The 137,317-nt window shown below is 37.4% G+C and overlaps 22 protein-coding genes across 36 annotated transcripts in view; 10 read left to right on the top strand and 12 right to left on the bottom strand.

Moving 5' to 3' along the window:
- LOC109707944 (glyoxylate/hydroxypyruvate reductase HPR3-like) overlaps positions 1-1,726 on the bottom strand; it is a 2,633-nt gene extending 907 nt beyond the window's left edge. Inside the window, exon 1 of the mRNA XM_020229490.1 lies at positions 1,177-1,726. Within this exon, the coding sequence (XP_020085079.1) occupies positions 1,177-1,668 (492 nt within the window). The 5' untranslated portion in view covers positions 1,669-1,726. The remainder of the gene's footprint in view (positions 1-1,176) is intronic.
- On the bottom strand, positions 5,899-9,666 carry LOC109708224 (gibberellin 20 oxidase 1-D-like). Of its 2 annotated transcripts, XM_020229871.1 has the most exons (4): positions 9,562-9,579; positions 8,913-9,496; positions 7,012-7,333; positions 5,899-6,616 (listed from the first exon to the last, which is right to left on the bottom strand). In XM_020229871.1, exons 2-4 carry the CDS (start codon positions 9,434-9,436, stop codon positions 6,341-6,343), a joined length of 1,122 nt encoding a protein of 373 aa, XP_020085460.1. In that variant the 5' UTR covers positions 9,437-9,496; positions 9,562-9,579; the 3' UTR covers positions 5,899-6,340. The 2 variants fall into 2 exon arrangements, with proteins under 2 accessions (XP_020085460.1, XP_020085459.1); XM_020229870.1 differs by having other exon boundaries at positions 8,913-9,666.
- LOC109707274 (leucoanthocyanidin dioxygenase-like) lies at positions 16,658-22,043 on the bottom strand. Of its 2 annotated transcripts, XM_020228428.1 has the most exons (4): positions 21,449-22,043; positions 19,800-19,876; positions 18,572-18,824; positions 16,658-17,215 (listed from the first exon to the last, which is right to left on the bottom strand). In XM_020228428.1, the coding sequence occupies exons 1-4, from the start codon at positions 21,884-21,886 to the stop codon at positions 16,844-16,846; spliced, it is 1,140 nt and encodes a 379-aa protein (XP_020084017.1). In that variant the 5' UTR covers positions 21,887-22,043; the 3' UTR covers positions 16,658-16,843. The 2 variants fall into 2 exon arrangements, with proteins under 2 accessions (XP_020084017.1, XP_020084016.1); XM_020228427.1 differs by lacking the exons at positions 18,572-18,824; positions 19,800-19,876 and adding an exon at positions 20,169-20,421 and having other exon boundaries at positions 21,372-22,043.
- Positions 26,442-27,480, bottom strand: LOC109707253. The gene has a single exon (XM_020228399.1). The coding sequence runs from the start codon at positions 27,459-27,461 to the stop codon at positions 26,703-26,705; it is 759 nt and encodes a 252-aa protein (XP_020083988.1). The 5' UTR covers positions 27,462-27,480; the 3' UTR covers positions 26,442-26,702.
- On the bottom strand, positions 37,940-39,519 carry LOC109707383 (NDR1/HIN1-like protein 12; the record flags this gene model as incomplete). The annotated part of the gene is given in 2 exon segments (XM_020228618.1): positions 37,940-38,127; positions 38,278-39,519. Coding segments are annotated over 2 exon segments (642 nt in total), but the record flags the coding sequence as incomplete, so codon positions are not given.
- LOC109707908 (protein NRT1/ PTR FAMILY 7.3-like) lies at positions 40,157-45,214 on the top strand. The gene is made up of 5 exons (XM_020229445.1): positions 40,157-41,186; positions 41,518-41,629; positions 41,908-42,125; positions 42,416-42,978; positions 43,501-45,214. The coding sequence occupies exons 1-5, from the start codon at positions 41,166-41,168 to the stop codon at positions 44,345-44,347; spliced, it is 1,761 nt and encodes a 586-aa protein (XP_020085034.1). The 5' UTR covers positions 40,157-41,165; the 3' UTR covers positions 44,348-45,214.
- On the bottom strand, positions 45,352-49,237 carry LOC109707909 (arginase 1, mitochondrial). The gene is made up of 6 exons (XM_020229446.1): positions 48,909-49,237; positions 47,902-48,061; positions 47,409-47,542; positions 46,389-46,598; positions 45,852-45,962; positions 45,352-45,773 (listed from the first exon to the last, which is right to left on the bottom strand). Exons 1-6 carry the CDS (start codon positions 49,044-49,046, stop codon positions 45,513-45,515), a joined length of 1,014 nt encoding a protein of 337 aa, XP_020085035.1. The 5' UTR covers positions 49,047-49,237; the 3' UTR covers positions 45,352-45,512.
- On the bottom strand, positions 50,374-55,115 carry LOC109708060 (FAM10 family protein At4g22670). The gene is made up of 11 exons (XM_020229647.1): positions 54,918-55,115; positions 54,765-54,828; positions 53,590-53,754; positions 53,189-53,276; positions 53,017-53,097; positions 52,860-52,924; positions 52,620-52,760; positions 52,366-52,482; positions 51,979-52,134; positions 51,809-51,866; positions 50,374-50,777 (listed from the first exon to the last, which is right to left on the bottom strand). The coding sequence occupies exons 1-11, from the start codon at positions 55,025-55,027 to the stop codon at positions 50,680-50,682; spliced, it is 1,143 nt and encodes a 380-aa protein (XP_020085236.1). The 5' UTR covers positions 55,028-55,115; the 3' UTR covers positions 50,374-50,679.
- LOC109707142 lies at positions 57,383-60,112 on the top strand. Its single transcript, XM_020228234.1, has 8 exons — positions 57,383-57,539; positions 57,642-57,788; positions 57,908-58,005; positions 59,193-59,265; positions 59,353-59,413; positions 59,524-59,609; positions 59,695-59,784; positions 59,911-60,112. The coding sequence occupies exons 1-8, from the start codon at positions 57,456-57,458 to the stop codon at positions 59,971-59,973; spliced, it is 702 nt and encodes a 233-aa protein (XP_020083823.1). The 5' UTR covers positions 57,383-57,455; the 3' UTR covers positions 59,974-60,112.
- LOC109707295 lies at positions 61,523-67,511 on the top strand. 3 transcript variants are annotated; one of them, XM_020228462.1, is made up of 6 exons: positions 61,523-61,712; positions 61,819-62,869; positions 62,969-64,363; positions 65,429-65,570; positions 66,511-66,557; positions 66,835-66,977. In XM_020228462.1, exons 2-5 carry the CDS (start codon positions 61,868-61,870, stop codon positions 66,516-66,518), a joined length of 2,547 nt encoding a protein of 848 aa, XP_020084051.1. In that variant the 5' UTR covers positions 61,523-61,712; positions 61,819-61,867; the 3' UTR covers positions 66,519-66,557; positions 66,835-66,977. The 3 variants fall into 3 exon arrangements, with proteins under 3 accessions (XP_020084051.1, XP_020084048.1, XP_020084049.1); XM_020228459.1 differs by lacking the exon at positions 66,511-66,557 and having other exon boundaries at positions 61,529-61,712; positions 66,835-67,511; XM_020228460.1 differs by lacking the exon at positions 66,511-66,557 and having other exon boundaries at positions 61,532-61,712; positions 65,432-65,570; positions 66,835-67,511.
- On the top strand, positions 68,123-72,214 carry LOC109708316 (UMP-CMP kinase 2-like). 3 transcript variants are annotated; one of them, XM_020230023.1, is made up of 9 exons: positions 68,123-68,314; positions 68,669-68,713; positions 68,927-68,978; positions 69,461-69,578; positions 69,679-69,835; positions 70,594-70,674; positions 70,778-70,885; positions 71,554-71,592; positions 71,882-72,214. In XM_020230023.1, the coding sequence occupies exons 1-9, from the start codon at positions 68,255-68,257 to the stop codon at positions 71,891-71,893; spliced, it is 672 nt and encodes a 223-aa protein (XP_020085612.1). In that variant the 5' UTR covers positions 68,123-68,254; the 3' UTR covers positions 71,894-72,214. The 3 variants fall into 3 exon arrangements, with proteins under 3 accessions (XP_020085612.1, XP_020085610.1, XP_020085613.1); XM_020230021.1 differs by having other exon boundaries at positions 68,127-68,314; positions 71,554-71,618; XM_020230024.1 differs by lacking the exon at positions 68,123-68,314 and adding an exon at positions 68,508-68,587 and having other exon boundaries at positions 71,554-71,618.
- LOC109707269 (UNC93-like protein 1) lies at positions 73,818-76,149 on the bottom strand. Its single transcript, XM_020228421.1, has 2 exons — positions 74,696-76,149; positions 73,818-74,345 (listed from the first exon to the last, which is right to left on the bottom strand). The coding sequence occupies exons 1-2, from the start codon at positions 75,901-75,903 to the stop codon at positions 74,033-74,035; spliced, it is 1,521 nt and encodes a 506-aa protein (XP_020084010.1). The 5' UTR covers positions 75,904-76,149; the 3' UTR covers positions 73,818-74,032.
- On the bottom strand, positions 82,272-83,331 carry LOC109707134 (21 kDa protein-like). The gene has a single exon (XM_020228227.1). The coding sequence runs from the start codon at positions 83,247-83,249 to the stop codon at positions 82,611-82,613; it is 639 nt and encodes a 212-aa protein (XP_020083816.1). The 5' UTR covers positions 83,250-83,331; the 3' UTR covers positions 82,272-82,610.
- Positions 87,304-89,429, top strand: LOC109707088 (ycf20-like protein). The gene is made up of 3 exons (XM_020228164.1): positions 87,304-87,409; positions 88,189-88,389; positions 88,792-89,429. The coding sequence occupies exons 2-3, from the start codon at positions 88,202-88,204 to the stop codon at positions 89,267-89,269; spliced, it is 666 nt and encodes a 221-aa protein (XP_020083753.1). The 5' UTR covers positions 87,304-87,409; positions 88,189-88,201; the 3' UTR covers positions 89,270-89,429.
- LOC109708322 (peroxidase 44-like) lies at positions 90,212-91,430 on the top strand. The gene is made up of 2 exons (XM_020230033.1): positions 90,212-90,407; positions 90,641-91,430. Exons 1-2 carry the CDS (start codon positions 90,213-90,215, stop codon positions 91,361-91,363), a joined length of 918 nt encoding a protein of 305 aa, XP_020085622.1. The 5' UTR covers position 90,212; the 3' UTR covers positions 91,364-91,430.
- LOC109708201 (peroxidase 44-like) lies at positions 94,399-95,671 on the top strand. The gene is made up of 2 exons (XM_020229846.1): positions 94,399-94,648; positions 94,794-95,671. The coding sequence occupies exons 1-2, from the start codon at positions 94,622-94,624 to the stop codon at positions 95,574-95,576; spliced, it is 810 nt and encodes a 269-aa protein (XP_020085435.1). The 5' UTR covers positions 94,399-94,621; the 3' UTR covers positions 95,577-95,671.
- LOC109708084 (uncharacterized protein C594.04c) lies at positions 98,790-100,745 on the top strand. The gene is made up of 3 exons (XM_020229681.1): positions 98,790-99,079; positions 99,178-99,441; positions 100,093-100,745. Exons 1-3 carry the CDS (start codon positions 98,864-98,866, stop codon positions 100,570-100,572), a joined length of 960 nt encoding a protein of 319 aa, XP_020085270.1. The 5' UTR covers positions 98,790-98,863; the 3' UTR covers positions 100,573-100,745.
- On the bottom strand, positions 101,255-102,118 carry LOC109708086 (cytochrome c1-like). Its single transcript, XM_020229683.1, has 2 exons — positions 101,981-102,118; positions 101,255-101,652 (listed from the first exon to the last, which is right to left on the bottom strand). The coding sequence occupies exons 1-2, from the start codon at positions 102,083-102,085 to the stop codon at positions 101,392-101,394; spliced, it is 366 nt and encodes a 121-aa protein (XP_020085272.1). The 5' UTR covers positions 102,086-102,118; the 3' UTR covers positions 101,255-101,391.
- LOC109708085 lies at positions 102,345-103,580 on the top strand. Its single transcript, XM_020229682.1, has one exon. It carries the CDS (start codon positions 102,734-102,736, stop codon positions 103,313-103,315), a length of 582 nt encoding a protein of 193 aa, XP_020085271.1. The 5' UTR covers positions 102,345-102,733; the 3' UTR covers positions 103,316-103,580.
- LOC109707148 (probable cinnamyl alcohol dehydrogenase 1) lies at positions 105,468-109,447 on the top strand. Of its 4 annotated transcripts, none has more exons than XM_020228250.1 (8): positions 105,468-105,779; positions 106,487-106,542; positions 106,714-106,804; positions 107,042-107,155; positions 107,793-108,023; positions 108,341-108,626; positions 108,762-108,912; positions 109,028-109,447. In XM_020228250.1, the coding sequence occupies exons 3-8, from the start codon at positions 106,716-106,718 to the stop codon at positions 109,222-109,224; spliced, it is 1,068 nt and encodes a 355-aa protein (XP_020083839.1). In that variant the 5' UTR covers positions 105,468-105,779; positions 106,487-106,542; positions 106,714-106,715; the 3' UTR covers positions 109,225-109,447. The 4 variants fall into 4 exon arrangements, with proteins under 4 accessions (XP_020083839.1, XP_020083838.1, XP_020083837.1 ...); XM_020228249.1 differs by having other exon boundaries at positions 106,705-106,804; XM_020228248.1 differs by lacking the exon at positions 106,487-106,542.
- LOC109707146 (uncharacterized calcium-binding protein At1g02270) lies at positions 110,335-113,844 on the bottom strand. 2 transcript variants are annotated; one of them, XM_020228239.1, is made up of 11 exons: positions 113,621-113,844; positions 113,313-113,518; positions 112,807-112,911; positions 112,592-112,697; positions 112,123-112,343; positions 111,940-112,016; positions 111,722-111,836; positions 111,488-111,613; positions 111,235-111,345; positions 111,039-111,146; positions 110,335-110,891 (listed from the first exon to the last, which is right to left on the bottom strand). In XM_020228239.1, exons 1-11 carry the CDS (start codon positions 113,778-113,780, stop codon positions 110,646-110,648), a joined length of 1,581 nt encoding a protein of 526 aa, XP_020083828.1. In that variant the 5' UTR covers positions 113,781-113,844; the 3' UTR covers positions 110,335-110,645. The 2 variants fall into 2 exon arrangements, with proteins under 2 accessions (XP_020083828.1, XP_020083829.1); XM_020228240.1 differs by having other exon boundaries at positions 113,313-113,501; positions 113,621-113,754.
- Positions 119,418-126,923, bottom strand: LOC109707147. 5 transcript variants are annotated; one of them, XM_020228245.1, is made up of 10 exons: positions 126,547-126,918; positions 125,733-126,454; positions 122,888-125,564; positions 121,900-122,346; positions 121,482-121,662; positions 120,975-121,272; positions 120,491-120,563; positions 120,321-120,411; positions 120,156-120,235; positions 119,418-120,002 (listed from the first exon to the last, which is right to left on the bottom strand). In XM_020228245.1, the coding sequence occupies exons 4-10, from the start codon at positions 122,215-122,217 to the stop codon at positions 119,784-119,786; spliced, it is 1,260 nt and encodes a 419-aa protein (XP_020083834.1). In that variant the 5' UTR covers positions 122,218-122,346; positions 122,888-125,564; positions 125,733-126,454; positions 126,547-126,918; the 3' UTR covers positions 119,418-119,783. The 5 variants fall into 5 exon arrangements, with proteins under 5 accessions (XP_020083834.1, XP_020083835.1, XP_020083831.1 ...); XM_020228246.1 differs by lacking the exons at positions 122,888-125,564; positions 125,733-126,454 and having other exon boundaries at positions 120,226-120,235; positions 126,649-126,923; XM_020228242.1 differs by lacking the exons at positions 122,888-125,564; positions 125,733-126,454 and having other exon boundaries at positions 126,649-126,920.

Genomic DNA, 137,317 nt, shown 5'->3' with positions numbered 1-137,317 from the left:
AAAATTGATGATATATGTTGAGAACCGAAACATCTTAAAGTAGATGATCTTTTCTTTTTTCTTAGGCAGTTTTTGCTTTCTCAATGCATTAACACACACACACACACACACACACACACACACACACAGCCAATAATGAAAAGAAATTACAGACCCTGATAAATCTATGTAGCTAAGAATCAATCCATTTCTTTTCCTCCCTTCTCTGTGGTGTTACCTGGTAGATTAGAGAAAGAAAAAACATTCAATGACTTGCCATCTCTTTCCGATTAAAATCCAAGTAAATGCCACTACATTCCATACAAACCAAATTATACTCCTAGTTGAATTCAAATGAATAATTCTAACATAAATCAAGTGAATCCCAGTTGAAACTATTTCAAACAAAACTCTGGAATTCCGTACCTAACAGAGTGCTCTACAACCGAACAGATCCAAGCTTCAGATCTAAAAGAGGAGGTATAGATTAGCATATTGCAGCACTAGTACCCAAACTTTTTGTGAAGATTCACTTTGGTTCTTAATCTTTCAAATTGATCATTCAACACCCGCACTTTTAATAGTATTTCTCTTTAATCCTCATCCTCATTTAATATTGTCAGAGGAAAAATTATTGCCGGCACTCGACACATCTGTATTTAACCACACACCATGCATCTATGGACCATTGATTCTATCTCATAATTCATATGCCATACCACAAAAAACCTGCATCCTCTTTCCCACTGGATTATAACATGAGATGAATAGAGGGTCGACAAATTCAGGGTGTATGAACTACAAATACACCAGATGTAGGCAATTACTTCTTCTTCGAATGTGAGAAATTATTTAGTCATAATATATTCATAGAGCAACACATTGAAATGAGTTCACATCTCCCACGGATTCAATTCAACTTCAATTTATTCCAAACAAAAATATTCACTTCTGATTGACAACTAACTGAGTTCACTGTTACATTATTAATTCACCCAAAAAAAAGCAATTAAAATTTAAACAGTTATCTCGATTGAAATAAAAATTAAAGCTCGATGATCTTCGGTAAGCTGAACGAAATTTAATAAAAAGTTGAGTAACTAATGATGCAATTTATCCTAAAATGTTCATTTCTAATTGAATTGAATTGAATTCTTAGAAATTGAACTGTAATTCGATTGAAGCGAGAGAACCGACCTTAGATCCGAGGGGGTAGTCCCCGCGGAGAGGCCACTCGCCGCGGCGGAGGTAGCGGCCCGAGGCGGAGATGCGGCGGAGGACGTCGAGGAGGAGGGCGACGGCGTAGTCGGCGACGTCGGGGGAGAAGACGTGGCCGGCGCTGGCGACGGCGACGCCGCGGCGGGCGCACTCGGGGAGGTCGAAGTGGTCGAGGCCGGCGCTGGTGGTGACGACGAGGCGGAGGGAGGGGACGAGGTCGAGGAGGGCGGCGTCGACGCGGGTGGGGGCGCGGACGAGGGCGGCGGAGGCGGCGGAGGAGATGGGCGAGGAGAGGGGGAGCGGCGAGGGTTTGAGGAGGCGGAAGCGCGCGGAGAGGGCGGCGTCGAAGGCGGGGAGGAGGGGGCTGAGGGCGATGACCTCCGGTAGCTCCGGCGAATGCGACGGCGGAGGATCGTCGGCGTCGGAGAAGGAGGGTGGTGGCGGTGGCGAGGGCTCCGATTCCGATTCCATCAGAGGAGGTGGCTGTTGGTGTAAAACGTTGGTTTTGTTTAAAGGGCAACGTAACGGCACGAGTAAAATGTATAGATCGTCCCTGTAGTATCCAGGAATTGCAATTTGATCCCTAGATTGATGGTTCTACCTGCCGTGTAACTGTAAGGTAAAAAAAATGTACGAAACTTACCGAAACTACCACCGATTTTGATCCGTCTACTAAATATTTTTTAAAAAATTTATTTTTATTATTTAATTTTTTAACTTATTTAATTTTAGTAAGTTAATGACTTTTTAGCTTTAAAATTTGAATTCATTATTTATTATTGTAAATTTAATCTGTATATATTATACAGGTCATGCAAATTTTAAATTTATTATAATAAATAACTAGTTTAAATATTACATCTGTAGAACCATCAAATGACCTTAAACAAATTAAAATATTAAATATTTAAATTAAAATTTTAAATATTTAAATAATCAAATAAAAAATAATTCAAATAAGTTCGACCCAAGATATTACATCTTTACGAGATAGATAATTTCCTACATTGCTTTGCACAAAATTTTTCTAAACATGAGTTGAAATTACTTTTTTGCCCATCAACCCAAATGGAGAACATGTGCGTCCACGGTTACATCAAGTATTTAAAAAAAAAAAAAAAATCCGCAACAATAAATACCTGTCTTGAAAGGTTGACACGTGGGTCCCACAATTTACCTCCTATTTGGGACAAAAATTTCGTGAGCACCCGGTCCGAGCAAGTAGCCCTGGTACAAAGCCGATGGGCATCGCGTGGTGTACATGCGCCCATCGCGATCGTCCCTTTTTATCCCAGACTTTTTTTTCTTTCTCTTTAAATAATCAGAGCCTATAAATTTTTTTTTTCATTTCCAACGGTGGTTGCGATGGGCGCCGCACACCACACGGCATCTATCCGCATCGTCCCTAAACAAATTGTTTGAGAACGATGCCTACAAAATTTTTGTCATTTTATTTGTCAATGTCTAATGACCGCATTATGAGCCTACAACATGACGGCTTTTATTTATTATTATTATTATTATTATTATTATTAAGAAAAGAAATTTCATATTATTCATTTGTATTTTGATTAGTTTGATATCTCATTCCTACTCGAATTTATTTTTATCGGATAAGAGGTACTTTATCGGATAAGAGTTAAAATTTTAGTAACCGATTAATATTTAAATTCATATGCAAACTTGATATTAAAAAAATAAAAACAAATATGAGTTATGCTTTTTTTTCAGCCCGCTTATATATGGATATATTTCTCTCAATAAAAATATCATTGCTCTTTCTTTTATATCTCAGCACAAATTTTATATAATTTGATATATTCATGAAAAAAAAAAGTTTTTCATTTAACTGTTATAAGTGATTAGCTTTTTAATGCATTTCAGATAGGCAGTCACAGACAACTTCTTAAAAAGTATATAACAAAATTCATGTAAAAAAAATCCAGTAAATTCATCATTCTCTTCTATACTATGCTATTTCATGTGAAAAAAAAAAAAAAAAAAAAAAAAAAAAAATTCAGCAATGTAGCCCGACTGTATACGCACAAGCCATAACTTCGGCCCGAAGAAGACCGGGCCAAATGGGCCAAGTGGGCCATCGTAGGTGACGAAGAGTAATAGAATGAATGGGGGAGGACTAGGAATGCCAATGATTGTTAATACCTAAAATTTTATTTAAACCCGAGTCCGAACGGAGCGAATCTATTCAATGCTAAACGGATATGGTTTCGAATATGGATATGAAAAGCAAAAATCCGACGAATATGGATTCAGATATGAATTTTGACTACGAATATGGATTCGGATATGAATTTTGATTGCATCCGACCTGAATCTGATCCGAACCTGAATTTATTTTACATTATATATAGTATAATATGTATGTAAAAATTTAATATTGTATTTGAATTTGTATTTTAAAAATATAGATTTAATATAATATATTTTGAAATATTGAAAAAAAAAAAGGCAATTATTTCGAGCTCGGATTTTCAGGTTCGGATTTCAAAATTTTTCGTCGGGTTCGGATTCGGAAATGAATTTTTAAAATTCGTCGGGTTCGAGTGCGGATTTGAATCTTGAGTTTGGAGTCGGATTCGGGTTCGGATTTTTGAAAGCCTGTCTCGAATTCAACCCGTTGACATCCCTGACATCCCCGGGGGGAGGACAAAAGAAAGAGAGAGAGAGAGAAGCGAAGGAAGTGCGTGGCGTTGTTTGTACTGTCGCGGGGTGCGGTGGTGGGGGTAGGTTGCATACTTGCCTGTCTGTTCTGCCGTGGGGGTGTGGCGCGGAAACGGACGCCAGCAGATGCTCGAGCGCAGCTGAGCGACTGCGACGCCCGCCCTCCCCTTTGTCCTCTTGCCGCGGCGGCTGGCCACCACCACACCCACAAGCGCTAGCTCTTCTTCTGGCCCTCCCCACCCCACTCTTCCTGTGTAGTTATCCTGTTTTTTTTTTTTTTTTCTTTTTTTTTTTTTTTTTTTTTTTGGCCTCATTATAAAAAAGTCTTTTAGCGCTTCAGCCTTTCGTTCCTAACTTATCTTTCTGCGTAAAAATTACGTCAGTTACCATTTTGTATTTTATCAAAATTACGTCAGTTACCATTTTGTATTTTATCACCGTCGTAGATAAATCTAAAAATTTTACAAAAATTAGCTAACTGTATTGTAAAAAAATTTCGAATTAACGATCGATTCTGTTATACTTGATCTAGAGTATTTGAAATATCTAGAAAATAGATTTCACGATTTTTCAATATTATTTTGTCTAGTAATCGAAGGGACTCAAAATCAATAATTTTAATGATTGTAGTGAGCCGTTTGAAAGTCTAACGGTATAGAAATATCCAAATTGTATAAAATTTTGATAAAAAATTTTTATACTATATAAAATAAGACTAAGTATTTTTAATCTAAAATTTTAGTGTCATAATATCACGTTTTGTAAGATTTTTATTTTCAGCCGTTGATTTTGAGCTATTTTGGATCACTAGATAAATGATATTGAAAATTTTTAAAGCTTATTGTTTAGATACATCAAATACTCTAAATCAAGTCTAACGAAGCCGATCGTCAATTCGAAAATCCCAACGTCGAAAACGATTTGAAAGCATAGAGAGGTTCGTACTACTAAAAACATATCAGCCCAACTCTCTATTTAATTTGCAACATCACTGTAAACTCATTTTTACAAAGTTTCATAACTGGCTTGACAATCATCCTAAATAGTTAGACCTCTATTTGAGATAATGACAAAGCGTGAGTTGGTGTAACTTTTATTAATGTATAGCAGGAAATTGAGTAAGATGCGAGAGTGCAACAAGAATTTTTTATAGTTTACCTTTTTTTCTTTTTGTTTTTTAAAGTTCTGATAAAAAATATATCGATTGTATTGCTTTTCTAATAATAGTGGTTGATTCTGTTTGTATTTCAAAAAAATATCTTAGAATGATGCTAGAAGCGACAATTTAAAATTCAAAATCATAAAATATTGCTCCAGGACCCTCCAAAGATCCCCACAAAAATTCTCGATCTTATGTGATGCGGACTAATTGGTTTACAAACAAATTCTGAAAAGAAAACACCGCTAGCGCGGCATCACCTACGCTTTTGAGGGCGCAGATAAAAAACAACTTTTTTTAATGTTTTTTTTTGGGTAAAAGGTGAGCCGGATTCGGCTAAGACACCCCAAGATTAGCCAAAACTCTACATAGAAGCTGTATATCAACAGCATCCTGAAATGAAAGCAATCTCACTTTTCCTCTCTTTATAGAATGTTGTTTCATTTAAGGATATAAATACTATGATGATGCGCACTAACTCTACTCTACACACACTCTCTCTCTCTCTCTCTCTCTCACTCACTCACACACACACACACATACAAATCCCTTGTCTTTTTCTTTGGTATTAGCAACTCTAATAAAATTAGAGAGTGTCCACACTCAAAAACAAAAGAAATGGAAAGAAGAATCCTTTCCTGGATGTGCCATGATATTCTGTGCACAAAAAATAACAAAAATGGGGCTAGTGGGTAAGAGAGAGAGAGATAGAGAGAGGGCTAAGTGACAAAAGGGTGGAATAAGAATAGGACAGTAAAAAGGTCCAAGAGTAGGACAAAACTGACCATACCTGTGGCACTCTTTGAGTGGGGACAAGAAAAATTAGTAGATCTTTTCCAAGAGGAAAATTTGGAATATAATTCTTGTTTTTTTTTTGGCCCCTTCTTCCTTTATTATTAGTTCCTCTCTGTCCTTTTATTTCCTCCCTTCTTATTAGTTACTGTTTTTAACTAAATAAAATAAGAAACAAAAATGAAGAAATTTCTTCTTTTTTTGTTGAGAAAGAAAAATGAAGAAATTAAAGAACAAACAAAATTGAAGGAACATTGTACAAAATTTTGTCTAGTAATTGTAAATATTTCAGATCAGTCCCGACTTCCTTGTAATTTGTGATCATCATTTGAACTTTGAAACTAACACAAATTTTCTGCACAATATGATTTTACGATGAAAGAGCTGGAAACATATTGTTTGGATAATTTTTTGTTGTTTTCAAAGTCCAACGGTGATCTCAAATTACGCTAAAGTTGAGACAGTTGGGAAGCCCTTTTCCTTCTCTTTGTACTATAATTGTTCATATCCTCACTTCACGGCATTGCCTTCATTGTTCAGCATCCACGCCGAGAAGGCGTCGAGTGTCCTCATATCGGCCCTGTAATGCTTTTGTGTGAACTCGAGCAACGTCGGCCACGTGAAATCCGGATATGCCCTCTGCTCCCCGGGGGCGACGAGGGCCGGCGGCGGCCGCACAACCTTGTCGGGCCCCGGGCAAAGGAAGAAGGCTAAGGACTTCCGCACCGTCTCGCTGTTTACGACTGCCCGATGGAGGCAACTCTTGTACCGCCCGTTCGACAAAGCCTGCAAACAAACAAAAAAAAAAAAAAATTCAATTTATTCAAAAATCATCAAGTTGAGAAAACCCTTTCCACAATTAGGTAAAATTGTACGGAGATCCTCTCAACAACACTATAATTTCTTTGATTGACACTCCCCTAAAGTTGTACTACAGAGATCTTAAATGATTTCTAGCTGAGGGTGTTTTTTTTTTTTTTTTTTTTTTTTTTTGAGAGAGAGATAAGTTGTATGCTATCTCTTTTATTTGTTTTATTTAAAAATAAACTTAACTGGAAATGTAAATCAATTAAGATTCGAACTTACGACCTCGGATATCAACTATCAAATTTTTTGTCACTTGCATTAGAGACGGTTGGTTTGATTCATTTGTAACACTTGGGCGACAAGTTTCAATTTACCATGAACGTGTCGCCGATGTTGACGATGAAGGCGTCGGTGCTGGGCCGAACAGAGAGCCACTGACCGTCGGCCAAGACTTGGAGACCGCCAACATCGTCCTGGTGGAGGATGGTGAGGGATGTGGGGTCGCAATGCGGGCCAGTGCCGAGCGTCAGCTCCGGCCGCTGGCACCGCGGATAGTAGTTCAGCCGCATTATGGAGTCGTTGCCCTGAAAGTAGCTTCGAAAGCAGTCGCGACCCACGCCCAGGCTCAGACCCAATAACTCCATGATGTCTAAAGAGAGCCGGCTCATCGCTTCGCAGTAGGCATGGTACACCATCCTGATCAGTCAAAACGTCAAATTTTTAACCTCATGTACTTCTTTTCTCAATTCCAAATCATATTTCTTTTACATATATATGCCAACACGTCAACAATATATTGAAATATTCTAAGGAAAAGGATCTAAAGCATTTCTATGTTGAAATACTCCTCTAATTGAGAGAAATCGTCATAAATACCCAAATTAATAATAATTATTAAAAAAACTAAATAAAATTCTTATTTTGCCCACCATTTATTATCTATAGCTTTCTGATTAACTTAAACATTATATTATTGAAAATGTTATAAATACAATTGACTGTATATCAAATTAAAACTAATTAATTGTAACAAACTATACACAAATAGTAAATTAAAAAAAATTACATCAATTTAGACAACGAAGAAAATAGTCTCACAAAAAAATTGCAATATATTTTTAGTTTCGGCTACTTTTTATTATGACATAAGACCCAATAAATATTGATGAAAAAAAAAAAATGAGTACACAAAAAATGCATTCATAAATTGAATTATAAACAAAGACCGAGCTTTTTTCTTTTTATTATCCCTCCATAATTATTTATAATTAGATATAATTAGGAATAAATTAATCTAGAATTTTTAAATTACGTGACGGAGGACATTTTTAATGTAATTCATTAATTCATAAGAACAAAAATAATATTAATAATTTTGAATGGATATTCACGGTATTTTATAATTTTTTAAGAGCACGTTTAAAATTGCCCCTAAATTTTATATTGGTAAAATTTTGCAATTACTTATGGTGGTTTTTATCACAAAACGGATTTTATTATTGCCAAAAATATTTATTAAATTTGGTCGAACTTAGTAAAAAAATGTTAATTCGATCACAACTTACCAATTGAATTAAACTTACTCGGAATTTGACATGCTTTTATATACGTCCTTATGAACCTATAATAAGTTCGCATAAGCTTATCCAAAAAATAAACAAGAGGTACTGTATAAAATTGTGTCCACACCATACAGGTCGTCAATAAGATCTAGAAATTTGATCCTTATCCAATTATTCAAATTCATGTCCAAAATAAACTACCAAAAAAACAAAAGTCAACCAACTAGTCTACTACAAGTACTGTATATTATTTCGAATGTAAAATATTAAAATACATTTTTAAAATTCAGGCATTTAAAATTTTTTACTTTTACATGTGGAACGTTATGAAACTTATCTAAAGTTCGACTGCTATACTATCGATAGGACGAAACTCTTGATACTATCGAGTTTTCTGTCGTTAGATCTACCGTTTGAACACTTTCGTCCGTTAGATTATATTATTTAACTAATGACTCACTCAACTCTACGAGATCACTGTCATCCTAACCGCACATTTTTTTTTTACCTAACAGTCGAAAACTTGATAGCAACAAGCAGTTAGTAGCATAATTTAATTTATCTAATATTTTTACTAATTAAGAAAAACAGGAATCTCTATCAATTTAATTTCAAAATCCACTTTTTATATTACCATTTCAGAAAAATCAAGCAATTCGGTTTTTTATAGCATCCATTCTCGGTAGTGGGGGTGAGCGAGTACTTATTCTCACCCGTGGTGGCGATGCTCCTCCCCTAGCGTGTCGACGAAGTAATCGAGAACACCATTGGCGCGCGACGACGACGACGATGGGGACGACGACGAGGATGGGGCGGCGGAGTACCGGAACGAGAGCGTCTCCTTCCAGGGGAGCTTCTCGCGGAAGCGGCCGGTGAAGCTGCTCGCGTAGCCGCAGCTCTCGCCGGGGGCGCGGCGCGCGCGCAGCTTCTCCGCGAGCGGCTTCGCGAAGAAGCCCTCGGCGCAGCGGTGCGCCTCCGCGACGAGCTCGGGGTCGACCCCGTGGTTCGCCACGTGGAAGAACCCGTGGCGCTCGCACGCCCCGCGCACCAGCTCCTCGTCCCCGGCGCCGGCGCCGCCGCGGAGGGCGAGGCCGAGGTCGACGACGGGGACGGCGAGCTCCGCCGCCGCGCCGGGCGCTGGCTTGTCGTCGTCGGGCCACACGAACTCGCCGGGGATGGTGGGGGCGCCGCTGAGCACCGCGGCGTCGAACTCGAGCCGCGTCGGAGGAGGCGCCATCGGTGGTTGAGGAGAGAGAGAGAGAGAGAGAGAGAGAGAGAGAGAAGGGATTAATTAATTAATTAATTAATTAAATTGATTGATTGATTGATTAATTAATTAATTAATTAATTAATTAATTAATTGAATGTGGGTGATGATGAGAAGGGACGGGAAATGGAGAAGAGGGGAGAGCGCGATCCCGCCCAATGGGAGAGGTGGGTGAAACGGAGTGTGGGAGAGATACGCTCCGCTGCGTGGTTCAAGCTCTTTATTATATCCCGCTGGGAATAGAGGTAAGTGCCTAGACCGGCTCTACCACGTCATCCCTCATCCAGCACTTCCCCAAAGTAAAAAAAAAAATAATAATAACTATTCAAATATAAGCTATTTTGAATCGATTATTTAATCATTCAAAATTTTTATTATTACTATCCAATATTTCAATTTAGTAGATTTGAATTAGTGAACGATATTTTAACTTTAAAATTTAAGCTACTTGTTTATTTTAATAAATTTATTATTGCGAAAATTATATAAAATATACTAATTAAATCTGTAAAGATAAACGGTATATTTAAATTTGAAAGTTAAAATATCATTGACTGACTCAAATCAAATAAATTGAAAAGTTGATCAATAAAATTAAAATTTTCAAAAGTTTGATAGTCAAATAAAATCGATTCATAGTTCAAGTAAGCTCTATGTAGAGTTTTACCAAAGAAAACAAAGGCTATTGTTTGTTAATTTGTTATTTCCTTATGTTGGCAGAAAAGATCAATAGAAAATAGTACTATGAGAATTAATATTCGATAGATATGAAGAGCGCGGAGCTGAAATTGCCACAAGAGGTTTAAAATTAGTTCTGCCATTATATTTTCTATGATTAATTATGTTTTAATATAAAATGGCTCAGAAATATATTTAATGAAATAAATGAGTCACTACAAATTTAGGAGTCCAAAAATAACTTGGTTGTGAATGATCACTTTGTTTAATTGTTTAGTTCGTGGTAAATACAAGAATGGAAAATTCAATACAATATGACTTTCATTGTAAACAAATTTGGATCATATATATATATATATATATATATATAAGCCGCTTAGAACAAACTAAACATGTTTTAATCATCAACATCATTTCATGCATGAGACACTAATCCTAATTAAGTTTTTCTCAACAAAAAGATAGAACTTTTAAGTCGTGACTTTACCGTCACAGTGGAAGTTTCAGATTCATCCCTTTCATAAAAACTTCACTATAATACATTTTTGACAAAACTTTATATGAAAAAACTGCAGATAAAAGTGGAAAACTTTTATAGTTTGAATATATTGTCCACAAGGTTAGTTGTGGACCGCCTAGTTGTCGTGCCTTCCATTCCATATTCCCATTTTTACGTTAAATCACAATCATCTAATTGGGTTGCACAGTTACGTGGATTAATACTTATTATTCTCAAAGTTAAAAGGAAAATAAAAGTAAAGATGGACTAATGGATGGTTTACACCTTGTATGATGGACCCCTTGAGCCAGTAGTTTCACTAATTTTTGCATGAACAAAGAGAAACACAATCAATTTCTATCCAAATAACGTGTTGTAAATGTGCGTGTTGCTTTCGTAAAGTCTTCGTAAGTCCACAAATGACTCAAATTAACCCATAAAAAATATTTAATTTCTTGTAAAATTATTAATTATTTTTTGTTAGATTAATCTTTTGGTTAACATAATATCATGAGGCATATATAAAGTTTATTCATGAACTATTTTTTAGTAAATCCATCTTTTGGATTATTAATGGATGGGTTAAAGAATTAAACCCGGTCTAAGTGACGATACAGATACTGTAATAATTGAAATCTGAGTAACATCCATATTATAAGCTATAATTCAGTCTTATTTTGAACATATTCTTACATGTGGACACGGATGATGATGTTGATAGATCATATTGTTGGATATACACCGCTGTGATCTTCTTAAATACATGCTTCATGTTTGATTGGAAATGTTAAAAATAGACAATGCAGAACACTTCCCCACGTAGCAATGAAAGTACATTTATTATATATTATATATATATAGAGTTTAGCTACTATACTATCAATAGTATCAAGCGTTTGGTACTATCGAGTTTTTCACCATTAGATTTATCTCTTTGATCATTTCTATCCGTTAAACCATATTATTTAACCAACTACACACTCAACCTTAGAGGATCATTATTATTTTAACCGCATATCTCTCCATCTAAGAGCCGAAAATTTAATATAATCAAGTGTTTGGTACTATTAATAGTATAGTAGCCTAATTCTTAATTCTTATATATATTATTTGCCAAAAATGAAATACAAGGCAACTAAAGCATCTCCTTAGTTTAAGTAGTAGTTGCTCTAACTTCTCCAACCGCCACTTTTACAAAGTAGAAATTTTTAGAAACCAAACCTTCAAGGGTTGAGTTGGTGGTTTGTTGAATAATATAATCTATCGGATAGACCAGATCAGAGGAGTAGATATAACGTTGAAAAATTTGGTAGCGCTAACTGCTCAATGCTATCAATATTATTGTAGCCGACTTTTGATCTCTCTCTCTCCTCTCTCTCTCTCTCTATATAATAATATGATATATATTATATATTATATAGAGAGAGAGAGAAGAGAGAGCTAGATTGGTATACTCATCGTAGTACGGAGGCTTCTGTGCTATTAATTATTTCAATGATGCCCTTCCAAATCAAACGATCGCTCTATTAGACTTGATCTACACTATTAAAAGTATTTGGAAACTAAATTTTATAATTTTTCGACATTATTTGGCTAGTGATCAAACTGTCTCAAAATTGATAATTTTAATGGTAGATGTGATCATTTGTGAATTTAACGGTGTAAAACAATTCAAATCTAATGAAATTTTTATAGAAAATTCTTTTAATTATTTAGAGTAAGATCAGTACTTCTAATCTTAAATTCATGTCTTTTATCATCATTTTTTATAAGATTTTTATTTTCAGCCATTCATTTTTAAACTATTCGTTTGATAGGTAAATTATGAAATTTAGTTTTCAAATACTTTTAATGGTGTAGATCAAGTCTAATGGAGCCGATCGTTGATTTGGAAGCCGCAATATTGAAAACAACATTGTAATACGGAGGCCTTCGTGCTGTTGATAGTATACCGGTCTAGCTCTCTTTTTCTCTCTCTCTCTCTCTCTCTATATATATAGTCCATGGAAAAGTTAGTAATAATTTTTGGATTTTGCATGAAAGATAGGTATAAATATTTTTAAAAATAATTGTTATTTGGCTAGAAACAATTGGACAAAATATTTCTACTTTAATAAACTGTACTTAATATATGGATAAAAATACAATTATGTCCGTCCGGTTAATCTGGACAATTTTCGATGGAAATTAATGATTGGCTTTAATTTTTCTTTTTTTGAGAGCTGATCGATTTAAGAGCCAATCACAAGACGAAACGTGCTCCGTTGTAGAATAGTTCCTACAACCCTGTGGAATGGGCGGGAAGTGTCCTCAGCCTATCACGTCGCGCCACGTCAGCCAGTGGTTACGTTTGGTTGCATGGGATCGATTGCTACGTATCCAACTCTACATAAGCTCATAATAATATATACCTCCAAACGTAATCACTGTACATGTGTGTGTGTGTGTTTTGTTAAGGAGGGTGAGGCAGGTAGAGGATTTGCAAAGTATGATGAGGTGTTCCGAGATACCATAGTACTAGATCTCATAAAATCCATGAGCTTTTTGTCTTCAGTATATAGAGATGGTTTTTGCCCACATTATAAGATCGTGTTCGATCTAGAGCTTTTCCGAAAGTAACTTTTCAAAAGTATTAAGTTTCTGTTTGAGATCAATTATGGGTTGAATATATTTGAGTGCGGTGAGAAAGTACCATATGAGAGAATATTAGCTGTTTTCGTAAGTAGAAGGCCGTTGCGCATAGTTGTACTACTTAGTTGATATGATGTTTGTGGTTCCACTAAAGAACAGAGTAGTGTACCTCTATTGCTTAATTAATGTGGTCCAATATTGTTTGATTATTCTCAAGATGTACCAAATGAGCTATATATTTAACAGCTTCTGATTGAATCAGTTGCATCACAATGGAATCTCTTCTTCCTTTGGAGTTTATTTCAACCTTCCACCGCAGCAGATATGACACATTAGTGTTTTATTAGACAAATATTTATTTGTAATTTTTCAAAGTTGAGAAGCCATGTCTAAACAAGCACTAACTGTAAACAACAAACAATCATTAATTTGGGTGTTGATTATGGCCTGCACATGTTAATCAAATGAAGCCACTACAGAAAGCGTAAAGGATGGACCATTTAATAACTATGAGAACTATTTTGTGGGTTAAAATTTAGTGAAATATTATTTAAGTAGTTCCTCTGGTAATTAGTAAGTGAACTAAAAAGGCAAAAGCAAAGTGACATGAAGCTGCTAATTGTCAAATTCGAGCCGCTAATTTCGTATGTCAAGAATGAGGTTAATAATAAATGGTTTCTGCATCATATCAAGAGTTAATTAATAAAAAAAATTTCATGGAAATAGTAGTTAGAAAAAAAAATCTATTAGTGATATTAATCCCTACACTTAATTAAGATAACAATTCCCCACTTAACCAAAAACCACCAAAACTTATGTGTTTGGTGGGATAGCATAGATATTTACAATTTTGTCCCACTCTAGTCCCCAAAGAAACACTAGCTACTTTAAAATGGTATGCTGCTACTTAAAAACTCTCAACAGATACTCAAGGACTCTAATTAGAAGTCCATATCATTTTACTACTGATCATAGTAGTCCGGCAACTCTCTCTCTCTCTCTCTCTCTCTCTCTCTCTCTCTCTCTATATATATATATATATATATATATATATATATATATATATATATATATATACATATCTAGTCTAGTCCTACATATATAATGCATAAAAGTTTTCCACATCTCTTGGCAATGTGGGTTTGTTTATTGTTCTTCTTTGAAATAGAATTGTAGTAGGGCAATGCACAAAGTACTCTTCTATGTGATTCTATGCGTGTTGGATTACTAAGAAGGTATCGATGAAAGTGATCATGAGACTAACAAAAGCTCAAGCTAATTAAGGATCTACCCCACTTAATTGTGATTATATATATTAAAAGAAAGGCTACTTGCTTGTGGACCAAAATACAGTGAAGTATATCAAATTAAGTACTTCCACTAGTCAATAGAAGTTGAGAGCCAAACCAAGCATATGTAGAGACATAAATAGCATCGATAGTCATCATGGTACGTTATTATTTAAGGGATTCTATGAAAATTGCACCCCTAGCTAATCATGGACTAATTTATATATATCTATATTAATCTCATAAACATTTGTCACAACTCTTATTCTATTGACTCCTCTTGATATTTAACTACATTTTCTTCATACAGTTTGAACATTCTAATTTATCGGATAATACTATAACTTACAATAATATGAGGAGAAATTCTCGTGTTCTACAACTTGTTGAATTAGTTTATTACTGCTTTGCATGCGATAACTAATTGGTTCTAGATTTGTAGAGGTAAATGTTTAATAAAAGTTTTGAGGAATGGACCACTTAAATTTGATCGACTAGTAGAGTGGAAATTAAACAAGCTGTTTTATCATTTAATGAAAGGTAAAATGGAAAACGAAACAAAATGCATAAGTTCAGAAACCTATATATATATATATATATATATTATGGCATATTACTATTTATGAAAGAATCTCCAAGAGGATCTATGTGTCTGTTAGTAGCCCTAAACAAGTTCATCTCTAGAAATTAATTTTGAACTTTATGTAGATGCATGTTTGATTAGGCCATTAGACAAATCAACGTATTGGTTCTTCTTAATTTGTGTTTGCTTTATTATTCTAAGAGTTTTCCGTGGAAAAGAATTTGGGATGGCAAAAACTTAGCAACTTAATTGTTATTAACAAACCGCGAGTTTTGACATCAAAACTGCAAATTTATGCCTTGTTGTTGTGTTGAAAAGCACATGTGAACTACATGCATAAACTAATAAATCCACTTAATATATATGTTCAAATTCTAGTCCGAAGTGTCAAAGGGCTTGATGGTTGGTATCCGAGATCCTAAATTCGAATCCTAATTGATTCACATTTCCAGCTAAGTTTATTTCTAAAATGAAATAAACGAAACGGATAACATGCTACCTATCTTTCAAAAAAAAAAATAATATAGAGGTCAATTGTTGATAGGCCCATTGGGCCGATAAACCAATCTGTCATACGAAGTGTCTCATTGTTATGGCCCATTACGAAGGGTGAAATTCGGGCCATTTGACCCATTCCTATTTGATCCAACATTCATGAGGGTCCATTTCAAAATTGCATATAGTTGAGCGACTCTTCATATATATATATATATATATATATATATAGAACTAGACTGGAATACTATCAATAACACCAAGTTATTGATGCTATTAGTTTTCTAGTCCTTTGATTAAGAAATGTGGGATTAGAATGATGTGGGCCCCCTAGGGTTGAGTGGTAGTTGGTTGAATAGTATAAACTAACGGATAACACTACAACAGAATTAGGTTATAGGGACACATGTTTGGGACACTTTTGAGTAAGTGTCCTATTTATGCTAAAATTTAAAAAAATATCTACTAATGCCTAAATATAAAGCCCAATCTAACCAAAAATAAAAGATTACTCTACTCAACCTACTACACCCAGTCCATTTGGCCCGATTACAAAAAGAAAAGAAAAAAAAAAGANAGAGAGAGAGAGAGAGAGAGAGAGAGAGAGAGAGAATTGAACTCCTATGTTTTTAAACATATCAAATTATTGATGCTTGTAGATTTTTTGGCCATTGGATTAATGGATGTGCGGTTAGGATGACGTGAGCTCTCTAGGATTGAGTTGGTGGTTGGTTGAATAGTATTATCTAACGGTTGAAAATGATCAAAGATGTAGATCTAACGGTAAAAAAATTTACAAGCACCAAGTACTTGGTGCTTTTACAAGCACCATAGCCAGACTCCATATATATATATATATATATAGAGAGAGAGAGAGAGAGAGTGAGAGAGTGAGAGAGAGAGAGAGAGAGTTTTGCCCTTTTTTTAAAAAAAGAACTTTCATTGTAATTTCCAGTTTCATGTTTGATTTCATTAGTTCTAGCTATCTAAATTTAATTAATTCCCCCGAGAGAATATACATAATAACATAAACATATAATTATATGTATATTATTAGCTCACCATCTTGTTTTTTCGTCTAAAGGTCCAAATAATTAAAGCTCGATCCACACTATAAGAAACTCAAACATCGCAATACTAATATTGCACAAACCAAGTGGACAACATGATAGCATAGTACTTTTTATTGATCAAGTAAATAATTAGTTAATGGCGACAACGGCGGCGGCGGCGGCGGCGGAGGCAGGGGTGATAGTAGTGTTGTCATTTTTCTTCTTCTGATCCTGCGACTTCTTGAAGAGCTTGTGCTCAATGTGCTGCGCGAAAGTGCGGGCCGGGAACTTCGCTGGATTGCCGTCGGAGACGAGATCGGGGAGGGGGCGGAGGACGACCGTGTCGCGCGGGGGCTCGCAGAAGACCGCCCAGGAGATGCGGACCTTCTCACGGTTGACGAGGCCGCGGTGGAGCACGCTCTTGTATGCGCCGTTGCTCAGGATCTCGAGGGCGTCGCCGACGTGCACGATCATCGAGCCCGGGTGGCACTGCGCCGTCACCCACCGGCCGTCGTGGTACACCTACCGATAGAAATATACAATCAATTCAATCGTAAAACTCGTATATGTAAAATAATAAATAAAAAATAAAATAACCCTAAAATTTTATATTTGTTGCTGTATATAAAAATAGTTTCGGACGCTCTCGTGCACAATACAGACATTGTTCGTTACTACTCTATAGATATGATGGTATGCCCGCGATTCTTTTTCAAATTAATTGAATTAATTTATTTTCGATAAAAGTGTGCATAACTTATCTTTGCTATAGATTGTTTTGAATCGATTATGTAATTTTTTAAAATTTTAATTTTACTATCTGATATTTTAATTTATTTGATTTTAGTTTGTAAAAAATCGATACTTTGATTTCGAAATTTAAGTTAATTATCTTCTTTTAATAAATTTATAGTTACGAGAATTGTATGAGTTACTAAACTAATAAAGATAATTAAACCACGTATTCAAAATTTTGAAGTTAAAACTAATCAAACAAATTGAAAAGTTAGATAGTAAAATTTAAATTTTAAAAAATTAAATAGTATTTTCAAAATGATCTATAATTCAAATAAGTTTCATTAATTTTTACCTTAGTTTAAAGGCAGCTGATTATTCAAAGAGGACATAGCATGTTGCATATATACAACCAAAAAATACAACAGAAAATATTTAATTTACTTTCATAATTAGTAATGCATCATATAAACCAAAAATTACATATGATTTCAATAATTTTATTAAAAAATAAATAAATCTATTTCTACATGCTACCGCTCTACTTTTTAGGTCCAATAAATATTTTTTGTCCTAATACCAAATAAGTCTTAAGTGGTTGCTTGTGAATAAGTGCTTCTCATTCGCAAAAGGACAGTGACAACTTTGATTTAAACCATTTACTCACTTTCAAGAAGTAATGATACTTGTACCCTCCAAAATAGGTAGTAAATTTTACATTCTAAATTTTGTGAGGCTAAGATTTATCTAGTACTCTCATAGAAAAATATATATATTTTTTAGCTAAAAGTCCAAACAAGTTTTCTAACTTTAAGTTCATAACGTGCAAGATGTATAACCTGTAAGAGATATACATATAGGTTTTTTTTTCTTTTCTTTTTCTTTCCAATAGTGACGAGGTACATATGTACTTTCACAATAGATTTAAAATTTTGAGTTATCTTGTAACGCCCCAACTTTTCAAGGGTCATCCATCGTAGGACTATTCCTGTCCTAGTACGCTTAATTTTTTTTAATCTTTTAAACCTAACCACCGTCCAAAATGTTGAAGCCGGGTTAAGAATTTTAGACCTATTATATCTTATATATAGGACTATTTGGGGCCTCACATATTTGATGGCACTTTGAATGCTACGTGCATACCTGGAGGCCGGGGACCATATTGTGGAGGATGAAGGTGAGGGAGGAGACGTCGGTGTGGGCCTCGACGCCGAGGGCGAGATTGGGCTGGGGGCATACCGGGTAGTAGTTGATCTTCATCTGGAGGAGGAGGTCCGCCTCGCCGCCCAGCTCGGCCTCCAGACGATCTTCCTTTAGGCCCAGGCCCTGCGAGAGGACGGCTAGCATCTTGCTCACCACGGCCCGCAGCTGCTTCGCGAATTCTTTAGTCACTTCCCTGCACAATAAAGTATAATCAATAATAATAATATTTGGGTAATATGATGGCTTAGCATTTCTCCTTTTATATACGGGTGATTGCATAGCTCAGGTCTAGTTTGAAAATATGGTGACTAAACTTATTCATTTTTATATTTTTCATAGTTTTTAAAGCATTATATTAGGTGGAGTACTAGTGCATGGGGCTTTTTCCCCGGAACAATGAGTCGAACACACGAGGCTTGAATCTCCTGGATATTTTTAAAGGAGATATGCTTTGCCCATTTACAAACTTTTATGTTTTCTATGCATTATATTGACTTGGCAGTTTTATTAATTATTACTTATTTTTTTTGGCAACTATAACTTTATTTTGTATATTAATTATTTAAACCATTAGTTTCAATGAATTGTATCAGCCATTGATCAAAGTTTTTGCGTTACCATGGTTAAAAAATATTGTAAATATAGAACCTGAGCTCCCCAACAAAATTGCGCTACAAATAGATGTTCCAGGTCAGAAATTTTCGTTTACTCTTTTCATTTAGAAAAGAGAGCGCATATTTCCTTTTCCATGTTGGATGCCTCTCTTGTCTATATATTTAACTTATTTTTTTGAGAAATTATATATTTAACTTATTATAGTGGCCTTGTTTTGAAGCATGTGATATAAAAGGTTTGATAGATCCAAAATTATCGACTTCTCCTAATTCAACTGACACATAGAAATATTGGCGAGTTATATATATATGTAGCACTTTTGATTTATATATATAGAATGAATTTGTTGCTTTTTTATACCTGATGCATATGTTCAGCTTTAGCACTGCTCTCCATCCATTGATCAGTTATTAGATGGTCATCATTGAAATATGTGATAAGATGGAGAGGGCCAAGGAATTAAGGAGAGTACACAAGGTATATAAATTCAGGTGAGAGTGCAGAAAATATATGTGTATGGAGAGTGCACAAGATGCATATATATTGAGCTTACACGTAGTCGGCGGGCTCGGCAGGCCAGACGGACTGGTCGGCCTTCTCCGGCGGGTAGACGAGGTGGAAGAAGTAGTCCTCCCACTCACGCTGCCCGCTCGCGTNTTTCTTTCCAATAGTGACGAGGTACATATGTACTTTCACAATAGATTTAAAATTTTGAGTTATCTTGTAACGCCCCAACTTTTCATGGGTTATTCATCGTAGGACTATTCCCGTCCTAGCACGCTTAATTTTTTTTAATCTTTTGAGCCTAACTACCGTCCAAAATGTTGAAGCCGGGTTAAAAATTTTAGACCTATTATATTTTATATATAGGACTATTTGGGGCCTCACATATGTGATGGCACTTTGAATGCTACGTGCATACCTGGAGGCCGGGGACCATATTGTGGAGGATGAAGGTGAGGGAGGAGACGTCGGTGTGGGCCTCGACGCCGAGGGCGAGATTGGGCTGGGGGCATACCGGGTAGTAGTTGATCTTCATCTGGAGGAGGAGGTCCGCCTCGCCGCCCAGCTCGGCCTCCAGACGATCTTCCTTTAGGCCCAGGCCCTGCGAGAGGACGGCTAGCATCTTGCTCACCACGGCCCGCAGCTGCTTAGCGAATTCTTTAGTCACTTCCCTGCACAATAAAGTATAATCGATAATAATAATATTTTGGTTATATGATGTCTTAGCATTTCTCCTTTTATATACGGGTGATTGCATAGCTCAGGTCTAGTTTGGAAATATGGTGACTAAACGTATTCATTTTTATATTTTTCATAGTTTTTAAAGCATTATATTAGGTGGAGTACTAGTGCATGGCGCTTTTTCCCCGGAACAATGAGTCGTACACCCAAGGTTTGAATCTCCTGGGCATTTTTAAGGGAGATAAGCTTTGCCTACTTACAAACTTTTATGTTTTCTATGCATTATTATCACTTTTTTTGGCAATTATAACTTTATTTTGTATATTAATTAATTAAACCATTAGTTTCACTGAATTGTATCAGCCATTGATTAAAATTTTTGCGTTACCATGTTTAAAAAATATTGTAAGTATAGAACCCGATCGAGCTCCCCAACAAAATTGCGCTACAAATAGATGTTCCAGGTCAGAAATTTTCGTTTACTCTTTTCATTTAGAAAATAGAGCGCATATTTCCTTTTCCATGTTGGATGCCTCTCTTGTCTATATATTTAACTTATTTTTTTGAGAAATTATATATTTAACTTATTATAGTGGCCTTGTTTTGAAGCATGTGATATAAAAGGTTTGATAGATCCAAAAATATCGACTTCTCCTAATTCAACTGACACATAGAAATATTGGCGAGTTATATATATGTAGCACTTTTGATTTATATATATAGAATGAATTTGTTGCTTTTTTATACCTGATGCATATGTTCAGCTTTAGCACTGCTCTCCATCCATTGATCAGTTATTAGATGGTCATCATTGAAATATGTGATAAGATGGAGAGGGCCAAGGAATTAAGGAGAGTACACAAGGTATATAAATTCAGGTGAGAGTGCAGAAAATATATGTGTATGGAGAGTGCGCAAGATACATATATATTGAGCTTACACGTAGTCGGCGGGCTCGGCAGGCCAGACGGACTGGTCGGCCTTCTCCGGCGGGTAGACGAGGTGGAAGAAGTAGTCCTCCCACTCACGCTGCCCGCTCGCGTTCTCCGCCAGCTTGCTCCCGTACCCGGCTATCCTTCCCGCCGACCAGTCGTTCGCGTACCGCTCCTTCCGCTCCACCGGCAAATCAAAAAACCCCTTCCCGACCCTCCGCACGGCCTCCACCACCTCCGCAGCCACCCCATGGTTCACGATGTGCATAACCCCCCAGTCCTCCGCAGCCCGCCTCACCGCCTCCGCCGTTGCCACCGCGTCTCTTGAGTCCAGCCCTGCCAAGTCCACCACGGGGATCTGTGGGCCGTCGGCGTCGGCCCGCGACTTGCGCTCCGCCTCAAGGGCGTCCCCGATGTCCGTCCGCTCCCACTCCGGACGGACGTACTCCGTCGGGATCGATGCGAGACCGATCTGAGCCAAACTCTCCACTCGCATCCCCGCCGCCTCCGTGATCGCCGCCATATACACAATAATACACACTCTCCTTCTTTCCCACAATATGTCTTTCACACACAAGCACACTTGATTACTTTTTCGCTCTAAGGTTTTATTGTGGAGATGTATGGTAGCTACGAGGAGTGTAAGTGGGGACTAGGGATATATATATATATAGAGAGAGAGAGAGAGAGAGAGAGAGAGAAAAGGGGGAGAGTGAGAAAACAGAGGGCGAGGAGAGTAGGTATATAAATCCCGCATGCTACAGCTAACTACTACTCGCTACCAACCGGGGTGTTTTGTTCACGTGCGTGCATGCATGCATCGACCTCATGGGTCCATGGGATGACGTGGTAGATAACGGGCCAGGGAGAACGGTAACCGTGGGGTCCACAAAATCTACCATTGGCGCGCGCAAATGGACACGAGAAATGCGTGTACCAGGTCCATCGCGAGGCGGACTCATACACCGTGGTTTTCTTTGCTCTATTCGATCGATAGTTTTATATACGTCCTTCCACTCTTAAAAATCGTTATTTTCATATATGCCGTAAATATATATATATATATATATATGTCCAAAAACATCTTTTGAAAAATATCAAAGTTGTTCCAAAAACTATAGTTCCAAAACGTATATGTAGTTGCATTACGACTAATTATGATGGTGTACTAAGTAAATGGGTGCACGAATCAGGTGCATGCATTTAATAGTTTTTACGTGGGTGAGGGAGGAGTAGGGTTTTGACCGGAGGGATTTACCAACGGGTGGGTGCAACGAACGGAGCACGTGACCACCAACCAAACGGTCGAGTCACGTGGTCAAAGTGTTGCATCATCATATTCACATGCATTATCATAGGGATGAAGCTCATATAATGTTTTTGCTCCAGAAACCTACTATTCGTCCTACACAATATTAGTTATATCTCTCCCTCGTAGGTGGTGGTGGTCACAATCCAACTAATGGAGTAGGTGGAAACTATGTGGATTAAAAAGGGGAAAAAGAAAAGAAATAGAATCTACAAGGAGCTCCTTTTAAATTCTTTAATTTGTTTATCAAATGATGAAGGGAGTTTCTAATAAGATTACATATAGTGTGATTAAGTTAAGGAAAAATTGCAAAAAAGAAAAAAGAAACCTTTCAAAAGTTTTCTTTGCATAAAGTACAGTTATATATATACTTAACCTTGAGCTAGGCTATTGTAATGAGGCTCACACTTTTGACCTAGCATGCATCAAGCGGTGGTATTAACTGAAGCCATTTAGCAAAAACACTAGTTAAGGGACCCGCGCGATGCTGCGGGTAGTTATTTTAAAATTTAATTTTTAAAATTAGTTATAAAAATTAATTTCAAAATTTAAATGATACAATAAATACATCAAAAAATTTTAGTAGACATAGTAGTCTCCCATTAGTTAGTGAAATAATTTTAGTAGGAATCGTAGTCCCCCAGTAGTTAGTGAATGAGAAGACAATTCATTATTTGCGATTCTTGCAATTAATTTTCGTTAAATATAAAATTAACTTAAACTGCATCAATCTTATTTTATTTTTTAATGTATAATTTATATGTGAATGCTTAATATTATAAAATTAATATTTATATCTAATACCAGTAGTCTAACTTATTTAACATTTATTTTTATATTTTACATTTTATAAAAATAAATAGTAAATTTTGGAGTTCCAGGTGTGCCTGGGCTTTCTGAAAGAAAGATTAATTAAAACTAAGAGAAAAAGAAAAAATAAATAAAGATAAATGCTCCACAAGTTAGATTTGTGAAATTGTGGGTTGGGAGATCCTTCAAGGTCATTGTGGGCCTTTTATGAGCCCAATCTGAGATTTCCTGGGCCTTTTATGGGCCCGATCATTGATTTACATTGCGCCTTTTTTTTTTCGAGAAAATACATTGGGCCTATTGTTCAAGTACGTAGGCTGAGACACATGGCCCATTAATAACCAAGTTATAAACATTGGAAATTCGTCTTCTAAATTCCAAGTTTTTATGGGACATCATTTTTTAATTTATTTAAATAAATGTTTTATAAAAATAAGATGTAGAAGTGAAGGATGAATATTGCATGTAGTTATTGCGTATATCTAAGATATTTATTTGACTACAAAGGTAAAAATTTAAATGTATCCTCTTTTGTTATTTTTTGTTGTTTTACTTTCTCTAAAAATTAAGACTTGTCATCTGTCATTGGGTGAGGATGCTTTGCAAGTTAACCTATCATTACAAAACAAATCTTAGTTTGGTATTGAGGCCTATATGATGCTATTAGATAAAATAGACTTGAGATAAAAGTATATAGGAATATTCTTCTGCGTTCTCTAGCGAGACCGTAGAAAATATATCGTAACCGACACAACTCGATATGCGAAATGCAATATTATGTACGGAAACAAATAAGATTTTTTTCCATCGTATTTTCTTACCATATCTAACGCAATCTCTCCGCAATCCCAAATAAAGCCTAAGAGTTTATCCACCCACATATCCAAATATATATATATTTTTTGAGAAATTAGTAGTCTACTACCGCTTCATTCATTTAGATAGTTAACTATCCAAATACATTGTAATTTCAAAAATAATAATAATAAAACAAAAGCCACAATAATACCAAACAGGAATGCAAGTTGCACTAAAATAAAATATACTTTGGACATGCTTTATTCTAGTATCTTCAATATTTAGAATACGCCAATATCATGGTTACTCGTCGTCAATAAATATATTTTTATCAAATATTGATAAAAATTCTCCTATGGTATATTAAAGCATCGGTATATCTACCCCGACATCTTTACTTAACGACTTTTTGCTCGACGCTTTTACAAACGTCGAAATTATTTTTACCGACGCTTTAAAACGTCGCTCGTTATTGTTTAAAATATTTTAAGTACAAGATTTATTATAGTGCTGGATAAATGGGTTCAAACCACACAAAGGTTGGGCTAAAAGTGGGTTTGGTTGGTTGGGTTGAAATTGGTTATGCTATATTCCTATATATTTTAATTCGAGGTGGGGTCGCCAACACCATATAAAGCTCATATAGACGCTCGAACCCCTGCATTAGAGTACTTAATCCCTTGGCCACAAGCGTGGCTCTGTTAGTATAGAATATATATATTAATTGTTCAGTTTCTATGCTGTGACAATAAGTAAGTTTATAACATTTCAGGCAAGGTACGTACATTGGTCAGGTTGTGTACAGTTCAATTAGATTCAATTTGTTTTTTATAGGATTAATTACACCCTACACCACTTTGTACTTTACTTATAATATTTTTTAATTATTTGTTATAATGCACTTTAGTTTTATTTTCATTTATTCTCAAAGACATCACTAAATGATACTTACGTTAATTTCTAAATTAAGATCAACAAAACCTATTGTTTAAACAGTAGCTAATAACTGTAGTAAGAGATACTGATAAACAAGTATAAAAAAGAGAATGAATCTCTAATATAAATTCATGGAGAGTTTCTGTAAGTTGTTGCCAACTATTTTTCCACTATTTTATGTGTTTTCATTATTATTATTTTTTTTTTGCCAAATGCAACAAAATAGATAAATGCACTGCTACTTCCCATTAGTACTTTAAGCCTTTCTACAAGCGTAGTGATTGATAATGCTAATTTTCCATATAAAATAGATAATGGTAATTTTCCATATAAATTTATACATTTAATTCTCATAGCGTAGTGATTGAAAAAAATAATAATTTTATGGTGACTTTGAAAAGAAAAGATATAATTTAGAAAAAGGAGAATAACTACTGGTGAAGTACAGTATATTATTGTACATAGTATAATATTTAAGCCTTTCTTATATACCAATTAATTCTAACACTACTCTTCCTAATGCACATATAAATGAAACTTATTGTTTCAATTCAAATCTCTCTTATCATACATTTATCTGTCCAAAATATGTTAGAAGTCCCAAACACAAAATTAAATAGTGTTATTTATTTTATTTTTCGAGAGAATGTCCGTTGGGCGTAGAATTATTTTATATTAAGCTTACCAAAAGAGAAATATAGATTAATAAAGCAAATAAAAGCTAAAAACTAAAGTAAGTGCCGAAATTAGTAGAAGGGAATAGAGAAAGGTAAATTTTTGTTCCTTTTTTCGCACATGCTCCAACCTTTGAGGCTGTTTATTTCAGTTTTATTGAAAGTGAAGTTAAGTTTGAAATATATTTTAGAACAAAATTATTTTTTTCTGCTATTTATTTACGAGTCTGTGGAATTTAAGTACTTCTGGTTATAAATATCATAAAAAGCGGAGGTACGAGTGATGTGAAAAAATTACGGTCGAAAATTACTTCACCTCTCCACTTTTGGTAAAATAAAAACACACCCCCGCGCCCCACGGCTCCACTAGAGACTAAAATGCCCGACAAAAGCTAACAAACTCCACATATCAGCACGAGAAACTCCAAACATCAAAACGCAAATTAAGCAAAACAAAAGGGTATCAAAAAGGGGTAGAAATAAATAAATAAATAAATAGATAAATAAAAAGGTAGAGAATAAAGCGAATGACACCTACTTTTTTTACTCCTTTTTTTTTTTCAGATTTGTACAAACATATAAGTACCCAAACCCTGTTGAACACGTATATACACACGCAACACAGTTACACAGGTTCTAGGGTGGGCGCACGGAAAGCGATGCGGTCGTCGTATCGCGCCACGTTTTCCTTCAATTTTCCCGTTCCTGTGATGGACTGATCAGACGCATCCTGCGGTTCCGCACATCCACACAATCATGAATTCGAGCGCCCGCCGTTCCCGTCGGGATCAGAAGGCTGACGCCACGTGACGTCACGTGAGCAGAGATCCGGCGGTTTCTTCGAGGAGGCTGTCGAGGACGGCAGCGGCCGCGGCGGCCGCGACGGCGTCGGCCTCCGCCGCCACCGCCGGGTGCCGGAGCAGCTGCCGGACCGCCGACGCCGGGGGGAGGTCGGACGCCGCGAGGGCGTCGACGTCGCCGAGCACGCGGCAGTTCGCCGCGGGGAAGCGCCGGATCTCTCCCCACAGCTGCTGCAGCAGCAGCCGCTCTCCTCCGCAGCCGCCAACGCCGGTCGCTTTACATTGCCACGTCTCGCGGTCGCCGAGGAGCTCCTGGACGAGGTGGAACAGGAGCTTCCGGTTCCACCGCCACCGGAGGGCGCCGGTATCGAAGGCGAGCACGAGCTCGAGCTGACGAAAGACATCTGGGTCGATCACATGTGGGTTCGAGCGGCTTCCGGAAGAAGCCGCCGATGCGCTCTCAAGAAACCCGCTGCGCGCTAGTATCGACTTAACATAGCCGTACTCCGGATCCTGCTGCAGGGTCGGTTCCCCGGCGCATTCCCGCTTCAGCTTCTCTTCTTCTGGAGTAGTCAGTAGCAAAAGAGCTCCATCTCTTCGCTGGAGCTGCAAAGCCTTGGTCGTAGATATGCGGCTTGGTCGAGCTACATTTAGCTCCGAACACAGCGGCGGTGCTATAGCGCTTACCCCTGCAGGCGGTAGCGGCGGCGGCGGCGGCTTCTTGATCCTCTCGGTGAAGCGCGCATTGTAACTTTCTCTTTTCGCTGCCATCGCCTTTGCCTCCACATGACCTCTTCTTTTCTGAGGATGGATAGCAGGTGAGGATACGGAGGACGGCGGAGGTGGGGCCGGAAACGGAGGCGGAGGCATGTCGTCGGGCGCAGCTCTTTTCTCAGCCATCGGTCGGAAAGTCCTCTTCGATTTGGCTAAAACTTCCTCGCTGACTGCTCTTCTTTGGCTGATGATGGTTTCCTTCACTTGCTTGACGATCTCGCGCGCGTAGTGTTGGCCTCTCGGGCTTCTGTTCTCGTCCTGGAAGTGCTTCCGCAGCTCCTTCTTCTTCGACTTCGCCGCATAAACCGACGGCGAATGCGGCGGCGCCAAGTTGTCGCCCGCCGCTTCACATAGATATGGGAATTCATGTTGGATCCCTGCCTTGTTATTGTTATTGTTATTGCTGCTGCTGCTCTCTTGTAGAGAATGCCTCTTCGGATCCACCTCCCACGGCCTCGCCGACGACGCCCGCGGCGTGTCTGGCAACGACCGGCACAGGATCGCATCTCTCCTCTCTCGTGCAAAAGCCGGAGCAACATTGCAGCTTAAGCTCCCCAGCGGCTTCCGTAAATTCATCAGCGGCGGTGACGACTCTTTCGTAGTTTCGTCAACGAGCTCACGGCTGTTCTTCTTCGCCGCCGACTTCGACTTCTTGATCTCTTTCTTTTGGGGATTTTCTACAACTTCCTTCGCACTATGCTGTTTCCGATTGTCGGAAGCCAATTGAGGAGGCGTCGACGGCTCCGGGAGCTCGTCCAAGCCCATGAGCCGAGCGATGACACTCGGCGTTCTCGGAGTCTCCGCCTGCGAGCTCCGCCGCTCGTCCTCCACCGACAACACAGCACTCTTCTTCTTTGTCCTCATTACCAATTGTACCGCAACCTATGAAAATACTCATAAGAAACCATCCCCCAAAAAAACTATCAATTTGTATACAAGCAATATTCTGCAGCTCACCGGAATGTCGAAGACTTCATCGTCGACGGTCGGATCATCTGCCGTCGTCGCTTTCCCTTCATCGAGCTCCAAGCTGTTTCTCGGCGCTTCGACGCCTTTGGAACTAAAATTCACACACTCCAGCGACAGGGCGGCGGAGTCCGGATGCGGAGTCCGGGCCCCTCCATTGCCGCCGCCGCCGCCGCATCCGGAGAAGAGAATGTGGTGGAAATCCAAGTAATGCAACATGCCACCCATGCACCCAGTGCTCTCCTTCTCCCCTCTCTCTATAGAACGACCCCATGTATACCACTCTCTCCCCATTGTGAGCTTCACCACCGTTGTTTTTTTTTTCTCCTTCCTTTTTCTTTCTCTCTCTCTCTCTCTCTCTCTCTCTCTCTCTACACACTATGAGTGTGAGTATGAATCATTTAAGAGCGAGAGTAATAGAGTAGGAGTGAGAGTGGTGCATGTGAACTGTGGCCAATTAAGGAGGGGGAGGGTCACAGAGCGGGAAAAGCGGATCCGTTGATGAACGAAACGTTTGAGAGGGCCTTTGAATTAGTGATGGATAAATGTATAAACAGTCCCTATACTATTTCCATTTTGGAACTTAACGTTAGCTTTGATGTAAAATAACTGTTTTACCTTCATGTCATAAATAATTTACTTATTTAAATTTATTTAAATATAGGTAAATATAATTTGATTTTTTTTTCCTTACAACTGCTACTAATTACTTGTAGAACTAAATAACGACTCCCGAATACTTAAATTCAAATGATATATAAATTAAGTGCAACATATATGGATCAACAACTAGAATGTTAAAAATTAAAAGTATAGGATCGGATCTGGCAAATGGAAATAATATATGATTTGCCCGTACATTTTATCCATATATATATATATATATATATATATATATAGAGAGAGAGAGAGAGAGAGAGAGAGTTCGGCTACTATACTATTAATAGTACCAAATCTTTGGTACTATTGAGTTTTCTACCGTTAGATCTACCTTTTGATCATTTCCATCCGTTAGATTATACTATTAAACCAACCACCCACTCAACCCTAGAGAACCACTATCAATTTAATTGAGGACCACTATCATCCTAACCGCACATCCTTTCATCCAACGGCCAAAAATTCAGTAGTACTAAGGACTTGGTATTATTGATAGTATAGTAGTATAATTCTATATATATATATATATATATAAAATACAAAATAAGAACACAAGTGGGAAAATAACAAAGGAAAGTAAATAAAAATATTTACGGGGTTTGGGGAAGGAATTGTTTGATTGTTTGATAAACAGCAAAAAGTTGTTATAATGCCTGATCTTTTTTTTCTGATTCCGCTTCGGGAATTGAAGTGATGACGAAATGTTTTCACCAATGTAGATGGACACATCACTTTCCTCGTCAATGAACAACTACAATAAAATAATATATTTGGTGTCTTTTCATGTATAACCATCTAAATTTAGTAATTCGCCCCTGTATGCTGTTATAAAGAGAAACTATTCAAATAGAACCACATGGTTCTCACTGAACTTGATCCATTGATATTGATACATGCATATTATATTCACTAAAATATTGATTTGATAGAATGAAGCTGATAGCATGTTATTTTATTCTAAAAAAAATATTGATTTGATAGCAAATAATTCAAAAAATATATTTATTCTTAAATTTTGACTATCTTAGTGTTTGTTATTCGGAATGACATATGTGAGATAGAGGCTCTCATTCATATATATATATATATATATATATATATATATATATATATATATATATATATANAATAACCTTACAATATATATATATATACAAAAAAAATGTCAGTACTTGTACACTTTTGTGTGTGTGTGTGTGTGTGTGTGTGTGTGTGTGTGTGTGTTATAAATATGGGGTGCAGCCATCGATTTCTTAAATAATAAATCGGTGCGAATATATTTAAAAGTGTTGACGAGGTAGAGACTTGCAAGGAAAGATTACAATGGAGAGAGAGCAAAAAAAAAAAATCAATTGAAAGTAGAAGAAAGTAAAATATAGAGGATGAACATTATTTTAATTTCCCAACACACTATCCTAAGGTGCCGTTTGATTCTAGGTTTATAATATTCCGAAAATATTATATATTTTGTATTTGGAATAACAAATTTGTTTCGAACTCGTCAAAGTTGCTTGAGTTAGGAAGTTGTTAATAACTAGCATATTCTTATGATTGGATTATTGGTGATTCTCATCAAGTATGAAAATAAGAATACCTTATAAATCCCTAAACTAAACAGGCCCGAAGAGTAATGTTGTAGTCCATTCTTAACATTACTGTTAAAATCGGAAAGACGAAAAATAGATCCAGAAAATAATTTAATGCAGGAAATGAAAAGATAAGCGGAAAGAACACAACGATCTTTACGTAATTCGGCCAACGACCTACGTCCACGGACGAAGACGGAGCAAATAATTTATTAATGTCGAAAAAGGCGGAGTACAAAGAAGATCTCTCAAAAGACCAAAACGTAATTAGATCCGAAACGCCGCAATTAGCATCCGTACAAAACTTAAGTGGCTCGACCCTCTTACCGAAGCGCACCACGTCGCACGTCCCAGTTGTGGTACGGATATAAGCATCAAAGAACAGATGGCTCGACTCAATATATACTTTAATTAAGCATCACCTCTTAATTAAGGCTGCGGCTCCTCGTAGAGACCAACCTGCATGGCTCGGTCAACTCTCCTCAAATATATAGCTTAATTAGAGCATAGCTTAATTTTGAGTCGAGGCTGCTTCTTTACCGGACGGAGCACCAACACCTAAATTAATTTCCATGGCTCTTAATCTTTGGTCGCAGCTTGATTAATTTGGCCGTAGCATGTATTTATAATACATATATCCTAATTAGAGTCTAATTCAATTAGAATTATACTCCTAATTATAATCCATATATGCCAAATTAAATCTAAATTATATATAATCCTAATTAGATTAGGATTTAACCCCAATTTAGATAACTACAAATCTAAACCAAATATAATAACTAAGAAGAGGAGAATCTGAGCTGAAATAATTGGTTTTCTTCAAAAAGAGCGCAGGCGATATCGTAGGAGAATCCGAGCTGAAATAAATGGTGTTTTTAGAAAGTGCGTAAAGGCGATTTTCTTGTGGTTAGATAATTAAGTCTTTTACCTACCTGATATATTGATTTTCAAGTGCGTGTAGGTGATTAGCTAGGCGATTAATCTACTGTCAATTAATTAATGTTGCCTAACAATAAGATTAAATGAATTAGCTAGGATCCTATTGTTAGTGAGCATCACCTGATCCCCAATAGAAAAAAGAATATGCGGTGAAAATGAGGTGGGAAATGGTGCTGTAAATTAATTACATTTGGATATAAGTATTCAATATAAGTTTCTCTGCAGGGTGCAGTTAAAGGGGGCAATAGACTACTAATTACTAGGGCAAATTAAATGTGATGATACTCCTTATACTATCTCTTCGTGGCAACTTATCTTTTTCAATGGTTAGGAATTGAACTGCGAACGCACATACATGTACGTAAAAGTTTAGAGGGGCTAGCTAAGGTGGTGTATTGCTCGATGAATCTCTCCGTGGTGGTGACGAACCGGTCGGTACGAAGATCCGATGCAACGCAGCTGTTTCTTCTGCTTTCTGCAATTGTTTAGCGAAATGTTGGATCTGGAAAGAAGGCGACGCGAGTTCGTGGAAATCACTGAATTCGGTCTCTGGGCTTGCTCCTTTCGGAACACGTCCATGATTATTTTGAGTTAGAAGTACAGGGACGAAGTTGCATTATGGGAACGAGCAGTACATGGACCATGGACAATACATTTAATTACTGCAATGTTAACTTTTTTTAAATTTAATTCACTGTAAGCAACAGACAAAACGTGCAATTGCTCAGGTTCTGAGGTAAGAGAGAGAGAGAGAGAGAGAGAGAGGTGTTGGATACGGCTACAATTTGAAATTTCAAAATAGATTCTCTTTCTCTCTCCTCTCTCTCTCTCTCTCTCTCTCTCTCTCTCTCTCTCTCTCTATGTACATGAATACATCTCTACACTCTCTTCTATATGTTTATTTTTTCAAAAAAAAAAAGAAAAAAGAAAAAAGGAAAAAAAACAGGTTCAGTTGCATGGTTAATGTGGTGTTTTGTACGGATGCGGCTACAGGAGAAGAATGAAATGAATGGGGGGAGGGGGCGGAGTCGATGTCACGATTACGCTCGTGACGGGTGGAGATGGTCAGGGCGGTGGGATCATGTATGGACGGTTCGTTACATTTGGATCGGCATTGGGTCCCACCTTGCTCTGTCAAGTGGGACCCACCTTTTTGTTTAAAAAAACAATTGCTAATTTTCTTGTATACTTTCTAGTATAGATATATTTCACATTGTTGTAATCTAGAACTGTAATCTAATTAACTTAATTGAATGGTGATAGATCGCTGATATAACAGTAATGTGGTTGATAATGTGGAAACGACTAACATTTCTCACATTATATCGGTGGTGGTCGCTTTATAATTTTCAAAGCTAAATATGTCAGCAGTCTTTTTTATAAAACTTTTTGCATGAAAATTTTATCGGTTTTGAATTTTTTTTTTTGAAAAACGGACCATATTTTTGAAATTTGCAAATTCAGTCTAAATTTTTAGTAAATTGATCAAAATATCCCTGTTACTCTTTTTCTCTCTTTTTTTTTTCACCGTTTGTTTTTTTCTCCTATTTGTCTTTCTTCTCACCGTTTCTTTCTTTCTCTCCTCCTCCCCCACTGCCCCAACATCGATGTCGTGCTCCTCTCTTACCTCGCTCACAGCTCTGCCAACACCGGCTCAGATGTGACACATATTATGACGGTAAGGTTGTGGCAGAGAGCGTGGCCGTGGACTGCGGTGGCGAAGAGAGCGCCGCAAGATTTGAGGACAATAGGGAGGGGATGACAGTTGCAGCAGAGGGCGAAGGAGGGGGCACAATAGCGGAAAAAAAAATACAGACAATAAAAGAAAAATAAGAAGAAAAAATTAAAAAATTTTAAAATATATGTATTTTTCTTCTTTCGGAAAGACTATCATATGTCCTAATGGTTACAAAAAAGACCAAGAACAGACAAAAAAAAGAAGAAGAAAACAAAGCTGTATTGTTTGAGAGAAATTGTACTATTTGAGACGGAATTGTATTACTTGAGATTAAGTTATAGCATTTAAAACTATTTGATACTAATTTGCATCACACAAAATAGAAATTATCGTTTGAGAAAAAAATTGCACTATTTAAGAAGTTGCAACTTAATCTCAAATAATTTTAAATGATGCAACTTAAGTCTAATTTAAATTTTAACGCTAAAATTTAAAATTTAATATTTAAAATTGAATTTAAACTTTGTTTTTGAATTCGATATTAAATTTTAGGAAGCAGGTTCTAACTGACTTTCATTTTGAAGCATCTAAAATCACAAATCTGATTCTAAAAATTGGAAACAAATTTTACAAAATAGGTTACCATGTGCTTTATTAAAGAAAAAGAAAATTTGGCTCTAAAATTATTTCCTAAAATCTAGGCCAAATCAAATACCCACTAATTTTTATTTAAGTAATATAATTTTTTTAATTTATTAATCATATCCAGTTACTGCAAAACATGAGATAAATATGTAGGGGTCCAACCTTTATAATTTGGTAAATAGGCTCGAAGCTTCCTCCAAACAGAGCCATGAGCCCCTTCATGGTTTCCCAGTCTCACCCACGTGGCCTAGCCCACTGCGCGGGCCCACCACTGGACCCCACGAAGAAATGGTCATAAATATTTTTTCAAAAATCCTAAAATAAATATAAGCACTTTAATATTCAAATTTTCATGACCAAAAATAACATATGCTTAGAGTCATATGAATAACACCTGATCATAAAACACATTAAACAACGCTTAAGTCAAGAACTAGTTATAGGAAAAGTATGAATCGAACTATTAAAGTGCTCAGTTCCAACATTCTATAAAAGGTTTAAATTCTAATTTGCATTCAATACAGTATCATTCTTTTCAATAACATTTTTGTGAAAAATACTTTAGCGTTGTTTAATATACATTACACCACTAAGTAGAACTATGGATATATACTTGTTCTCTCGGAAACTTTTCACGTGAATATCATCAATTAATGCTTTTATATATATATATATATATATATATATTTGGACTTTGCAGGCCATGCTTCACTTTATATACTCGGATAAATTTCCAAGTGTCCATGAACTAACTGGACCAGATTCAATCTGCACTTCGACAATAATGGTGCAACATATATTAGTGGCGGCCGATAGATATGGATTGGAGCGTCTGAGGCTGCTATGTGAAGCAAAGCTATGTNTTTTATCCATCAAGTGAACAGAAAAATGAATGGTTGAAAATAAATACTTTTTAAAAAATGATGATAGGAGTCTTGTAATCAAGATCAAGAGTATAGATCTTGTTTTAAATAGTTTAAAGAATTTTCTAACAAAAATTCAATTGATTTGGATATCTTTACGCCGTTAAACGAGAAAACGCCTCTTATCGACCATTAAAATTACAAATTTTGAAACTCTTTGATCATTAGGCGAATGATGTCGAAAAGATTTGAAATTTAATTTCTAAACACTTCAAGTGGTATAGATTATATTCAACGGAGCCGATCGTCAATTTGAAAGTTCTATCATCGAAAACAAATCGATAGTAAAACGACTCGTTTACTACCGATAGTATTTTAGCACAACTCATATATATAGGACATGGAGTTAATAGCAACCTTTTTCGGTGTTGCCTCTTTTGGGTCAAGCAAAGGATCCATACGTAGGAGAAAAGGATGCAATAAAGTGGTAGATAATATGTATGCATTCATCTATAATTAATAAGTGTAATAAATCACATTCCTATATGCTATGTATCTATACGCTCTATTTCCGGCGATTTTTCTGGGCCATCCTTTATTTGGTCCTATCCGCTTTTAAAAGGTTGGATCACACAATGAAACAATGAGTTTTTTTTTTTTTATAAAATATTGGGGTAAAATGCAGTGGAGTCCTCGTGCTATGCCGATAGTGCTCGGATAGGCCCACAAATAATATGTCTGGAGTTTTCAAGAGTTAGAAGACGAGAGAAGGATAAGAGAGATACTGAATAATAGTTCGCGTTGAGATTATTATTATCTGGAGAAAAGTTCGCAACGCATTATATATTCGTGTGTGTTTAGACCATATTGGACAATGTTGGCCCTAATATGGGCCCAAAGGGATTTGGGCCTAAAAATGGTCTTAAGCCTCAGCCAATATTGGAAGGAACCACACTAAGCCCAATCAGAAGGGCTTTTTGTGAGAGCAAAATTTGAGCTTGAGAAACTAATTTAATATTATTTTCTGGCAGTTTAAGATCGCAAAGAATAACGTTTAACTCACATGGCTCATAAATAAGAGATACTACTGAGTTTATAGTAAGCTCATAATTTTATTTAATTTTTTTTATTTAATTTATATCCATCTCTTTTAATATCTATTGGGGTAGTAGTCTCACTAGGTATTTTTAATTTTCTTCTTACTTTTTTGTATAAAAAAATTTTATATAAAAGACTGCAGGAGTGTACGTTGACGAATTTCTTTTTTTTTTTTAGAAAAAAATAGCACGCTACCCGCTTCATTTATTGAAATGATGAACTAAACTACGTGGCTGAGACAACAGAAGCCTCGGTGAGGGTGAAAAAAAAAAAAAAAAAACACTACAAACGGGCAAACAAAGCTTAGTCCCAAAACTTCGTCAACTGCTTAATCTTGAAGACGGTAAGGATGGGGTCCGATTGGGTCTTTCTAAAGATCACTCCATTCCTAACTTCAAAAATAATCCACCAGCAGACTATCAAACCGAATATCGTAGAACACGGCTTCTGCAGTACCTTTCTCGTCATCCATCTATCCCATATCGAGGTCACATCAACCCCCCTATCTCCAAGCTGGGCGGTCTCCAAGCTTGTCACTATTAGAAATCTCGAAAAAACACACCGTACAAATAAATAGTCGATAGTTTTCTTTTCAGTCCTGGACAGCACACATGCAGTGTTGACGAATTTCTAGCAATTATGACATATAAAGTATTTATTGGGTAACAAGAAAATTAAAATTGGGATGTAAATTTTTAGCTTTTTGTTTTTTGTTTTTTTTTCTTAAACAAGCTCTCATCAAATAGTAAAAACAAATACATACACAGGTGCTTCATCTCGTCGATCTATTTAGTTGTCCTGTTCGAGAAAAATTCAACTGTACTAAATAGTGATAATACATAAGCATCTGATTCGAAAATGGCCACCTCAGTATGAACTTCCACGTGCGCATGTCACCATGTGCCAGCTGGCACTCCCATGCAGGGAGTGCATGCTCATCCCTTTCCCCTTCTAGAACTTAATTATTATGTCACTTAATTTTCGCATCAATAAAAACTAAAAAAAGATGAGAGAATCATATTCCGTTTCCTTTGTGACCACGGCACTAACATGCGAGAATAGAATCCTTTCCCATTAAACTTATGGTACAGATAATAATTCACACACACGCACACACACACAAGTTCCTTTAAGAAAAGAAGATTTAGTGCTTAATTTAATAAGTGGAAGAATATTAATTAACTGGGAGCTTCTTTAATTTTCCTGGTTTTAGTGATCTTAAAGATAAACTTTTTGGTAAACAATATATTAATGTCTATAGATAAAGGAAACCCACTACTTCTTAGCAGTGTACATGTTGTAGACTTTTTGGCCTACTTCTATTATTTTTGCCATTTCTAATATACACATTTCACACACACACACACACACAATCTAATTAATATAAGCTTTTAATCATCTACTTGGGGATAGAAACTGCTAAAGAAATTCAACGATAACACATATAGTATGTACGCGGCCTTATCAAACAACACTGCATTGATCTATAATTGTTCGAAGTAAAGAAACAATGTTAATTCTAACATGAACGTGTTAGAATTATTAGGTATACTATTAATTAATTTCATACACAAGAAGACCAAAAAGATGAGGATTTTTTTTTTCCCTTACCTTTTCCTATTCACATGTGCAATATTGTAGTGTCCTGAATCTGATGGAAAAAATTAATACGATCTAGGATATATATATTATATATTTATATATTATTATGTACATATATATATTATATGATATGTATACTGGGATTATGCCATATATATATAGTATATATGATATAGCATTAAAGCAAGCGTTTGGAACTATTAATTACTCAAAGCACTTTAACAACGAACATCCTCTCCTTAGTGAATAAGTTATAAGATTCGACATATTGAAGGAGGCTTATTCTCAAACAAAGTCGCCGCGCTTTAGCACGTAGCCGACTATATAATATATATATATTATATATAATATTGTATTATAATCTATATATGTTTACATGTCGACGTGACCGTCGGCGTTGCCGAGAAGGGGGCCGGCGCGCCCTGCGGAACGCCGGACGAGGACGTCGCAGCGCACGTAGAGGCCGTACCACCTGCTGTGGAACGGGCCCGACTTGAACTTGGCCCGGCCCAGCACCACCAGCCGCAGCGCCACCACGCCGTAGGCCTCGTCCGTGCCGTCCCCGTCACGTGCCGCACCGCACCGCCGGCCCGCCCCCCAGAACCGGCGACACCGCCACCGAGCTGTGCTGTCCTGCACGCATAATAATATTTATTCAATTATTTGTAGTCGTCGCAAGCTCATTCATGATTTCAGATTGAATTTAATCTACATATATATACTTGAAAAATATAATAGTGTAAGGCTTCGAATCGAGATCATAGACAACCAACCAGGTTGTTTATAATAATAATAATAATAATAATTAGAAAGAAAAGGAGGGCTTTTTGCCTGGATGAGCGGCGGCAGCGGCGTCGGCAGGGTGAGGGGCTCGTCGCGGTAGGAGACGTAGGCGGAGAGGCGGTCGTAGCGGACGGCGGAGCGGTCGTTGGGGTTGCGGACGAGGAGCGTGAACTGCATGGTGGCGACGACGGCGGGGGGGTTGGCCGGGTAGGCGAAGGGGTTGGCAGCGGCGGTGGCGTTGGAGTTGGTGGTGAGGGCGTAGATGGCGGCGCCGGTGACGGAGAAGCGGGGGCGGGAGGGGCGGTAGACGAGGTACAGCACCAGCGCCACAATCCCCGCGATCACCACGAACGCCAGCACGCCCGAGCAGACCGCGCGCCCGGCGCCGCTCCCGTGGTAGCGCCGCTCGGGTTTTCCGCTGGCACCGCCGTCGTCATGGGGCATCTTTCTTTTTCTGATGATCAGTCCAGTGTCCTCGCGTCGCAGCGACAAGGTCTAGGGTTTCTCCTCCTCCTCCTCCTCCTCCTCCTCCTCCTTTGGGCGTTTATATGGTGTATGTAATGTGTGTGTGTGTGTGTTTTGAGCTTTTTATATATATATTATGAAGAAGAGAGGAAGGTTAGTTAATTTGGTGGCGAGAGAGAGAGAGAATACGGCGGTGGGGCTTAAGGAAAGAGTGGCAACTGGGCTTTGGAGGGGAGGTTCTCTTTCCACCGAGTGTGGCTTTTTTTCTTTTTCTTTTTTTTTTAAATTTATTTGTTTTACGAATTGTGTGTAAATAATAAAAGGATAAAAAATTGGTAGAGTCCTCAGGTAACTCGGTTTTCATTATGCGGGCAACATGAATCTCAAAACTGCATTAATATAGACCAATTTCTTTCTTTCTTTTAAAATAAAAAAATGATTTATCAAAAAGAAAAAGGAGAGAATAAAGCAGTGGGAGTGATCATGTTATGTGATATAATGTCAATAAGTATTTTATTTTTATACCATTATTATGTGAGAAGTTTTTTTTTATTAGGTTTTAAGTATTGGCTATGGAATAATTCACACTGTTTTAGACTAAAAAAATCAAATAAAATTTTTTGAAAACCTTTAATTTCTTTTTTATACTTAAAAATTTTGGTCGAAATAATTAAGGTCGCGAACAGGTAACATGCCCGTAGCCGAAATAGTTGTTTCTCGTATCGTAAATTGGCAACAACATATGTTTTTTTTTTTTTTTTTTTTTTTTTTTTTCTTTGGCAGTAAAATTAAAAAAAAAAAAAAAAAAAAAATGGGCTCAACTTATCTAAGCCCATTAGGGCTTGTTGCTACAAGTAATAGAACACAATTTTGGGTTATTTCGGCCGGGCTCACTCCAAGTAAATTGGGCCAGAGCCATATTGTGTGTTATTCGAGGCCTTGTTGGGTTAGGACCCGAACTCGTAGCTCCACATTGGCTTTGAAAGAGTAAAAGTGACAAAATAATATTACAAACAGATAAGAGATAACATACTTATACTTATAATTCTCATATAAAATATGCCCTTAAAAAAACATATCTAAATATCCTAATAGGTCCGAATCTGTCTCCAGTGTTGGCACTATTATGCTAGTCCTTGTATGTTGATAAGTTCTATGATCTAATGTGCCATTATTTTGACAGTGAAGTGGCATTCATGAAGCACCATTAAGAAGATCTACTCCATACAGGTAATTGTAGTAAAAGCATTTGGACCGAAATTAGACTACATCATACCTTTAGAACAGTGATGCGCATTTGAGAAGGACTGTACAAAACTTCTGAGAATATCCTTTCCGAGCTCGCGAACATGATTTCTGAGGTAGTTGAAATTTACACTTTTCAACTTGTGAAATTTCCTGCAATATACCAAACAAGAACACAATTAATCGCTTGTGCTCGAGTCAGTTCTGTAATCTCTATAAAATGCATAAGTTGGCAATAAAGAATTGTAAGTAGATGAAAGCACTGAAGAGTATGCATTGTGAATGACCTGAATAACATGCACAAATTTGTTATGAGCTCACAAATTTTACGGTATCATGCCGGTGGTGATGGTTTTACTCATTTTAAGTTCTGAAAAGTAAAATTCTTGATTTAACTGTTAGTACACAAGAAGAAAAGAAATCATGAAATGAAATAGAGGAAAGCATAATTTGTTGCGGTATTCAGTGTTCTCCATTGCTCATAAAGCATCTTATAGAAACAAAAAGGATATATTAAACACGAATAGTCAGAATGAATGGTGTATTTACATTTTTCCGTTTTCCTTTTCAGATTGAAGTTGAGTTTATCCCTTATTATTTGATTATAATGCTTACTGTTCATGCAATTGCACACCATAAACAGCATTTGTCATGCCCAATATGCCCCAAATAGCAGCATCTTTTATGTTCAAAACTTGAATATGCAATGATAAATAAGCACATTCATTCACCATAGCTATTAATGAATTACTAGATATACTTTATATATATATTTTCCTAGATATACTTATATTTAGTTTGATACCGTGCTATGACTTCATCAGTTTTGACATACAAAAGACAAAAAGGAAATCCCTTAAGCATTGATATAGTGGTCATTTACTCCTTTAATGCTAGATTACTTTCTCACCTTCAACATTTATTACTATGACCCCTGTCTCTCTTTATATACAACATATGGCACCTCTCTCTCTTTCATGTGCACACACACACACAACCCCCCCTTGAAACAAGTTGGAAAAGTCGATCGCGCACGCGCACACGCACGCACTCCTTCCTACAAGCACTTAAATGGCTCTCTCTCTCTCTCTCAAGGACACACACACATACCCCTCCCAATAAGCACTCACATGGCTGTCTCGAGAAGTTAAGCACTTGTTTAACCACGATGGTTCTTAAAAGCAATAAGGTAAGAAATAATCATAAAATGTAATAAAATAGTACTATATTTTCTTTCCAAATGATCTAACTATCGAAGAAAATTTCTTTTGTGAATGGAAGAAAATTATTATTCTTAAGACTAGGCAAGTCTGATGAATTAGCAAGGTTTGGAACAGGTATGATTTAAGAAAATACTATGATCTTATTGTAGTTTGAAAAACAGCCTAATATGTATGCATCCTTGCCTGAATGTTTCATCTGATGATGTAGATACAAACAGCACTTGCCAACATGCCTGTTTCTCTGTAACATTTGTTAATCTATTTATATTTTTCATCTAGTCATTCTCCTATACGCAGGAAAGCACCATAGTAGCTGAGGGATATATCAAGGATGAGCCCATTGATGGAGATTACAAGCCTGAGATAAGGAACAAGAAAGGCGGTTGGCCGCCAGCGTTACTTTTGCTATGTATATTTCTTTCATTTTCTTGGCTATTCTCAATTTGGGTAATGTTTATGTGCCTTATTATCACTACTGCTTTTACCATCACTGATTTTGATTGGTCAATCATTTAATTTCAGTTGCTAGTTCTTCCTGTAATGGGATGTCCTTGCTCATAAAAGTTCTTGGTTTTCATATCTTCATAGTAACTCTTTCCTCTTCACCCCACCAAAACACCCCCACCGGTGTCCTCCTTTCAAAGCATCATAATAACTCCCTCTAATTTGCAGCATCTTTGTTGACAGTGAATCATGGACTCGCTACTCTAGCCTTTGTTGGCGTTGAAGTGAACCTGGTGCTCTTTGCAACACGGGTTCTAAATCAAACCAATGCGGAGGCAGCCAACACCTTCAGTAGGTGGATGGGGACGGTCCATCTCTTCTCTCTAATGGGTGCTTTTCTGAGTGATGCATACTTGGGTCGATACACTACATGCGTCATCTTCCAATTTGTCTTTGCTATTGTAAACAACTTCTATCCCTCTATTATTTGATAATGTTTGAAGTAGGTTATATGAGACAAATCACTGCAAAAAACTCTCAAATGCATCATGTTGATCATCTTTATATATGCAGCTAAAACATAAATATGACACAACGTGATCGCAACGAAAATCCACCATGAAACTAGAATTGACTCCAAATATATTTTTGTAATTGTTGTGAAAATGCAGAGGCTATTAAAGACTTTCTATTTCTGTGAATACAATGATATCACTTATAGAGATTTGATCCCTTTAACTACTTTGTACAGGGCTTGGCAATGCTTTCAATGACAACTTCCTTTCTACTACTCAAACCACATGGCTGTGGCAAGCTAGGATTTCTATGCGATTCCCACTCCCCTTTTGAAATTACCATGTTCTACCTTTCCATTTATTTAATAGCCTTAGGCAATGGTGCATATGAACCCTCCCTTGCCACTTTCGGCTCCGACCAATTTGATGAACAAAACTCACAAGAGAACTCCTCAAATCAGTCATTCTACAGCTATTTCTATGTTGCCACAAACCTGGGATCATTAATATCAGAAACTGTATTGGCATATATACAAAATTTGGGTGATTGGTCATTAGGATTTTGGGTGTCTACTGCTAGTGCAGGGACTGCTTTCTTAATGTTCTTGAGTGGAACCATGAGGTATAGGAGGTTTAAGGCCAGCGGGAACCCGATCTCAAGGTTTTTCCAAGTGGTGGTGGCCGCATGGAGGAAATCGACGGTTGAGATCCCATTGCATGACGATGGGCTATTCGAGGTTCATGGAACAACTACAACTACTCATGGTGCTAGGAAGATACTTCACACTAAAGGATTCAGGTAATTACATGCGTTATTGCTATGTTATCCTCTAGATTTTCACACCTACGACAACTCTTTTTTCCACTTTTATCATGTTCATTGCTTTTAAATATTGCTTTTAACTGTGGCATGATCTGCCCTGTTTGGCCAATCCAGGGTTTTTTTGCATATACGCCTGAAAATATGCCAACTTGCACTAATACCCCTGCAAAGTCGGTATTTGCTTGCGTTGGCAGTCCCTACTTTCGGTGTCTATTCAAAAAAGATATTTGCACATATTCACGTGGCAGGGACACAAATGTAGATACATACGGCGGATATGGATGCAAGTATCAACTTTCTAGGAGTATTTGCACAATTGCATGCTTGCAGGAGCTGAATAAGCCAGAACAACAAAAGAAAAAAAAAATGCAAGGAATCAACACCCCCCCAACCCAAACGCAAACTAGAATTAACTTGCCTATCTAAACTCCAAAACCAATAAAAGAACTGGATGAAAAAGATAACACTTACTCAAAGTTGCAAAATCCTTTGAAACAGGTTTCTTGATCACGCAGCGGTGATCACCGCCAAAGACAGGATTGACGATCCAAAACCGAACAACTCATGGTGCCTTTGCACGGTTACCCAGGTAGAAGAGGTGAAGTCCGTGCTCCGCCTTCTACCCGTCTGGCTTTGCACCCTAACTTTCTCGGGGATTTTTCTACAAATGTACTCACTCTTTCTCGAACAAGGAGCCGCAATGAAAACCACAGTAAATAAATTCCACATTCCCCCTGCGAGCATGACAGTTTTTGATATTGTCAGTGTATCATTCTTCATTATCTTCTACGACAAATTAATTGTACCACTTTACGCCAAGTTAACCAACTTAGCCCCTACTGCTCCATCAGATCTTAAGAAAATGGGAATAGGTCTGATGATAGCATCTATTGCAATGGTCACAGCTGGCATAATAGAGCTAAAAAGAAAACATCATTGCACAAAGGAAGTAGAGGAAATGAGTTCACTAAGTTTGCTTTGGCAAATACCTCAGTATGTATTAATCGGTGCAGCAGAGGCTTTCGTATATGTAGGTCAATATGATTTTTTTGGCACAGAGGCCCCGGATGGATTGAAGAGCTTAGGGATTGGTCTTTGCATGGCCTCTACTTCTATAGGAAGTTATTTGTGCAGTTTGATACTCACACTGGTGATGGTGATCACAGCGAAGGGAGGAAGAAAGGGTTGGATACCGTCTGATCTGAATCATGGGCATTTGGAGAGGTTCTTCTTCCTCATGGCGGGATTGACTCTGGTTGAGTTAGCAGTATTCATTTGGTTCGCAAGGAGATATAACCGTATATCATTGGAGAGAAAAGAGGGGCAATTAATTGAGACAGAATAATCCAATGATTTGTAAGGAGTTTGCAAAACTGTTCTAGATCAGACTAATGGAATTTATACTAACAACATAATAAATACCATTCCTTGTCTGATCATGTTGTTCGAGAAAGTACAAAAGAAAACAAAAAAAAAAATGTACCTCGAGTTTTTCGCTTTAGGTTCCCAAGTGCAGAGCAGGTAACCTGATTCAAGCACAACGTAAATTAATGATGCTCCTGCATCGAAATATTTGAACTATCTCCATGGATTTCTCCAACTTATATATGAACAATATAACCAACCAAATGATCTTGGGGCAGCAGCTCTTTAAGAGTCTAATTACAACAACTGATGAGACAACTGTTTGAAATATTAATTACTGAAACAAGATTTGTCAAGTATATAGTAGTAAAATCAGATGCCGAAATTAAAAAAAAAGGTATAAACATACATAACTTACCCGAACCATGAAGCATTTTGAATCGGCTACCCAACCTTTCAAAGTTTTGATTTTACTACTCAATCTTTCAATTTGTTTAATTTGAAACAGTCAATGATACTTTGACTTTAAAATTTATTACTTAATTTATTAATTTATAACTGCGAGAATTGCATGAAGTATATTAACTAAACATATAAATATAAATGGCACAATCAAATTTGAAGTCATAATGCCGTTGACTGGCTCAAATCAAATAAATTGAAAGGTTAGATAGTAAAATCAAAAGATTGGGTAGCCAACTCAAAATTGTCCATGGTTCTGATGACTTCCATACGTTTTTACCAAAACAAAAAGGATCCATCTGTTGCACAGGAAATATATACCAAAAAGTACTAAAGAGCAGAACAAGAAAAAAAAATAAAAAATCTAATTTTACCAGTGCGGCATAACTGATTGCTTTCTGATAGTGATCTTACATTTTCATGGCTACCTGAATAGTGTAGACATAAATGTTCATGGCTACCTGCCACATCATAGTCATATAGGAGGATACAAATGCAAGCAAATGAAACTTCAGCAGAAAATACAGGACAAAATTTCTTAATTCTTATTCTTTTTCATAGTATACGTGAAACATGTAACAAGAAGTACACCACTTATCAATGATATAAAGTAGCACAATGATTATATGGGCCACACATTAAAATTATGAAATTAGAGAACTTAGAAGTAAAACAAAAGCATCTCATTTGGATATTTTAGCAGTAAGTTCCCTAACAAGCTTTGCAGCAACCATCGCGGTCATTCCATCTACAGTGTCACGCTGCGGGTTGAACTCCACCACATCGGCTGCGACAACATCAGCTTGAAGATTGTGGAGAATGTTGAGGACATCGCGGAACGAGAGGCCTCCAGGCTCGATGTGGGATACACCAGGAGCAAATGCAGGATCGAGACAGTCGACATCAACAGAAATGTAAACTCCCTTCACTCCTTCCCCAAGTTTCTGTCCAAATTCTCAAGAATTTAATGCCATTTAAGGGTACTAAGAAAGCTGAATGATAGAAGACGTGACTAGAGATACCAGATTTTCCAGCATATGGCGGTCTCTTGAAAAAGTACGCATTTCGTACTGTTCCACACCAAACCTCTTTCCTTGTTCGCGCCCTTCTTTAGTGATTGATCTGATGCCTACCTGTATTTTCAGAAAAAGCAAGTGAATGAAATGAGCTCAAAACATTTTAAAGAAAAAAACAATGCTTATGAAGCCAGTTACTCGGAGTTAGCACTGGACTCTGAATCCAAGAGGATAATTACAAACTAAAACCAAAAAAGTACATGATTAGTTATCATCAGGATTCTCTTACAAAAGAAACTAGATTAAGGATGCACAAGCAGAACATTCTTTGGTGGAGAAGCTATGCATAAATTTTGACTTCTCTCACAGACGACTATAGTTACTTATTTCTGTTTTTCTTTGGTTTTCAAATTGGTAATGCTATCAACTAATTCGTAGTGCCACTTCGCATTTTATGTGTGCAAAAAAAGAATAAAAAAACATGACTTGATACTATATACTATATTAGCAGTACTTCTCATGATATGAAAAAGATGGCCTTACTTGAAGAAGCCGTCTAGCATAACCCCCCTCCATAATTCGGGCAAAAGAAGAGGCATGTGAGTATAAATTTCCTTCATAAGCATGATAGATATCTGGATGAGCATCGAGATGAAGAATGTCTAACGGCCCCCCAAGCTTTTCTGATACAGCTCTAACAACTGGAAAAGATATTGAGTGGTCACCACCTAAAACCAATGGACGAAGGGGCTCCTGCAAATAATTGCATTTAGATCTCATTACAGAGGTTAGGCACATAAAGTTTCTTTGAATACCAATGTACTTGAATTGTCGAGGATACATAAGAGAAAAATACAGAAGCAAGATATTCTTCTACTATGAAGCAAGAATGGCCTTTCACCTGTAGATACTTCTATTATGAACTTATAACAACATAGATCCCAGTCCCAGATGGTGAAAATAAAATGTGAAAGACAATAATAACATAATAATAACAATAGAAACTTAACAACAATAAACACAAGTTGTCATTATAAGACAACAGTTGCATTATTATATCATAATGTCATCTCCAAAGAAGATGACCAATACAATGCCCATCATGGAGTTTGTCAAAAAGATGTATGCATACTCAAGGGGACAATGTGTGACAACTGTACAGAAATTATGAAAAGCTGAATAATTTATAAAAATTTCTGGACTAACAATTCCAGATCTAAAGTGCCCTTTTTTATTTCGACTTGTGCTTAGGCAGACTGAATCAATCTTATATGCAACAAAAAAAGCCAATTTGACAAAAAATTGATCATGATATCCAAGTGATTCTTAAATAAAAAAAAAATGAGAAGGCCATATAAAATCTACATATTAACTTTCGAATATGGCCAAAATTGGGTTAACAACTAAAATAGCGGAAAATTCAATACTCCATATTATCGGATCACTCTACTTGATCAAGAACGTAAAGCCAATCAAGTTTGTGCCACTATATAGGAGTTCCTGATGGGCACGAATCATGATACAACTGTTTTCACAGAAAAGTTCTTGAAATATTACACTTACTTCTTCCATCACTATTTTGACAGAATCACTGATAACGTTCATTAATCTGTCATCATCTATTCCACAGTCACGAATCTCTTGAACAGGAACATCACCAACATCAGTTAGCACACGAGGATCATTCAATTCTTTGCCTGTGTAAACATCAAATTGATGGAATAAAAACATATTAACTATTGCATGATAAAATTGACCAGCCAAGAAGCAAAGATATAAAAGCAAATTGACCTTACAATCGCTATTAAGTACGAATGATTAAAGACAAATTTTCTATCAGCTTTAAGCTTTTAGAGAAAAGGTCCATCTCACAAGCCCATCAAAGCAAGAGGTCCAGAGTTGCAAGTATTTCCAGCTCTTACTCGCATTTAACCTCCTTTCATTTCATTCAAAAATTCACGTGTTGGGCTTCTGGTCAAAATCCACTCAAACATTGGGAGAGTATTGAGCTCATAATTTGAGACCATATAAGCAATTATCAGGTGCTTTATAGTACCTTCTTCGGTGCTGGAGTTGGTGCTACCACACCAGATGGCCTCCCTTATGCGAGGAGGAGCAAAAGCAGGACCTTGCAGGAAAGATGAATTGTGGCCCAAAGGAACACCCAGAAGCGATGCAGAAGCTTTAACACTTCCCAAAGCCCGAAGCAGCTCTCCCTGGTATAATAAACATGGAGTTAAACCATACGCAGCTCTTGTTTGAACAAAGCAGAATTTGAAAGACGTTAACACTTGGAGAAGCTCGAAGCAATTAATTTGATAATTTTTCAGAGTAAAGAAAACAAAGAAGATTTGATTTAAAACCAGGGTTTACACTAGAGAGATGAAGGCAGAGACAACTATATTGATAATCTATTGATATTTCTTTCTCTTTTTTTTGAGTACTATTTGATGCAGTGCTGTGTAAGAAGTACTCTTAAGGAAAAACAGTATATTAATCATTTTTTCTTAACAGCTTAAGAAAATTTTGAAGGTTCTGCTTTTAATTCTCAAAACTACAATTATGCTTTCCACTACAACAAAGGTTACATCTTTCCAAACGATAATTGAAAGCAGAAGCAGAAGCAAGCGTGATCTCATAAATGGGTTCCCGCCTCGCGAATTACATTAGCTACAAAAACTAATATACTTCAACAAGTGCACAGCACCATTTAGAAATTTAAGGAGTTTCCCAATCCCCAACATACATCCTCTGTTTCCCAATTCCTGCATTCTCCCTCAACTCAACATTTCCACAAGATCGAGAACATAAACTCGCAGTTCCCTATGCTCGACGAATTTGTCTCGATGAATCGGCAAAGAGACTCAAAAGAACACAAAACTACCAATCGCTCGTTCGACGAAAATTGTAACACAAGGCGTAATAAATCAACACGACTACTACAAATCAAACGAGAACTACAACATTCTGCGACATCAGCAATCACTCTTATCAGTTGCTCGACGAATTGTCTCGGTGATGAACAACAACACGTACGCCTCCACAAAGATCAAAGTGCAATACCTTGAGCTTGGCGCGCTCGCGGATGAGGGTGAGGGAGGCGTCGATGACGCGGCTCTGCCCCTTCTCCACCAGCGCCGCCGACACGTTCGCCACGCTCAGCTTCTTCACGTGGTGGATCCACTTCGTCCCCTGGCTCATCCTCCCCCTTCCCTCTCTCTCTCTCTCTCTCTCTCTCTCTCTCTCTCTCTCTCCCTCTCCCTAACCCTAATCCAACCAGGAAGACGATGATGTGTAGAGAGAAAGCTATGTGTGTGCGTGTGTGTATGTATGTATAGAGAGAGAGAGAGAGAGGAGTACGGGGGAAGAGGAAGGAGACGTACTAGGGACTGCTTATCGTCGTCACACCCAACAACCTGAATCGGAAAGCGATTACTTAATTATTTTTTCAAATAAATTTAGTTCTTAAATTTGAAATCTCATATTTTTCTAATTATTACATTTTTAGTCGTCTCTGTTAGGAATGATCGGTAAAATAATTACTTTATTATCATTCGCATAGGATAGTTTCTAATTTTATATAATTATTTTAACTTTTCTTCTAGGGTGAATATATTTATCTAAAATTTTCATTTTGTGTCAAACTTTTAACAATTATTTTATATTATTTTTGATATGATTTGAAAATAAGAGATTGTATGTTTGAATTTTACTTGACCTCTAATCTATTTTACTTTTTTCTCTATAAAATTCAACAAAAGTCGAGAGACATTGCAAAAGAGTTCTCTATTAATTATTAATACCTCTTAAATATTTTATTTTACTAGTCAAAATTTTGTTTAAAGATAAATAGTTAAAATTTTGCGAGGAGAGTAGTCGAAGAAGACAAAGAATGAGACGTAATTCTGAGTCCATTATCTTATTGTCACTGTCAACAACCTGAGTCCAAAAACGTATTATTTTATTCAATTTCTTTCACAATTAGATACGCATCCACACATAGTTGGATAAGTTCACGTGATTGTTTTCCTCGCAACTAAAATTATTATTAAATGGATGTTTTATTAGGCTTGGATGAGATTAGTTATTCCGCGTGTAGCATTTTAATAACACTTTTGCTTCACTAGTTTCTTTCTTTTTATTGGATGAGAATTAGACCAGGCGCAGGCAATAATTTCTCGTAGGAATACAAAGGCCGCTATTCGGTCCAATCACTGGTCTTGACACGAGTGATGTAACTATATTTTAAATTTTAATTTATCAGAGATTTTTTTTGGGTAAAAAACACTGTTTAAACTATAGCACTCATGCAGGAAAGTTCGATTTAACTTTTTGTTTAAATTTTATTAAACAGTTCGACAAGCTTGTGTTCTCAAGCGAAGTTACTGCTTAAAACGTCCTGATCCCGAAATTTTCGTAAAATCTTATAAAATTTTGAAAAAATTATGTAAGAGTACTTACTTCTTCTCCAAACTAAAAGATGAATTCATCAAAACACACAAAGAAACTGCTACTACTGCTCCAGGTAAAATCACACTACAAAGGAACAATTTGACACCACACATAAAAATATGTGTTACATCAACCAACAAGCACCACAAAAACCATTCGAACATTTGCAGTTCGAAATCAAATCGATAATCTCCTTACTTTATTTGGAATGACAACTTTTAACCTGCATGACACGAACACTAGTTGCAACTCTGGTCTACAAGCGATAAAGAAAAGGAGGGAAAGAAACAGCTCTGCTCCCAATCCAATTTACAACTGTTCGAGAATAAAACAGCATAAATGCTTTAAACAGGTCGTTAACACGGATATTAGTTGGTGTTGATCACTTGGGCACGCCGAATTTTCCCATCATCTTTGCTATAACAGGAGCGACCTTCGGATTTTCTTGGTGTTTAGCAAAGCTCGCGGGGTTATTCATCACTGCACCATGAGAACAAAACAGCCGAAATTAGTTTAAGTTGGTCACTTTACGTCCAACTTCAGAAGGGAAAAGGCAGAAAATGAAGTGAAACTACATTAATGAATTTATTACATATATATAATAGATTATGGTTTAATCTACAGCCGCACATCATCATATAATATAAAATTGGGATCTTCAATGCACAGTTCATCTAGAACACTCCTTCAAACATCATGCCAGTGGAAGGTGATTCAGATCCGCAGATGTATATCTACACACTATAGCAGGTCGCATAAAGTGCATGCTAGCATCAGAACCATCTAATTAAAACTAATCCTTTTCTAACAACCAGGCTATCTACGAGCCCAACATGTCGAATCCACGACGAATAAAAAAAGGAGTCGTTTTCTTAAAGGGTCAATTTTTCAAAGGATCAATCTGAGGATCAATCTGAAGATTGACCCAGGAATGGTCATGTAAACTTAACCTGGTTGAGTTCAGGTTAAGCACACTTACTTTTTAACTGAAAATGTTTTATCGGTTAATATACGGTTTGTATCAACAAGATGGAAAAAATCTAATCCAACACAGTCCACTCAAGTTGGATAAATGCAATATGAGAAGGAAACACATATAAATATTTGTTTGCAGTGGGCACATTAGACTTCGAATCTATTGGAATATAGGAGCATGTAAAAAGAAAAAGACCACACAACTAAAAAAGAGACGCACGCTGATACCATTGGTATTTAAGTTCAAAGTGCCCCAAAGTACCCAGAATACTGTGTATTGTTTATTGCACCTCTTTTCCAATTACTAAGAGTCGAAGTTAAGCAGTTACACAATGCAAGTTTGCGCATGCAATGTCGAAAACTTGCTTCAAAACAACTATTTTGAACCATTTGAAAAATCATTAGAATTAAATAGTCTACTGGGCAATTTTGTCTACAGCACACCCCTCGCCACCTGAGTTGTTCGACCAAGTAATCTTAAGAGCACAACAGAACATATAATATGCAACAAACAAAAATTCATTAAACAAGCATACCATCTTGCAGAGCAGCCATGATCTCTGGATCACTAAACGCTGCCATTAATTCAGGATCCTGTTTCACAAAGGAATGACTAGTTAATTACATTAAACATGTAGGATATAGATTACTAATAACAGAACGAAATGGTAAGCTATCAGTTGAGGCAAAAATAATATAAACTTACATTCAAAATTTTGCTCATATCTATGTTCCCAGGAGCTGCACCAGGCATAGCACCCGGGAATCCACCTGGCTTTCCTCCTGGGAATCCACCTGGCATACCGCCAGATGGCCGACTTGATGACTGCTGCTCTTTCCTTTTGGCCTTCTCATAAGCAGCCTGCAAAACACAATAATTGCAATAATATGACATGCTAGAAGCCATTTTGCCTGTATTTTTTTTTTTATAGTTTATGTTGCTGCGGTGCTAGTTAGTGCGTTATGGTCCATAAGAAGACATTCCTGCCCAATGTCTCTAAAAAGTGCAAAAGATGGACTATGACATCACAAGATAGGTCAGATATTTTCATGAAAACCCCCATAACAGATATCCTTGAAGAAGATCAACTACCTGAGCCTCAGCTTTGCGACGCTGCCTCTCACGCTCTAATTTCTTCTCTTCTCTTTCCTTCCTCAGCCGATCATACTTCCTGCGGTGTTCTTCAATTTTGTGTGCATTCGGTTCTACCTGTACGTAGACATAGGAATTTGAAGTTTCCAACATCACAAAGAAACACAATAAACTCACGATTCTTCAAAGACAAAAAGGAAAAAAAAAGGGGGAAAAAAAGGAATCATGAGACAAAAAAGAAGAAAATAAATTACCTTTTTGAGAAAAGAACCTATCTCATCATCATAATCCAAAGTTGATGCTAAATGCAAATCCTTGGCAGCTTCCTCCCATTTCCCAAGCATAGCAAAAGCAATTCCTCGAGACTTGTAGCCTTTCGCTGAGTCAGGGTTAATCTGCGAGGCAAAAGAGAGAAACGAGATTATAGAAAATATATATGAATGTTCAAAAAATAATGAGAGAATGGTGATATAAAGGTGAGATATAGCAAATACCTCTAAAGCTGCATTTGCATCACGAATGGCAGCATTTGGTTTCTTCATCTTAATGTAAACAGATGCTGCATTTGATATAAAATTGCTCAGTGGGATGAGCATGAAAATGAGGAATAAGTGTGTTGAAAACAGTAGTATTTAGGCAACCGCCATTTACCTCTTGTGGCATACATAATGGCTGATGTCGAATTTAGTAATATAGCCTGGGTAAGATGGTCGATGGCCTCATCAAAGTTTCCTGAGAATTAGCCAACAACAAATAAGTCAAATATCTTCTGGCTTCATACGTTAGTCCAACTACAAAAACTTACATATAGAAAGTAATATACCTTCTGAAATTGCTTCCATGGCTTTCGCCTTCGCCTCTTGAGATGCCTCACGATTCTCTTCAGTCACCTCAACAGACGGATCACCCATCTGCAGAAAGCAAACAAACAATGTTAACAACAAAATATACAGAAAAGTCACCTATCTACATATATAGTTATATACCCACAACAAAATCTGATTTCACATATCACCCTTAAATATGCAGTTCCGTGCAAAATTGTGAATCTATCTGACATGTGTTGGCTCAGTTTTGTGTTACAAAAAGTATTTAGAAGTTTGAAAATGAAGATTTGGATTTTGAACTGATGTGTATATATTGTAAATAGATAATTTTATAGAGGTATGAATATTTCAATTTCTAATCATGGAGCATTGATTGTAATATCCATCTTAATATCACCTTTTGTGGAGGATCATTGTCAGGTTCTACAGTTTCTCCTTCAAGCTCAATATCTGATTCAATAATTTCATCATCAAGCTCATCATGAACTGGAGTGGCATCCTTCACATCAGCCGCATCATCATCATCAAGATCATCGTCCATTTCATCCGCCACATGACTTTTCTGCAAAGTTAGAACCATTCAACAAAGCCTACGTCAGGATATTTTGTTCGCGTCAAATGATCAAAATAATGAGAAAATGCTCATACAAGAATAGCCGATATGTTTAACAATCTTGGAAGCACATACCAACATACATCAAAGATAGCACAACAACTCCCCACTAACCAAATGAAACCAACAAAAAACACTTACCAAAAAAATCTTTTAGAGGAGAAAAAGAACAACTATGTCAATTAATTATATTTCCAACAAGTATGTACATGAATCAGGTAATAAGCAGTGTTAAACTTACATGAACCTCTAGCCCCCGTAAGCCGAAGTATCGATTTGAAGTTTCTACTTCTATTGCGACAGAAAATTGTCAGGGAGACTAAAAAGAAAAATAATGATACTCAAACATCTCTACTCAAAAAGCACTTCCTAGAAGCCCAGTTGGGCCAATAAGGCCCTCTTATATTTTTCATCTGTTTACCCATCTCTATCCAATTTCGTTCTCTCCATTAACTTAAGATCTGAGCTTTCTTCATCCATCACAACATTCATTTGTTGCTGAGACAAATTATCAAAGATATCATCCCAACTTCACACCAAAAAATACCCAACTTGTTGTTGTCAACGCATCAAAATTGAATTTTGAATGAAAAATTGTTGCGCCCGAACTGGAAAGACAAGCAATCATGCTCAATGTATGTTAAGAAAACCACTGAGGTCATTATAACACTTCAAAATCAAAATTTTAATGTGAAACTTACTCTCCCTACTTCCAAAGTTCCAACACGCTCTCAGATGCCGAAATCGAGAACGATCCTAAAGACTCCTCTATCAAAACCTCTCTTTTGGTGTCTTTCTCATAATAATCTCCGCTCAAATAGTTCGAGATCTATTAAAGCAACCCCAACATTCGCCTCACCCCCGATCAAACCCACAAATACTCAAACCAACTGAAAAGGTGAATTAAGCAAAACCCAATACTAAATCATAAGATCTAAGAAGTATGGAATGAACATTACCGAATCATGCGCCCTGGGGATCTCCCCGGAATTGTACGCGGCGGGAGGGAGCTTCGCACCCATGCTGGAGAAAAACCCATCAAACCGATTAGAGAAGGAGATCAAAGGGGTCGATTGATACAAGGGGAAGATGAGGGATCTACTAAGTTTCACCTCTCGAGGTATTCCCGGAAGAAGGAGATGGAGGGGTCGCTGAGGATGGCGGGGTTCTTCTTGCACAGCTCCACAAAGTGCCGAAGCTCCTTCACCTTCACCGCGTCCATGGCGGAATCCTGCAGAGAGAAAGCGAGAGCGAGAGAGAGAGAGTGGTGTAGAAGACGAAAAGGTTTTGGGGGCAGGGCTTTTGCTTTTTCGTCGCCCGTGGTTTTATTCACTGCTTTTTTATATTATAATTTTGGTGAAAATGTATTTTGCCCCCTCAACTATGGACTATTTGGCAGTAGACTCCTCAACTTTAATTTTTCCTTTTTTAATTCAACAGCAAATTATAATTTGACAAAAAATTTAACTCGGCGCACTGGAATAACTTTTAATATTAAAAAAAAAAATCTCTCAAAAAAACAGTGATTCATATTTCCAGCTAGAGCATGTAGCAAAAGACTTTTTGGTTGGCACTTGAGACTCAAATTCAAATTCTAATTGATTCATATTTTCAGCTAAGTTTATTTCTAAATAAAATAAATCAAGCGGATAGCATGTTATCTATCTCTAAAAAAAAATATTAAAAAAAATTTTCGAAAAATTAAAAATTAAATGGACTCTTTCAAGATAGTCGTATAGTTGGAGGGTCTCCCTAATTTTTTGGATTAGAATAGGAGAAAGATGGGAACGGGCCCACGCATTTGTGCCTCTCTCTAGAATTCGCCCGAGCTTCTTCTAGGAGCTTCCAAGGTGTTCAGAGGCTTATCCAATCCCTTTTATTTCCCCTTTTATTTTTTTACTTTTTATCTTTTCTTCTTATTCACTCTATTCTGTTGCACCATTGATTGCCCCCAATTAACTTACTTTTTAAATTTTTTAAAATAATTTAATAACATGTCCTGCTTAATATCAAATGTCAAATATTTTTTAAAAATAATTGGTGTCATATTTAAGGCCGAATTAGTTATAGATACGAAAAATGATATTAAGGATGATTAGATTTTTGAATCATTGCTTACTATATTTTTTAAATATGCTGGACAGGAAAAATGAACCATCTCAATATTTTTATTGCTTTAATAAGGGAGCGAATTCTTTAAAATTATGGGTCCAAAAATTTTAAATATTCAGAACCATGGCGACAATTTGATGATCATATTATGTCTATAATCAACTTAGGCTTCATTTGTGATCACAAAAACAATTGCATTATATGTAATGAAAAAGTATATTGTTTGTTATCCTCGTTGGTACAATGCACATACCATAATGAATTAACTAAAATATATTTTATACAATCATGTTAGAAAATAAAATATACATTTTTATTATAATTTATTTTGAATCGTACGACACCGCATCATCTTAAACAAAAATATCCCCTCTCAAATAAAGCAAGCCCACTATATTATTATTATGTATATATATATATGAAATTATGCTGCCCTTTAAGACGACCTTTGATTTTTTTTTTTTTTTAGAGATAAGTAACATGCTATTTGCTTTATTTATTTTATTTAGAAATAAATTTAGCTGAAAATGTGGATCAATTAGGATTCGAAGTTGGGACCTTGAGTATCAACTACCAAACCCTTTGTCACTTGCTCTAGGGACGGTCAGTATCTACACAAACAGTGATTCCTTACTTGCAATACACAATAAGATGCTCCGATACCAACCGTCCTTAGAGCAAGTGGCAAAGAGCTTGGTGGTTAGTACTTGGGACCCAAGTTTGAATCCTAATTGATTCACATTTCCAACTAAGTTTATTTCTAAATAAAATAAACGAAACGGATAGCGTGCTACCTATCTCTCTCTCAAAAAAAAAAAGAAAAAAAGATGCCCCGATGTGCTTAATTACTATTGCTTGTTGAAGAACACTGTAATTAATGAAATGTTACAAGATCTAATTATAAGAAAACATGAGTGGATTATATTTTACAAACAATGTCACTATCACAACACACTTAAGATGTATGAGCTCTTAGACCATAACAATTTTGGGTGCCTTTCTCTCTCAAAAAAAAAAAAAAAAACAATTTTGGGTGCCTTAAAATTATATACTTTTGTACTTAGAATTAATAAAATCTTATATTAAGCCGGGGAAGCAATACTAAAATTTGTTTAAGCAGTGAAGCAATATTTGATTTTTATTTGCATTCCTCCAATAAAACTATTAGATGGCATCCTTCAAACTGTACTGTAATCGTGTTTCTCAAATTCAAGTTTGGTGATTCGTATTAGAGTTGAATCGAATGTCATTGAAAAACTAGTTTTATAAATATGAAAATTAGTCTCAAAATTGATGCCATTGTGTTTGAAACTTAAGATTTTAATTTATTGCTATCTGTTAGACTACATATTTAGCAAGAGCTTGAAAAATTAATCCTTTTTCTAATTAATTTTGCCATGTTAATACAAAATGGCATGGTTCACAAGGATGACGTGGTGGACATTGTTCACAGAGTGACATTAATGACGTCTCCTCCGCCAAAACAAAACGCCGTATCCGCCGATACGGATAACGCTCCCTCACTCCCACGCTCATTAATGGCTTCTCTGAGCTTCTCGTCCATCGCTCTCCACTCCATTCCCCAAAAGCTACCGCGAACGAAGATCTCATGCGTAGGATGGGTGAGTACGAGATCCTCCTCCTCCTCCTCTTTCGAGCATAACCATTTTCGATTCACGACGACCTCTTCTTCGTCTTCTTCGTCTTCTTCATCTTGTTTCTAGGACCCGGAGGGCATCCTGGGGCCGCCGCGCGGGGGCCACATCGCGCGCCTCGAGATCAGGCGGCGCCTCGAGAGGGACGCCGACGCGCGCGAGGAGATCCAGCGCCGCGCACGCGAGGAGCGGCTGCGCCGGCGCGAGAGCCGGGAGGTCTCGCTCGTCTCTCTCTCTCTTAGGCATTTCGTTGAACACCTTGCGGGTGGTTTCGGGTTTTGGTTGTTTTGCTGGGGGTTTTTGATTCTGAGTTTTTGGTGTTGTGATTAGGATAGGCGCGCGTGGTGCCGGAGACGGAGGAGGGGCTGGTGGAGTACTTGTTGGACACGGAGGCTCGCGAGATAGAGATCGAGATTGCCCGGTTGCGGCTGAGGTATTAACAACACCCCCACCGTTTTTATTCTTTGTTACCATCTACATGCTAATAGAACTTGGATTTGTTGAATAACAGATGTACAAACTAGTATGGCCGCAATAATTTCAAGTTTAAATTTTTACTCCAATTGGCCCAATACTAGCTGCTTCATCAGCAATAAGAACAGTAATTTCATTTGATTTTGAGGAAGATCAATTGAGTAGGAATTTTTCCAATTCATGGATGAGTTGGAGATTTTGAATTAGTAAGTTGGTAACACTGATGCTGATGGGATTGCTGATCATATCTACGGGTAAATCAAAATTAAAGAGAATGAAAGAGAGAAACCAAAGGATAGTCAACTTCTTCGAGATGATCGGCTGACGGAAGCTAAAACTTCGTTGTGTTTTCTTTATTGAGTTTTTCGGATGGCTCTTTGGGTTTACAATGCCAGTTACAGAAGAGAAAATTGGAAATATAAATTACGCTAGTAGAGAAATTAAATCTTTCCATCATCAAATGTGGGCTGGTATCTGATGCATGAACTTTTTCCCAACACACTAGCAATATTTTGGAATGTAGTTAATAAGTTTTAGATAAACTGGAGTGAAGGTTTTCAGACATAGAGACCAAGGAACCTTAGGGCATGTTTGTATTGGTGCAAATGAAGGGGCAGAAGTGGAGTTATAGTCTAAGTGACAACTTCTGTGTTTTCTTTGGCAATAGTGTGAGAAAATACTGTAACTGAACTCACAGATTCTCCTTTGCCTGTAGAATGGTAGTATCAGCAATGAACATTTCGCATCCACTTCTCTGGTGTTTCACGGCCTCAAGGAGTATAGAGATTAAAATACATGCCTTGTACTTACTATCAATTAATATTACCAGGCTTCTTTAATTTTTATCCAAGATATCCGCGTCAACATGTGGTGACACTCTTTTATGTTGTTTTACTAATTTGATTAGATGCAAGCGTCTCACACCAAAGCTAAATGAGAGAAAAATAAGGTCTTATAGAGTTTAACTTTGCTGTTGACCTTTTGTATTAGGAATTATCGTTTTATTTTAGTCTGAACATGCTTTTATCCTCAGATGGTCAGTAAAAATGCGAGCTTTATGAAATTGGTATCAATATTGAAGTCCGTTAGCTAACGATCATTCTAAATCTACCTTAATTTCATTATAACTTGTTTTCATTTATGCAGATTAAATAAAGAGTTCTTCGATCACCTGCAGCGTGAAGTTGGGCAGCTACGTTTTGCATTGAACAGAACTAAGGTTAAGTCTGGCACTAATTATTTTTCTTTTGGTTACGAAATAGATTAATTTGGTGAACATTGAACTGATTCTAGATTTTTTTTATAGGAGATGGATGAAAGATTAATTGAGCTTGAAGCTATGCAGAAGGTTCTGCTGGAGGGAACAGGTTCGGTTAAATTGCAAGCATCATTTCACAAGAGAGATTTATTTGCTCTGTCCCCTCTCTTGCATTAAGCAATGTTCTTCTTGGTCTTTTTCTCTCTAACTCCGCTGCAGAGGCATATGACAAGATGCAAGAAGACCTTGTGTCGGCTAAAGAAAGGCTCATGAAGATATTGCAATCTAAAGATCGAAAGGCAACAGTAAGATCAGCAAATTATTTAACACAATCTTCATCAAACTAGCTTCTAAAAGAAGTTAAGCTTATGAAGCTTTGAACTTAAGCAGTTGCTAGAGATGGTCGAGCGAAACGAGCTGAACCGATCGGTATTGGCCCTTCTGGACGAAAATATAGCAAATGCGCTGAATAACGATCAGGTAGTGCTATTATTCCTCTTTCATTTATATAAATAAATAAAATTCAGTCACTGTGTAAAGAAGGGGTTAACTTATTCAAAGGTTTTTTGTTCTCGTTGATTTAAATTTGTGCGGCTTATTTTACAGGAAGAAGCTGCAGCTTTCATGGAGAACGTGCGGTCGACTATTGTGAAATACATCACCGTATAGTATGCTATTTCCATATCAGCTTCTCATTGTTTGTGCTTGAGACATTCATGTACTACATGTAAATGCTTCTACATTGTCTGATATTGATTTTATTTTGAAATCCGAGCTGGGGACATTTGAGGTAAAATTTTCATACTAACAGAACATATATTGTTATTGATCGAGCATATGCTGTTGCTGACAGAACAACTACATTGAATTTAGTTAGTATCGCGTTGGTCTAGTTAATTGTATTGTGCTTCAGTTGGCAATAGGAGCCATGGACAGAGATAATTAGTCTCTCTGTTTTTGTTGCTACAACTAACACAGAGCAAAAAAAAAGATTTAGTTAAACATATTATGCAAGGCTTTTTATTTCTCTCTATTGTAGTTTTTTTTTAAATTTTTTGGGCTTATAATGGCTCTCAAGGGCCACATGATCCAGGCCCAAGATGGGCCCACGACTACAAAGTATATCTGACTATATTTGATAATATATAAATAAATTAAGTAAATTGAGAGATTAGGTGCGGTCACTTTAAGTGGTTGGAGCCGTTTACGTGACCGAACCATTTTTCCTGGTCCCCTCCTAACTGTTCCATGGGACACGTGGCACCCTTGGGAGCCACAAGAACAGTGAAATCGCTGTTCGATGTTCGTCCCCGCGGGGCTAAATTAAGTGAGCCGTCCCCCTCTTCGTGCTGTTTGCCTCGGCCCCCGTGACAGGGACATTTTCGTCATTTCACGGAACGATCTCTACCCCCGTTCTCCCTCCCACTCCCAAGCGGGTTACCAACTAATATCTAGACCGTGTCCACGGTGGACCGTTTTTTTTTTTTTTTTTTTTTTTTTTTCAACAGGCAGGTAGGAATGGACTCAAGTAGTCATGTCTCTCTATAACAAGTAAAAAATTAAATATCAGATTTTTTAAAATACAAATAACTTCTAAAATTTTACTCTTAGAAATTATATTTTAAATTTTATTATAGTATTTAAAGAATATTGAAAATGTCTACAATTTAAAATCGGTAATGTTAATGTTTAGTTTATAATATATTCTATCTTGAATTTTAAGATTCTCACGAATAAAATAACAATGATTCAAATTATTATTTTTTTATGTGTTGATTCAAATTAAATATCTAAGCAAATTGAGTTGTAATTTTAAAGCGGCTATGGAAATAGTAATAAAATTGAAAAAATAAGACAATAAATAAAATTCTGTATATTAAAAAGTGTATGAGTAAAAGTTGAATGCTTGTAATTTTTTATCTAAGATCTTTACTTAACAACAGCAATAAAAATTTAAATATAATTTTTTTTGCTTCTAAAATAAGTTATCATTATAAAAATACACTAAATTATAAAAAACTGAGTGCTAAATTTGTTAGTGTGCAATTGGAGCCAAAAACTGATGGTTCATGGCTGATGTGGTGGACCAGGTCCAGTAAATATAACGGCAAAATTAAATATCCCCACGGGACGGGACCGTTTAAACCCCCACCCGTTGTGGGCCGATCGAACGTACCCCGCCCTCTACCGGCCCATTAAATTCCTACCGTCCAATTCAAATCCAACGGTCGAATAGAGTCGGTGTGACCTTTCCTCTTCTCCTTCCCCTCTTTTCGTTTTCCCCCACTTCGTTGAAACAGAAACCCTAGATATCGTTGGTGCCGCCACACACACACACTCTCTCTCTTCTGTGAACCTTCTCTCTATCCGAGCATCGTCTCCCTCATCGAATCGAATGAAGAATTAAGGTATTGATTAGTGCAAGGTCGATTCTTTTCTCGGTATTTTTTGCGGATTTTTTTGAGAAATTTGGGGTTTTTTTTTTTTTTGGATTATTTTTTGGACGAACCGAAGAGATTAGGGTTGGTGAGAGGAGGCTTTTCGATGGTGCCGATGGGGCGGGATGAGAAGGCATGCGAGATCTGAGAAGCGGCGGAGGATCGTGCCGGATCTCGGCGGCGGAGCGGCGGCGGAGGACCCGGCGGCGGAGATTGGGTCCAGGGTTTTCCCCCTGCGGGCGCCGCCGCCCACGGCCTCGCCGGTGGCTATGCCTACGGTGGGGACTCGGCGGTCGACCAAGATCTTCGTCCCCAAGTCCAAGAACGCCTCCTCCCTCCCCTCCAGCGCTGTAGACGCCGAAGAGGAGGCCGCGGCCGCGAGGGTGCTTCGCTCCGGGAAGCGCCTCGCCTTGTCGAAGCCCGTCGAGAAGCCGACGCAGGGCCGGGACGAGTGGCTGCGTCTTCTCGGCGGCGGCAGCGGCGGCAGCGATCACCGATGGTCCAGGGACGGCGAGAGGAAGGGGATTCTCGGCGTTTCCCATGGCTCACGGGAGACTGATCGGAAAGGGCTCGCACCGCACACGGCCGGTACCTTCCGCCACGAGGCTTCCCCTGCAGATCCTTTGAGGGCGGGGGCGGGGGCGGGGGCGGGGGCGGGGTCGTTTCCGATCGTTTACGCGCGGCGGAAGCGGCCGAGACCGTCTGATACCGGCTCGGCTTCTTCACCTTCGTCGACAGGGGATGTGAATTTAAACAAGGATAAGAAGTATGGGATTGTATTTACGAGGAAGCAGCGCAGGAAGAGGCCGAACGGGGGCCCGACCTTGGCTGAAGAAGCAGAGCTCAGTATACCATGTCGTTCTAGAAATTTGGCTGCGAGTGTTGGGATTCCGGAGTGCGACGTCGTGACACATTTGGACGGTCCAATTCTACTCGCCGCGCTAGTAGAGTCCAAATCTAGTAGTTTGGGACGGTTCTCGCGTCTTCTTGTATCAATTTTGCGATGTATGAGGATATCTAGGGTGAGGATTCGGGAATTATGTACATTATTGTTGGGGGGTTCCGTGGCCGGCGTTTTTTCTCTCCATGGGGTTCATTTCTTACCAGTTAGGTGCGGGAAGAACAACGTAAGCTCTAATTCTCACTCTTTTTTTTCTTTATCTTTCATCGCTTATATGTTTTGTTCTTCAATTGCATGTTCCTTTTTCTTTTTCCCTTCCGTCTAGGATGTAATGTGGGGAGTTACTGCCGCTTCTTGTGGGTTGTGCAACATTTACGGTGCACGGAAGTTCACTCCTATGTTGTGGGTTAATTTCTCCGCTCTTCCGTCCTACTTTATAAGCTTGCATGTTGCTCTACTTCTTGGGGCGCTATATCTACCTGCTGTTCTTAGGAGGTACTTAATGGGTTCGCCCGCAAACATGTCTCTGGACGTTGAGATCGAAGAAAATGACTCTGATGTTCATGTCGAGACAGGTTCTGCGGGGGCTAATCTTCCAGTTTCTCTGATTCCTACTCTGGAAAAAGACAAACGGTTATCCATCAAGGAAGTTCTCACACAGTCAACAGAAGATGGAGACACCGCACATGGCTTAAGGCTTCAGAAACATCAAAAGAAGAGAAGTTCTTTAAGACATTCACGAAGTCGTCATCTCCCCTTGAGGAAGAACACTGTTGTGAGCCCTTCAGAAGCTAAAAGATCTTCTTTGCTAGAGCCTATTAATGTGAAAGCACTCGATTCTTCACTTAGTGATCTCTTGAGCAATATAGATGAGAATGGCAGTTTGACGCCAATCGGGTCTCATGGGAAACAGAAGAGATCTGCTGTAAATAGTCCTATAGAGCGAATGAAGGAGAAATTAGCTTTGGCGGAGGTGAAGCAGAACATCGATTCGGTCCATTGCAAGGCGAACATTTTGGCTGTTCATTCAGACATGTGTTCTAGAGAAGAAGGGGCGGAGATCATGTTAGAAGTATCGGATAATAATGAGTGGTTTCTAGCTGTGAAGGTGCAAGATGATACAAGGATCTTCTACAAGCCAAACGATTTGAGGCCCTGTGTTGTCAATCGTTTCACTCATGCCTATATGTGGACAGTGGAGGACGGGTGGAAGCTTGAGTTTTTGGAAAAGTGGGATTGGCTTTTGTTTAAAGAGCTACATACAGAATGTCGGGTTCGCAACTCTCAGGATAGTTCTGGAAAAGTAATTCCAATACCAGGCGTTCAATCGATCTCTGATCAAATAAATGGCCATGTTGTCCCTTTTGTGCGCCCAGATGAATACATTAAAGTGATCAATGATGAGGTTGGGCGGGCCCTAGCTCAGGAAAGTCCTTTCTATGATATGGACTCAGGAGACGAGAGATGGCTGGACGAACTGAATTCCAACCGTTCTGATGCTATGGATGGCAGCTTTGATGCTATTTCAAGAGAGGACTTTGAGAGGATTATATCTATCTTTGAAAAGGATGCTTATAATAATCCTGATGAGGATCCTGATTTTGAAAGGTTGGCGGGACGCTGTGCGGATGTACTGGGCAGGGAGATTCTACTTGCTCTGTATGACTATTGGATAAAGAAGAGGAGCGCAAAAGGCGTAGCTTTGCTCAGGGTTTTTCAGGTAATGGCTATGTTTTGTTCTGCTCTCTTTAAAAATTTTGTAGTGCTCGTTCGGGCTATGTTACTTCCCTTGTTATCAGTCTTAAATGTGTACTTAATAATTCAGCTATTTCTTTCTGGAACTAGACATTCGGTGAGGTTGCCAGCATAAAAACCTGCAATGTAGTCAATTATGCTGAAATATTTTCACAGAAAGGCATTGCTTGTGTTCTAGCAAGAAGTGTTTTTCTCTTTTTGTGAATTTGTGTAATATACTACCTTTATGCAAATTAATAACTAATTTGATTCATAAACATATGGTAGTCAGTTAAAAGAGTTAATAGTCAGATAAATATAAAGTTGGTTTTTTTATAAACAAATTATCACGAAGTGCAAATGAAATTGGAAAAGTGAGAGCAGGAAGAAAGGAAAGGAAGTAGCCTATGAATAATGAAATAAAAGGAGCTGCTGGTGCCAAAGTTTCTTCGGAAGCCAAGTGATGGTTGCTTTTGGGTGCCAACAGCAACCCTGAACGAAGGACTACTCTCCACTAGTGTAACCCATTAGTTAACAATAATTGAGAAGAAGATAAGATTTTACTAACAACAGTTTATTCTGTCTCTTTCTCGGAATCGTTTGATGTTTGCTTTATTTCGACTAATTATAGTGTATATGATTCTAAAACAAAGGTCGCCATGTTAGCTGCCTAGACAGGCAAGATTTTAGAGATTCAGATAGGAGAATATCTAGCCAGAGGATGGCTGGTGCCTTGTCAGCCCTTTTGACAATAACTTTAGTTACTTTATTAGTCCTTATATTGTTCATGGAATCCTGCTTTTCTGCACCTTGAATAGGGCTCTTCGTTCCTACTGCATATCTCATTTTGCTTCAGATGTTTTATATCCAACTTCGAAGAACAGTATAAATAACAGTTTTTATTCATGTTCTACGTAGATTTTTCCTTTAACTATGAAGCCATACCTGTTGTTTTGTTGCTTTCAGATTTGAAAAAAATTATGTCAACCTACTTTGGATATTATAAATGCATCAATGACATTTCATGAGCAAGCAAGTTTTTTCTCGCTAGCAGGGTCAGCCGGTGAGAAGAGCACAGTTAAAATCATTTTTTAGAAAAAAGAGATCTTTTAAGAGACAACGAAGCCAAGCTGGAAGAGGGAAATCTGAGACACTTTTACCAGGTCGAGGGAAGCCCGAGACATTTCTAGAGGGTAGTCTTTTTCTTCTCCACTATTGTTTACATTGCACTTGATTTCTCTTAGGATTTTTAGCTTTTATAAATTGCATTTCTCCAAGAGATTTTATTTTGTTGTCTTTCATTGCACAATGTAATTAAGCATCTACACTTTTTGTGTTTCACTAGTGCCTATGTGGTTTAGTTTTTGAAACAAATTCTCTACTACTAAAAGCAGCAGCCATGTTTTTAATAAACAAAATATTTGGACTTTTTGGTGCTTCCGGAAGGTAAAGTTACCTTCTAGTCACCCAAAACAGGAGTTACTGTTCGATATTTCTGATTTTTCTTCAGTTGTTAATTAGTAGGGACACTTTTATATGAAAAAATTATTAGTGCTTGTGTAAATAGCTCTTATCAAATAGCACTATGTAGAAGCTCCAGCTAGTCGATACTGCGACAATGTATCCTGGTGGCCTGCGATGGCAATTATGAAGATTAGACATGGAGAGGAACAAAATGAAGAATAGTTTTTTTTTTAATTTTTTAAATACTTTTTTTTGTCTTGCACTATGAACTAACTGTCATTTAACAAAGATTGGATCATATTCATGGATATGATTATTTTAGGGCACATGGTTGCACATTCATTTTGAGATCAACCATCCTAGTTAATAGTATGATATTTTGATTGAGAGCATTACTGTTTCAAAATTTCTACCAGTCCCACCATTACAATTTGTTGTTAGCTCGACTTTAAGCCCTAGTATTTCACTCTTAAGATGACCAAATGTAATAGTTGAGTAGGTTATCATTCCCATATTATGACAATATTGAAAATCTGAGTTGACGTACTCTTTTTCTTTTTCTTTTTCTTTTTGGCATTAATTGTCACTTTAGAGGTTTCTTAGTTCACCCTTGGAATTATTTTTCTCCACTTTTATTTTCTCCTCAAGTTCTTTTGACATTTATGGCAGAGAGATGATCTTCTTTGGCTTGCTTATGTTTGGAGGCCCCTTCAACTGTAAGCCAACAGATTCTTCTGCTCTATCTATTTGTGAACACCACCTTATGTTTTGGTTTTAGTCTATACTGTTGGTTGAACTGGGGATTCTATAGTTGATGAGGTCTCCATGCATCTTGATCAGAAGCTATGAATTTTCGAACTCAAAATCAATAGAAAAAAAGAAGTGGATGGTATTTTCACGCAATGACAAAAGCGGCCTTAATTTCTTCTTTTTTCTTAACCATTGAAAGAAGCTATGTACATGGTCGCTTAATTTTTCTCACATTTGTTGTAGAGGCGGAGAAAGAGGAGGCTTTGCAGAGGATCCAAGAAGCCGACAGTGCAGCGAACAAAGCGGTGGAGACGGCCATTCAACTCCGCCAGAGAGCTCAAACCCTAATGGCGAACGCCAACCTGGCGGTGTACAAATCCATCATGGCCCTTCATATTGCGGAGTCGCTCCAGCTGTCGCAGTCTCCTGATCTTTCATCTTGCCTTCTCGAATCTGAAGGCGATGTTTAGATTGTACTCTCAATTTATTGGCAAGAAAAAGAAAAGAGCAATCCATCCTTCTCTTTTTGTCGAATTTAAAAAGCTGTGGGTTGGGAGGGGCTGTTTTTGAAAGGCCAATTTTGAGGGGGGTTGATTGCAAGGAATCAGGGAGGATTCAGAACTGTAGTTTTTGTATAGAAGAATAGATTCAGCTAGAATGTTGTGCTTGTATCATTACCATCATCATAAGATCACATTTATAATAGTCAAATTCATGTGATTCTCAAGTGAGAAAAGGATAAAATCCACGGCTCAAAACTAAAGCTGAGAAACTCTTATGATTTGTCCCAGTGTGTTCTCAGGAACATTTGCGTTTACTTTGTTGCTCACGGCTTTGGAAGAGGGTTGAATTTTTTGTTTTTCTTTTGTTTGGTGACTAAAAATCATGTTGGGGCGATGAACTTTGGCTCTGGAGATTTATTTGCTCTTTTTCTTTCACTGTTTGGATTTTTATTGTTTTCTTGCTGATAATTTGTTGCCATATTAATTGATTTAATAATTATTTAACTTGTAATATAAAATATTTAATTGGGATTTGTTAGGTGATTAGAGGGTTAATTTTTCATGTATTTTCATTGTATGATTGTTTCTTTTGCTTTTTCTGATGTTGGTTTTAGCATCTGCACTTGTTGGTTAAACAAATTTTTTTTCTTTCAAATAGTTACGCATATAAAACGAACCCTCATTTTAGTTTTATTAAATATAATAACTAAAATAACGAGAGATTAAATTGCAATATATATGAGAGTTTATGCGGTGCTCAAATGAAAATTTTTAAATTGCAGTATCATGATTCTATAAAGACCATTGACAAGTAGATTGTTCTGTTAATTAAAAAGTATTTGTTTTTTTACAATTTAGACACATTTTTTATTTACGAAAAAAAAGATCACTTGTTACTTGTGTGTTCACTACTTTTTTGGAACTTTAAGCATACCAGTTTGGCGACACGTGTCGCAACGAGTAAGCACGAAATTAAAATAAAAAAAAAATTAAAAAGCAAAAAAAAAAGGAAAAAAAAAAAACCACTCATTAGGAGAGATACAGTGGATGAGTGGAGTGTATATGTATAGATATTTATATTTATATGATTTTAAAGTTTATTTTGTATCGAATTTAGTTTCTCGATTGTTCTTCTTCTTCTTCTTCATCTTCGTGTTGCGATGTGGAGGCGATTAGGGTTTCTCTCTCCTGCGATCTCTTCGAGCAAACGCCAAAATAGGGTTCATCTTCTTCTCCTTTGTCTTTTCTTAATCTTTTCCTTTTCCTCTTTTTCTCTGATTTTTTTTAGCATATTTTCTCTTATTTCATCATTAATTTTTGATTGTGTTACCTATCGCTTGTGTTCCTATGGTCTTGTAGTGCCATGATAAATTGCAATTAATCATGCTCACCATGTGTTCTGTTTGAGTCCCCACACAGCTTCTCGAATCCTGATCCATCTATGTTCATTGTGGAAACCCTAATCACATTGATGGGTTGTTTAAGCTAACGATGTAATTGCTTATGCTGTGATGGTAGTTTTTATCTTTCGATAGTGGGTTGTGAGTTTTGATGATACCTTTTCTGCTGAGCAGATACCAGAAAGTCTAAAGTTAGTGATGCTCTTCGCGACAGACGCTGTAAGTGTGTAAACATGTAACAGAACTAAATTTTCTCTATTTTGTGGTGAAAAATAAATGTAAAAGATGTGTTTTTATCTTTATTTTTTACATTTTGTTCTGTTTTAGTTGAAGAAAAATCAGTTCATGGTGTTTTGATATATCATTTTTATGTTAACAAGTGAATAAGATTAATTTACTGAATAGTATGTGTCTCCATTCTTTCTGTTGTAGGTGAAAGATGATATTACTGCTTCAAGAAGGCCTTTCATAACTTTTGTCTTGGGTAAGGTTTCATCTTCCCCTTGACAAAATAGCATGTTTTATAGTGACTTTTGCATAAAATCTCCAGTTAGGCTAATATTTGGGAAACTATGTTGTCATCAACAGTAGCATAATTGTCGCCTTTTATTGCAAATGGCCTATCAAAGGCCCGTTATTTTAGCTCCCATCATGGAGCAAACAAGTTAAGATCCACACTAAGTGCCTTTTTTTTCTCCCTGCATATGTATCGTACTATGGGCAATAGTTTCAGGAGAAACACTCTTGTTATCAGAATTTCAATAGGCACTTCCATTAACTTACCTCCCCAGAGGTAGAATGTCTTTTCAACGGTTTGCCATCACAGCTTAGACATCATAATTTGAAATGAAAATACTGTTTGTTGTATTTTAGTGTTGAGCTTTCAAAAGGTAGACTTATAACAAGGCACAATTGTCTAAACCTTCTATTTCTTGTGCAACTTCTTCATTCAAATTTCTTCCTAAGGTGGTCCTGGGAGCGGAAAAGGGACCCAATGTGCAAGAATTGCTTCAGCATTTGGATTTGCTCATCTCAGTGCTGGTGACCTTTTGAGGGAAGAAATGTCCTGTGACAGTAAAAAGGGGTAAATTTTGGCATGAATTTAACATTTCCATCTGTTCTATTACCTCAATCAGTGAGTATTCAAAATTCTTTAAATAGCTGTTGTAATGGTGCTTTTTCAGGAAATTGATCCGTGACATAATTATGGAAGGAAAGATTGTTCCGTCAGAGATAACTGTACACTTGATCAAGGAAGCTATTATGTCAAGCTCTGCAGACAGATTTTTGATTGATGGATTTCCCCGGAGTGAGGAAAACCGAATTGCTTTCGAAACTATTGTGAGTTTTTCAATTCAATTATAGACCAAATTTCAATTCAATTATAGACCAACTGGCTCATGAGATCTTTCTAATTAGAGAACCAGTCCCGAATCCAACTTTATTTGTAAGTGGAAACTTTAAAGTGCTAATTGTAGCTTTGATTCTGTTAGTTAATACAGCTGTTGAGTTAAAGCTCAACATATGCAAAAGGTAAAAATAAGGAAACCTTAGTTTGAGTTGAAAATTGAAGCAATGGAAGTTCATTCAGGGGTCATAACTGTTTCTAGAACCCTTATATTACTAGTTTTCATTCAGGGGTCATAATGATTCTAGAACCCTTATATTACTAGTTCAACTTCATTAATCTTTTCCTTCTGAGCTGTTGGGTTTTCTGGTCTGCCCTCTTATTTCAATACCAGTCTCCTGAATATCCTAGATATTAGTTTGTTGTGGGAATGCATAAATGGGCCTTCATCACTTATGGCCCCCTTTGCTTGAAAAGTGCTTTAGCCTATCTGTCAGTGCTGACATATCACTTAGATAATGTTTTAGCTGAGACATCACTGCATTAATGTTTTAGTTCATATATAACTTGATAAGTCTCAAATTAATGTTCAAGCACATTTCTATAATTTACTTTAATTCTTCTTTTACTATGATGATTAGTGCCCTAATTCCAACATTACCGCCATTGTGTTCTTATAGAATCTCAATTTGTCTTCTCTACATACTTAATAAAAGTATATTTAGTTTAATATGCTTTATCTGAAATGCAGATTGGAGTAGAACCAAACCTTGTGCTTTTTTTCGATTGTCCGGAGGAGGAGATGGTTAAACGTGTGCTGGGCCGTAATCAGGTTAATATTAGATCGTTCCCCAAAACGGAACATAATTTATGATGCTCATATCTATTCTTGTATACGGTTAGAAATTGTTGAAGTATCTGTCTAACCCATGCAGGGTCGAATTGATGATAATATCGAGACAATAAAGAAACGCCTTAAAGTGTTTGAGATGTTAAATCTTCCTGTTATCAATTATTACTCTGCCAAGGGTAAACTTTACAAGGTAATTTAGATTTTTTTTTTCTTTTATCTTTCAATACAATTTATGGCTTTGTCGAGTGTTACAGTTCTTTGATTAATTCTTCAGTTAGCCTTTTCGCCCTTCTGTGCAAGAAAACAAAAGCTAGTTTTAATCACCTAGTATAATCTGCCTAGAAAAAACTTGTATTTTGTTTCATTTCTTAGAACAAAACTTTATCCATCTTAGAACAAAACTTTTTTTCACGATCCACATTACAAGAATCACAAAGAAATATTTACCCTTTGACCATTGTTTTGGTCATAGTTCTGTTGGACTTTATCTATTACTTATTTTCTCGAGGTCTTTCAAATTTCAATGTTATTTGGATTATTGCTGTTAAACCATGAATTGCTATCGTTTCACTTGAGTTTGAATTCTGCACTCCTTGATTCATCTAAGCACGACATGCAAGTTTTACCTTAGTGACATTACTTATTTCTGGGTGATTACATTTGTTGTTGCAAAAATGGATTTCTCTTTGATCTTAGAATTTAAGTTCACTCTGTCTGTCTCACTACAATAGAATGTGTTGATTTTTTAATCTTTTTTTATCAATTAAGCCTGCTGCATCCAATTTCTCACTAGTGCACGCTCAATTTCCTATTTGTTTGAGAACAAAATGCTTAATATATATTACATATTGCATGCAGATTAATGCGACAGGAACTGTCGACGAAATCTTTGAGAAGGTTCGCCATCTCTTTGGCTCCTTAAGGTTGTATCAAGTTCTCTCTTGTTTATTTAATCAAATCAGAGCTTTATTCTTTTGATTTTTGAAGTTGCTATTTGATCATTTGTGATAGCTAGAATTGCCTAGTTAGAACTATGATATTCAAGATATGATCTTTATTCAACATATGATCTTTATGATATTTTTTAACAAGAGTGAACTTGGTGAGAATTTCAACTGATTACTACTGACATTTATGTCTCAAATTTCCTTCTTAACTCTCTAAATATTTTCTAATTACATTGCAGACCTTGACTTGAGCGTATCATTCTGCGGAAGCCCAGATAATGCTCCAGAAGCCGTAAGTGAAGTGACAAACTGGCGCAGTTTTTCTTCTAATTTTCTTTTATTTTCTGTGTTTGCTTAAAAGAAAAAATCTTTATTGTTAGCTTAGGTTATACAGAGATATTATATTAACTGTTCCCCCATTGCAATAACTCAACCCTCACTATTTAATCTTCTTTTCCTTCCCTCAATCTCTCCATGTAATAATTGTATGAAATTTTCTTAATGTAATTCCGATTATGCTGTAGAACATCTGAGCTTTTATTGGAAAGAACTTCAGAGCTTTTAGTGGGATCTTTTGTTGGTGTTAGCTGTATGAAGAAGATTATAGTTATTTGGATCCATACATGATGTTGCATCACAAATTGCATATGTTCACCAATCAGAATGATTTGAAATTTCTTTGGCACAGATTGCATTAGTCTGGTTAAAATATATATAATTAATGCAGTTCTGTCGAAAAACAGAAGAGCATATCTTTGTATGCTTTTGTCCAAACTCCTTTTAGCTCAATAGCGGTGGACAATTGGGTAACTTACTCTTTATAGGGGTAAAGTAAGTTTAAGCCATTGGTCACTGAACTTGCAGCCTTGCTTCTGCTTCTGCTTCTGCTTGCTGGTAGGAGTGGGACTTTGTTACAAGATCTGTCTAGGGAGACAAACACAAGAAGTTTCACGACTGTGGAGGTCCAAAATGTATCTGATTATCGGCAGAATCTGTTGCAGTACTATGTTACTCAAGTATGCAATGTTTTCTTCATTGAGTTCTAGGAAGCTACCCGCAATGCAGGATTCAGGTTACTCAGTGTGAGCATGGAAAAAGCATTTTACTATAGCATGAATTGATAATCTGAACCTTTCCTCTTACTAGAAAGGACTTAAATTTCTAACAACCACAAGCCAAAGATTACACATGCACGCGCGCACGTGCACACATACACACACACAAAGTTAAAAGTTCTTATAATATACAGTTGATGGTATCATACAACGTCAATAATCAGTATCAAAAAAGTGCAGCATAAACTACCTTCAAGCTCCAGTTATCACGAGAGGGAATGAATTCTTGAGAGCTATATGGATGTAGGAAAGATAAGTTCCTTGAATAAGGAGTACTTCTTTAGTCACTTGTAAGTTGATATATTATGTCATTCTAAATGTCCATTCATATTTTTCATCAGCCATGCTACTTGAGTTTACAAAGCATCCAAGTAGTGCTTAGAAAAAGTCATCATTTGTATAATATTTTACTCAGTACTTTGCTTTCTCAGTCCATGTGGTATAAGAGGAACAATCCAAAAGCAGATGCAGAAAGAAAGCCTAGTTGGGGAAAAAAGAAAATTTGAGAAAATGACATCCAACAAATCAAAGGTTTTTAGGTTGCGGTTAAGTCCTTCCTACAACTGAGTCCATATATAGATAGATATTTTTAGTATCCCATACCTGAAAATTTGAATAGCTAGACCATCAGTTTTCTTCTGTAAATCAAGTGTCGGATTTTCCATAATTATCAGTTGTAGGACCACAATTCTCCAAAATAGATAGAGCATTTCATGCTGTAAGTGGTTTCTCACTTGAGCATTCTGTTCCCCACTAACACATTTTCTGCCGCACAATGTTCTTGCTTACTAATTCTTGTCTTCTAAATAGCTGCTAGTTTTAGGTCGAAGCACTCAATCAGCAACATACTCGAAAAAAGTATGCATATTTGTTGCATCTACTGAGCAGCGGTCACTAAGAACATGGCAAAGGCTACCCATTTCAGATTCCTTCCCCGCAGTTCCACAAGTGAGCTTTGATTAACTAAACCAAACTAGTCGGAGAGTTTTCTGCTAGCTTAGCAGAAACCAAGCTCAATTCTCAATTTCTAGAATACGACCGAAAGCACAGAACCGAAAGATGCGATAACCTAATTCCTTTCATAAATATAGTCGAAAAATTACAGGCTTGACAAAATGACGCAACGAAGCTGCTACACAATAAATCATTAACACAGAGAGAAAAATTTAACCATTCTCCTGTACCGATCAGCCGAGAAGAATATTACCACTGTAATTCACACAATAGCAATTAACGATTGAAGGGAAGGCGGTTAAACTGAAAAGCCGGCACTTTTCAGCTGCTCTTTGCTTCCCTGTTATTACCTTGCTCGCCGCCATCACCGACAGAGATAGAAGGAGGAGGAGCAGCAGCAGCAGCAGCAGCAGCAGCCGCTGAAGGAGGAGGATTGGGAATGTTCTTCTCTGCATCCTGAGGAGAGGTTTCATCCTTCACAGCCAATGCCACCAGCACAGCCAGCAAGGGGTAGCTTATTGTAGTGAGGGACCAATTCACGATCAATTGCGACATAGCCGAAACGTTTCGAGTGTCGATTTGCCACGCGACCGCGGCCCCCGCGCTCTGCACCCCCTTGTAGAATCCGCTGTACCTGCCGCCGAGTGCCGCAGAAGCTTAATTAACTTTTCCTCCCCCTTTCTGAGGGGAAATGCTTTCTTCTTTTGAATCAAAGTAATTCTAATTCTAATTCTAATTCTTGTAGCCATTCAAAATGAAAAAAAAAGAGGCCTTTTGGACTAGGAAAAGCTACTAAGCACTTTTTCAGCAGCATCAACTGCAAAGATCAGTTTTTTCTTCTTCTTTTTTTCCTTTGTGTTTGGAGAAGTTGTTTCATATTCAACAGGCAATGAGAATCGAATGAGAATCAGGAAGAAGAATCAGGAAGAAGAATCAGGAAGAAGAAGAAGCAACAGGTAGGTAGGTAGGTAGGTAGGTAGGTACCTGCTGAGGGTCTGGGAGTCGTCGGCGAGGGCGCCGATGACCCAATAGCAGAGGGTCTGGAACATGGCGTCGAGCAATCCGTAGGAGAAGTAGAGGACGAAGGGCCCGCCGAAGCGCCTCCCCTGCCTGAAATCGATGGGGCTGGCGAGGGGGCCCCCGGAGTGGCCGAACCTGCGCTGGTCGGCGATCCCGCCGGCCCAGACGGCGGTGCCGAGCGCGGCGACGACGGCGATCCCCAGGAAGCCGCGCAGGCGGCGGCGGCGGCCGGGGAAGCTGAAGTCGAGCAGGTAGCCGACGGCGGCGGAGCCGAGCATCTGCGCGCCCCAGTAGAAGACGTTGTTGAGGCCCCGGGTGCGGAGGTCGAAGAGGTCGCCGTTGACGTGGTTGAACTGGTAGGTGTAGAAGAAGTTGCTGGCCCAGGCGGCGGGGGCGATGAGCAGCATGTTGCGGTCGGCGAAGAGGCGGAGGATGCGGAGCAGCTCGGCGCGGGCGTCCGGGTAGTAGGCGTCGTCGGAGGGGCGGGAGCCGTCGTCGCGGACGACGCGGGAGGGCGGGAGGACGGCGAGGGAGAGGAGGGCGCCGCAGGCCATGAAGGCGACGAAGGCGACGTAGGTGGCGTCGCCGAGGGAGGCGGCGGTGGCGGGGCGGGAGTAGTTGATGAGGAAGGGGAGGAGGCCGCCGAGGACGCCGCCGGTGTTGAAGATGGCCCAGAAGAGGGCGAAGTAGGAGGCCTTGAGGCGGGGCGGCGGGGAGGAGGTGACGACGGCGCCCTGCGCGGACCAGAGGAGGCCGGCGCCGGCGCCGAGGACGCCGCCGGAGACGACGGTGAAGAGCTGGCGGCCCGGGTGGTGGTTGTAGTAGAGGAAGGAGCCGGCGTAGAGGGAGTAGGTGGAGCAGCCGAGGAGGAGGGTGACGGAGAAGGCGGCGTAGAGCGCCGTGTTGGCGTTGTTGGCCGCCCGGTGGTCGAGCTGCCCCCCGCCGCCCATCCCCGACAGCGCGTTGAACATCCCCGGGCAGCAGAAGCACACCACCCCGATCACCACCACCTGGAACAGCGGCGAGTTATGCCGCAACCACCCCGGCCTCCTCCTCCTCCTCCTCCCACCATTCTCCTCCTCCTCCTCCTCCTTCTTCAACGGCGATCCTCCTCCTCCTCCTCCTCCTCGTTGCTTCTGCTCCTCCTCCTCTTGTTGTTCTGATCGCTCCATTAATTAATGTTAGATGTTAGATGTTAGATGTTAGATGTTAGATTTGGATGGGATGGAATAATATTGGAATGCAATGGCATGGGCACTCCGGCGATGAAGAGGGGCGGGAGGGAGGAGACTAGCTAGACAATGTAGTTCGTTTCTGGGACTCGGAGAAGGAAGTTAGTTAGTTATATAACAAACGCAACGCACCGAGAGGAACGAAGGAATGCGGACCCTGTTTAGTCTCATGTCACGATTCACAAGGTGCTCTCTTTTTCCCATTTTATTTATTATTATTATTATTATTATTATTATTTGCTCTCATCCTTAAAATACGCGAAATACCTGTAGATCTACTGACACTTAAAATTTTATCCGAATTCGCACCCGGATAAAACGAATATATTTGATGCTAAACAGATATAGTCACGGATATAAATATATCAAAAATAAAAATTCGACAAATTTGAATTCAAAAATGACTTTTGATAGTACCCGATCTGAACCCAAATTGATTATATTTATATAATATATCTTGAAATAGTTGATGTTCTATTTGAATTTGTATTTTAAAAATTTAGATTTAGTATAATATATTTAAAAATATTGTAAAAAAAGTAGTTATTTCGAGTTCAGATTTGCGGGTTCGGATTCATATTTCAGGTTTGATACTTAAGTTCGGATTCAAATTTTTAAAAATTCGCACAGAATTCGACCCGTTGACATCCCTATGTACATCGCAAAGGTGTTTGCCTTTTTTTTCTTTTGGCCAGTGCACGATAATCTACCATCTTGTGATTTGTTCCTTTGTGTGTGTGTGTGTGTGTGTGTGTGTGTGTGTGTGTGTGTGTGTGTGTGTGTGTGTGTGAGAGAGAGATGATTAATTGTAATTTTCCACGGTGAGCATAACCTTGCTCAATTACAAAAGTTTACTGTGCTCACCAACTGTGAAGTATCATCAGTAATTATGCAAGACTATAAGGCAATGGGTAAATAAGATAATTAAATAAGGAGAGAGCAAAATGATGGATGTGGGAGTACAGTGTTACTATATATATTTATATGTATAGTAATATTAATGTACCCAATATATATACATGTATAAAGAAATATGAGCTAAGCTCATATTGGTTTTTTTTATTTAGAATTTTTTTTCATTATTCGCGTTATTATATGTATAGTAATATATAGATAATAAAATATTTCCATTAATTGAAGGCCCAAGCGACCAATACAAAATTATGAGCTAATCTGATTTGTCTTATGCAACGGCCAAAAAGCTCAGCCTTTAGAAAGAGAATCCAAAGATTCACACACACCACACACACACACACACACACATACACACAAACAAAGGAATCATATTGAATGACTTTTGAACCTGAGTTTGTAGAGGAAAAGTAAATGGCTTTATCCAATTATCTTTTTTAATTTTTTAGTATTTTATGTATGCCATAATGATAAGATAATATATGCAAACTTACCTTTCGATTTTATTTAGTATGTGTATTTTGGCCTGCCCAGATTGTCAAAGATAAATAAAGAAAAGAGAGGCATACGTATGTTTCTATAGTCCAATAAAAAGACATTTGGCATAGATATTGGGAGTGATGTACCACCATCTTTTGTTCTTACTTCTCTTCTTGTTGTTGTTATATCACTAGTGGCATCTAGTTGAAGGTGCTGCATCTTCTTTACATGCGCAAGAAAATAAGTTCCAGTTTTCTATTCTCTTGTAAACCAAGTGCTCTACAAAAGAAAATTTAAAATTAGGATCAAAATACTTATAATATCTTTCTCTGATGTTAGGGAGTAGATGAGTTAGATTGATTTTGAATCCTCGAAGCTATTGAGTCTCAATAAGATTTGAACTTTAGACATCAAGTTAGTATTTAGAAAATTAGATTCGTTTTATATAGAACATCAAATCAGATAAGGTCTACATTGGACGACATCGATGTACTCTATAATCCATTCACACGACTTATTATTGTACTGACCTTGTTTAGTGCGATTGGAGACACGAAACTTGTTTGCTTAATCATGACTCTTTCAAGTAGCCAATTGGCCTTCCAACAACCAACTTTTCAAAATTTTGTTGTTAAGATGAAATCTAAAATTTTAAACTATAGCTCCTACGACTAAAAGTCATAGAAATTCATTTCAGTTTGTAGTCTAAGTTCAAAAGTACAATAATTAAAGCTATTTCTCTAGTAACCAACTAAAATTGATTTAAAAATACAAGTTAATTGAGAGGCACTGAGCGAATATCAAATTGGCCTTAAAAATTATATCTCTTGTCATGTTTTTTTTTTTTTTCCTTTTTTTTTCCGTCTGATGAAATTGATGTGGATTACTTAGTGGTCCAAAATTTCGGGAAAGAGACGTTTTTTTTTGGTTATTTTCAAATTCAAATTTCCTGCGGATAAAGCTATTTGTCTTTTAATCCTCGTCTTTAGCTTATCATTAATTTATTAATTAAGAGAATATAAGCAAACTGGGTGCCGGCGATGTGATTGGTGGAAGAATCACTAGCCGTAGATGACAAGATGGACGGTCGAGATCGCGTTCTTTATCTCTATCAGATTCGTAGTTGCATGGAATGAATCTTTGAAGGGATTCGTGTAATCCATAACTTGATTGGCCGGTATCCAATTATGTCATTTTTATTGACCGAATCTAAAATGCCTTTTTGGACTCATTAGCCTAATAATTATGTATCACGAAATATATATATATAATGTAGAGCTACTATGCTATCGGAAGTATAGAGAATCCGGTGCTTTCGATTTTTTGACCCTTAAATTAAGAATTGTACGGTTAAGATGATTGCGGTTCTCTTAGAGTTGAATAGTATCTCTAGGATTGAGTGGTTCGTATTAATTCAGAGATTAGAAATGATTAAAGGGATTTGATCTAAGAGCCAAAAAACCTAAAATATCAGATTTTCTATACGTCCGATAGCATAATAGCTCTCCTCTCTTTCTCTCTCTATATATATAGAGATAGAGTCCGGCTACTATGCTATTAATAGCATCAAGCGTTTTATGCTATCAATTTTTTCACAGTTAGATCTGTCCTTATTTTCATCATATTCACGGGTTAGATCATACTATTCAACCAACCACCCACTTAATTTTAGAAGCTTGCTGTCATTCTAACCGTGCATCTCTTTCTTTATCGGCCGAAAATTTAATAGTACAAATAATTTGGTGCTGTTACGCATAGTAGCCTAGTTCATAAATATATATTGGGAAATGCTTCCTTACGGAATGTTTTTCAATTTCCAAATGTCTTTCTTATGGAAGTCCTGGCAGCAAATAGCTGGCCGAGAGAAGCACTTCCCCAAACAGCAGAAGCTCATTCGAACGAGCCGGCACTTGGTTAAATATACTATTATCCGCTCGCTCTGCTTGTTTTTAATAGAAGAATAAAAAATGTGTGTTCCGACTCAATAATTTGAGATCATTTTGTTGACCGGGACCCGACCAACCCATGTACGTGTGTTTGTTTCATCAAAAGTGGAGAGAGATTGAGTTATTTCGATTGTAAAATTTCACTTTCATTGCTTGCTTTATTACTACAAATTAAATTCGGCGAGAACTCTACTTTTCATAAACACCGTAATTCACTTCATTCTGTGTGATGCGGAAGTCAATTGCGGAAGAAAAAATAATAATAAATAATATAAATTAATAATTATAACTTTCTTTCATTTTTTTTACATACTAGTATTAAAATTTTTAGAAAATTAAATAGAAAAATAGAGTAATTAATTACAGTTTTAAAGCCATTAACTTTCGAATCGAACAAAAAGTAGTGAAAAAAGATTTTTCATTTGAACTTCAATTAAACGATAAATTATTTTTAACCTGAAAATCACTTACGGGATTGCAGCCGAACAAACAGATAATGTAAACAGGCCCATTTTTAGTAATATTGGACCTGACATGATTTTAGATTTTGTAAAGAAATAACCAGATAATTTTAAACATGGCCCAGCCCGACGCCTAGTATAGGCATGGGACTGGCCCAAGGTTGGGTTAGTTGGGCTTGGTTTGGGTCTATGGGCCAGTTGGGCCGCGTTTCGAGCTCGGTGCGAATTCGGGCGTGATACCTTTAAACATAAACTACTCGAGTACTCTCTACACACTCCACAGTAAGACGTCTTAATCTATCATTCATACTGATTTAAGATTTTAACACTGTAACAATAGATACTGACCGTCCCTAGAACAAATGGCAAAAGGTTTGGTGGTTGGTACTCGAGACCCATGTTCGAATCCTAGTTGATTCACATTTCCAACTAAGTTTATTTCTAAATGAAATAAACGAAGCAGGTGGCGTGCTACCTATCTCTCTCTCTCTCAAAAAAAAAAAAAAAAAAAAAAAACAATAGATGGTTGATTAGGCATCAGAATAGTCACTTCGCGTTTGTTATTTTTTGAGATCTACGCACTTTCAATATTATAACAAATATATCATGAATTTGAATCTCTCGCCTTTGAAGAATTTGAACATTGCTGCTAGATACGCGTATTTCTTTTAACTTTCTAGTAGGCTCCAAACTTTGAGAAAAAAGAAAACCCCTTGTTGAACTACTACTTTTAAACCTTAAGCCCCTGTTTGGTTCGGGGTTAAGAAAAAGTAGCTATTCCAGGAATAGGGTTAAGTTCAGGGTTAAAATGGTGTTAAAAATTTTTTGTGTTTGGTTGGAGGTTGGAGTTAGTTTAGGATAGTGAAAAAAAGTGTTTGGTTGGAATAGGTGGGATAAGAAGATAATGATTGATAAAGAAGAAAAAGGTGAGAGCTCGGAATGCGTGCGGGGTTAAAGTTGGGAGGGGGAGTGGGATTACTGATTGATAAAGAAGAAAAAGGTGAGGGCTCGGGGGGTTAAAGTTGGGAGGGGAAGTGGGGTTAGTAAACCCCACTAACCCGGTTTGGGGTGGGGTTTACTAACCCCATCCCAAAAAAGTGGTGTTTGGATATAAATTGGGGGTTAAGGGGTTATTCCACCCCTTAACCCCCAACCAAACGGTGGCTAAGGATAGTGGGGTTTAAAAGCCTACAAAAACAAAAACAGCAGCTGACTCTTGAAATTCTAAAATCAATAAAACGCACCTCAGGTGTCCCAGTTAATTTACATACAACGATTCTGTAAAAAAAAAAAAAATTTGTTCATCCGAATTCACATGTGAATAGTCTCACATTATTGAATAAACAGCTAAATTAATTAAGAGCAAAAGGTTGATACATTCTTTCACACGCAGGCTTAATTACAATAAGCTAGCTTAAACAATCCGTCTTTACGACTAAAATTGTATTTTATATTTTGGGGTCTAGGTGAGCTTGAACTCGATTAGAGTTGATAACTTGATATGCGATGCTAGCTCCCAAACTTGTTGCTTTTTTTTTTTATTTTCTAAATAAAATTAATGTTTTCTTTGTTCGCTGGCCATTTAAGGCGAGAGTTAAAGCTAGAGAGAGAAAAAAACCAAAAAGTTGGCACTCAAAGGTCCCATGCATTAGTTTCCCCACCTATAGTGGTGACAAAATAATAAATTAATAATTAAATAACGCCGTGAAGGCCGGTGCGTTTGTGTACCGCCGTGGTGTGAATGGTAAGCAAACTAAGCAAAGGTTGATGATGAGACCAACAACCTAATTAATTATTAATAAATTAAGAGAGTATATATATATATATATATATATATATATTGGAGTGAACTAATTTATTTATTTATTATTATTATTATATAATGGGGAATAAAGTTGCTGTGGGAAATGGAGAAAAAGGAAAAGGAATAGGTGACATGGCTTTGAAGTTTATCTCCAGCTGCTTTACTGGTCAAACTTATCTTTTCTTTCTTTCCCAAAAAAAGAAGAAGTGGGAATAAGATTCATCGGGACTTGACTTTGAGTTGAAACCTGTCGACTTACAGGTGAGGAAATTGAAACCCCCCTCAACTGAAAATTAATTCTCATCTTCTCAATGACCAAGAACTTAATTAAATTACTATATTTAACAATTAATCAACCTGCAACACAGACCTTACAAAACCTTAGCTCTTATATGAAGTTATCATATGAAAGATCAATTTTTTCTGAATTCAGAGAAAAATTTTTGATGTAAGTTTCTAGAGAGCATGATATTACGACTTTGGAGTCTTTTCCATCTCCCAAGAAATAGGGACAAAAACCAAAACACAATTATTGAGAAAATATGTGCAACGGGGCCTATCACTCTCATGCCATGCATGGTTCCCAAATAAGGGGTCGAATCAGTTACATCAATCACTTGCCTAACTAATGCTATATATATCCTTCTTAATTAATTATACCAGCGAATTAATCAATTATTAGAGACAGTCGAGATGAGCCCCATCTCACGGAAAACAACCGACGATCCATTTGATGCATAACTACATCAAAACTTCAACCTACTGATAATAATAATCACATGCAATTCACAAGATTAATTATACATACAATAAAACATGGTGCGAAAATTCGATCTCCTGATCCTACATACCTACACTCATCCACACATACTTACAGATACATATGTATACAGAGATATATCTTCACTACTGGACAGACAAAAACAAACTATATATTCTGTAATAAGGCTGCAGGCTCCGTTCTATGTGGCACATGCTTGGTTGTGACCTTAACGAGTTTCGCAAGACTATTCGGGCCTGTGTACGGTGGTTTTTGATGTGTGGTCAGGTGGGGGCGAGGCGGTTGATGAGGGCGAGGGCGTTGCTGGTGAGCTGGGAGGCGGCGAGGACGCGGGAGCGGATGGCGGAGGAGCGGGGGGAGGGGGGAGCGTTCTGGGCGAGGGAGTCGAGGCAGGTGGTCTGGTCGGTGAGGGCGCCGCTCACCCACGTCTGCACGTTGCTCAGGTGCCACCCGAACCGTCCCGACGTCGCCCGCCCCATCCGCCCCATCTCCCGCGCCGACCGCCGCAGCCGCTCCACGCTGTCCTGCATCGTCTCCGCGCAGTCGCGCACCGCCCCCGCGTCCCGCCGCTGCCGCAGCGACTCCGACCCTCCCTTCCGGGGCTTCCTCAGGCGGGCCACGAAGGAGGAGGCCGAGCCGGCCTTGTCCAGGCTGAGCGAGAGGGCCAGGCGGGCCAGCTGCCGCGGGCTGCGGTGGACCGACCCGGCGTACCCCGCCAGCGACCGCTCGCACAGCTGCGGATACCGCGTCGCCTTGCACGACCGCCGTATGAACTCCGCGTCCGCCTTCGAAGAGACTGCGGGGGCGGGGGCGGTGGCGGTGGCGGAGGCGCTCAGCTCACCGGCGGATAACCACACCGCCGCCAGGGCCAGCGCCACCGCAATGGAAAGGGATCCTTCCATTTTGCTCGTGTGCACACAAGAGTGGGGAGATTTGGGTGGGTGGGGGGAGGAGGTGACGATAATATAGGCGCAGCGGTATTGTGCGTCTAAAAAATTGAGAATGCACAAATTATATTACTGACTCAGTATTTTTAACTAATAAAATTATTTTTTTTGAATTTATTTGGAGTTGAACTAGAATACTCTCGAAAATATAAGGGGTGGTGCTTTTAAATTTTTAACTGTTGGATTGAGAGATGTAGAGTTGAGATGATGATGATAAGTGGTGGTAGGTAGAATAGTGTTTGATCCAAAGGTAGTAGTAATTACGGAATAGATCCAAGGGCTAGAAACTTAAAAGCACCTATTGGTTCGGGGTTAAGCAAAAACTAATTATTCCAGGAATAGGATTAAGTTCAGGATTAAGATAGGGTTAGAGTATTTTTGTGTTTGGTTGAGAATTGGAGTTAGTTCAGGATAGTGAAAAATAGTATTTGGTTGGAATAGATGGAATAAGAAGGATAGTGAGTTATTATGACTAGAAAATAGTATTTTGTTAGGATTTGGTCGGATTAGGTGAGGCTAGCTAATCCGGAATAGTCCATTTGAGGTGGGAGTAGCTAGCCGCATCCATTTTTGGAGGTGTTTGGAGATAATATCGGGTTAAGAGGTTATTCCACCCCTTAATCCCAAACCAAACCTAGGGATTAGTGCTTTTAAAAGTATTCTAGTTCAATTTATTTATTTGTCTTATTATAATTAAAAAAAAATTAAAATAAAAAAATAATTAATTTATTATTAATGATATGGTGCACATATAATACAGGAGACTTCCTCCACAGAGGAGTGAGTGTCTGGGAGCCACGTGAATCTACACAATAATTAACTGAGAAAGAAATTAATAACAATAATAATAATAATTAACTTCAATGGGGATTAGCCTACTTTAACTCAATTTACTTTAAATTTTGCCTCGATTATAATTTGATGGTACTTTTTCTAAAAACGACTATAAGCTAAAAGCAAAAGCATGCGTGTGCTATAATGGTTAGAAGATTATTCATAAATAATTGTCTAATAATCAAATCTATATTGGGATAGCATGTTGTCAGAGTAAATTTTTATCTATCTTTTCTTTTCATATATTTGACGAGTGGTCACGTCGAGACGATCGACCGGGGTTAACTCTGCGTAACAATTACACATAACGGCCGTTAAAATGACAAGTGGGCCCCACTATTCTAATCAGCTATAGAGAAGGCTATTAATTGGTCGACAAATAATGTTTTGTTTTTTTTTATTTTTGAGAGATAGATAGCACGCTACCCACTTCGTTTTATTTTATTTAGAAATAAATTTAGCCGAAAATATAAATCAACTAGAATTCGAACTTGGATCTTGGATACCAAGTACTAAGCCCTTCTCCACTTGCTCTAGGAACGGTCGGTGGTCGACAAATAATGTTGACTCCATAATCATCAACTTAGGCCTAGAAATTGCACGCTGTCACATTAATTTCTTGGTGTTGGACTGAATTAAATTTAATTAAACTGGCGAGCATTAATTTGTTTTGTAGTCGAATGTGAATGAGTTGAAATAATGGGAAACAATTGTATAATTCGTATATTTTTTATATCTGGTGAAATAATGAGAATTAAATAACATTTGTTCTCTATAAAATCATAAATTGGCGTAGAACAACACTTATTTTTTTAATATTTTATATCTAAGATGGTGATAATTGATGGTAATAGTAGTCGAACATATCACACCTTAAAATTTGAAAAACTATATATAATGGTTAGAACAGTGATAGTGATGGCAACTATACACCTTAATATTTTATTGTAAGAGAAAGTGATAGGTTTCGAGTAGGCGAGCATTATTTTTGCTCTGTATACTTGTGTTATATATATATATTGAGAAAAAGATAACATGTTATCTGTTTCATTCATTGATATAATGAATTATGCTACATAGGTGAGACAGCACTGACCTCGGTGAGAGTGAAAAATAAAAAATAAAAAATCAAACTTGGTCCCAGAGCTTCGTCAACTGCTTGATCTTGTACACTGCTAGTAGGGGATCTGATTGGGTCATCCTAAAGATCATCCCATTCCTAACCTCCCAAATAATCCACTAGCAGGCTATCAAGTAGGATATCGGAGTACACGATAACTACGATCCCTTCATCCTCATACTTGTGTTATATATTATAACCATTTTTTGTCTACTACATGTGACATGATTAATTTGATATCTACCGTGCACATGAGCACTAATCTTAAAGTTATTCTTGGACTTGGTTCTTATCAATCTTTTGAGTCATATTGTGGGGAAAGAACTCGCAGCCTCTCTCGCTATCTCTCCAGAAATTTCAAGAGGGAAGCAAAGATTCACGTTAGGAACAATCTAGAAAGCACGTACAGTTGCTGAAATTTTGTACATTTATTTACTGCTACGTACTAGCTGGTGATGTAAGGAAAGGGGAATCAAATGATTTGGGAAGTGATTGAATTGGTAAGCAAGCAAAGTAAGGTGGACCCAAATTTGTACTCAAGCATGGGCACGATCACATGGTTTGATTGTCCTTGGGAGTACATTTTTGGACACTAAGACCAGCATACAATAAATCAGAGAGAAGGATCAACATCAAACATTGCTTGTTGGGTTAATTTTGAGCTAAGCAACCATAAAATGCTCGTAATGATTTTTTAGTAATTTCTCGACATGCACCTTTTATTTTTTATTTTTTCCTTGTTAAGCTTTTCTCCATCTTTATCTTGAAAATGCAGTTTATAGGACAATAGGTTCCCAGCTTCGTGAATTTGTGTTTACGTAAACACTTGTGTGGAACCTCAAATTTTCGATAAAAAAATTTTCTCTGTTCAGTTCCAGTTTAATTTCTATCCCTAGCTATCTATGGTGGCGTCGGCTAACTATCTATCCCATCATTCTATCTGCATGTAGAGAGGCGAGAAATATATGACGGCTGCCTATCAAATCCACCATCCAGTATGTATAAAATGTTTAATCTTCAAGTAGTATGAACGGTTGGTTTGATAATCTAACAACAATTGTCTCCATATATTTTTGTTCCATGTGAATAGGTTGAAATGGGATTGACGTCTTGTATTGTTACTATTATATCCTGTAAATGACGTATATTTTTTAATCTCATCTATTGTTGGTATGAATATAGTTTTACTGAAGAGTAACACTCCCACTATCTTAAGTTAGATAGATTTAACTATTTTTCATGCATGCACATAAAATAATATGAACATACCAACTGTGTCTAACACAGTCGATTAAGGATTTAATGATTAATATCCGGGATCTCAAAGTTTGAAATTTAGTTGCTTTATATTTCTTGCAGAGTTCATTTCTAAACAAATTAAACGAAACGGATAGCATGCTATCTTCATCTACATTGCATTACTGCATAGCGTAGGAATATGGCCGGTCTTATGATGGCTTCCAGTGAGTACACAATGCAGCTATTTATTTTGTCTCATTCTGCCGACACTCAATCGGCATCCAAATTTAGTGCCAAGGAAAGAAATTACATATATATAATATTTTAGGACAAAATCATTTATGAATATTAGATTTGAATATCTAAATTGGACGCAGAGTTTTTTTTTTCTTTTTTTTCTTTTTTCGAATAGAACAATAGAGAATCTAATAAGGAAACTAAACGTTAGTGGAGCAATTCGTGGCATGTAGAGTGGGCCGAGATCACGTGCAATCGTGTATCCTAATTAATGGCTCTAGGGACTGCTACTTTATTATAATATATAGACAAAAGTTTACTGGGACGCTTTCTACAGAATCTGTCTCTCTTACATGGCCCACTCCCTTTCATACTGCTATATTTAAAGAGACGAAACAAATACCCGCCTCAATGGCCCAAACCCGAAACAAACAATACTTGGTCCAAATGAGGCCCATATGTTAGGGGGCCGGACATGGCCCAGAGGCCGCGCAACGCGACCATGTTTCGGGTCGGATACGTTATTATCTACGGAGACCCGTTAACCCGTATCCGAAACCATCCGCACTTCTAAATTATGCGGCGCCACCCACTGCGGGGACCGCGGTGCGCTCCGTGCCCTAATCTGCACGGCGGCGGGGGAGGTGGCGGCGGAGCCCTAAGACGGTCACCGGCGCACGGCGAGGTTCTCTCTCTCTCTCTCTCTCTCTCTCTCTCTCTCTCTCCCCCGCCCAACACTATTTTGGGAATCAAAACAGAGTTGAATTGGTTTCAGTTTCGTAGAATCCAATTGGGTTCGACAACAATTTGGGAGTGAAAGTTGGAGTTGAATTGAATTCGATTCCGTTTATGTTTCTAATTTGTCCTTAATTGTTGTTATAACTAATGAATCGTCACCAAATCCGACCTCAAATCGTGGGATTTTGGTGTTTGCAAATTTTCGAAATCAAGTGCAATTTGAGTGATGGCGAACTCAAGTTAAGTAGTTTCGTGAGAGATTTTTTAATTTGATCCTGCAATTGTGATCACTTAAATGTATTTGTTCACTTGATTTGAAGGACCACGATCTACTGCAAATTTGGACTTGGTATTAGTGTTTGTGACAAATTTACATCAAAAACATGTTGCAATTTGTTGAAACTTATATTCACCATTTCGGTTCCTAAGTTTTATTTTGATTTTTTGTGGCCCAGCAAACTTTGTGGAAGAACTGGTGAAGAAAAGGATTAAAAAAATAAATAAATAAAACAGAGAGAAGATGATGCTGTATATCTATAGGGCAAAGTATGTGTTGAGTGAATATTCTATTTGGGAAAATTAAAGAATTTTTTTTGTTAAGAAATAGATCATGAATATTTTCATCGCACTACACAAGTGTCAGTGTAAAATCTGAACAGCAATGTAATGTGGAATCTGGCTATACAAGATCCTTTGTTATTGAATTATGGGCATTTATTTCCGCAGATGTTTTTGGGCAATGACGACAAAGATGCCATCAGTACCATTCTACAAAGAGAGCATCTTGTTGCCATCGTCAAAATGCCTGAGTCCGAAGTTTACGATGAGAGCATGCCTTCGAGGCAGCACTCTCCGATGCAAAAAGAAGTGTTCTCCGAGTCTTCATTGCTTTTGTAATCAGGCCCCTGCAGTCAGCAACAATTTTAGGTATGATTTTGTATGTTTGCGGGGTTCAATGATCTAAAAGGTTTACACTGGAAGCATAATAGTTTGATTTATATAAGAAATTATAATGGCACATGTAAATGCTCAATAGAGGGGTCATGAACTAAGGATGAATGTAGGTTCTTTGGCCAAGGACTTAATTAAGAATTGTAGATACTCTCTTCATGAATTAGAGCACATTGTAATGGTCCCTCCAATGCTTTCATCAATTGTATTTCATTCAAAATTCATGTTGTCTTTTTTGCCAACTCAGTTGTGTTTCGGTTGGTTCTTTTGTCGCAGGGCGGGGGAATTGAGTATTGGTAGTTGTTGATAATGTCTCTATATATATTAATTTATTTTCTTTACTGATATGTTGTTTAACTGTCTTGGATTCCAACACAGGCGGGCCAGATGGGCTTTGAAGAGTATGGCAGACAGCAGCAAATCAGAAGCATCAGAAAACGCAGAAAGCAGCGCGAACAGTGGCACTCGCTTGGTCGGAGCAATTCAGTCTTTCCAAACCAAATTAAAGAGGAGGATTGAGGTGTTGAGGAGGGGCTTATCTGTTAAAATCCTCTTCTTCTTGGTTGGCTTCTACTGCGCGACAGCATTTGCCACCGTTATAGGCCAAACTGGTGATTGGGACATTCTCTCCGCTGGGCTCGCGGTGGTCGTGGTCGAAGGGATCGGCGCGCTTATGTATAGGGGTTCTCTCCCATTCATTGACAAAATTAGGAGCTTCATTACTCTGTTTAATTACTGGAAGGCTGGGCTTTCCCTAGGATTATTTCTGGATGCATTTAAATACGAAGCGGATTTGATTTTTGAATCATGTAAACCTTTTGATTTCGAAATTCATATATTTCCCGAATTTTGGTAAGCTTTTTCTCCCTCTGGCTGAAATTCGAGCAACACAGTGAGAACTTGATGGTGGTTGTATGTGTGAAGTTAATTTTTTTGCAGTAGCTTAACATATGCTAATAAAAGGTGGAGAAGTCCATGTCAGGGAGAACTTGATGGGCAAAACTAGTTTTCCATAATGACTACCTTTATTGTTCTCTTTGTAGTGAAATTTGTATGTGCAGATTGATGAATTTTCTATTTTTGGGCTTCTACTATTTTGTGTAGCTTCTGCCTCTTGCACTGAGAAGCTATTACATACCGTAAGTCGATTTCTGCGGTTGCATGCCACACAGAGAATGAGCCGCTGTGCAAGCGACTCGTTTTTGCTGTTGCAGATTGAGATATTGCAGCGCAGAAGCCAAACCAAACAGGCTCTGTTCAATATTGAATCGCTAACATTGTTTAGGTCTCTGATAAATCTGATCTTGAGGGCTAAAAGTTTGATCAAATTCGAATTCGGCTTCGCAGAATATATATTCCAGCAACTCCAACCCTATTTGGCTGTGGCTAGCACAGGGAAACCAAATAACTGCATTCTTCTAGAAGCTAATTGTGTCCCGAGTGTATAGCTTGCGTGTACTAAACAACATAATTAAGCTGGAATCACTCACTATCGAACAGTAATTAATTATTGTCTTTAATTTGTTATATCCAATACATACTGGACGGCAACATTTCCAAAATCCTACAAGTGGAAATCAGAGCTTATATCAAGCTACTTCAATGATAAGTAAAACAACTCATTTCCTTTGTTTTCAACGCCTCTCCTTGATCCCTCTCTATCCATAAATAGACACCATTTTACTTTCAGAATAAGCCGCAGTACCACACACAACTCTCACTCACATTAACATCGCTACATACATGCACAGATATCTATAGTAGAATTGGTAATAATCTATCTCTGTCGCTTGCTAAATATGGTCAGGGTTCTATTGTTCGTCCTCCTCCTCTCCGTCCCTCTCGCCTCCGCCGATCTCGCAGTCGGCTTCTACGACTCCTCTTGCCCTCAGGCTGAATCTGTTGTGCGCGCTGTCGTGGCGAAACACTTCCATGCCGACCACTCCATCGCCGCCGCGTTCCTCCGCTTGTACTTCCACGATTGCTTCGTTCGCGTAAGTATACGTATGCTTTCTATGTATCTATCCTTTACGTTGAATAACATCGTGCATGCGCGCATGCACACAAATTGCTCACGTGATAAATACCGAGATAATGTGTACTGAACTGAGTTGTGTTTAGTTCTTTATGTAGTATATATATGTATTGCTGTTCTATCAATAATAATTTTTATTTTTTATATAAATATGAAAGTGACCTAAATTTATGATACTTACTCTCGTTTTAGGGTTGTGATGCGTCCATTCTGATCGACGGTACCAACACTACGGACTCTGAGAAGTCCGCATTTCCGAACAAAACCGTCCGCGGCTACGAGATCATCGACGATATCAAACAAAACCTCGAAAGCCAATGCCCGTCCACCGTCTCCTGCGCGGATGTCATAGCACTGGCGACCCGCGACGTAGTTTCCCTAGCCCGCGGGCTACACTACGCGGTGCCCACCGGTCAGAGGGACGGGCTCGTGTCGAACCCTGCCAACGTCTCCCTGCCGGGACCGTCCTCTCCGATGTCCGTCATCCAACAAGCCTTCGGACCGAAGGGCTTCACCCTCGAGGAGACCGTCGTCCTCCTCGGGGCCCACACGGTCGGCAGCGTCCACTGCGCATTCATCCAACCCGACCCCTCGATGGACGCGAGGTTGAAGCGGCGGCTGGCGAAGCTCTGCAGAGGCGGCGACAACACGACGACCGCGTTCTTGGACCAGGCGACGCCGTTCGTCGTGGACAACAGGTTCTACAAGCAGGTCATGAGGAACAAAGGGGTGATGGGGATCGACCAGGAGCTCGGCTCGGACAATTCGACGGCGCCAATCGTTCGCAGGTTGGCGAAAGATAGAGAGGGGTTCTTGAACAAGTTTACGGACGTTTTGGTGAAGATGGGGAGCCTTGACGTGCTTGTGGGGAGTGAAGGAGAGATTAGGACAAATTGTAGAGCTTTTAACAATTAATAATTGATTATCTATATGCATGAGAGTACTATAATTAATACTTTTATATGCATATGGAGTACGTACGTACTTGCATGCGTTGATCCTCTTAGTTTGTGTTAATTCGTCTTCTATTTAAGTAATTCACTCCATATATTGATTGATTTTGGGCAAGCACATCAAAGTTGGATCTAAATATTTTTCTTCTTTTTTTTTTTTTAATTTTACTGTTTGTGGGTTAATGAGTAATTTCAATGCAATGTCATGATCATGTTTTTTTTCTTGTTTTGTTTTTGTTTTGCTTTGTAATCTAATAAATGTTTGCCCAAGTAGTAATTGGGTTTTTGGCATGCAGTGGTACTAGTACTTAGCTTAATTTAAAATTATAATCAAAACTTCTTCTTTTAGATGCAAAATATTCAATATTCAATTTTGGGTTGTAGTAAATGCCCTAGAAATTAAAGTTTTGCCATAAGAAAAAAAAAATGTTGTATCAGAAGTTGGTCCAAACTAAATTAACATGCTTACAACATATTCGTGCACTTTTATATTTTGGAGTGATTGATAGAAAGAAAAATTTTAAAAGAAATAGTTAAACCTGTCCAAAAAATTGAAAGCTAGCTAAATTAACTAAATTAATTAATCATAGAAGTAGAAATATTATGTTTTGAATTTCCTTTACCCAATTGCAATATATTCTATATTCAAATCGAGCTCAAAATCAGCCATGTATAGAAGGACGTACACTTTACTAATTATGAATCTTGACGATTTGTGTGTGTATATATATATATATATATATATATATATATATATATATATACTGGGGGCCTCTAGAAGCTTCTAGAGTTCTTCGGCCACTTCTCTGTAATGGACAGTGTCGACCATTTATGTGAAAACCGGTCAAATTTAAGTTTGTTCAATTAATGTTTACTATGTGTTGAGTGTTGACTTATGAGCTTAATTACTACATCTCAGTGAAAGTTTGACCAAATTAAACCAAGTAATTAACAGCAAATTAATATATATGATTAATTTCGAATTCCAAGAATGTATTAGGTAAAAGACAGCTAGATGATGACCACTGTATATGTCTTTCTTTAATTGTTTTTACCAAATTGACCTTTGGAACTTAATTAATTTATTAGCAAATTAATTCAATTAATAGGGCTCTTTGTACAAGTGCTAATTCATAAACACATAATCACTCTTGGAATATATCTATAACAATTAACTATATATTCTTCTCTAATTAATGAGTATAATCTTAAAAATTTGTAACTTCTCAATGTTTGAATGGCATTCAAATTTATGTTCTTCGGCCAGTTCAATATTCTTGTAATGTGCATACAATAGAAAATGTAAAGTAACTAAGTTTTGAAATCTCAAATACCAATCATTATGTCCTTAGCTAATTATACTCGGTATGGTCGATGAAAGTTGTATTTTGAGAGATAGGTACGTACTATGCTACTTATCAATGTGTCGATGGGCATAAAATATGATGCGAAGGATTATAATTCATTTTTTACACGTAGTTTATAACATTATACGAGTTATTAATCACTTCGCTGGAAATTAATCCAAGGAACCCAAGAGTACATGTAACAATTTTTAGGATTAAATCACTAGCAAATTAAGACGTACGCACGACCATATAAATTCATGTAAATATAAATAAAATATTTCACATAATTAGTCAACTCATTAATATAATTTCCTGATAATGAAAAATCAATAGTCCTAGCCTTCACACCACTATTGGTTGGAAATACATTGATGAGGCAAGAGATAAAGCGACCACGTTATGCTACAATGGTTACATGTTCTCCACTACAAGCCCCATAGATAAATAATATATACAATTTGGCATTGGTATATGTATTCAATTAAACCCTCATAAAATCGTTTAAAGAAGATAGCTTAATTAATTTCTAGTTCACACCACTAATAGATTTTGTGTTACGTTCTCGATTAATTAGCTTCTAAGTCAAATGCTACAAGAAGCAAATAAATAACTAATTAATTTACATTAATTCCGAATATTTGTACATATATAGTGGCTATCACATGCTTCTCCTATAAAATTAATCGAGTAAATTATCAAAGCAGGCCATGAACCCTCGTTGCCTCGATTTTCTCTTACCCACTTCCCAGTTAGTTTCAAACTCTTAATTTACTTATTTTGTTTTGTTTTTAAAATTTGAAGGCACTACTTTTCAAATTTGAAATTTCGGATACCAATCATTAAGCCCTACGTAATGGTCACCGAAGTTAATATTGACTTAATTAGAAGCTAATTGAGAACGTAATTTTGTAATGTTTTTATATAAATAGTATCTATCTCACCTTATAATATGCCTGTACATATATCATAACCTACCTACCCCCTGCCTCAATATTATAAAGCACTAATTAATTACAGCTAATACATTAATTTACCACTCTTGATATATGTGAAAATATGTTTAATGATATGTGTTTTGGCGAAGTTAGTTTATTTTCGTAGAGGGTTACTTAAAAACTAATGTTATATATATTCTACTTTTCACGTGACAGCATATATTGGCTAGCATATATATAGAACTGGTGCAATGCTTGATCCTATATATAACCCCCTAAATTTTAGGAATCTAGTATTAATTCCATAGTGTAACCAAGTTTAGACCTAGGGCAAAATAATAATAATAATAATAGTAATCATATTACATGGCAATAGATTAATTAAATTATTCTTATTTGTACCCATTAGTAAAACCAACTAGTTTGGCACCTCAAATCGAGCAAAACCATGCATGATTTAAGGCCATATCAACCCTAGATGCTGCTCATTTGCTACCCAAGTCAAACTAGCCCATTTCCTAATAAAGGCTTCGCGCAAAAACCCACTTGGCTCCAATTAATTAACTGCTTAATCCAGCTAATTCCCATTTCCCTCCCAAACCCCTATATATACCCCCACACAAGCACTCTACATGATGTGCATGCACTCTCTCGGACGCTTGTGATCTATTATTAGCTAGTATACATATATACCAAGTGATCATAACAACAAACTAATTTGTAGTGCACTTAGTTAATACATGTTCATGATGGTGTACAACAATGTTGTGAGAAATTTTTTCTTCATATTTTTTCTCTTTTAATTTTCCCTTCTCGCTGGCCGATTTTCGAGTCGGCTTCTACAATGCCACATGCCCGAACGCGGAGTCCATCGTCCAGTCGGTGGTGGCGGAGCACTTCGCCGCCGATCCCTCCGTCCCCGCCGCCCTCCTTCGCATGTACTTCCACGATTGCTTCGTTAGAGTAAGACGTACTCCCACGCACCATGCATGCATGCATGTATAAAAGAAATCTTTCTATAAGACACGTTCATTTTAAGTACACATTATTCTGCGTAAAGTTTAAAGCAAACATTACGCATTTTCATGACAAATATGGATTCTGACAGGGCTGCGACGCGTCGATCCTGATCTCGCCGACAAAGAAGAAGACGACGGAGCGGTCGGCAGGGCCGAACCAGACCGTCCGGGGCTTCGACATCATCGACGAGGCCGAGTCGAGCCTTGAGACGCAGTGCCCCGGGAACGTGTCCTGCGCGGACATCATCGCGCTAGCGGTGCGTGACGCGGTGGCCCTGGCGGGCGGTCCGAAGTACGACGTCCCCACAGGGCGGCTCGATGGCCTGATCTCCAACCCTAACGACGTCAACCTGCCGGGGCCACAGCTCACGGTGTCGCAGGCGCTCGCATTCTTCACGAACAAAGGGTTCACCCTCGACGACATGGTGGTCCTCCTCGGCGGCCACACGGTCGGCGTCGCGCACTGCACCTTCTTCCGCGACAGGCTCGGCAATTTCCAAGGGACTGGCCAGCCGGACCCGACGATGGACCCGGCGCTCCTCGCGAAACTGAAGGAGACCTGCGGGCCCAGGGCGAAGCCGCTGAAGTCGGACCCGACGGCGTTCCTGGACCAGAACGCGTCGTTCGCCATCGACAACAGCTACTACAGCCAGATCATGCAGAAGAGGGGAGTGATGCAGATCGACCAGGAGCTGGCCGACGACAACTCGACCGCCGCGACGGTGCAGGGCCTCGCGGCGGACGCAGCAGGGTTCGCGCGGAGGTTCGCCGACGCGCTGGTGAGGCTGGGGAGTGTGGAGATCAAGCAGGGCAGCGACGGCGAGATCAGAAGGAGTTGCCAAGCATTCAACACCCGCTCTACAAAGCCTTAGCTAGATTTTTGTTTTTCTTTTTTTTAAAATTTTTTTGGATGTTATATTAATGAATGCATGTATCAAATTGTGATTATTGTTTGGTTGATGTTTTGAGGCACTGTTTTGATTAGTTATTATAATCAATCAACTAAGTTGGTTGGGAATTAGGAAATAATATTATAATCTATGATTTTGAATCTGTGACGTCGTTAATTAGCTAGCTGTAATGGTTGACATCATGTCACTGCTCTTGTTTGATTAATTAATTAATTATATGGGGGTTTAATATCTAGATTTTTGCTTTTTTACTTAATGCTGTGTTGACTTTTTGGGGTCTTAATTATTTTTCAGGGTGTAATACCATGATGAATGCACTAATGTTAGTAGACGTTAGTTAATTTGGAATTGGATCTGATTAGGAGAAAAGTGGTTTGGGTCGAACTGGATCATGTTTGAGAAGTTCCGAGCCTTTTAATGTAAGCCTGAACCTAGCCCAATTAGTGAAACGGAATATGATTAGGTTGGATCAACTAAAGAAATTTAAGACCCCGCCTAGCCCAAAAGTACAATTAGAAGAGCTATGTTCTTCAATTTTCTCTACTCCAGAACTAGAGGTCTCAATTTGAACTTCTATTTGTAGGCCTTGAAAGAGCTTTATAAATGTTCTAATGCTCTAGTGATTGTGGCCGAAAGCAGAAGCAAAATAAACAGAGTGTTGAGAAATAGAGGGTCGAACCTTCTGGATAATCCAACCCCGGTCCTAATCAATTTTATTTGGACTAAATTTGGGCTAGGTTCGGGCTCGAGCGTATGATTTGCGCTGCATCAGTGTCTAAAAGAACTCAATATTATTTTTATAGCAATCATTAGTGATCTAAAATAAATAGATTGGATATCACCTTTGTGCGAATTAAAATCAGACCACCAAATCAATTTGAATCAATGGGTGGACCAGGTTTAAACCTAAGGTAAACTTTAAAGTGATTTACGTGGGTCATCCTTAAGGGGGACTGTCGCATTCATCATCATTCACGTGATTTTGAGATTCATATCACTCACTAGATAGCTGATAGATTGAGAGAATTTGAATTACTCGTTCACTAATTCTGAAGCTATTTTATAATTCAAAATTAATTTTTTAGGGGTGTAATAATTTTGAAAGATAAAAAGTGGGATTGCGCCGAGTTCTCTTTACGACATATATATATCTAATCAATCATTCATGTATAAAGTGGGGGCCGAGTTAAGAAGCTTAATGGAGAGCGCGGCTACAACCATCATTACAGGCATGGAGGCTTGAGATTAAAATAGGAACAAATTTGCTAGTATGTACAAATGTGTAAATATTTCTTTAAGGATTAGCATAAACTTTTTTTCGTATTTTTAATTACTCTTATAATAATTGTTGGGTTATTTTGTGACAAGTAGTTGGAAAGAGGATGAATGCCTATCATGAGAGTTATAATTAATACAATTGAAAAAGTTACAATAATTAGTTGTCATAAACGGAGTAAGATTTTTTTTTTTTTTTTTTTTTTTGAGAGATTGGTAGCACGCTACCCGCTTCGTTTATTTCATTTAAAAATAAACTTAGCTGAAAATGTGAATAAACTAGAATTCGAACTTGGGTCTCGGGTACCAACACCAAGTCCTTTGCCACTTGATCCTAAGGGGATTCAGCCCGTAGCTCGCAACTTGAGAGGGACTCGATCTCACGCTTATGGAATCCGCTTCTATCTGTGGTTGCTAACTGCCAGCCGTGATATAGTAAAATGGAGATGGACCCAATCAGATGTGTTCACGGTTAAATGCGATTTAACCTTTCTTACAATGATGTAGTGGTCAAGACTTATAGCTCGTTCGATCTGTGGAAGATTAAATCCTCCATTAAAAAGTTAAAAATTTTATTGCTTGTTTTTGGAGCGAAAGTAGCTGACTACGTAACTGGGATAACCTATTTAAAAGCGGTTGGTAGCGTGTGAATAAAAGATCTTGTCATCGTGTGGGGTGGAGCCTGTAGACGCGTTGATCACCTCTTTCGTGCAATGGCGACTTCTACTACGATCTCTCCTGGCAAGTCAATTCATAATAAAAACATCCTTACTACACTGTACTTCAGTGGGAGGCTTTGGCGGGTCTAGCAGACCTCTAGGGGATTTGTGGAACTACTACAATTGCCTCCATTTGGGGACTATATGGTTCGAACGGGAAATAAGAGAATCTCCTAGCTGAAGAACGGAATCTTGAGTCTCTGATGGCGCAAATCCCACGAATTTAGACATATCGTGACAGACTTCTGTATTAGCTTTGTAATCTTTTTTTTTTTTTTTTTTTTTTCCGGTACGTAACGAGGCCAAGCTGTCTCAGAAATTTGCTTAGTTCAATACCTTTATGAATGAAGCGGTAACATACTACCTTTTTTCAAAAAAATAAAAAAAATAAAAAAAATAAACGGAGTAAGATTTTAGACATCAGATGTTACAGTCCAAGTATCATAAATTATTTATACACGTTACTTCGAATGACAATAGGGATGAAAATGGTCGAATATGATCGGTTATTAGAACAGATCATATACTTGAACATCATTTCGGCGACAGATATTAAAAGGATGATAAGTTTTGCAGTGAATTAAATTCGATCAAAACAGAAACATGTATGAAATCTGAGTTATCTCTCATAGCTGTAATTATATGTACATGCATGTGTGCAGAGAGAGAGAGAGAGAGAGAGAGAGAGGGAAAATGCAGGTTAAAGGAAGAACAAGAAAGTTATAAACAGCTGTTGTGTGTTGGTATCTTTTGAATTTTTAGTTCACAGCTTTTGTAGGGGATGCATTACCTCCGAAAGGGAGGCAGCTCATGCAGTAACACTCATTCTGAATAATCAGAGCATCATTACTTTCCAAAATACTCTGCATGAATTATATTTTTCCATCTCTAAGAACTTATATATATTACCAACTATAATAACTCAGTCGACTAACGACTTTATGATAAATATTTCAGATCTCAAATTCGAAATTTAATTACTTTGCCTTTGTAGCAGGGTTCAGAATCAAATCAGCGGTTAAATCAGTAAAAATCTCAAATTGCTGTTTCAAATTTTTTTTTTTAAATTTTGATTAGGATACTAAAAGCATTGCTCTTAAAATAGGTGATTAAATTGTTAATCATCATTTTTTTTTTTTTTTTTTGGTTTTATACTCTTCTTCCTCCTCTTCCTCGTCTATAAATACAACCTCAATTCCCTCCTCACTCCCCATCAAACCCAAAACCTCATCACCCCCTCCATTGAATCCGCGAATGGGCAACCTCAAAAACATCGCCATTGCCATTCTCGTCCCCCTCCCTTCCATCCTCTTCTACCTCTCCTTCCTTCACCATCACCCGAGCTCCACCTCCTCTGCGAGTCTCTACTCATGGTGCTACAACCACCCCTTCCTCCTCGCCAACCTGCTCTTCTTCTTCAACGTCGACCTCCTCTTCTGGCTCGTCGGTCTCCTCCAATCCAACAATTGGGTAAGTGGGTACACCCCCGTTTTCGCACTAAAGGCGCCACCTTTATGGGTTTTGTTTCGATCTCTTTGTGACATAGGGTTTTGGGTTGAAATCTGCAGCTGATTGATCTGTATTGGACGGTGATCCCGGTGATGCTGGTGCACTACTACGCGAGCCACCCCTTGGCGAGCGCCGACGCCGCGAGATCGGCTGTGGCGATTGCGCTTACCTGGGTGTGGAGCGTGAGGCTCACCCACAACTACTTGAGGAGGGAGAGGTGGGAGTGGGGGGCGAGGGAGGATTGGAGGTTCGGGGAGATGAGGAAGGAGTATGGGAGGAGTTGGTGGTGGATCTCCTTCTTCGCCGTGTTCCTTTCTCAGCAGGTATTCTGATTTTATCATCCCCAGATTTCAATTTGGGCACTTGTTTATTTGTTTAGTCTAAAAAAAATGATTTTGGGGATTGGTTGGATTTGCTTAGTTCCTTATCTTCGTCATAGTTGTGTGCTTCAACCGTTCGAGGAAATGTCTCTGAGAGGTTTTACAAGGATTTGTTAGGAGGCACACTGTTGTGGGTACTGTTGTTCAATTTTACATGGCACAGGAGAATGATTGATATTAGATAGTTAAGTAAACTACTGAACTACTTTTGCAAATCGTAATACAATTCACTTCCAGCATTAGCAAAAGTGTCTTCTTTTCTTTTCACCAAATGGATTACTGCTACTTAATAAAGAAGTTGGTCTAAAAGCTGGGCCGGACATGCACTTTTAGCCTTAACTTTGGATTTGAGGGTATGAATATAGGATGCATTAGCTGAGCGTGATCAATTTATTCTGAGCTGAATCCTGTAACTACAATGAAATATATCATCATTAACAAATATGCAGCAGTTTCATTTCTAAAACTGAGGTTTCATTATGGCAAAATTCCTTATTATTTGAAAAATGGTCCTAAAGCAAGCTAAGAACAAGTTTACTTTGTCACTGAGACCTTAGATTGGATACCTTGTAAACTATCTTGTTAATTTGGCAGGTATTTTTAATCGGTATATGCCTTCCTATGTATGCGATTCACTCCAGCAACGAGCCATGGAACATACGCGACTTCATCGCCACGATAATATGCATAGCTGGGATCATGATTGCCTACTTTGCCGATACTCAGCTCCACAACTTTGTGACAAAGAGCCAAGCCCTCAGGGAGGTCGGAGAAAAACCCATTGCCAACCTTGACGAGGGCCTCTGGCGGTACTCTCGCCACCCTAACTACTTTGGCGAGCAGCTGTGGTGGTGGGGCCTCTACCTGTTTGCATGGAACTTGGGCCAGAAGTGGATGTTCGTGGGCCCACTCGTGAATAGTTCATGCCTCGCGTATGTGACTGTGCTTGTGGAAACACGGATGTTGAAGAGAGAATATCGCAGGGAGGCATATCGACAGTACCAGAGGATGACATCAGTTTGGATCCCTTGGTTTAAGAGAGCCGATAAAGGAACGAAGGAGAAAAGCATCTAATGTTTAACTCGTGGTCATTGAATGCTCTGTGCAGGTTCTAGCTAATTCTGTTTCTTCGGTGTTTGATTATCCTTTGTATTGTACTACTACTCTTCTTCGTGCTTTTCGTCATGTGAAGTTCTCTCTTGTATCTTACCAGCTTCTCTGAATAAATAGATCTGTATCTGTTTCCATATTGCTGTAATGTTTGTTCTTTAGATAACTGGGGAAGTGCCTTCTCATGCTTCTTCATAACAAATTGAATTGGAGAACTCTTATCAATTTGTCAACTCTAGTGCTTACTCGAATGGAGTAGCAGCAATGGCATATAAGCTTTGCATCAATTATATACGGTTAACCGAACTAAATTACGTATAATTATGTTGAAACTTTAATTAATGAGCCCTCTATTTATGTTGACTGCAGGAATCTTATTTCTTGTAATAGAATTATTCCATGTTAGGTCACGAGATAGAACCTTTACTATTCTTGAGTGTTTGAAACATGTTCTACACGAGACTATACATAGATGCCTTTCTCAATATTCTAAAATTGATGATTTTTTTTTTTTTTTGTCTTTGAGAAAAACATTACTGATACGTTAGTATTCTATTTCATTTTTGTGCCGTGTATTGCATGAAGATTAAAGCTAGTAATTTGCTGCATATTACGCACCAATAAGCAACTACATGTATGCGCAGTATTTCTTTTAAGCCCCAAATTTCACATTATAAATGATCAAACCGAGTACAATTTCAGCATTTCATTCTTCATATGTAGCTCCAATAACAAAATTCATCAAATAATTCCACAATGGAGCTTTTATATCTTGCTGAAGCTTTAGCTGCTCTTCGAGTCCTCCTTCTCTGAGCTAGCCAACGGGTGATCGACGACGACTTCAGCTACCTTCTTCGCGGCCTCCTCTTCGGCGGGAGCCTTCTTTTCTTCTTCTCCTTCCTTGGGCGCCTCCTCCTCGCTCGACTCAGCCTTCAGCTCAGCAGCCAGCTCCTCACCAGCTGCCGCCGCGGGCGCAGAGTCGGTTTCCTCGGCCTTTGGCGTGGAGAGGTCAACCAAGGGTTCCTCGGCATTTGCGGTGTTGGCCTAACAAGCCATCCACAGTAAGGAGATATTATAGCCTTGAACTTGGTTTACGGATGGGCTTATTGCAGACCCGACCCATATACCACATAAGAGGTATTACAGAAAACATTTCTTATTTCTAACTTACTATCTTGTGGTTTAAAGTATAGCACTTCTTGAATTCATATGCTATTATTTGAGTGGGCGATATCTAGGATTTATTTGTTAAATTCTCTTATACTTCATTGCATTTTAACGGGACGTAGGATTGCCACGTGCTCAATTTTAACAACGTCTTAAATGGCAGGTCCTTCTGAAAAGCTAAAGCAGCGAGAGGAGGGGGTGTTACCTCGGTTGGTGATGCAGTCACGTCGACGGGGGTCGTTTGCTCGGCGGGAAGTGCTTGGGGCGCGAGGCCATCGACTTCATTGGGTTTGCTCGCACAGCCGCCCATGGAGGAGGGATGGAGCGTTATATATCTCTCTTATATATCTCTCTCGCTCTCTCCGAGGGCGTAGGAGGAGCTTTATTGGAATGTGTGAAGCAGGAAGAATGGCGATTTGAGGGGTGGGGTAGAGAGGGGTTTATATAGTACATAAGAGGGAGAGATTTTAGGTGGAGAGGTTAGAGGAGGGAGAGTTAAATGTGTCTATTTTTAGAAAGGTAATTAAATTCTTGGTGGGGAGGAAAATGTTGATTGGTTGTTCTTTGACCCTCTTGTTTTCAGGAAAAGAACCTCTTCTCCTTCCAAGAGATTTTTGTGGAGATTCCAGTGGCTAGGAGTTGGTCACAGTTTTATGTTTCTTCCGTTGCATGTGCATTTATACTTGGATGTATAACAGTATGTTTCGAGTGGTTGTGAACTTGTGATAGTATTATTTATTGTTCTATCGAAAAATACAAAAATATAATTTATTGTTATTTATTGTTGTACATTATAGGCTATTGGGGATGTAACCCTGATTTGATTTTCATCGTAAGTTTTTTTTTTTTAGAATCGGTAGCACGCTAGCTGCGTTTCATCCTAAATTATTATTTTAATAAAATATTAAATGAATAAAATGAATATAATTCAAGTGAACAAATGTAGCAGTGGAGACCAATGTTTTTTACGCATACGAAAATGTATATGGTATTATTATATTACTGTAAATTTCTTGCGACCAAATCAACGTATCTAATTGCGAATAGACTCGGTCGCACGAAACGAAAAAAGCTTCGAAGCCAAAGACCCTTTCTCCGAGAAACGGAGTTAGGGCTAGGGCTAGGGTTAGGGTTCCGATCACCCCATTCCCCGACCACAATGCCCCTCCCTCTTCCCTCCCTCTCCCTCCTCCTCCTCCTCCTCCTCCTCCTCGTCCTCGTCCCTGCGTCCCTCTCCGCCGGTTCCGCCGCCGACGACGACGACGATCCCTGCGCGGCCCCTGCGCTCTCCGACGGCGGTGGCGGCGCCTCGTGCCCCGTGACCTGCTTCCGCCCCGACCCGGTGTGCGGCGCCGACGGGGTCACGTACTGGTGCGGGTGCGCCGACGCGGCGTGCGCCGGCGCCCGCGTGGCCAAGCGGGGCTTCTGCGGCGTCGCGAGCGGCGGGAGCGGCCTCGTCGTCTCCGGCCAGGTCCTCCTCCTCGTCCACATCGTCTGGCTCTTCCTCGTCGGCTTCGCCGTCCTCTTCGGCTTCCTCTGATCCACCTCTCCCCCCCTTCTCGCCACGCCGCATCGTTTTTACTCCTCCCCCTCTTATCGATCTCATTCTTTTATTGCAAAAGGAGCTAATTTTATTTATTAGTGAGGAATTTATTGTTGTATTATATTATATGCCGAGCGAGTCAGGATTTGATCGTGCTGTTCCTGTAGATGTTATCTCAAATTTATAATTTTTTTTTGAAGTAAATTGGTGGTAAATATATCCTCCTCCTACGAAGGGATGGAGCTTGATGGCATTCATTCTATGGAATATTGCAGCGCATGATTTTAACAATATTTTTTAAAAGAACTTTTTATAATCACTTTTAATTTCTTATTTTAATGAATTGGTATCAATTACATGTTCATCAAATCTTTGGATGAAGGGATACGGGCTTTACTTTTTGATGACAAAAGGAAAGGTATTAGTGTACCAAAAGAAGCCCATAACCTTTTTTTTCTTAAATAATTCTTTACTTTATCGATTGGTTTAAAGATGCACTAAATTTGTTCTTCTTCCTGTTAAGAAGTTATCTTATGAAAACTTGATTATGAATGATGTGGTGTTAATGTTCTTGGCAGCAGATGATGAAAAGCAGTGTAGAGCATAATTGCAAACCAGGAATGTAACACTTTAGAATTATGGACAGTTGTGCAAGTTAGAGCTAGATAGTGAAGATGATAAAAAGACTATTATTTAATTCTATTATTAGTTGCATAATTTTTCACTTTTTGTAGTCTTATTTGAGAGAACTCTTGTGTGCATTATTAATTAAATGGAATTTCAATTGCTGGTTCTTTGGTAGTCATTTATGAACTGTAATCACCATCGTTAAAACAGCATATAATCTCTATATATATCTTCTAATTTTATTGTGAAGTAATTACAATCATATATATATATATATATATATATATATATGGTAAATTTCGACATTACAGCAATAAAGAAATCAGAAGATCCATAACCATAGGTTTGAGCTCTTTTTGTTTTTTTCAATAAGTTTACCCCTTTTTTTTTGGTAATATTTGTTTTTGATATCCCAAAATTGCATCCAAATACCCGGTTGTAAGTATAAATATGGTTTTGATAATACAGCAAAAAATATATAATATTATAAAATTACAGAGTTTCTGAACTAGTCCATACCAGTATTTTATGTTTGCTTCTCCTCGTACGTATCCGCATACTGATCTATTAATTAACTTGCGTAATAGTACAATTTGCCCCAGCCAAATAATTTTTCCTTTTCAAATGATTGAGAGTTTTTTTCCCTTTTTTTTTTTAATTTCCATATTACCTGTATTACCTGACTTCACAAATTGGGTCCAATGCGTGAGTTCTAATCCTTTATTATAGTCTCCAAATCCTTGATATGTAAAAATCTTTAAATTTAATTATACCCTAAAATTTTAACCTTTGTGAATATTTTACAGGTGATTGGGCGAAAGATAAAATGATTATTTCTTTTTTTTTAAAAAAAAATACTGCCACAAGTATCTCATAATGCTATTTTTATATATTATATTGGTACACTGACATCAAGGTGTATGTATAATTCAATCACAATCATCTATATCATTATTATTGATGACACATCAACAATATTATAAAGAGACTGTACAGTCGAGAATTTAAAGTATTTTCAATTAAAATCGGCAAAATATGTACTGAAAAGCAACAATTTAAACATAAGAGAAAACTTCAAAATCCCTCTTGTGATTTTAATTTTTTTCACTTTAGTACTCTGTGATTTAAAATGTATCAAGTTAGTACCCTGTGGTTCTCACTTTATCACTTCAGTACCCTGTGGTTTTGCACTTTCTCACTTTAGTACCTTGTGGTTTTAATTTTGTATCAAGTTAGTACCCTACGGTTTTTTAAATCACAGGATACTAAAGTAATAAAGTGTGAAACCACAGAGTACTAAAGTGATAAAGTGCAAGACCACATGGTACTAATTTGATACACTTTAAACCACAGGGTACTAAAGTGATAAAGTGAGAAACCACATGGTACTAACTTGATACACTTTAAACCACAAGATACTAAAATGAAAAAGTGTGGAACTACAGGGGTTTTTTTTTTTAAGTTTTCCCTAAACATAGTATAATCGTGTTGGGAGTACATTGCAATATCAGGTTTGAATCGTTTGATAGGGGTTTTTGTTGTTATTGTTGTGAATTAAAATCCTAGGAACGGATGACTACTTTCCACGTGTCTTAATTTGGCGAAGGCAGAGAACGAGAGGAATCCTAACAAAACATCTTTTATTTTATGCTTTTTTATTTTACTTTATTTTGCATTTTCTATTTATTATTAGTATTTTATTTTCTAGAAATTTCGCACCAGAAAAAGCCTACTACCCACTCGCTCATCGTCTATGTGGACAGTGGACTAACCCCTTCGGAGTTCGAGGGCACACGGAGATTCCGAGAACCGCAAAATCAAAACCCAGAGAGAGGTGAGTGTTTTTTTTTTTTTTTTTTTTTTTTTTTTTTTTTTAAGAATTATGATTGCCTTTTTGATGTTGAAGTTTCTAATTTTTCATGTCTATATATGTCTTTTTTTATTTTTTCTTTCTTTCTTTAACCTTAATCTCTTATGGGTTGTAGGGCAATGAAAACATCTGTTTTTTTATACTTTTTGGAAATTTTTTGTTTTGTTTTCTCTTAATGCGTACTTGGGTTTTCTTAATTTTTATTGCTTTTAAATAGTTTATGCGGTATTTAGAAAGAAAAGGAGCAATTTTGTGAAGTATGAGTTTGAAACTGTGCTGTGTCTTCGAATAAAATTTTTTTATTAATTTTTTTTGTAGAAATTATTATGGAAAAAGTTGGATACTACTATAAATTTTAATATTTGAAGCCATACTTGTCTTAGATGGTAGGGATGATTCAAAATGTTGGAAACTTTTCAACAAGCAAGCTGTTTCGAAAGCTTTTTCGTCATGTTAAGAGCTTGCACACAAAGGAAACAAAAGTTTACTTATTCGTCAGATGTTTTTTCAGCAGTTGTTCTTTCAAACAAATTATGCCGTAATTTTCTGTGGATTAAAATTGCATAGTTTAACAGGACTTAGCATATTGATTTGACAAGGTCAATATAGTACTTTTAAATCTTAAAGCCATTAGTGATTGCACCAAGTTAATCAGTTAGTTCTGCAAATAGGTTGCTGCTAACAAGGGATGAAGCAGAAACAAATGAAATTGGCGATTTTGAGATTGGCAAGTTGTTTTTGACGCCTACAATTCTGCATTTGTTGCTTCCCGTCAAAATTGGCGATTTTGAGATTGGCAATTTGTTTTTGACACTTACAGTTCTGCATTTCTTGGTACCCTTAGCAGAATTTGACATTTAATTTCTATGGTCTCTCTGATACTGACTAGATATTTCAGCAATGGATGCCGAGTGCGGCGCTGGCAGTTGCCTTGGGTGGGCAGCTAGGGATCCTTCTGGGTTTCTTTCGCCTTACAGGTTCAGTCGAAGGTGCGGCCACACCACCTAAATGAGGAGTTCAATGTTCCTTTCTTTTACGCATGCTAATTCTTAGTGATATATTCATACTTCCTCAATATCTGGATTTTGCTTGCTTACGAGTTTAAATCACTTTTAAGAGTTCCTTTTAGTTGTTTGTTCCTGCTATAGTTCAGACATCTCTGTACTTATACAAGCTTTTTGATTGGAAGAACCGCTAGTTACTAATTGTTGCTAGAAATTACGCAGAGTTGTTGGAGGTGATGATGTTTCTTTGAGGATTACACATTGTGGAGTATGCTATGCTGATGTTGCTTGGACAAGGAATGCACTCCACAACTCGATGTATCCTTTGGTGCCTGGGTAAGCTTGCTGAATTGAAACGTATCTTGTTCTTCTATTTCTTTGTTTAAAGACTAAAATACAAAAAACCCTCTTGAAAGTTTCATGATTTGAATGTTGCTCCCTGAAGAATTAATTCCTATATTTAGATCTTTACTGCTTAATCCCCTTTTGTGACAATTCTTTTTTCCCTAGAAACTGTTAGAAAATATTTAAATACGAAATTTATTAAAAACAGGTACAATGAGTATTCAGATCCTATTGCAATATTTTCTAATGAAAATATGACGGTGGACTGTTCAACTGCTGACAAAATTTAGGCAGAGAGTGAAGGCTACTCTCTAAGTTTTTTTTTTTTTTTTTTTTCGGAGACAACTTGCAAATCACAGCGTTTTCCAGGGGATTCTGCATTTAGCCTTTTCTAAATTTTCGGTATTGTGTGTGACGCTTGTTTTAGTTTTGAAAACATCAAATGTTGCATGAGCTTTAGAAATCCCAAGAGAAACCTATGCTACTATATTTGAGGCATAGGAAAAATACATATTTCTTTAATAAATCTTGGAGGATATGAATTGCTAATCAAGGAATTAAAGAATTCAACAATGCAAGCAAGTTATAGAGAGAAAATATTATTAGCTTTCTATAATCTATGTTTCAGTCATGAAATCGTTGGTGTTGTGGCGGAGATCGGCTCCAATGTCAAAGGCTTCAAAGTTGGTGATCATGTTGGCGTTGGAACATATGTTGACTCATGCAGAGATTGCGAATATTGCAATGATTTTCTTGAGGTTCATTGTTCAAAGGGGTCAATCGGTACTTTCAACAGTATCGACATAGATGGCACGGTCACGAAAGGGGGATATTCAAGCTACATTGTAGTGCATGAGAGGTATGTCATTTTTCATTAGCTAAATCAATTTTTTTTTAAAAAAAGCTGTGTTACCATATCGAATCCACCAAGATGACAGAAAACGAGCATTGAGAACCACACTTTCTGTCCCGACTTGACAACTATAACAATTCCTTTTCTTTTAGAAACTAGAATTTCAATGTAAGCATTTTCTTTACTAACCATTGTGCATTTTCCTTAAACTTGTGATGTAATCATACAAATAGGATCCGAGCACTGTTTTCATACTGAAGCAAATCAACATTTCACTATTCAATTCCATCGTTGCATTTACTGCAACTTGGTTGTGCCGACAGGTACTGTTTCAAGATACCTGATGGGTACCCACTAGCAATGGCAGCCCCCTTATTATGTGCGGGAATAACAGTCTATACGCCTATGATGCGCCACAAGATGAACCAACCTGGTAAATCCCTTGGGGTTATTGGCCTTGGTGGGCTCGGCCATATGGCTGTCAAGTTTGGAAAGGCTTTTGGATTGAAAGTCACGGTCTTCAGCACGAGTGAATCCAAGAGAGAGGAAGCTCTTAAACGTCTTGGAGCAGACGGATTCGTCAATTCATCAGACCAGCAGCAGATGGAGGTATAGATAATTATTGCTGTCACTTCTATCATTTCTGATCATTTCTTTTTTTAGACCTGTAAACTGAATGCTTTATTTCCCATTTATTTGTTTGCATCATTTTAGCAGTTTTTCACAATGTGTATCCTTTTGCAGTCTCTAACAAAGACCCTTGACTTTATTATCGACACTGCCTCTGGCGATCATCCTTTCGATCCTTACCTGTCGCTCCTTAAGATTTGTGGGACTATGGTCCTAGTGGGCTTTCCTAGCGAAGTCAAGCTGCATCCTGGGAGCATTAATCTTGGTATATTCTTGCTTATTTAGCTATGGAAAATGAAAAGTGATTATAAATATAGCTTTGTATTTGAATATTACTGAGTTCCAAAAACAGAAATATCATTGGAGACTAAATGTTACAGGTTCGAGGAGTCTATCTGGGAGTTTGACGGGTGGTACGAAGGATACACAAGATATGATAGAATTTTGTGCAGCAAACAAGATATACCCTGAAATTGAAATTATCAACATACAGTATATAAATGAAGCTCTTGAGAGGCTTATCAAAAAGGATGTGAGGTACCGTTTTGTGATCGATATCAAGAACTCTCTCAAGTGATCTGACAATAAGGTGCAGAAAGAAGGAAGCTATAAAAGTGGTGCAATTTCTAGATCCTGATTTATGTTCTTTCATTTCCTAGTGTGATGACATGTAGTTTTGTATATTTTATCACCACGTCTGGTTGTCGTTGTGATTGACATGACGATGCTTATAATTCCATTTTCTGTTACGATACCATGTAACAGCGTATAAATCCACCTTTTTCTGTGTTTGGTTCTTAGATCTTTTCTTTACTATGAAAGAACTTGGTCTTTATTGTAAAAAGAGAAGAAAATGACCACAACAGTTTAGCCCAGAAATGAAGCGTATGTATTCGCATCTTTTATGGCACAAAAGAGTCTAGATTCTTCCAAAGAGGGTTGCTATTTCTATTGCTATTTTCTCCCCTTTTACTTATGGGACAGAAAAGTTAGTTCTCTCACCGACAACAAGATGACGACGACAACAACAACAAGAAGAATATGGCAAAAGTTCGGTCATAATACTACGGACTAAAAATAGAAGAGACCAATTGACAAGTGTATAATATCACTGAAAAGCTGCAGTGAAAATGACAGCAATCTCTCTTGATACTCTAGTGAAAATGTCGCCATAGTCGGCACATCTTGCGTCAGAGTCCGCCATCTGAAGAACCAACAAGCAGCAAAAGAATTGGCCAATCAAACTTGGGTGAAATTTGCATGACATTTCTAGCAGAGCTCTCAAGTTTGGTGAAAAGTCAAGCAATCGAAGTTCAGGAAATTAGTTGGAGAGGCTCTGCCACAATAACTAACCACATATGACTAGAATAAGATTTTCATACTTTAATCTATAATCACACCAACCAAATTTTGTGAAGCAATTCTTCTGGCGGAATAAACCTCTGACAAGTGGCAGAGTTTTATTCTTGCGACCTGGCGACAGTTCATACCCTCAATGTGAAAACTAGCTCAAGATAAGATATATCCTTCAGAATTTGTTCTTGTGAAAAACAATAGAATCCTAGATTAAGAAATAAGAGGATGCTTAGTTTGCTAAACAGAGTACAAGTAGCCATTGACCTCAAGTTGGCGGTCCGCGGTCCTTCACATCACTCTAGTCAAACCAATAATTAAGAAGCAGGCCAACTAACAAAATCAAATCTAAATATAAAAAATAAAGATTAAAGATCCCCTTACATGTCAAAATCAAATTGATGATTACAGAAAGATAGGAATCTTAATTTATTTAACTCTTTTCGGGACAAAAGATGTATTTAGTAGATGAACTGATGCATCATACATTTTTCATCTCCCATTTTCTGATTTCTTTTTTTTTTTTTCCTCCTATTTCTCAAGCAGTATAATTTACACTCCTCATCTAAAGTTTCTCACTACTTTTGACCTTGTTTACCTTAGTATGTACATACCATCAGCAGGAACAAGCTTGTCTGTGACTCATCACATAATGTCTAAACAAGGGCTAGCATGAGTACAAGGCATTCGTACAGGGGAGAAAACTACTGTTAATGGTGCATGATCAGAGAGAGAATAATTTTCCGGCCACATTCCTTTTTCCACTTCGGGGGGGAAGAGAACGGCATCCTTCACGTCGAAACCAAAGGCATCAGCCATAAGTCCTTCATCACTCTCCTGTTCGAAGTTTTCCTCGGGTTGCTCCAACCATCTAGGGCTCCATATGCTTCGCTGAAAAGGACAACCAACAGAGTGATTTACTAGATCAGATTATGAAGCCATCCAATTTCATCCTCTAACGCTAAGTTCAGAACTAAAGACCATCCAATTTTACAAATTCAGCTAACTCCAAATAAGAATCTCAGACTGGTAGTATACCTGAAATTCTTCGTAATCCATCATGCCATTTCCATCAACATCTGCGTGAACCCACAAGTCCTTTGTCTCTTCAGAACTTAAGCCGTTGGGATGGCCAGTTAAGCCCAACTGCAATTTGTTTTATGTGTTAAAAAAATAAAATTCCATGAGGAGTATATGTAATTTCTTAGTTTTGGCATAAGAAAACTACAGATACCTGACAGAGTGCCTGACAAAAGCCCGAGTAGGTAACGTAATCACCGGGGCTATCTGCTTTAAGGGATGCAAATGCATTAACCTCAGAAAGGGAAGCTGCTCGGAGAAGATACTGAGAAAGTAAAATTGAAAATTTGTGTTAGAACTATAAATGCCATCATCAAGTAAAAACGAAAAACTTAATCCACTAAGGTAGAATTCCTAAGGAGAAGATAAAATAATTTAAAACTTAGAAGGAAAATTGCAAAATGTACCTTAATAATTCCTAAAACAGCTTCATTCCAGCTAGTTTTGAGTGGCTTCCTATGCTTATTGGGATTAAGGAGCCATATAAAATCAACTCCACACACATTCCCTCTATGATTGCGATGACTTACCCACTGCAGGGAGGGGAACCCACCAAAAACAAAAAAAAAGTCAAACATGTGAATACATTGAAACTAAATTGCTTTAGAATTAAGCATTGCATAATTAATATGATAATAAACCTTGTGGGCATCGGCATCACTGTCGGTGTATTGATGAGCCGTGTCATATGATGATACAAAACCCTGCGACCTAAGGAACTTGTAAACATGCCCTCTTTTGCTCCCGTTCCAATCACTGCAAAAAACCAAAGGATAGTTAGGGCATTTGACCTTATTTATTTAGTATTGATAAAGTGGACAAGACAACAATTATCTAAAAGGGCGGAAAAAAAACTCACCCACATAGTATGATAGGCATAGGGCCGAGGTTATGTTCTTTCTGATATGATTCTACATGCTGGAGGATTTTGTAAACCTATTAATCAAACAACATTCACGGCATTTAATCACTAACAATGTTATTAATGAATAAACACAAAAGGAAATCAACTTTTTTTTGCGATGCAAGGAAATTAATCTACCTGCTGTAGACGAACTATACATAGGCTGGAATCATGAGGAAACAACAAATGGGTATTCACAATGAGGATTTGCTGCTTAATGCTGCTGCTTCGATTCTGCCAAAAGGGAATGACGGACTCAACATGTAATAGCTGGGCGACGCGGTCGCCAAAGTCATTGAACAGCAACTCCCGATAATTCAAGACTCTAAAATAGTCTCTATGTACAGCAGTCAATAGACCTGTGAAAGAGAAGACATATTTTGTTGTAATTCGCAAACTGCTACCGAAACATGAAGATGTATTATGATGTGCTCATCATATGCATCCTTTTACTCTTCCACATCCTCAGAAGAAATTTACATGTTTACGCACTCGAAAACTAAGACACATATTTGTCTTCACAGCGGCATGAGTAATATATTCTTCTTCGGAGTTTGATTTAATCAAACTTTCTCAAGAAATTAAAGCCCAGGATCAGATATCATACCATCCCCGCGGTTGTTAGTCCTTGCAAGCTTGACACTGATGTATCCGGCCTCACCGAGCCTCTTCTCATACATGTCAACAAGCTCATCATTCCCCAACCAAACCTCCTAAATAGACCAAATCCAAAAAACAAACATAAAGAGCAATAAAACCCATTAGATTCGAGCAAACCCCAATTCCAAAACCAAGTCAAAAAAACACACGAATCATTCTCACCTGGAGGCAAATTATCGAAGACCGATCGGCCAATAGCCTGTCGATGATGCTCTGATTCCTGCTCAACCAATAAGCTCTATGTTGACTCTCCCTGCAACTCTGATCCTACAATAATCAAAGAGAAAAAACAACCCAGGAAATATTTCATTAATAACCTGATAGCCAAAAAAAGCTACCACCTTTTCGAAATCAAACAGATTTAAATTTAGCTCTGATCCTGCAATAATTAATGAGAAAAACAAAACCCAAGATATATTTCTTCAATAACCCAAAAACGCTACCACCTTTCCAAAATCAAACAAAAAACCCATTTCCCAAAATGTCAAATTTAACTCTGATCCAATAATAACAAAAGGATAAACCCATGAAATATTCCATCAGCAACCCAATAACCCAAGAAAGCTACCACCTTTCCGAAATCAAACAAGAACCCACTTCCCAAAACGATAAATTTAACTGGCGTAGCGAGCCAAAGCGAACCCAATCGATCGAAATTGCATCATTACCTCCTTATCGAGCCTCTTGTAGATGGGCGCGAGGATGTTGAAGGTGGTGCACGAGACGCAGCGCTCGGAGCCCGCATACGCGAGCCCTTTATGCGGGCCTCTCACTTTCTTCTTCCTCTGCGTCGGCGGTCGCTGCGTTGGCGGCGGCGCCTTCGACCCCTGCGCCAATCCCTCGCACCGCTCCTTCTTCTGCATTTCATCAAACACTACGCTCGAATCATCAAAACAATCAAAAAAAGAAAAAAAAAAAAAGAAGAGAAATCCAACAAAATTCCCATCGAAATCAAAGGGATTACGAAGGCAATTACCATGTACACGCGATTGGATATGGAGAAACACGAAGAAATTTGGGATCGAGCCAAATGAGTTTGTACAATAATAAATAGATAAATAGCGCAAATATGGGGTTCCTGGGGGAATGGCGAAGTGGTGCGTAGCTTCGCATATAAATAAACACCAGGGGAGCATTATTGAACTATCATAAAGACGTGTGGGGATTAACCGGTCGCGCCGCAGGGTGGTTACCGGTAGTAGCCGGTCCCCGACTGGGACGATTCCTTCTCGAGCACCTCGTCCGATTCGTCGTACCGGCTAGTCCGGTCTTAGAACAATCGAAGAAGAAGGGGTAAAATATATACACGGTCCCTGTACTATCCTACAATTTCGATTTGGTCCTTATGACCTGGATCATTCTTAAAAAGGGGAAGGGATAATGTGCTTTTTTTTTCCTCCCTTAAAAAAGTTTGATTTTTTTTTTTTTTTGGACAATTATTCGATTGGAGGATAAAGTGCAGTACAAGTGTAAACTAAATAACGAATACATCTCAGTGAAAAGTGCATGCGCCTCCATTTTCTCTTTGACAAAAAAGAGAAAAAAGTTATTCGCCAGTCACTAACGCACTCCATAATTTTTTTTCCCCTTTTACTGTTGTAATTTTAACTAAATTTTTTTTTATAAACGATAATTCAGAAAACGTAAATATTATGTTATTAAAATTATTTAATAAGGTCTGCAAAATATTTTTAGATAAATGACAGATTCTATTAATATTGCTTTTATATGTTGTTATTGTTGCTGTATCGATATTATAATATAGAAAAATATTTTTAAGAATAAAATTGAATGTTCTATTCATTTGGATTTTTTTTTCTTTCTTTGTCCGTTTTCGCTCTTCATGACTGCGTTGTATTCTTGATTTGACTAGGAGTTGTTTTGGTTTTAAAAAATAATAATAATAATTTTTTAGAAAAAAAAATATTTTTTTCTTTATTTGGTTTTTTTTTAAATATTTTTTCTTAAAATTTTGCCAAAATTAAGAAATCTTTGTATTCTTTTAAAAATTTTATTTAAAAAATAAAACGCATTAACAAATATTTTTTATTAGAATTTTTTTTCAAAATATATAATAATAATTTTAATTTACATGATTTTCCCAGTAAGAAAAAAACACTCGGAGAGCACGCGGGGGGAGAGGGGGGGATGATGCTGACGTGGCGATGACGCCAGATGTTCGGAAGCGCGATCAGGTCCGTCCGAACTTTGAGCTGGTCAAACGTACGGTCCGACGGTGGGGGAAAAGGTCGATCGGTCGTTGGCGCTGATCCCCTGTGCCGCCCCTTGATCTGGACGACACGCGTACGAGCAGAGGTTACAAAAGCGACGGTCGGTGAAGCGTCCCTCCAAAATTACGTACGGGCCCCGGCCCCACATGTTTGTCTCTCATTGCAAAAAAATAAGGTTCTAAAATAATTTTAATTTTTTAAATATTTTATCGTGTCCTAAATATTTCATAATTTAGCAATATAATTATACAGAGTTAGTCCACCACGGATTAATTTCATGAATCTTACTTTTAAACACCCTAAATAAAATTTTTAAATAGTTAAATATAATTTACAACACATTTAAATTTAAAATAGTTTTAATTATTTCTTTTAATAGATCGCTAGAGTAGCACTATTTGGCACGTAGGTTGGCAATCATACGGACCTGCTGTACGCTGACGTAGTATGCCACGTCCGTGAAGGGACTAAGATATTTCTAATTGTTTTTTTTTTTATTATTTATTTTATTTTTTAAAAAAAGCGAGATTTGGTGTGTCATGCTTTGGAAGAGAGTACAGCGGGGGACAAGGTTCGCCGACACGGCGCGATTCGAGATCGGCGGTCCCCCACCGCCCACGTGGCCGGTCGAGATTACGCCCAAAGGTATTATTCCCCCCCCCGCCCCTTTTTTCTTGAAAAAATCCCAACCCTTAACCCCGGCCCCTTTTAACGATCGGATTCTACGGTTGGGAGCGCGGCACGTTTCCCCACGAAGTGGTGGTTAAAATTCCGTTGGATGCCGCGCCCCTAGTTTAAACTCCACTGCCCACCCGAAACGGGACACGTGGCGCCAAGTAAGAGATAAGAAAGGGTTCCTTTTCTTTATATTTCTTTTAGCAGGCCCACTAGGCCCCACTTACTGGGCCACAGTTAGTGGGCCCCACTTATGAGCCTTTCGGAGGCCTCAAAAGCAGTAGATGGCCGCCCCAGTAAAAATTGTATGGATTACCCCTAAACTATAAGTCCTTCTGAAATGGGCCCCTCAACTTTATTTCTTTTGATTTTCTCAATTTTTTTTAATTTATGAATTGAATGAGTTTAGTCAATCAAATTAAAACTTTAGGGGTCTATGTCAAAGTAGCCTATACAACTAGGGGGTTCCGCAGTAAATTTTTGCTTGAAAACATTAAAAATTAATGAATGGATTCGACGAATAAATAATAGAAAAGAAAAAAAAAGAAAAAAGAGGTGATTTAGTGGAAGTGCACAAAGGAACTTTTATTGAGTTGAAAATGGTAGCATATCACTATTACCTTTTTTTTTTTTTTCTTTTGTTTTCCATTTAATTTTTATCAGGGATTGTGGCTTAGATCATTTGTGATACTTATATGCGTATAGTTTTACATTTTGTTGATAGAGATGTGCACGTAGGTGGAATTTGTTTTCAATGAGATGCTCATAGGATTTAAATAAGTTTACCTAAAAATACATTAATTATTTTGGGTACTAGGGAGATCACATGATTATTAGTTTATTAATTCATCTTATCGAGAAAAAAATAAATGTTGATTAGTACATGATTCGCCATATTAGAAGGATGCACGTATATATATATATATATATCCTGTATTGGTAGAGACATTAATTAAGTTGAATTAATGATTAAGTGCTCGCATAGCCTGATTTTTGTAATAGTTTTATTTAGATATATCAATTAGATTTGTTAACGATAAAAATAATCTTGAGCTTCGTAAACGTTCAGGGGAGTGTCAAAATTTCGTACCCACCGCTTTTGGATTGCTTTTCATATTATCAATAACCCACCGCTTTTGGATTGCTTTTCATATTATCAATCATTTGATATCAAAGCTGGTTTGAAAACCCCTCAAGTTCTAATTCTAAGTGGTCTTGAGTTCAAATCTTTGTTTCCGCTATTCTATGCCATAAAGTTTTGTTTCTATTTCTTCTATTTCCTATATTGTCGGGATCTGATCTTCATTATGTATGATGTGTAGTAAGAATCATAACCGATCATTCTTTGAGCCTTCATATAAAATGCAATTTGTTTTAATTTCTTTTTATTTTATTTTTTTTAATGAAAAAAGAGGTACACTTTCCACCGCATGCTTTTGAGTCCTTGGATAGCATTTCTTGCCGAAAAGCTCATCCTCATTGAAAACGATGGTTGCATCAAAGTTGCAAAATTAAGTTTAAGTGCATGCATTGATTTTTTTTATTATTATTATTATTTTTTGTCTTTTTGGAAGTTGCAACTCACTTGAGACATGCCATGAATTAAGCATGCATATATAAAGGCTTGTACAACTTATCTACAAGCAAAGGCATCTTGTAACTAGAGTTAGCATAGGAAGAGATTTTGTAATTTTTTTTATACAATTTTAAAAAAAATTGTGTTTCTGATATCTAAAAGTAGAAGTTATAATTTGAAATTCTACTTCTGCTATAAAAAGATATTTATTATTTGTATACTTCTACAGCAAGGTTTCGGCAAAAAAAAATTCGATAAAATTAATTTCTTCTGACAACAGTTTATCATGGAATGGTACTACTCCAAACAAGCAATTAGTAGCTTATTCTTTTTGTCCTATTAATTATGGGCCATGCATTGTACACCATTTCCAGGTTTCATTAAAGATGTTTCATAAAGTTACAAACAACCATCACTTTCCCAATCTGAGGGTTTATTGCGTGCACTCGGCGCATGATGGACTGTACCCCGAGATGAGAATTTAATTAATACAAAAAACACTCTATGACATTACAAATTATGAAGCATCTAACAATGTTACTGTTTTTTTTTTTAAAAAAAAATGAAAACTTTTTGTACATAAAGAGTCCGGTATTATAAATCATGTACATCAAATTAAATTGTGATTTTAAAATGTTAATAATCAAATTGTTCGTTGTGGTGTATGAAATGTACGAATACACTGATTGCACATGAATAATTTCCTTTTTCCAACCTATCACTTAAACTTATCCTTTACCGACTTTAATAAAGAGGTGCATCCCCTTCTTTATGTCGGCGTAATTATATAGACGAAACTAACACTTCCTATATATGTTCACACATGCGGGTTGAGAGGAACAATTAATTTATTGCCTGAACATGCTCTGCCATTTCATCTGTGGACCGGGCCAATCAAACTGCAACATGTGGACCAAAGCAAGAGCATATCTAGTGAAGATCGAACCGTGTTATGCACTCTTTTATGTTATGCACTCTTTTATGACTATGACTGTTCTGGAGTTAAGTGGCTGATTTGATCAGGCACTAATGGCTTACAATTGTTATCAATGTAACTCTGGGAATATGCTTAAAGCAGAAAAGGATGAACCACTTCAAGTTTGCAAGGAATAAGTTGAAAATAGAAGATGATAAACCACGTGGAGTTGCAGAGATGAGATGTTAGGGATAAGAGAGCGATCGAAAAGAGATAAGATTACGACCTGTGACAGAATAAAGCAGCAGATATACCAAATGGAGAGATTGGGCATTCAAATAGAAATCTCATCCACGACGATAATGCGGTTAACTTGAATAGGTTCTTAGCATATCTGATTCTGAAAGTGAAAGCATCTGCAGATAAAAAGCAGATATGCCTCAAATTTCCACTATCTTTATGCGGGAGTATGATGAAGATCCTTGATTCTGCAAGCACTTGATAATGGACGTGGAAAGCAAAGGAGCATTCTCAATCCTACTTCGAATAGAAGTGGACAACTATTTAAAGTAACTTTCTGCAAGTTGCAGAATCATATGCAAGAACAATCTAAGAAAGCCTTGAATATCTCATAGGGAAGCACTATCAATAATCACCAGCTAGCAATTAAATGAAGTAAACCAACTATCGGGTCCAATAAACCAATCTTCTTGTTCATTGTACCGCCGACGAATATTATGCAGTTCGTAACACCCGATTTTTCTGATGAATTTACTTCCACCTACTTTACGCCCCCGATTTTTCTGATGAATTTACTTCCACCAACTTTACGCAATGTCATAGATATCAAAAAGAGCACAAATTTTGAGTCAGCAAGGGTATTGTAAAACAATACAGAGCAAAATTGTAAACTAATTAGAACTACATTTTTTTTTTTCCTTTAAAGGACATGGAATGCTACCAGCAAAGAAACCTATTGTTTGGCCCCGCGGGCTGTTCTTTTTTTCTTTTTTTCCTCTCTCTCTCTCTCTCTCTCTCTCTCTCTAAATGATCATAGTATAATCTCCTATGTTGCTAACTCAAAGGTCTATTAATGCTAATTGTGCTACCGACTGGCGAGTATACAGTCGTATACTCGTATATATCAACTATTCACATACAAATAATAGTACTATATATGCATCTCTGTATAAGAGAGTAAATAGTTAATATAACTTCCCATAACGTTCACTGGATAACTTGTTTGGACATCCACACACGCTCTTAAGAGTCTTATCTCTAACGAAAAGAAAAAAAAGGGAGAGAGAGAAAGAGAGAGAAAAAAAATAAGTTAATGCAAGTCTTACCGTCAGCACACCACTAGAGCCCACTGACAAATTTGAATGAAAGAAACTTCCAACATGGATGTTCAATACAAATGCCAACACTGATTTTATGTACAAAGCTTCAGGACCTTAGATACACAAGCTCACTCTATAGTATAACCAAATTATTTAGAAAATAGTTTTATCCAACCCAGGAGCCTATTGCAGGAATACAACATGATCTACTTCCTACACTATTAACAACTCCTATTACCATACAAGGAACTCCAAAATTGCAGAAACCTTATAGCATGAGCCATAGATACAACAGTTTGCAACAACAACTTACTACTGCAACTATATTGAAATTGTAACTGACTAAAAGCTCATAAAAACTTACCCATCTAGCCATCTCCGACAATTGCGTCAGTATACTTTTAAGCCTCGGATGTAATCCCATTTTCTCTATTTATATTATCATGTGGTTCACCAAGGGATGAAAGTTGTACAATCTCTTGGGATTCTAGATGGTTTCGAGATCTGAGGCACCTTCTCCGCCACCTCAGCAGTTCGATGATAATAGAATTGGCACACATTGCAACACCAAATCCAGCAAATGTGGCAAGGATGATCGATATAACAGCTTGCATATGGATCTGCAAATTGTAATAGAAATCGGACACAAGAGAATATGGGGAAAATACACACACACACACACACACACACACACACACACGTATATATATACACTTCAGATGATTTAGGATGATTAGAACTATGATTTGATTTTGAATATCTGTTGAACTTACAAATGAGTAGAACAGATGGGCAAACAAAACCACCAGAAGAAACTGAATGAACGCGTAGATCCAAACAAACCTTTTCATCACTGCATGCCAAAGTGAGAAAATAATTCTACATTGGTTTCAGAAGTTCCAAAGTTTTTCCAGAAAAATTTAATATGCTTTTTGTACCCATTGCTGAAGAAGTCATTGATGAAAAAAGTCCCAAAATGGCAGAAAATGGTACAGAAATTGCTAGAGCAGCAGTACCGTTGTCTGCAACCTGATTAAAATAAAAAAACGGTCAGCATTTAAACTTGGTTTCATAGAAGTTGGAGAAGAGCAAGGAATACGTCTCATACCAATAACTCTTCTAAGAAACAGAAGTAGGCGAGCATGCTTACGATGACAAGGATAGGAATATCATGCCACGATCTGCGAATCAGAAGATAAACTCTAACGCACTGTTAAAAACATATACCAAAGGAAAGTGCAAAATATGAGTTTGGTGTTATCTCATAGCCCAGTAAATTTTGCATTTCAAGCAAAGTGTTCCAAGACAAAAGTCTATCTATGTTGTGAATCCATATCCTAGAACAGGTTAATAATGCCAGATTTCAGAAGTTAGTTACAAAAAAGAAAATTTTCAAAATAAAAAGCAGAAATCAACAAATTATTCAACTCTTGAATTCATTGATTTAGTCCCAGAGATATGAAGTCTGCTATAGGCTTCTAATTCTTCTGGTCTCTCTAGTTGGGGTTCTCTGACAGCAGGAAGCTTCAATTTGTTACGCACGTATGAGTGGAAATAACTACGAGAAAAAGCAAGAGTTGAAAATTACTCGCCTCAATTGATAATATGTTGCTTGACGAGCTGTAGTCACAGCGTGCGTATTTGTTGTACGAACACTTTGGATCCGTAAGAGAGTAACAGGAAGGTTCTGAACCTCCTGATTACAAACTTCACAAGTCCTACTGCCCTTTATGCTAAACCATTTAACAGCACAATCTTTGTGGGCTAGAGCAAGTTCGCCTTTGCAGCTGCATTCAAGTTTGAGAGTATCACTACCTTCAGATAATTCGGTCATACAAATTCGACACACAGCCTCTTCTTCAGGAATTTCTTCCCCATCATCACCGGTCTCTGAATTAAGATCAAAACTAGGCAAATCATAGATTAGTTACCAGCGAACTAAGAGCAACTAGAGCAATGAAAAGTTCTAAAACACCTAGTAAGGTAAAAAAGAACATTTTGCTCTTATATACATTTAAAAAAAAAAAATCCATAATGCAAGTTTCCAAACAACGATTGAGGAAATCTATACATTAGGTCTAACAGGACGGATGATATACCAGATTCAGCGACGATGACATCTGGAATAGTACCACTCATGCCTACCCCTCGAGGTGTGGAAGGAATTACACGAAAAACACCGCCAAGTGAATCCATTCTCTTGAAGCTTTTTGCATTGATTTTTTTCATATTCAATGGAACCGAACGCGACCGAGAAATGTGCTTTGCAACCTCATTCTTCTGCCAAGATGAAACTAATCAGTAATTACTATCCATTTAATGTCGAACCAAGCAAAAGATTAATTGTCTCTGAGGTGCTGCGGTAGCAGGAAACCAGAGATACAAGTCCTTAGTAAAATTTTGCCCCTCGCTAATTGTGCCTAAGAGTGAACTCAAACAAAAAATAGTTATGATAACAACAAAAAATATGAATTAAGAGATCAAAAGATATTTGTTAACTTGCATGAAATGACTTACCGCCACAGAGATGCCACCAACTGCAGAATCTCCTTGCAAAGAACTTTCCTTTATATCGTCAGAGCGAAGTGGTAGGGATGATGTTCTTCTCATTCTGGGGCTGAATATCTTTGTGAAGGATAATGTCCTCAAGGCAAAAGGCTTGTCATGAGCTTGAGCATCGCCCCTCTCATTTTCTAAAGATGAACTTCGGAACTTGAAACTTCGGCCTTGGAGGAGATTTTTGATTGGTTGTTTATCTTTAGATGAAGATGACGACGGTGATTTATGAGCTTTTGCATACGCACTACTGGAAGAGGAGCCAGGTATGGGAAGCATATTAATTCTCACAGAATTTATAGAAGATGCTTCAATACTTCTTGGGGGCACATCAATGGAAAGATTCGGCCGTTTTCCATGGTGAGAAGATGTGAGGTCTTCGACCGGTTTAATGATATTATTGTCACCCTATCAAAGTACAAGAAAAATATAAATGATAAGTCAAAATAAGTTGTTTATGCTAGAAAAATTCGAGACTCACACTAATACGAGATTATCTCTAATATTACATTGTTCTGACAAAAGCGGAAAAGATCTAGTTCGTCAGATGCAAAAATACCAAAAAAAAATCAAAAAAGAGATAAGAAAAATAAAGTACAAAATTATTACGTGGTTCGGCCACTGGCCTACATCCACGGGCGAAGACGCAATAGAGATTTTCATTATAATCAAAATAGTGTACAAAATATGCCTCCCATACAAAATCCTAATCCTAAAAATACACTCATACTCCCTCTCATTTGCTACACCAGATTAATAGAATAAAAAATATATTTATAATAGTTGCTAAATCCTAATACAACTAGAAATACAAATTCACTAAGACTAAAAATAATCTTCATAAAATTAAGCATAATCTAAACTTAATGAGATAACCAAAACATGATAGGATTAGAAAACCCTGCAGTTTCGGAATTCGAGATATATATATATATATATCAATCTCTACCTTGGCTTGAACTCTCCGTCTTCTCCACCAAAACCCCAACAGCTGCTGAAGTGTTGCTGCACATGCGAAAGTTTACGAAATACTTGAACTTGATCACCGAAAAAGACTTAATGAGCAAATCTGCGGGGTTCACTGAACTGCCAATCTTCTCATTCTCCAAATACACCATTTTCAACCTCTGTTGCATCATAACGACAACTTGTCGCAGAGCGAAACTGCTAGAGAGATCAAACTTCTCGATCTCAAACTTCGTCTACACCTTGAGCCAAACGAACCAATCCGGCTCTGATACCAGTTTGTTGTAAATTCGCGACTTACACTGATATCAAATTTGATATAATACCAGTTTGTTAAAAGGGAAATGGCGAAAAATAGATCCAAAGAAAAATTTATGCAAAAAAAGAAAATGAAAGAGACAGCAATTCACGTGGTTTGGCCACTGGCCCATGTCCACGAGTGAAGACGGAGCAAAAACTTTTATTAAGATCGAAGGAAGAGTACAAAAATTATATATCTCGCAAAAAATCCAACATTAATTGCAACCAAATGCCGAAATTCGCGTCTGTACCAAACTCCGAAGTGGCTCGGCTCTCCATCCAATGTGCATCGTGGCTATGCCACCACAAAGTACATAATGATGCTGCTAACTCGCGTACAAACCATCAGCTAGGCTTACTTAGCTCAATGTAATTAGAGCATTCTAACCTAATTTATAATTTCATGTCAACCAAGTACTCATGATAAAAATTTTCGAATTCTGGGCAGTATGATCCCACGCAGCTTGACAAAGTACGGCATGCGTATTCATGAGTACCACTACTTGCAAACGTAGCTGAATCGCCCGAGAAACTTTACAGGAAGTCTCTTCAAAATATCAAGTATGATATTCATCGTAATGTGCTGGCAGGTGTCCATTGTCGTCTTCATGTCCATTGCCGTCTCGTGCAAACGCAAGAACAACCGAAGCTGCGGATCCAACTAGAACTTTAGTGCTTACTTTCCTGTTGTTACGTTTGGGCCTGAGCTCCCAACCCTAAACACCACTCGTCCTTGACTCTGCACTCTCTCACACTCTCCCTACTCTTGTTTCGTTCGAGTCCGAACCGCGCTCGGCCCACTCTCGCCAGCCTACTCTCACCAAAAGGACGGCAAGATTGAGAAAGAGGTGGTGGCGGTATCTAGAGTTAGCTCCCTTTGAGCACCAAATGTTTAGTCGGATCTGCAACTCCAATTGTTTTTGTGTTTGCACGAAACGTTAATGGACACGAAGACAACAATGGATACCTGCCGGCATATTCGGATGAATATCATGCTTGATATTCTAAAGAGACTTCCTGCAAAGTCTCTCGGACGATTCAGCTATGTTTGTAAGCAGTGGTACCCATGGTTACGCATGCCTTACTTTGTCAAGCTGCAGTGGCATCATGCTGCCCAGGACTCGAAAATATTTGTCATGAGTAGTTGGTTGACATAAATTATAAATTAGGTAAAAAACGCTCTAATTATATTGAGCTAATTAAGCCCAACTGTTATTGGTTTATACACGAGGTAGCAACGTCATCAGGCGCTTTGCGGTGGCATAGCCGCAGTGCACATTGGACGAAGAGCCAAGCCACTTCGGAGTTTGATACGAATGCGAATTTCGACATTTGGATGCAAGTGAGATTAGGTATTTTACAAGAGATAATTTTTGTACTTCACCTTCGACATAAATAAAAGTCTTTGTTTCATCTTCGCCCATGAATGTAGGCCGGTGACCGACCAACGTAAATTTTGGTGCACTCTTTTCTTTTATTTTTTTGCATTATTTTTTTTGGATCTACTTTTCACCGTTTTGCTTTTAACAACTAGTATTGGAGCAAATCTGCTATCAGTGCGAGCCACAAATTTCTAACCGTTTATTTGCTAAGAACCTAAAAATAAGCCCTTTAATCTATTTAATTTGCATCTCCCCCCAAATTTCATCACTTTCCCCTTTTACGCTCTTTCATGTAACCCACAAACACAATCCTACAAGCCTCTCAAAGCATAAATTTGTCCACTCTATCTGCCGTGTAGATGATCCATTGTCAATCCATCAACAGATTAGATATTTCTTTTCGTCCTGGAGGGAATAAAATTAATCAAGCATTTTTTTTATCACCAAATTAGCACCTTTTTTTTTTGAAGACCTAAATCCAAGCTCCCAAACCAGATGTTTTCGACTTCTCTCCATTCATTAAAAGCAGCTTTGGAACATCTTCTAAAATTTCCAACACGATAGCCATGCATTATTAGTTGTTCAATAACCAATTATTGTCTTCTTCAAAGGTACAGCTATGGACACAAATGGCATGGGGAGGGAATGGATGAAAAGAACAAAACAAGAAATAGAAGTAGTTGGAACCCAGTTGGGAAAAAAAAAGATACACGATTAAAAACAAACGGAGTCATCCAAACCTAGCTTGGCTTGACCCAAGTTACAAGTTACAAATACTAGTACATGCAAGGATTTCCATGCCACTCGCACAGGGCATGTTGTTGTGCCAGTGGCAAGGCACGGCATGCCAACACGCCTCCACACACACCGTATTTTATATGGCAGCACAGTTGGCACGAGCTTATCAACAGAGGCTGCAAGGTGGAATGGGCGGCACATGTTGGCCATGCCAGAACGTGTTGACTGGCACGACAATCACTGAGCACATGAAAAGAAAAAAAAAATCACGAAATCGATGTAATTTCGAACATACAGTTAAAGATAGCTCTTCATGAGTTGGTAAACTTAAGAAGAATTAGCACAAAGGATGAACAACCAAGGATATGGAAGATGTGAGGGAGGGTGAAAGCTGGAAAAGGTTATTACCCGCTACTGAAAGGGAGTTGAGAGGACAGAACACTTGAACTAACAAAGGAAAAGATCGACCTGATTAGATGACGGAGTTTGAGAAGAAACTACGATGAAACGACAATTACATTTTTGGATAACCAAATTTGACAACCACGAGAACTTGATTAAAGAAGTTACATAGGGTACAATTTGATAGACCTCCTGCCCCACCTTTAAAGTTAAGATCATTTTCACAAACAACATGCCAATGATTCGGGAGGGTGTGATTTCTAAAGCACAGCACCAGTTTTGAGTAGCAAATATAACCCCACTATGTTAACTAGTTCCACTTCTTTCGCATAAATGAACAAAAGTAACTTTTGTTGTATATGCAAAATTTGCCATTGAAAACAAACTTTTCTAGTACTTAATCCCTGTGGCTCGAGATGATAACGAGTTAAAACAACAAATACCAAAAAACATCTATAAGAAAATCCTGCACTAGTTTATGCTCAAAAAAGGGGAAAAAATGTTTTTTTTTTTTTAACCACTAGATCACTACGCTATTCACTTGTTCTCTGAAACCAACTGCCCAGAAAATCAAATCATCTAAAAATCACAATATGGACTACAAAAAAGAACATGAACCCATCATTATTTCAGGAAGAGGTATGCAAAGCTATCAGTTCAGTAACATAACACTAACAAAATCCCTCTTTGTTTTTTTACTTTTTCGCCCGAAAGGGGGGACCGGGTTCCTAAAGAAGCACAGCACACAACAAATGTTAGCTAAAAACCAACCAAAAAAGAGAGAAAAAAGAAAAGAGAGATGGGTATTTTGCCAAAATACCTTCTCTTCGCAATCCATGGTAGAAAGAAGCAAAAAAGATACCAACTTTGAGTAGAAATTCGGAAGGAATCAAAGTGTTTGATGATTTCAACAACAAACCACCTGAGTAAATGGTGATCGTAGTGGCTCCATCATAAGAACAAGTGCTCTGTCTCGCTCTCTTATGCTCTCTCCCTCTCCCTCTCCCTCTCCCTCTCAACTTTTTTGACCCAGTACTGTTAATGGAATTGGGTGGAGCGTAACAAAAGGATGAGGAGGACGTTAGTGAGGTAGGGAGAAAGACAGTGACGTTACAGCCATTAACAACAGAGAAAGCTCCCCCCTTTCTCCTCCTTTTCCCACTACCGTCACCGTACGGTGGGGGACGTGAATGGAAACAGGGGAGAGGTCTGGGAAACGTAAAGAGATAAGCCCAGACCCAAAAAAAAATTAAAAAAATTAAAAAAAATTAAAAAAAAAATTGTGAAACCTTTCTCACAGCCCAATATTTTTTTTAAAAAAAAATTTAGTATGTTTCGAAATTATCGATCGGTTAATCTAGTTATCTCAGTCCAATTTCATCCTGTTCTCATCCAGTACAATTCACTTCTTTTAAATTTACTTTATCAAATTTTTATATAATTATATTGTATTTATATCATGTGCTCGTAAAATTTACCATACCTTATGAAAGCGTAATATAAAAAATTTCCTTCGTATATTAACTTAAAAGTTTTTTGAATAGGGTTAAATCCCTTTAATTACTAATTATTATAGAAGTAAATTCATTATCAAACACTAAAGTTTTTTTGTTTCTTATATACTGTTTATTTCACTTAGGGCTTGTTTGGTTCATCCATTTTGGATATGGAATGAAAATCGGTTTGATCAAATCCGGTTAATTTTGTTTGGTTCGCATGAATCGGTTTGAGATTCCTATTCCGGACTGGAATGGGAACGGCCCATTAGCCTTCAACTTGATTCCGGTCTTATAGTCCGGATTAAGATTTCATTCCGGAAGCCTACTAAGTTCTCGAAGCCCATGTGACCATCTCACCCTCCTTCTTTTCACCTTTTTCTCATCAAAAAAAAAAAAAAAAACTTATCTTCTCTCAAAATTCTATTCCTAACTCACATCAATAAAAGTTTTTAAAAATAAATTTGATATTTTTTTTGAAAAACTTATTAGAGAATAGTATTATATTTTTCATAAATTTTAAATAATATAAATTTATATTTGAGAGTAAAATTAGTATTATAGTATTCTATAATTTTTTTAGTTTATACGAACCAAACAATGAAATGTGAATAACTCATTTAAATTCTCAATCCACAAATAAACCAAACGTCTTAGGAGAGTGGGCCATTCCAATTACCATTTCAATTCATTCTCATTTCATTATCCATTCTAATTCCACTCTCGAACCAAACAAGCCCTTAAAGTTAATACATTTCCAATCAAGTAACTTTTAACTAGTAATCAAATCTTTCTTTACGTCACCTATATATTATTACATCTTGAATTTGTAATAATACAACGAAGCACCGCCACAAATATAAAATATAAAAATAAAAATAAAATCTATCGATAATATTTTTTATTTAAGATTGTTCTAGTCATCTCTAGTGTCGTTAATATAATCTCCTTCGTCGTGACATGTTACAACAAAAAGAATTAGTTAGCAACGTGTTACCTATGTAATAATAATTTAATAGAGGAACTCTCTGGCACGAAACAAGTGACTCGAGTTATCTCACCCATCACTTATAAATTTTGGGCTAAGACCCAACATAAATAATAATAATATGTTATTCCACAAATTTAATTTACTCAAAACTCAGATACCATATCTCACAGTTACATTACATTCGAGTTTACATAATAACACCCAAAAGATTATGGAATTTGGATTCGGATGCTCTTCCTGAAGTATAATAATAGGCCCAAATTTCAGGATAAATTTTTTTTGTATATGCTGCACCTTAGTTCCTAACTACTAAAAATTGTAAATTTTTATTGTAAAATAACATGTAATAACACCAGATTTATGTATGTAGTATGTACTACATTTTAATTAGTTTGGTCTGATAATTTATGGCGACAGGTTTATGTACAAAGTCTTGTAACTATTTTTAAGATCTATATACGGTATAAATGTGAAAAATATTTATTGGTTCCCAACTAACAACTTATGTGGGGATTTTAAAAGCGATTTGGAATTTAGTTCATGAATTCTCTGTGCTCTGATTCTGAATGGACAGGGCTTTTTTTACAAATAGTTTCCTTACCATTTTTTTTTTTTTAATTGGCCCCGTCAAAAATTTATTTGCAAAAATGGCCCTGCCCCCGCCACACAAGCGCCATATCAGTGCCACGCGGGCGGGGCTGGGCCAGATGGTTAAGTTGAACACGGTGAATCATTCACCGTGTCCAATACAAAGCCGTGTTTAATACAAAGTTTTTGTATTGGACACGGTGAATGATTCACCGTGTCCAATACAAAATAGCTAAGATCGAAATATTTGTATTGGATACGATAAATCATTCACCGTGTCCAATACAAATAATTGGACACGGTGAATGATTCACTGTGTCTAATATAAATACCTCCAACTTAGTCATTGTTGGGGTATTTGTATTGGACACGGTGAATCATTCACCGTGTCCAATACAAAATTTTTGTATTGAACACGGTGAATGGTTCACCGTGTTCAACTTAAACACCTGGGCCCGCCCTGCCTGCGGGCGCTGACGTGGCGCTGGCGTGGCAGGAGCAGGACCATTTTTGCAAATAATTTTTGGACGAGACTATTTTTGCAAATAAAATTTGTCAGGGGACTATTTGCAAAAAAAAGCCCGAATGGACATGATAAGTTTATCCAGTACATTGAAATGTCATGTCATGCATATAGGGATTATAGTTAGTTAATTCGCGAATTATTCGCGAATTATTCGCGAATTTTTGGAAATCCGAATTAAACGGCCATTTTTGAATTTTTGGAAAAAATTCGGAAAAAAACAGAATTTTTTGATGAAAAATACGTGTTCGCGTACTATACGGCGGGCCGAATTATTCGGCCCAAAAAAACGGACCAAGCCCGCGCCCGCAACCCGCCCGCCTGCCCGCGCCGCCCGCGCCTGCCCGGGCTCCCGCATGGGCTCTTGGGCCGGTTGGCCCAAAACAGTAAAATACAAAGAAAAAAAATAAAAATCTTTCCAAATACCTCACCTAGATCAAAAAAAAAAAAAAAAAATTCTTTTCGAATTTTTACTTAATTAGCTTAATTTTGTAGCTATTTATTCTTATATTTTTAAAAGATATGAATATTTATGCTAATAGCATAAATCTTGAGAGAAAAAAATTTAATTTAATAGCCGAATTTTTTATCCCGAATTTTTAATTAGTAAACATATAATATCCGTATAAATCACGTATCCGAATAATTGATAAATCCGTTTTTTAGCCATATTTTTCAACGAATTTAAAAATTCGAAAACGAATTTTATCCGAATTATACCCGTACCGAATTTTTGCCGAATCCGAATTAACTAACTATGATAGGGAAGCAGGAAAAAATAAAAAATAAGAAATAAACTGGGAAAAAAAAAAACTGTATAAGCATAGCAATTACTTTACTTTAACTAACAATTTAATTGTGAAGTTTATTGATTTGTCTTAGAGATCTTCGATCACATCGGAAGTCTAATAAATAAATTAAATACACCTAATTTAGGTATCAAAAATTTTAGGGAAAAGGAATTTGAGCTGTTTGATAAAGAAAATTTAATAGAATTTACTTGAAGTAACTTTAACAATAAATTGTCTACACACAAAAGTGAATAGGCATGATGTGATCCAAATTGAATAATTTTACGACGGTACGAATTATTATCCTAATTGCAAAATAATTTATGTCTATTTTTAAAAAAAAAAAAAAAAACGAAGCAAAGATCGGGTCGAATTGAGAGATCGAATAACTGAATAAGAGACGATAAGCTGATGAAGCCGGATCGGATTGGATCGGGTCGAAAGAGAGAATACCGAATCGGGCGAGGACGGTCGATAAAAGTGAAAATCCGTGCCCGGCCCGAAATTTTGCAGGCCTATGTCAAAACTCAGGCCCATCCTAATCCATCGAACCGGGCTGGGCCGGATTTGACTCGCAAAAGGGGCCATATGGCCAAATGGGACATCTCTATTTTGTACAAATTTATTGATTACATTTCGTGATATATTTATTATGAGGTTTAATTTTCAATTGCTCTATAAAAAAGTTCAGGATGAGAGTTGGGGGAATTGATTTTGGAGTCAATGTCTCAAAGTAATGTGGATAAGCATAAGTTTTATTCATTTTGCCTGATTAATATTCTTTTATTTATCATAGGTTTTTTTCTCAACTATGTTTATTAAGCAATAGTTTAGCTCATCATATTTCGGCAAATTAAGCTTTATGAGTGGTGACAAAATTTAAGGTTTTATCCAAATTAAGATAAGACCTACATGAAACACAATACAGAAATAGTCTTAATATTTTTGCTCACATAAAATAGAGATCAGATGAGATTGTTCATACCATCACCCCATATTTCTCTCTTCCTTATTAATCAATCTATAATGTCATAAATTTGTCGGTCCCTTGGCCATAATTAATTTGAGTTAACAATGGAACCCTTAATCCTTGTATCCACGAACTTTGTCGGTTCTGTTAATTAATTATTGGCCATTAACTTGTTAAAAAAGATTGATTAGTGCCCCTCACTTCCTCGTCAACATGAACTTCAATATGAAAGCTACACAATTATTATAAGCACAAAATTAGTGAGATTGAGTATCCCTCCCTATTGGTGTATATTACTCCGTATGAATCTTAAAGTTCCATTAGTAATAATTAATACTAGTGAAGAGGCCCGCGCTTTGCAGCGGGTAGAAACTGTAGTAGTAATTAATAATAATAAAATATTAAATATTTTTTTGTATATCTCACTTGGTACATCTACCGAAAGTCTCTCACTGTAGGCAGCAGATATGAACCCAAGATGGAGAGACGATGGAGATAGAGAGAGAGAGAGAGTAAAATGACTCATTCTAAATAAAAATTAAATGGAAGAAATGAAGAGACGTATGTTGAGAGAGAGAGAATAAAATAGGGAAGATAAGGAGACGTATGTTGAGAGAGAGAGAGAGTAAAATGGCTTATTCTAAATAAAAATTAAATGGGAGAGATGAAGAGTTGTATGTTGAGAGAAAGGGAGTAAAATGGCTCATTCTAAATAAAAATTAACTGGGGAGATGAAAAGACGTATATTGAGAGAGAGAATAAAATGGCTAATTCTAAATAAATTTTTTTTTTTAAATTAGAAGATTATGACTCATCAGCTTAAAGTATTGGAGATTCATAAAGAGTAATAGAAGTAATAGATTAAGAAAGATGAGTCTTTACGGTCTAGTCTGATTTTTTTTTTTTTTTTGGACGTATATATCTGAGAGAGAGAGAGAGAGAGAGAGAGAGAGAGGGGTAGTTACGGCGGACACGTCGCAAAATGTATATAAACATTAATTGTCGTAAAAAGATGGTTGCAATATATATAGTACATAATAAATTGGGCTACATAGCAAAAATATGAAGATTTATCTAAAATGTTTTGGATGGAGTTGGCTAACCAAATGACACAATTGGGTCGATTTTGGTACCCAGTTTACTATTTGAGTAAAATTTAAATTTTGTTTTGAACCATAATTTGCCCCAAATAAAATTCTTCTTGGGTGTCTATATATGTATATATTTAAATATCTTTTGTTGGCATTGATCCATGCATGTATATGTTTCACAATCCAAACTAACTTTTAGGTGTCAACATTCCATTAGCTCATCACCGTCTTGAGTTAATTAATTAAGATTATTAGGTAGGTCTAATGTGCTTTTATGTTTAACTAGTGCGGCAATCCGTACGACGCGAGGGATAGATAATTAGAAAAAAAAAAAAAAGAAGAAAACGACGACACTGAAAGGAAAAACAGTGATGAATTAAGAAATGATGATAATGTGGGATTCATTTTACTGATGGAGGAAGGTAACGACAGAAAACAAAAAAAAAAAAAACAAAAAGTGAAAGAGCAACAGTTTGACTCAATGCAGAGGTGTGATCCGATTTGGTCCAAGCAAAAGAAGAGAAATATTCAGTTTGCTTCATCAAAAAAAGAGAAAAATATGTGAAGGACTTGAGTTGGCTCGGAGAGCCCACGCTTAACAATGATTGGTTCGGTTCAAACGAAAGAGAAAAATTTGCTCGGTTCTAGCAAAGAAAGAGAAAAATATGTAAAGGACTTGAGTCGGTTCGAGATAGAGCCAACACCCAATAATGAAAGGAATCTTGTCATATAGTAAATTTAGATAGAATAATATATAGGCATAAATATTGGTGATTTCATCACTAATACATTTTGCACTTTATTGTGTAAAATATATATAGAGAGAGAGTTCAGCTACTATATATGCTATTGATAGTATCAAACTTTTGGTACGATCAAGTTTTCTGCCATTAGATCTATCATTTTCATTCTCATATGTTATATCGTACTATTCAACCAACCACTCATTCAACCCTAGAGAACCACTATCATCTAACTGCACATCTTTTCATCCAACGGTTGAACACTCGATAACATCAAGCGCTTAGTACTATCGATAGTATAGTAACGTAATTCTATACTATTAATAGTATTTGGGCTCGTATTTGGGCTCTTTTGCTATCAATTTTTTAGCCGTTAGATTTATACTTTAATCGATTTCACCCTTTAGATCATACTATTCAACCAACCACCACTCAACCCTAGAAGAACCACCACTAGACCCTATGAGACTACTATCATCCTAACTCCAAAACTTTTCATCCAACGGTTAAAAACTCGATAGCAAAAGAGTTCAAATACTCTTAATAATATTCCAGTTAGTAGGACTATTATACTATTAGGAGCATAGCAGCCATGCTTTTAACTTTCTAACCATCCATCAATTTTGATGAATAGTTAGGATAAGAGATAGAAGAGAAATTAAATGTCTCAATTTCTCTTCTTTTTGAATTTTTCTCTAATTGCTCTTATCTTTCTCATCTTAACAACCCATCAAAATTGATAGATGGTTAATTAGGAATATAAGGACTACAATTTTTCTAATAGTACAATTAATAGCCCCATTCTCTCTCTCTCTATATGTATATGTATCGTGTTGTTGTTCCATTTATTAACTATAGGAGGCTTATTAAGTGCACCCACCCCCTGACACCTATCATTTTTCACAAGGTGCAAACAAAGCGATAGCTTCCATTATTTGTCCCTTGTTTTTGGGATTTGGAAAGAGACTTGCCTTAATTTGACTCGCTCTCTTTCTCCAGATCCTCTCCATCGAAAGCTAATATCATACGAATCTGATGATATTCTCTGTGAGATGAGCTGATCATGAAACACTAAAATAAGCTCACCATCTCTAACTAATACTATCTACTATACTATTGTCTACTTCTTATGTTTCGCTCATCGTATCTTCTCATAAAGAATATATATATATAGCATCAGATGCTTATATATATGTTGAATTTAGAATTTGCAATTATATATCTACGCTAGTTTCCGTTTTTTGGTTGAGTGAACCTATTGAATAGTCACTAATATTCCTATTCATCGATCATTAATTTCCTATATTAATTAGATAGGGATTGAACCTCATTGTTTGAAACATTTTCTTAATGACATTTATGAATTATTGGAAGAGATCGATCATCATATTGGCTTCTTGGGCAAATGAACTATCTTAATTATTGCAGGTATACAAAGTTGAATATGGTCTTTAATTGGTATTCAAATTGAACATGAAAATTGTACTTCATATTTATTGGTGGGCTAGAGGGCCGGGTAACAAATTAATTAACCTATCCTATGTATTATTCATTCATGAACAAAGAGGCTTTTTTCTTTTTTCCCCTTTGAATCAGCATTAATGGACTAGAGATAATATTACGTACGGGACGCATGGAACGAAATAAATGATATTCTCCTCACAATGATTGATGGTGTTCTTGTTATCTAGCTAAACATACGTACACAAAGGAAATGTGTGTGTGTGTGTGTGTGTGTGTGAGAGAGAGAGAGAGAGAGAGAGAGAGAGAGAGAGAGGTTCAATTAATTATTTTTCTTCTACATAATTTCTATATGCGGTGCCTGTTTAGGTGAACTTTCTATAGAAATGGAGACCCAAATTAAATTGATTAATATTTAGCAACAGATTAAGTTCTAAAGGAAGGGCTTGATATTGGAAGAATTTTAATTAGTAGTTTTCAGGTGTTTCAAAGTATTCACCTAGCTCCTAAGTGCTTATGTGATCTAACTTCCAGAGTAGTTTTTTCTTAGTAAAAGAATCATCTAAAGTAAAAAAAAAAAAAAAAAAACCAAAAACAAAAAAATCAATTTGAAACTTCAATTATAATTTTGTGAAAGAAATACAAATATTAGGAGGATTAATTTCTTGAAAAATCTAGCTACCAACTCATTTGAATAACCCCAGTAATTCAAAGTTTAAACAGCATTTACTTACTAATGCCAACAAAATTTGTTCCCCTCTTTTCTGTAAGAACTATATTAATATTGATTTCCTACTAGAGAGAAGGCGCGCGGTTACGTATTATCAAATGTCGGGCAAGCCTCTCTGCCTAAAATAAAGAAGATTTGTACGAAGACGAATGTGAACACACAGTGAAGAGATAGATCACAACTACAACCATGCACGCGACTGCGACCACGACGTACGTACCTTATTACTATGATCATGCCTATTCTCTATTTTTAGTGTTTGGACTCTCTTTTTCCTTTTTCTTTCTAATGTTTTCCTTCTTTACTCTTTTGCTTTGAAAACGGTCGATGGAGATCGAGCTTAGCGACCGAATATATGTTGGCTGTTAGGAGTTGGTGGGGTCCTAAGTCTTAATTCCCACTATATATATATATATATATAGAGTTGAGCTAGAATACTCTCGATCGATAGTAAACGGAGCATTTTACTATCGAGTTGTTTTCGATGATAGAGCTTCCAAATTGACGATCAGCTCCGATAAATATGATCTAAACCATTTAAACTACCTAGAAAACAAATTTCACGCACCTTCGATATTGTTCTTTTATCCATCTAGTGAACAGAAAATGAATGGTTGAAAATAAATATTCTTTAAAAAATGACGATAGGAGTCTTGTAATCAAGATCAAAAATATAGATCTTGTTTTAAATAGTTTAAAGAATTTTCTAACAAAATTTTAATTGATTTGGATATCTTTACACCGTTAAACGAGAAAACGTCTCTTATCCACCATTAAAATTACAAATTTTGAAACCCTTTGATCATTAGACAAATGATGTCGAAAAGATTTGAAATTTGATTTCTAAACACTTTAAGTGGTATAGATCATGTTCAACGGAGCCGATCGTCAATTTGGAAGCTCTATCATCAAAAACAACTCGATAGTAAAATGCCCCGTTTACTATCGAGAGTATTCTAGCTCAACTCTATATATATATATATANTTGTTTGTTTGTTTGTTTGTTTGTATATACTAGTATGAATGAGAAAGGGGGAGGAAGAAGGCATAATTTTCTTTCTTTCTTCTTCTTCTTCCTCATTCTGGTATTGGAAAAATTGCATCTTTGGAGGTGATGGTTTGTTGGTTAATAAGATCGCATCAGTAATTTGTCTTTTAAGTTGTTTAAGTTTTGAGTAAGTGCATGTGAGATCTACCGTCTCAGATGTTGAATTCGGTCCGGTGATATCACTTTTCTTCCGTGGAATGTTACTGTTGCATTCATTTTGTATCCCCCCGGTAATCTTTTTCCTTCTCTTTTTAACTGCAATACTAAGTGTTGCTCTGTTCAGTAGTTGTTAAAGCAGAGAACATATATGGGTTTCTTTTTTTGTGCAAACAGTTGGAAAATCTTCTTTTTGCTGCTAATGTCAGAATAATTCTCAAACTTGCAAATTCGTTCGTCTAAGTAATCTGCTTTTTGGTCCCTTCAATGTTGTAAAAGTGATCAAACTTTGTTGCAATCATAATAATGTATGCTTCTTTGATCCGTGTTCTTTGTTGTTGTTGTATCCTTCTGGATGAAGAACTATCTATATATATATATATATATATATATATATATATGTCTTCTCTTTAATTTGTTCGATCCTTTTCTACATTGCTATTATTCAAACACTCCAGGTTGCTAATACACATTTATTTCAAATAGCATGAATGGCCTTAATTATAATGAAAAGTACAAAGCGGACAATTAGGAAGATTAGAGAGGGATTAGGCAAAAGAGAGACATGACAACAAGACGTACACAGTCCAATCGATCGAGTTCGCATTTGTTTGAATCTGATTATACCTTTTTGAGTTACGCTGAGCTTGACTCAATCAACTTGATGCAAGCATGGATCAGGAAAAGGTTTGGACTCAAAATCTATCAATGGGTCAATGGGGTACTGATCCAGCTCAAGCCAAAAGTACGATTTGCAGGAAGAGAGAGAGAGTGTGTATATATATATATATATATATATATATATATATAGGTGCTCCTTGACTCCTTGTACTATATATACGTTCAACAAGGAGAAGGAGCGCTCTATCTACAAAAAAAAAAAAAAAAAAATGTTTTTGGTACAATAGACACACAGAAGATTATAAGGTTACCAGTGATGAGAGGAATTATCATCATTTTTCCATTATAATTGTATACTTACTACTTAGTGCTATTAGATGAA

This window comes from Ananas comosus, linkage group 3 (genome assembly GCF_001540865.1).
Source record: "Ananas comosus cultivar F153 linkage group 3, ASM154086v1, whole genome shotgun sequence".
Classification (NCBI taxonomy): Eukaryota; Viridiplantae; Streptophyta; class Magnoliopsida; order Poales; family Bromeliaceae; genus Ananas; species Ananas comosus.
The sequence above is the reverse complement of the archived record's forward strand: the minus strand, read 5'-3'. Positions and strand labels throughout refer to the sequence as shown.

Excerpts from the sequence above, each read along its gene's own strand:
- LOC109708224 (XM_020229870.1), bottom strand. The coding sequence starts at position 9,436 with ATGGCGCCTCCTCCGACGCGGCTCGAGTTCGACGCCGCGGTGCTCAGC. Across the intron at positions 7,334-8,912 it reads GAGGAGCATCGCCACCACGG|GATGGTGTACCATGCCTACT; the intron begins GTGAGAATAAGT and ends TTGACTGATCAG. Across the intron at positions 6,617-7,011 it reads ACATCGGCGACACGTTCATG|GCTTTGTCGAACGGGCGGTA; the intron begins GTAAATTGAAAC and ends GTTTGTTTGCAG.
- LOC109707274 (XM_020228427.1), bottom strand. The coding sequence starts at position 21,886 with ATGGCGGCGATCACGGAGGCGGCGGGGATGCGAGTGGAGAGTTTGGCT. Across the intron at positions 20,422-21,371 it reads GCCGAGCCCGCCGACTACGT|GGAAGTGACTAAAGAATTCG; the intron begins GTAAGCTCAATA and ends TTTATTGTGCAG. Across the intron at positions 17,216-20,168 it reads ATATGGTCCCCGGCCTCCAG|GTGTACCACGACGGCCGGTG; the intron begins GTATGCACGTAG and ends TTCTATCGGTAG.
- LOC109707253 (XM_020228399.1), bottom strand. The coding sequence starts at position 27,461 with ATGGCAGCGAAAAGAGAAAGTTACAATGCGCGCTTCACCGAGAGGATC.
- LOC109707908 (XM_020229445.1), top strand. The coding sequence starts at position 41,166 with ATGGTTCTTAAAAGCAATAAG. Across the intron at positions 41,187-41,517 it reads TGGTTCTTAAAAGCAATAAG|GAAAGCACCATAGTAGCTGA; the intron begins GTAAGAAATAAT and ends TCCTATACGCAG. Across the intron at positions 41,630-41,907 it reads GCCAGCGTTACTTTTGCTAT|TGAATCATGGACTCGCTACT; the intron begins GTATATTTCTTT and ends CTTTGTTGACAG.
- LOC109707909 (XM_020229446.1), bottom strand. The coding sequence starts at position 49,046 with ATGAGCCAGGGGACGAAGTGGATCCACCACGTGAAGAAGCTGAGCGTG. Across the intron at positions 45,963-46,388 it reads ATGCTAGACGGCTTCTTCAA|GTAGGCATCAGATCAATCAC; the intron begins GTAAGGCCATCT and ends CTGAAAATACAG. Across the intron at positions 45,774-45,851 it reads GCCATATGCTGGAAAATCTG|AAACTTGGGGAAGGAGTGAA; the intron begins GTATCTCTAGTC and ends GAATTTGGACAG.
- LOC109708060 (XM_020229647.1), bottom strand. The coding sequence starts at position 55,027 with ATGGACGCGGTGAAGGTGAAGGAGCTTCGGCACTTTGTGGAGCTGTGC. Across the intron at positions 52,483-52,619 it reads TAGGTTCTTTTCTCAAAAAG|GTAGAACCGAATGCACACAA; the intron begins GTAATTTATTTT and ends GTCTACGTACAG. Across the intron at positions 52,135-52,365 it reads GTCGCAAAGCTGAGGCTCAG|GCTGCTTATGAGAAGGCCAA; the intron begins GTAGTTGATCTT and ends TGTGTTTTGCAG.
- LOC109707142 (XM_020228234.1), top strand. The coding sequence starts at position 57,456 with ATGGCTTCTCTGAGCTTCTCGTCCATCGCTCTCCACTCCATTCCCCAA. Across the intron at positions 59,414-59,523 it reads GGTTCTGCTGGAGGGAACAG|AGGCATATGACAAGATGCAA; the intron begins GTTCGGTTAAAT and ends ACTCCGCTGCAG. Across the intron at positions 59,610-59,694 it reads CTAAAGATCGAAAGGCAACA|TTGCTAGAGATGGTCGAGCG; the intron begins GTAAGATCAGCA and ends GAACTTAAGCAG.
- LOC109707295 (XM_020228459.1), top strand. The coding sequence starts at position 61,868 with ATGAGAAGGCATGCGAGATCTGAGAAGCGGCGGAGGATCGTGCCGGAT. Across the intron at positions 64,364-65,428 it reads CTTTGCTCAGGGTTTTTCAG|CAGGGTCAGCCGGTGAGAAG; the intron begins GTAATGGCTATG and ends TTTTCTCGCTAG. Across the intron at positions 65,571-66,834 it reads GCCCGAGACATTTCTAGAGG|AGGCGGAGAAAGAGGAGGCT; the intron begins GTAGTCTTTTTC and ends CATTTGTTGTAG.
- LOC109708316 (XM_020230021.1), top strand. The coding sequence starts at position 68,255 with ATGTGGAGGCGATTAGGGTTTCTCTCTCCTGCGATCTCTTCGAGCAAA. Across the intron at positions 68,714-68,926 it reads TGCTCTTCGCGACAGACGCT|GTGAAAGATGATATTACTGC; the intron begins GTAAGTGTGTAA and ends TTTCTGTTGTAG. Across the intron at positions 69,836-70,593 it reads GAATTGCTTTCGAAACTATT|ATTGGAGTAGAACCAAACCT; the intron begins GTGAGTTTTTCA and ends TCTGAAATGCAG.
- LOC109707269 (XM_020228421.1), bottom strand. The coding sequence starts at position 75,903 with ATGGAGCGATCAGAACAACAAGAGGAGGAGGAGCAGAAGCAACGAGGA. Across the intron at positions 74,346-74,695 it reads GACTCCCAGACCCTCAGCAG|GTACAGCGGATTCTACAAGG; the intron begins GTACCTACCTAC and ends ACTCGGCGGCAG.
- LOC109707134 (XM_020228227.1), bottom strand. The coding sequence starts at position 83,249 with ATGGAAGGATCCCTTTCCATTGCGGTGGCGCTGGCCCTGGCGGCGGTG.
- LOC109707088 (XM_020228164.1), top strand. The coding sequence starts at position 88,202 with ATGACGACAAAGATGCCATCAGTACCATTCTACAAAGAGAGCATCTTG. Across the intron at positions 88,390-88,791 it reads GCAGTCAGCAACAATTTTAG|GCGGGCCAGATGGGCTTTGA; the intron begins GTATGATTTTGT and ends ATTCCAACACAG.
- LOC109708322 (XM_020230033.1), top strand. The coding sequence starts at position 90,213 with ATGGTCAGGGTTCTATTGTTCGTCCTCCTCCTCTCCGTCCCTCTCGCC. Across the intron at positions 90,408-90,640 it reads TCCACGATTGCTTCGTTCGC|GGTTGTGATGCGTCCATTCT; the intron begins GTAAGTATACGT and ends CTCTCGTTTTAG.
- LOC109708201 (XM_020229846.1), top strand. The coding sequence starts at position 94,622 with ATGTACTTCCACGATTGCTTCGTTAGA. Across the intron at positions 94,649-94,793 it reads TCCACGATTGCTTCGTTAGA|GGCTGCGACGCGTCGATCCT; the intron begins GTAAGACGTACT and ends GGATTCTGACAG.
- LOC109708084 (XM_020229681.1), top strand. The coding sequence starts at position 98,864 with ATGGGCAACCTCAAAAACATCGCCATTGCCATTCTCGTCCCCCTCCCT. Across the intron at positions 99,080-99,177 it reads TCCTCCAATCCAACAATTGG|CTGATTGATCTGTATTGGAC; the intron begins GTAAGTGGGTAC and ends TGAAATCTGCAG. Across the intron at positions 99,442-100,092 it reads CCGTGTTCCTTTCTCAGCAG|GTATTTTTAATCGGTATATG; the intron begins GTATTCTGATTT and ends TTAATTTGGCAG.
- LOC109708086 (XM_020229683.1), bottom strand. The coding sequence starts at position 102,085 with ATGGGCGGCTGTGCGAGCAAACCCAATGAAGTCGATGGCCTCGCGCCC. Across the intron at positions 101,653-101,980 it reads TGACTGCATCACCAACCGAG|GCCAACACCGCAAATGCCGA; the intron begins GTAACACCCCCT and ends ATGGCTTGTTAG.
- LOC109708085 (XM_020229682.1), top strand. The coding sequence starts at position 102,734 with ATGTTTTTTACGCATACGAAAATGTATATGGTATTATTATATTACTGT.
- LOC109707148 (XM_020228247.1), top strand. The coding sequence starts at position 105,593 with ATGCTTTTTTATTTTACTTTATTTTGCATTTTCTATTTATTATTAGTA. Across the intron at positions 106,805-107,041 it reads CCTTACAGGTTCAGTCGAAG|AGTTGTTGGAGGTGATGATG; the intron begins GTGCGGCCACAC and ends GAAATTACGCAG. Across the intron at positions 108,627-108,761 it reads CAGACCAGCAGCAGATGGAG|TCTCTAACAAAGACCCTTGA; the intron begins GTATAGATAATT and ends ATCCTTTTGCAG.
- LOC109707146 (XM_020228239.1), bottom strand. The coding sequence starts at position 113,780 with ATGCTCCCCTGGTGTTTATTTATATGCGAAGCTACGCACCACTTCGCC. Across the intron at positions 111,346-111,487 it reads CTGTTTTAGGAATTATTAAG|TATCTTCTCCGAGCAGCTTC; the intron begins GTACATTTTGCA and ends TTACTTTCTCAG. Across the intron at positions 111,147-111,234 it reads TTTGTCAGGCACTCTGTCAG|TTGGGCTTAACTGGCCATCC; the intron begins GTATCTGTAGTT and ends AACAAATTGCAG.
- LOC109707147 (XM_020228242.1), bottom strand. The coding sequence starts at position 126,681 with ATGATGGAGCCACTACGATCACCATTTACTCAG. Across the intron at positions 120,412-120,490 it reads GTTTCTTAGAAGAGTTATTG|GTTGCAGACAACGGTACTGC; the intron begins GTATGAGACGTA and ends TATTTTAATCAG. Across the intron at positions 120,003-120,155 it reads CCCATCTGTTCTACTCATTT|ATCCATATGCAAGCTGTTAT; the intron begins GTAAGTTCAACA and ends TACAATTTGCAG.